At 37.3% G+C, this 137508-nt stretch overlaps 4 protein-coding genes across 9 annotated transcripts in view; 3 read left to right on the top strand and 1 right to left on the bottom strand.

The window, feature by feature from the left end:
* stpg1 (sperm-tail PG-rich repeat containing 1) overlaps positions 1-10820 on the top strand; it is a 14578-nt gene extending 3758 nt beyond the window's left edge. Inside the window, exons 4-8 of the mRNA XM_023282648.3 lie at positions 1765-1935; positions 3371-3479; positions 3560-3722; positions 4338-4528; positions 6660-10820. Of these exons, the coding sequence (XP_023138416.1) occupies positions 1765-1935; positions 3371-3479; positions 3560-3722; positions 4338-4528; positions 6660-6733 (708 nt within the window). The 3' untranslated portion in view covers positions 6734-10820. The remainder of the gene's footprint in view (positions 1-1764; positions 1936-3370; positions 3480-3559; positions 3723-4337; positions 4529-6659) is intronic.
* A 5541-nt stretch (positions 10821-16361) lies between these two features.
* Positions 16362-89259, top strand: map7d1b (MAP7 domain containing 1b). Of its 6 annotated transcripts, none has more exons than XM_023264055.3 (18): positions 16362-16739; positions 44586-44771; positions 50072-50140; positions 50288-50308; positions 56882-57045; positions 57686-57794; positions 60144-60248; positions 68075-68194; positions 69708-69835; positions 71063-71205; positions 74009-74247; positions 74627-74975; positions 76473-76653; positions 85373-85477; positions 85562-85612; positions 85694-85748; positions 87435-87680; positions 88885-89259. In XM_023264055.3, the coding sequence occupies exons 1-18, from the start codon at positions 16649-16651 to the stop codon at positions 88893-88895; spliced, it is 2373 nt and encodes a 790-aa protein (XP_023119823.2). In that variant the 5' UTR covers positions 16362-16648; the 3' UTR covers positions 88896-89259. The 6 variants fall into 6 exon arrangements, with proteins under 6 accessions (XP_023119823.2, XP_023119821.2, XP_023119822.2 ...); XM_023264053.3 differs by having other exon boundaries at positions 69684-69835; XM_023264054.3 differs by lacking the exon at positions 50288-50308 and having other exon boundaries at positions 69684-69835.
* Positions 89260-101435: 12176 nt separating this feature from the next.
* thrap3b (thyroid hormone receptor associated protein 3b) lies at positions 101436-130665 on the top strand. Its single transcript, XM_055017989.1, has 11 exons — positions 101436-101845; positions 108977-109136; positions 113491-114279; positions 117241-117858; positions 118817-118983; positions 119138-119249; positions 120413-120488; positions 121142-121323; positions 124526-124742; positions 125169-125318; positions 129762-130665. Exons 2-11 carry the CDS (start codon positions 109009-109011, stop codon positions 129978-129980), a joined length of 2658 nt encoding a protein of 885 aa, XP_054873964.1. The 5' UTR covers positions 101436-101845; positions 108977-109008; the 3' UTR covers positions 129981-130665.
* Positions 130666-133547: 2882 nt separating this feature from the next.
* The window catches only part of eva1bb (eva-1 homolog Bb (C. elegans)), a 9776-nt gene continuing 5815 nt past the window's right edge, over positions 133548-137508 (bottom strand). The window contains exon 3 of the mRNA XM_023271320.3: positions 133548-136458. Within this exon, the coding sequence (XP_023127088.1) occupies positions 136013-136458 (446 nt within the window). The 3' untranslated portion in view covers positions 133548-136012. The remainder of the gene's footprint in view (positions 136459-137508) is intronic.

The raw sequence follows: 137508 nt of genomic DNA, 5'->3' as shown, positions 1-137508 counted from the left end.
ATGAAGAAGAAGCACAGGAAGCACTGAGTGAAGTCAGGCTCTGGTGAACAGTGAAGGAAGATGAGATTGAGCTTGTTGGGCAGAAAGTTTCCTTTTAAAAATATTCCTGATGGCAGCTTGGATAAAAGCCTGGTTGTGTGCAAATTGTACAACAAAGAGTTTTCTGATCACTGCGTCACTTCAAGCCGACGGTATCACCTCAATGTAAAACATGTTGCTGTTAGCACCAGACCTAACGTTAGCTACGAGTCATGCTAACAGCTAACGGTGTAGCCATCCCATAATAGACCACTTTTCTAGACAGTGCTTGAGTTTACAGAAAGTCTTAAAATGTTGAATAAAATCGCTATAATTGCACTTAGATTTGCAGTAATCTGTGAATGTAGCAGACAGATGAAAAATGCAGATAAATAGAAATGAAACAAACATTTTTGTGGTTTAAGTTTTTACTCAGTCGAGGCTCTGCCTCCTTGGAGGAGGAATAACCTAAACAACAAAAATATCTCTTTTAATAACTTAATTATAAACTTTTTGTTTATAAAAAATTATATAAATAAAAATTAATATTCCTATAAAAAGAACCATAAAAATTAGACCATTTATCAGTCCCAGAAAAGATGAAAACAGAACGAATCTCTGGATTTTCAACTTTCTGAAGCTCCTTGAACTACTTATGCTGATTTTATGTGCCATACAGTGGAAAAAACAACTAAATTCAAGCTTTAAGTTATCAAAATCACTTTTTCTATATGTCCCATTTTCCTTTTTTAAAATAAATTTTAAATTATAAACACGTATATGTCTATTCATTGATTCAACTGTAAACCACAATTTTATTTGAATTGAAAAACTTCACTTATTGTGTCAAATATTGCTATTTGACACAACTGCAATTAATTGTGACTAATTAATTACAAAGCCTGTAATTAATTCGATTAAATATTTTAATCGCGTCCCGCCACTAATTTTTAGTCATTTGAGTAATTTTTTGTAATTTTGGACACTTGTTTTTTCATTTGGAACAAAATGGAATCATTTTGGGCAAATTTTAAACCATTTTGGAGAGTAGGTTTTGGCATCTTGTCATTTTGGACAAATTTTGAGTAATTTAGAATCAATTCTCAGTCAATTTGGACCAATTTTTTTGTCATTTTGGACAATTTTTTTAGCAATTTGGGAAGAATTTTAGTCATTTTGGACAATTTTTTAGTCATGTTGGACAAATTTTGAGTCATTATGGACTATTTTTGGTCATTTTGGACAAATCTTTAGTCATTTGGGAAATTTTTAGTGATTTTAGGCAAGTTTCGAGTCAATTTGGATCAATTTTTAGTCGTTGTGGACTATTTGTTAGTAATTTTGAACCAATTCTTAGTCATTTTGGACCAATTTCTTATTCGTGTTGGACAAATTTTGAGTCATTTTGGGCATTTTTTTTGTCATTTGGGACAAATGTGAATCGTTTTGGGCAAGTTTTAAGTAAATTTGAACCACTTTTTAGTCAAATCTGTGGATCCAGACTATAAGCTGCATCACTGCCAAAATCTAATCACTTGGTCCTTGTGTCATTTCTGACCTTCCCTGAAAATTTCATCCAAATCTGTTAGTCTGTTTTTGAGTAATGTTGCTGACAGACGGACAGACGGACAGACAAACCAACGCCAATCGTTCCATAATTCCACGGCATTCTTTGGTGGAGGAACATTAAAGAAGGTTTAACTGGTGTTTCCTTAAATCATTTTTCTCTCCTCGTTTCTCCACCAGACATCCAGAAAGTTTCAGAAAAACTTCCCCGGACCGAACGAATACAACCTGTGGAGTTCGTTGATAAAGAAGAACGACTTCAACGCCGGAGCCTCCAGAGTTTTCAGACTTCCTGTCGCCGTTCAGATCGAAGGTCCCAAAGATCAAACTCCGGCTCCGAACCAGTACCATGTAGGTAGAGGAATACAGAGGTCTGCTTCTCTGAGGACTTTTACTGGAAAAATATCAACGTTTAATCATTTTTAACTGGAAGTTCTGCAGCAGTTTTCTGGTTTGTGAAATTACAGATAAAACAGAGAAAAGCTTTTGATTTACCCGTTAACCATAAAAAAAAATTATGATTTTAAAAAATCAGGCTAAAAACTGTAAATAATGTCCACATGAAATTTTTTTTTTTTTTTTTACAAATTGCAATCAATTGTTTTACAACATATGACCATAAATTATACTATTTTACTGTATTTAAATCTGCTATTAAATATTTAATAATAAAATAATATTTACAGAACAGATGAATGCCATTATTACTGTTGAAAAATGTTAGATGATTAAAAAAAAATTCACCATTTTGAAATCAATAATATATATATTTTTCTTTAATAAATAATATGGCAAAAAGACGTTTTTGCTGTTTTGTTAAATTCCAGCTGATATCCAGAAAATTCACAGAAGCAGCATCAAAAATCTGTGTTTTTATAAATATTAATGTTTTTTTACAACATTTTGTCCATCAAATTACACAGTTTTACTGTAATTAAATCTGCTACAAAATATTATTATTTTACATGTATTTTGCATTATTTAAAAGAAAAAAATTATATATATTAAAGATTTTAAAATTGTTATTTTTTTTCTAACTGTTATTTTACAGTTACAAAGGAGTACATTTTTTAAAAAGTAAAATCACACAAAAAATTTAAATAATAATAATTGCATGTTGAACAATAATACTAATACTAATACTAATACTACTACTGCTAATAATAATAATAATAATAATAATAATAATAATAATAATAATAATAATAATAATAATAATAATAATAATAATAATAATAATAATAATAATAATACATTTTATTTAAAGCGCCTTTCAAGGAACTCAAGGACACTTTACAGAGGCATAAAAATTGACAATAATAATTAAAAACTATACAATTAACAAGAATAAAACAAAGAACAACAAAGAGGTGTGGCACAACAGGTCATAATGTTCGCATAAAAATCTGTATTTTAATAAATATTAATCTGTTCTTTCACAGCATGTGACTGTAAAACTTATATTATTTTACTGATATTTGCTGTTAGTTTAAAGAACAATGATGTTTGTCATTTCCATGTTTTTCCTATTTTTTAAATTGCAGGAAATAGTAAAATCATAATTTAAAAAAATCTAAATAACAATGTTTTAATCATAGCAAATAAATCTTAATTTGTGTGTTGATTATAAAAAACAGGCTCAGTTCTTTTACAGTATTTGACCTTAAAATGTTTTCACATAAGATAATAATGTATTTTTCTTTTATTTTTCTGGCACCTTTGCTTTGTTTGCTGGATTTTTATTTCTTATTTTTTATATTTTATTCTGGTTCTTCTGTGTGTCCAGGTGGGTTCTGTAAACACGGTCAGGTTCTCCTCGGTTGTTGGAACGTCGTCTTTCCTCTCAAAAACATCACGAGACTCGACCTTCCTGAACAGGAACGTTCCATCACCAGGTAGAGAACGTTTCTCTCTTTAAAGTTTCAGATTTACTGTCTCTATCGCTGGATAATCTCCCGTCCTGAACCTCCTGAAGGCCACTACGAGGTGAGCAGCAGTCTGATCCAGAGCGGCTCCAGAGCTCTTCTATCGCCGTTTAGATCTAAAACCCAGAGGAGTCCTGCTGCCGTGGATAAAGGAGGACCAGGACCAGGAACCTACAGCCCTCATCAGGCTCCAGTCAAGAGAACCGTCCTGCCGTGAGTTAACACTAAACATCTGATTCTTCAGGGGTTTCATCCCCATTAACCCTCCTGCTGTCTTCATTTATGGGCACCAAAAATATTGTTTCCTTGTCTGAAAAAAATCCAAATATTCTGCAAAAAAATCCCCCAAATTTCTGAAAATTTGCAAAACCTTCAGAAAGAAAATTCCAATAATTCCTTAAAAGTTTCCCTTAAAAGTTTTATTTTAAAAAATCCCCCAAATTTGGCAAGGAAATTCTTGTAAATATTTTCAAAAATTAGTAAAAATCTTCCAAAAAATCCTAAAAATATCTAAAGTGATTCCACATATATCAGTAAAACTTCTAATATTTTCTTTAAGAACATTCACATAAAAATCAACCAAAATCCAGTGAAATTTGCTGGATTTTGGTTGATTTTTATGTGAATGTTCTTAAGAAACATTTTTAACATTTCTTTATTTCCACCAAAAAATGTTCAAAGATTTCCCAAAAATGTTGAAAATGTGGACATCAGAAGTTTCACTGTGAAAATATTTATTTTTTCCCACATTTCCAAACTTTTATCCGGGTCAGTTTTGATCCGCAGGAGACATGAGGGTTAAAAGTCTAATATGAGGTGTGTTTAAAGGAGGAGACATTACCTGACGTTAGCAGCTCCTCCTCTGGTGGTTCCTAAGGACCCTCCTCTACCGGGACCAGGTCAGTACGACATCAGGGATCATAACCCAACATCCAAACGTCTGAAGCCAATGGCAGCATTTGCATCCAGAACCCAGCGAATACCTCGAACCTCTGGAGCTGAGATGATCCCAGGACCAGGTAGAGAAAATACACTGAATAATAACTCAAATATCCTCAGTTAAAACTGAGATTCTGACCTGATGGACTGATAGAAATATTTATATCCCAACTTTAGACATCTACAGTCAGGATTACGTGATATCTAACAGAATGATTATGAGTTATGAGTAATTACAGCACAGAGGAGTTAAACTGGTTCTAGTCCAGGTTCCACATCCAGTCCAGTCTGATCTTCAGTGGACCGGACCAGTAAAACCAGTAAAACCACAGCAGAATAACCTAGAAATAACCACAACTCCTAATGGTTCCTTTGTTTTACTGCAGAAATGTTCACATTTAAGGAATTATCTTTTTACTAAACATCATGAACAACCTGAAGTTTATGAAGAAAAATAAATTCAGTTTCATCAACATTCAGCCTCAGTTTATCATTTCCACATTACAACTTCCAGATCACAGAGTGTCGACAAAGAAACACAACATTTAGTCACCTGGAACTGAACCAGAGAGGATTTACTGGAGGATCACAACCACAAAAATCAGACAAAAAACAAGACAAAAAACAATAAAAACAAGACAAAATATTACAAAAATGAGACACCAAATGACAAAAACGAGAAACAAAATGACAAAAACACAAAACAAATGACACAAAACAAAACAAAAAAGAGACAAAAAATTAGACATAAAAGTTACAACAGGACAAAAAAATGGACAAACGTCAAAAATGAGAAAAAAAATGGCAAAAGCGAGAAACAAAACGACAAAAAAACACTAAACGACAAAAACAAGACACAAAACAACGAATAATGCGAAACACAAAATGACAAAAATAAGACAAAAAACAGGAACGAGACAAAAGAAACACAAAATGAGAAGTCAGATAAAAAAGACAAAAAACAACAAAAACAAGACAAAATATAACAAAAATGAGACACAAAACAACAAAAGCAAGTAACAAAATGGCAAAAAATAAGACAACAAACACAAACAAGACAAAAAGGAAACACAAAACAACAAAAGTGAGAAACAGAACAACAAAAACACGAGACAAATGACAAAAGTCTGACAAAAAAACAACAAGAACAAGACAAAATATTCCAGAAATAAGACCTAAAACAACAAAAGAACAATCTAGTATTTTACTTTCTGATCCAAACAACTTGTCATGGTCTAGAAATGATTTTAAATTTATAGTTTTACTAATTTACAATCTGCAGTTAATGTCTTCTCTGGAATTTTTACACCTTGAGGACAGGATTGGACCCTCTGGAGGACCACTTTTGGCCCTCGGGCCTCATGTTGGACACTCCTGGTCTCCAGCTTCATATCTCATAATTTAAAATTCTCAAAGTTCTGAAAAACAAATTCAAAATCCAGAGAAAAGTTAAATGTTTGTAGTTAATAATATTAAAACTTCATGTGGTAAATAACGTAGTAGATCTGAACTCTTATGAAGATCAGAAGCTTTTAAAAAATTATGGGATTTAAGCTTTTTTTATTATATAAAATTAATTATTAGGCACTTTCAGATAATTATTATAAGAAAAATATAATTAAAATGTTTGACATTCACACCAACACCAGAGTTCTTATAATTATAACTACATAACTCATAATCATGAGGCTTTAACCCTCATGTCGTCCTGCGGGTCAAATTTACCCGTTTGAAAAAGAAAAAAAAATTTCACAGTGAAACTTCTGATGTCCACATTTTCAACATTTTTGGGAAATCTTTGAACATTTTTTGGTGGAAAAAAAGAAATGTTAAAAATTTTGTCGGGGTGGATGGACGGGTGGATTGTTGCTTCTTAAATGTGAATATCTTCTGGTTTCTTTCCTCCTCTACCACAGTAAACTGAACATATTTGGACAAAATCTTTCATCCTGGACTTTCACCAGTTTCTGACATTTCATGGACCAAACAACTAATTAATGAATCCAGTTAATAATCAGCAGCTTAGTCGAGTGAATAGAAAAGTCACTCTGAGTCAAAGTTTGTTCTTCTTTGTTTTCTGTAACTGTATTTTTGTGGGTGAAATTTAATTTTCCATGTTTATTGTCCACCATACATCCTTAGAGAGTGTTGTAGTTGCTGTTATTATTAATTATTAAAGCATTAAGTCGAGTTTTGTCTGTTTTTTTCCAGGTTTCTATGATCCTCAGCTTCAGTCCAAACAGTCGTTCTTTTACAACGATTCCAGAGTCTGGTTACCGGCTTGAAGCTTCCAGCTGCCCAACATTTAATCCTCAGGAGAATAAATTTTATTTCTGTAGAACCTTTAAACACCGAGTCACGAGCTACTTTACAGAACAATAAACATACACAGTGTTAGATAGAAGAAAACATTAGTGAAGACGTTTAAAAGAGCAACAACAGCATCAGAACAAGATAAAACTTCAGGTCGATTTTTAAAAACTCCTGGAACTGAGATACTGACCGAACTGGAGATAATAAACCCTTTAAAACAGTAATAAAAGCTGAAGATTATGGCCTTGAAAATTAAAAATAGTACTTTTTTTTCCAATTTTTTTTTTGACAGTTTTGAGTCATTTTGGACAAACTGAGCAAAACTTGTCTGGTCAAACTTTAACATCTGGACCTCTTTGAACTCCAGGTTCTGGTTCCGACCAATGAGTCCACATCAACATTGAATCTAAACATCTAAAAACTGGAATCTTGTCTGGTCAAACTTTAGCATATCAGGTTCTACTGATGTTAGAGCCTCAACAGTTGGAGAAATGTGGACTAAAGACTGGATTTTAGTAGAAATATGGATCCATCCATAGATATACAGTGACAGGAACTTTATGGAGACACTCGACCAGCCTGGTTTGGAGATTTTTGAACTTTCTTTCCATTTAAAAAGAGCAAAAATTATTCATTATTGTTATTTAAAACAATTTTGAGACATTTTGGACTAATTTTGAGTAATTTTGAACAAGTTTAAGGTCACTTAGGCCCATTTTGAGTCATTTTGGGGACACAATAACTCACTTGCATGAAAATTTCTTACCATTTGTGTGCCAGAAATGATAATTTTATACAATTTTGTTTGGTTTTAGACAATTTCTGAGTCATTTTGGACAAATGTTAAACTTATTTTAAGACATTTAGAAGCATTTTGTACAATCTTTGAGTCATCTTCAACAAATTTTGAGTAATTTTAGACAGATTTCAACTCAATATATCTAAAAACTGGAACCTTGTCTGGTCAAACTTTCAGATCCTACTGATGTTAGAGCCTCAACAGTTGGAGAAATGTGGACCAAAGACTGTATTTTAGTAGAAATATGGATCCATCAATAGATATACACTGACAGGAACTTTATGGAGACACTAGACCATCTTAGTGAAAAATTTTGAACTTTTTTTCTGTTTTCAAGAGCTAATAATTGCTAATTATTTTCATCTTTCACAGTTTTGAGTAATTTTGGACAAACTATTTAATTTCAGACATGTTTAAAGTCATTTTGAGCAGTTTTAAGTCACTTTGGGTGGTTTAAAGTCATGTTTCTTTAAACCTAGAACACTAAAAGCAGTCAGGATCTGTCATCAGAGCAGATCAGCTGCTTCAGTCTGACTTCACTGCTGCAGCTTCATGTCTGAACTCGTCTGCAGCTGAACGAGACATCTGGAAAAGCTCCATAAAAACACCGAGGCAGGAAGGTAATGATCCTCCTGGTAGACCGTCCGGATTCTCCTGGAAGAACGTCCGGATCCTCCTGGTAGACCATCCGGATTCTCCTGGAAGAACGTCCGGATCCTCCTGGAAGACCGTCCGGATTCTCCTGGAAGAACGTCCGGATCCTCCTGGAAGACCGTCCGGATTCTCCTGGAAGAACGTCCGGATCCTCCTGGTAGACCGTCCGGATTCTCCTGGAAGAAGGTCCGGATTCTCCTAAAAAGAGCGTCTGAATCGTCCTGGTAGACCGTCTGGATTCTCCTGGAAGAATGTCCGGATCCTCCTGGTAGACCATCTGGATTCTCCTGGAAGAACGTCCGGATCCTCCTGGTAGACCGTCCGGATTCTCCTGGAAGACCGTCCGGATTCTCCTGGAAGAACATCCAGATTCTCCTGGTAGACTGTCTGGATTCTCCTAAAAAGAGCGTCTGAATCGTCCTGGTAGACTGTCCGGATTCTCCTGGAAGAAGGTCCGGATTCTCCTGGAAGAACGTCCAGATCCTCCTGGAAGACCGTCCGGATTCTCCTGGAAGAGCGTCTGAATCCTCCTGGTAGACTGTCCGGATTCTCCTGGAAGAACGTCCAGATCCTCCTGGAAGACCGTCCGGATTCTCCTGGAAGAGCATCTGAATCCTCCTGGTAGACTGTCTGGATTCTCCTGGAAGACCATCCGGATTCTCCTGGAAGGCCGTCCGGATTCTCCTGGAAGAACGTCCAGATCCTCCTGGAAGACCGTCCGGATTCTCCTGGAAGAGCGTCTGAATCCTCCTGGTGGACCGTCCGGATTCTCCTGGAAGACCGTCCGGATTCTCCTGGAAGAACGTCCAGATCCTCCTGGAAGACCATCCGGATTCTCCTGGAAGAGCGTCTGAATCCTCCTGGTAGACTGTCCGGATTCTCCTGGAAGAACGTCCAGATCCTCCTGGAAGACCGTCCGGATTCTCCTGGAAGAGCGTCCAGATCCTCCTGGTAGACTGTCCGGATTCTCCTGGAAGACCGTCCGGATTCTCCTGGAAGACCGTCCGGATTCTCCTGGAAGAACGTCCAGATCCTCCTGGAAGACCATCCGGATTCTCCTGGAAGACCATCTGGATCCTCCCAGCAGGAAGAAGAAAAAACTTTGTTGAGTTTCGGTTTCAGAACAAATGTGTGGAGCTCAGAGTCTGGATTTCCGTCCAGCTGCTGCAGTTGGTGTTTTTATCGACAGCAGGAGGAAGAAAAATCTGCAGCTGATGGAGTTCATCCTGAAATAAACTGTTTCCATGACAACGCTGTGGCTCCATGTTCGATTTCTGCTTCAGATTCTTGACGATGTTTACATTTTCATCCCAGGAGCTTCTTCACATCCAACTTTCATTCTATCAGTTCCAAAAAACAGATGAATTAATTCCACATTAACATCTGGAGAAACTAAACTGCTTTCATTTATAATGCATAAAACATATTCACTCTGAATTACAGCAAAGAGCAATTTCATCTCTTCAGTTTATTCATTTTTAGAGCTGGAGAGCTGAAAGTCACCGTGATTTTACATAAAACGAGCAAAACTTATTTATATTGAGTATTATTTAGACAGAACCTCAACATCAGTCAGCTACCAAACTCTTATTTTGATTTTTATTTTATATCTGAGTGAATTTTAATCCTAAAACTGTCCACAAGAAAATTAAGAAAATATTGCTGGAAATCTGGAGAATGTACATTTGGTTTCCTCCCTCACTAGTCTCTTTACTGGAACTCCTTCAGAGGAGTCATAGGAGTCTTGGTGACCTCCCCCCTCTCTAGTCTCTTTCTCCTTCAGAGGAGTCATAGGAGTCTTGGTGACCTCCCCCCTCTCTAGTCTCTTTCTCCTTCAGAGGAGTCATAGGAGTCTTGGTGACCTCCCCCCTCTCTAGTCTCTTTCTCCTTCAGAGGAGTCATAGTTGTCTTGGTGGCCTCCCTCTCTAGTCTCTTTCTCCTTCAGAGGAGTCATAGGAGTCTTGGTGGCCTCCCTCTCTAGTCCCTTTCTCCTTCAGAGGAGTCATAGTTGTCTTGGTGGCCTCCCCCCTCTCTAGTCTCTTTCTCCTTCAGAGGAGTCATAGGAGTCTTGGTGGCCTCCCTCACTAGTCTTTTTCTCCTTCGGAGGAGTCATTGTTGTGTTGGTGGCCTCCCTCTCCAGTCTCTTTCTCCTTCAGAGGAGTCATAGGAGTCTTGGTGGCCTCCCTCACTAGTCTCTCAGGTCTTGAGGACGTCTTGCTTTAGTCAGATTTATTCACGTTCCATCTTCCTTCCATTTCTTAATGATGGATTTATCTGGACACCAGGAGATCTTCAGGAACTTTAAATGTTCTTGTATCGTCCTGACTGATGCTTTTAAAGAACCTTTCCTCAGAGTTTCTTGGTTCTTCAGTCTTTATGGTTTATTTATTCTCCAATCACTGACCTCAGATCAGCTCTATTTCTCTAACCGGTGACTTCTAGAACCAACTGGCTGCTCTGAGTTCAGTCCGGTGAATCCCTTATTTTATATTTGGAATTATCTGGCGTTACTTTGCAGAAATCTGTTTTCACTTTGACTGTTTTTAGTAAATTCTGTCCAGAGATCCTGACTGAAGGCTGAAGAACAATAAAAGGATCAAACTTCATATCTAGAGTTTCTACTATTATGTGTCTGAGGGCGTAGATCAGATCTTCTCTATTAGAACATGTGATATCTGTCTGACTAACTGAGGCCTCATGTCCAGTCGGTCACATTGCTCACATTCAGAGTCTCTCCACCCTCCAGCAGTTGGCAGAGTTTTATCAGCTGTTGGTGCTGAAGCTCCGACCGACCGGCAGCTGGAGGATAAATCCTGATAATGACTCATCCTCTGAACACTCCTGGAGCTCCCTGACCAACGGAAACGTGGATGGAGACACTAAATAAGAGACTACAATAAAAAACAAACAGCAAAACCAGAGACTAGAATAAAGAACAACAGTAAAACCAGAGACTAGAATAAAAACAAACTTTAAAACCAGAGACTAGAATAAAAACCAACAGTAAAACCAGAGATTAGAATAAAAACCAACAGTAAAACCAGAGACTAGAATAAAGAACAAACAGGAAAACCAGAGACTAGAATAAAAACCAACAGTAAAACCAGAGACTAGAATAAAAACAAACAGTAAAACCAGAGCTGCTCAGAGAGGAATCCTCATATCTGCTGAATTTTATTCAGAAAAATCTTTTTTGATTTTTGCTCTAAATGTTTCTCATTAATCTACAGAATTTTTAACACTGAAGGTCTCGGCCTGAATTCAGTCATATTTTAGATCATTTCTGTAGTGTTCATTAACATGATTGTAAAAAGTATAAAACTGGCAAAAACGTGTTAAAAAATGTTGTAAAAATGTAAAATTCAAAAACAACAAAATAATAGCAACCAGTTTAATTTTACTCAGGTTGTTTTATTTTAACTTTACTTTATTTCAGTTAGTTTAGTTTAAATTAATTTTGTCAATTTTTTAAAATTTTTCTTCAATTTAATAAAACTTTCTTTAATTTATCATCATCTAATAATCATACAAAGACTGCTAAATTAAATAAAATTTTATTTCATGTTTTATTTATTTTGTATTTTATTTTGCTCAATTTAGTTTGCTTTATTTTTTTTACTTAGTTTAGTTGAATTTAACCAATTTAATTTTACTCAGTGTATTTTAATTTAATTTGTCTCAGCTTATTTTAATTTGATTTAATTTTATTTTATTCAACTTATTTTATTTTAACTTTTAATTTCGCTTAGTTCAGTTTTATTTAGTTTTGTTTATTTTAGCTTAGTTTATTTATATTGTATTTTACTTAGTTTAGTTTAGTTTCATTTTGTTTTATCAATTTTCAAATTTCTTTAATAGGATTTAATTTTATTTATCATCAGCTAATAACTATACAAAGACTCCTTAATTTAGTTTTATTTAATTTTATCTTATTTCATTTCATTTAAGATGATATATGTTTAATATATGTTAATATATGTATAATATATGTTATTTTATTTTACTCAATTTGATCTGCTTATTTGTTTAATTTTACTTTATTTAGTTTAGTTTCATTTAATTCAACCAGTTGAATTTTACGTATTTTCTTTTATTTTAAGCTAATCAAATTTTATTTTACTCCCTCTATTTTAATTTTAACTTTATTTGATTTCGCTTAGTTCAGTTTTATTTAGTTTTGTTTGCTTTTGATTAATTTCTTATAATTTTATTTGACTTAATTTAGTTTGATTTAGTTTTGTCTATTTTTCCAATTTTCTTTAATTTCATAAAAAATAATATCACCTAATAACCATACAACAACTTCTAAATGAAATGATATGAAATATTATTTAATTTTATTTTTGTATTTTATTTTACTCAATTTAATTTATTTATTCATTTAATTTTACTTCATTTTTTACTATTTTACTTTAATTTAATCAAATTTAATTTTATTTGAGCTTAAACGTGTTTAAATCATGAATGAATTAAAGCAGCTCATCAGTTTTCTGTTTCATTTCAGTCCAAATATTTGACTGTAAACAATAAGTAATCAGTAAAAGATTCAGAATTAAATTCATCTTTTATTTATTAGTAGAAGAAGCTGTGATGTTCTGGTGTCCTGATATTTACATAAAACTCAATCAGCTGACAGAAAAATGAGTTTCCAGTTGATCAGAAACGTTCAAACATCAACAGATTAGGATCAATAACTGAGCAGCGTCTCTGTCAGCTGATCGATCAGTCGATTGATCAGCGTTCCAGCTGATCACAGCTATTTTTAGCTCCATGTTTTAATGATTTTTTCACATCAGAGCAGCAATAATCTGATTAAATGTCTTCATAATGAAAGGTTTTATTTTTAGTTGATAAATTCTGACGGCTGCACAGTGGTGTAGTGGTTAGCACTTTCACCTTGCAGCTAGAAGATCCCTGGTTCACGTCCTGGCTTTCCCGGGATCTTTCTGCATGGAGTTTGCATGTTCTCCCTGTGCATGCGTGGGTTTTCTCCGGGTACTCCGGCTTCCTCCCACAGTCCAAAAATATGCTGAGGTTAATTGATCATTCTAAATTGCCCGTAGGTGTGAATGTGAGAGTGATTGTTTGTCTCTGTATGTAGCCCTGTGACAGACTGGTGACCTGTCTAGGGTGTCCCCTGCCTTCACCTGAGTCAGCTGGGATAGACTCCACCCCCCCATGACCCTAGTGAGGATCAAGCGGTGTATAGATGATGGATGGATGGATGGATGGATAAATTCTGATCCATAAAAATTTCGTCAATATTTCATCTCCTGCAAACATTTAAATTCCTTTTAGCTTCTTAGAGCAGCTCTGGTGTTAAATTGTCCTGAAAAACAGAATCAAACTTGCAGCAGAGTTTCTGGAAAACACAGATTTTCACTCAGGAAGAGAAAATGGAATGGCTTCATGTAAAATTAATCAGAATTTTTAATTCAAATGGATTAAAAAAAAGCTGCAGTTCTGCTCAGGCTACACTGTAAAAAAAAAAAATAAATAAATAAATAAATAAAATTAGATTAAATTAAATTAAATTAAACTAAAAATCTGTTAAAAATATAAATAAAAATGTGATGATTTTAGTGCATGAAAAAAATATATTTATAAATTGTGCATACTACCTAATAATCATACAAGGACTCCTAAATTAAATTTTATTTTATTTAGTTTATTTATTTAATTATACTTTGTTTATTTTTTATTTGTTAAAATAAATAAATTAAAATGAATAAATTTTATTTTCATTTTTATCTTATTTGTTTTATTTATTGATAAAATTATTTACATTTTTCAATAATTTAATATCACAACATTCAAAAACTCTTAAACTATGAAAATACCAACAAATAAATGTAAAATGATTTGATATTTTTTATCTGATTTAAATACAGTAAAATTCTTTAATTTTGTGGTTAAACATTATAAAAGAACAAATGACTGTAGTTTGAGTCTGTTTTTGAGGACATAATATATAAATTATTACTTATTTTTCTGTCTTTTTACTGGATGTTTTCTGGAATTTAACAAATCAGATAAAATCTCTAAAATTATAGCAAAAACTGACATCAAAACTGTTATAAAATATAAATTTTCACAGTTTTAATTTAAAATGCATATTTTTTAAAATCTCTGAAACTCAGACACAGCTCAGCTCTGAAGAATTTTCTGCTCTTTTGGCTCCACCTGAGTTCATTTTTCTAATTTTCCAGTAATTATTAATTATTTCCAAGATTTAGTAACAGTAAAACTGTGATTCACTCTGGTGTCATGTTTATTTAACTCAGATTTAGAGTTTATTTCTTTGAGTTTTTCTGTTTTCTGTCTCATAATAATAATAATAATAATAATAATAATAATAATAATAATAATAATAATAATAATAATAATAATAATAATAATAATAATAACAATAATAATAATAATAATAATAACTCACTTTTTATTGAATTAGATCACATTTGGTGGTTATTACTCTCGTAATTACATTCATTTTGTCCATTTAATGCTAATTTAGTCCGTTTTATTGGTGTTTAGATGTTGTTTTTGTGGTATTGTTGTCAGTAATTTCAGAATAAATCTTCCTTATTTCTACTTTAATTATCACATGTGGACACTGAAATGCTTCGTGTTGTTCCAGAGGGATAATTAAGGGGTAACTGGTGTAATTGTGGCCTCGGTGAGTCCAGTTTTGAGTCCTGATCTCAGCTCGCTGTTTCAGCTGCTGGAAATCATCTGCTGGACCAAACCATTCAGCCCAACTCTTAAAACCACACATTTTCTGTTTCTGTGGGTTAAAAACGGTGATAAAAGCTGTTTGGTGGATAAAATATGTTGTCTGACATCTTAAATATGACTTTTCGGGAGTTTTTGTTCCGCTGTTTGGCAGATAAACGAGTTTTTCTCCGGTACAATCACTTGGTTCAGTCCTTCTGTCCGGCATGCGGTTTTTCACCGCCGTCAGTGACGTCAAGTTACAAAGAGGGAGGGGCGGAAACCGCCACTTCCGGCCTCCACAATAAAATCCTGTATTCAACTATAGCAGTGTAGAACACAAAAGATTTTAATGTACTTATTTAAACGCTATTTTTAAATTAATTTTTTATACAGATCATATTTCTGTCTTTTTAAATTTAAATTGAGCACTATTTTCTCTACTCATAAAACACTTTAACATCCTCTACAGAGTATGTTTTGGATTGTTATTGTGGTTTGTTTTTATTTACTGCACATTCTGCTTATTTATCAGTATTTATGGTGGTGGGAGCTGGACTGGACCGTCTGCTGTAACAACTGAACTCACCCTCAGTGATCAATAAAGTATTTCTTTTCTATTTTCATTCTAAATTCACCTTGTTGGTTGTTTTTTTAAAATGCAGATTAACCTGAGAAAACTTCCTTAAATGTCTAAAATATTCAGTTTAGTGTCACAGAGGAAGAAATTAAAACAGAATATTCAAATTTAAAGAAGCTGCAACAAAAAAAAATAGGACTTTTTAAAATCTCGATCATTTTAGATAAAATAAGATAAACTTTATTGATCCCTCATGGGGGAACTTCACAGATTACAGCAGCTGGATACAGAACAGACAGAAAGAAACACAAAAATTAGAGAACGCACAACAAGGCTAAGCAATAAAGATATAATGATGATGATGATGATGATGATGATGATGATGATGATGATGATGATGATGATGATGATAATAATAATAATAATAATAATAATAATAATAATAATAATAATAATAATAATAATAATAATAATAATTATAGTAAATTGAATGATTAAGTTAAAATTGCAGATTAACCCAAGAAAACTTCCTCAAATGTATAAAACTATTCAGTTTACTGTTTAAATTTACATTTAAGGAAGCTGCAATAAGACAATTGACTTTTTTAATCTTAAAAAATTCCTCAATCAATTGATCTATAATCAAAATATTTGCAGATACTTGACATCTAATCGATTCATGGTTTCAGTTATATTGATTCATTTTTGTTGATTTTTTGTGTTTAAAGGCTGATTATTTCCCCCTCAGTAAACGTTTATATGCAGCATGAATCGGTTTTACTTTGAAACGTGTTTCCGGAAGTGCCTCCTCCGTGTTTCCAGCTTAACTCTGCTCCTGCTTTTCATTCCCGTCCGTCGGTTTTCCGGTGAAGACGTACAGATCTGCTGCGTCGGATCCTTTCTGTGGTTTTATCAAACTCTCTGCTCGGTTTGTTCCCGGTTCTACTCGGTTCTACTCGGTTCTACTCGGTTCTACTCGGTTTTTTACCCGCCGCTGGTTGAAAACGGAGCCACTTTGGTTTTTATCCACTTTATTTTTTAATTTTTATTTTCGGGGCTTCTGGTCTCCGGTTGGATTTACCGTAGGGCGTTCCTGAACCGGGACTCTGAGGAATGACAGCAGCTGGAACCGGATCCGCCTGAATGGAAACGATGGATTATAAGGAGCTGGAGCAACATCTGGAGGAGAAACTGGAGCAACATCTGGAGCAGAAGCTGAAGATCTCAGACCAGAGTGAGTCCAAAACAGCATCTGGGTCTGGGTCTGGGTCTGGGTCTGGTTCTGGTTCTGGGTCTGGGTCTGGGTCTGGTTCTGGGTCTGGGTCTGGTTCTGAGTCTGGTTCTGGGTCTGGTTCTAGGTCTGGGTCTGGTTCTGGTTCTAGGTCTGGTTCTGGTTCTGGTTCTAGGTCTGGTTCTAGGTCTGGTTCTGTTCTGTGGAACCCATAAATCAGGTCGAACAGTAAATCAGAATCTGCAGGTGATCAAATGAAGTCTGATCAACTGGAGAAAAAATCCAGGAAACCTGCAGCTTTCTGGAGATTTATTACGATTCTCATCACTGTTATTAGTTATTTTCTACATAAATCAAGTTAAAAATGCAGATAAACCCGAGAAAATCACCTGAAATGTCCAAAAAAATTCTGTTTATCATCATAAAAGAGGAAAAAAAGCTGCAATCAGATAAATTTGACCTTTTTCATCTTAAAAATGACTCAAATTTATTAATTTATGAACAAAACAGCTGCAAATTCATGTAAAAACCAGAAAACCTGCAGCTTTCTGGAGATTTATTACGATTCTCATCACTGTTATTGATTATTTTCTACATTAATCAAATGAAAAAATCCAAATCAGCCCGAGAAAATCACCTGAAATGTCCAAAAAAAATAAATAAATAAAAAATCTGTTTATCGTCAAAAAGCTGCAATCAGATAAATCTGACCTTTGTCATTTATGTTTTTATTTATCTTTAAAATTGACTAAAATTGATGAATTTAAAAGCAAATTAACCGCAAATTCATGTAATGGTCGACATCTGATTGATTTAAGCTGCATTTTATGAATTTTCTCCCAAAAAATGCAGATAAACCCAAAAAAAATCACCTGAAACATCCAAAAATATTCAGTTTAGTGTCACAAAGGAGGAAAAACAAACATTCAAGAAGCTAAAATCAGATAAATTTGACCTTTTTCATCTTTAAAAATCACTCAGATTCATCAAAATCCTTGTTAAGTAATTAATTAGTGCACAATAAATACGTTTTTTAAGATTTAATTGACATTCAAGGAGCTGCAATCAGAGAATTTGGGGTTATTTATCTTTAAAAATGACTAAAATTGATGAATTTATGAGCAAAATAGTTGACATCAGATTGATTTAAGCTGTGATTTATTGATCAACAAAACCTTAAAATGAGATCTTTATGTGTTTAGTTTTACTGTTTTCATTTGCTAATTACCTCCCAGCAGCCTCTAAATTTAATTTAATTCACATTAATATTCAAAAAAAATCCAGATCAACCCAAAAAAACAAAATATTTTAATCTAAATAATCAGTTTAGTGTCATAAAGGAGGAAAAAACATTCAAGAAGCTAAAATCAGATATTTTTCATCTTTAAAAATGACTAAAATTTTTGTGCAAAATATCAGCAAATTCCTGTAATAGTTGACATCTGATTGATTTAAACTGCGTTTTATTGATCCAAAATCCAAATATTACCGGATTTGTTCAACAAAACCTTGAAATTAGAGAAGTGGAAACACATTTTTATTGGTTTAATTTGCTAATTTCCTCCCAGCAGCCTCTAAATTAAATGAAATTCACATTAATATTTGCTCTCTGTCGCTCTGTGAACGTTTCCAGCTCTGATTTCTGGATCTTCTGTCGACTATAAACGTCGGTTTTTCGTCGCTATTTTTCAGTATTTGGTTTAAACCAGCAGCAGATCGTCCCTCGGCTGCTGTTTCATCTCTAAACTCGTCTCGCTTCCGTCCATCGTCCTCCTTCAGCGTTCTGGAGGTCACTTTCTGCTTCCTCCTCTGCAGCTTCTCTGCTGCATCTGTGGGCGTCGGAACTGCAGACGGAGGCTGGTCTAGGATCAGATTTACCATCTGAATGTTAAACTAACGAAACATCAGACTAACGCTGCTCCTGGATCAGATTTATTATCTGAACATTAAACTAACGCTGCTCCAGGATCAGATTTATTATCTGAACATTAAACTAACGCTGCTCCAGGATCAGATTTACCATCTGAACGTTAAACTAACGCTGCTCCTGGATCAGATTTACCTTCTAAACATCAGACTAACGCTGCTCCAGGATCAGATTTACCATCTGAACGTTAAACTAACGCTGCTCCAGGATCAGATTTACCATCTGAACGTTAAACTAACACTGCTCCTGGATCAGATTTACCTTCTAAACATCAGACTAACGCTGCTCCTGGATCAGATTTACCATCTGAACATTAAACTAACGCTGCTCCAGGATCAGATTTATTATCTGAACATTAAACTAACGCTGCTCCAGGATCAGATTTATTATCTGAACGTTAAACTAACGCTGCTCCTGGATCAGATTTACCGTCTGAACATTAAACTAACGCTGCTCCAGGATCAGATTTACCATCTGAACGTTAAACTAACACTGCTCCTGGATCAGATTTCTTTATGTTCTGGTTCCAACGTGACGTTTTCCAGACGGAAAAAAGCCTCAGATAAAGTCCACGTTGTTGCTGCTGCTCTCAGATCAGACAAGGAGGAAAACGTCTGAATCTGACCTGAGATCAGCTTCATCAGAGGAACTCAGGTTAGACTCCAGGAAATAAAAAGATCTGGAATTTCAAATATGTTGTAAATTAATACTTTTTTGGTGATTTAAATAGTTATATTAAATATTTTAAATGGGAAAAATCTATAACAGTGAAAAATGCTTAATATTTTTCAGTCCTTGAAATAAAAAATATGAAATTTTCTTTCAAATATCAAAAAAAATAAACAAACCCCCCCAAAATACTATTTTTAGCAGATTTAAATCCAGTAAAGCAGCTTCACTTTATAAAAACAATAAATCCTTAAAAATACTGATTTTAGACGTGCAGCAAATTAAAAGTTTCCTTTTTACATCAACATGCGAATCAGTAGTTTTTTTTCTCTGACTTTACGCCATTTTATTTCTAATTAGTTTCTTCTTTGTTGTATAAATCCAGATTGTTGATGTGGAAATAATTCACAGTTGTTTATTTGTTTTGACATGTAAATTCAGATTTATTTCTGTGATTTTATTGACATTTTCAGAAATTTAACAGAACCAAAGGTGAATTCATTCATCAGTGAATTACAGTTAAAACCTACAAATAAACATGATTTCAACCATTAAAGTCCTCAGAGGAAACTGAGCTTGTTTTTCTGAGTTTCTGGAGTGGAACCAGAACGTTCTGAGCTGCTCTGTTCTCCAGACAATCAGCACTTTGTGGGATTTATTCTGACCATGGTTTCCGTCTGTGGGGTGAATCCCAGACGTGGATCTTTTTAGTTTCCTGGAGAACTTCCAGCTCCACTCAGACGTCGGTTCTTCTGTGAATCCAGAACCTGGATCCGTCTGGCTCCAGGCTGGAGATAGAGTTAAATATCTGCAGTTATTTTCATTTAAACGCCTCCGTTTGGCCTCATTTCAGCTCCGTTTTTATCCTGAGGCTCCATTAAAGCAGCTGTTTACTGATCAGACGAACTGATCGATTATTGGAACTGATAATCAATGATCCAGATATTCTATAGAATCAATAGATTTTAAAATACTCTGATGCATTTCTCTAGTCTGGAGCTACTTCCTGCTCATGTCTGATTGGTTAACCATCACAAGGAACAGCCAATCCGCACTCAGAGATAAATATTTAATAAAGTTCTTTTAATTAAACAAATTTAAATCATAAATAAATTCAGACTTTTTAGTATTTTTGTGTTGGAGTTCATGTTTGTCCACATTTTGACTTCATTTTTTGTTTTAATCACAGTTTTTTCACAGTTAACATGTAAATTAATATTTTTCTGTGGTTTTACTGCATATTATCTCAGAGAAAATCTGGAAAATAACTATTATTTTTTAAAAGCACTTTTCAATCTTTAATATACAAAATTTTTATTTAAAATAACACAAAATATCTATAAAATAATTTTGTTTTTTCTCATTTAAATAGAGTAATAATAGTGTAATTTTATTGTCTAATGTATAAACAGATTTTTTAGCTTTTTTGTGTTCATGTTTGTTTACATTTTGACGTCATTTTTTTGTTTGTTTTTACTGTAAATATATAAAGAGTCCAAATATCAGTTATTGACCTCATTGATTACTAATAATAATCAATATATTTCTGAAAAATCCGTATCAGTCGAACTCTAATTCATGGTTCAGAAACATTCTTGATGTGGACGTTACTCAGGTTTGTCCTGATTTTTTACAGTTAACATCTACATCACTGTTCTGTAGTCTGGATCCACCTTCTTTATCTTATCTTATCTTATCTTCTTCTCATTAATCTTCATCTTCATGAATATTTCCATCGTAGATTCTCTCTGAAGGCATCAAACTATGAATGAACACATCTGGAATTATGGAGGAAACAAAAACGTCTGAAATAAGTCAGAACATGTTTTGTGTTCTAGATGCTTTGATTCCTGCTTTGAACCCTCTTGTTATTCTCTGGATGAGCTTCATGAGGTAGAACCTGAAATGGTTCTCCAACAGTCTTGAAGGAGTTCCAGAGATGCTGAGCACTTGTTGGTCCTTCTGCCTTCACTCTGAGGTCCATCTCATCCCAAACATCTGGACTCGTTTGGTCGTAGCGCTGGATGGTCTCAGAGACAGCATTTGGAGATACATTCAAAGTCCTGGTAGGTTCCTGGGTAGCTCCTAGATGGTTCCTGGTAGATTCATGGGTAGTTCCTAGATGGATTTTAGTAGGTTCCTAGGTAGTTCCTAGATGGTTCCTCCTGGGTTCCTGGGTAGATCCTAGATGGTTCTGATGGTCCCAACCCCATTAAGAAGGAAGAAATTCCACTACTGAACCTTGACAAGGAACACCTGTGAAGTGGATCCATTCCAGGAGACTATATAAAGTTTGGAACTCCTTCAGAGGAGTCATAGCACTCTTGGTGGCCTCCCTCTAGTCTCTAGGAACTCCTTCAGAGGAGTCATAGCAGTCTTGGTGGCCTCCCTCTAGTCTCTAGGAACTCCTTCAGCGGAGTCATAGGAGTCTTGGTGGCCTCCCTCTAGTCTCTAGGAACTCCTTCAGAGGAATCATAGGAGTCTTGGTGGCCTCCCTCTAGTCTCTAGGAACTCCTTCAACGGAGTCATAGGAGTCTTGGTGGCCTCCCTCTTGTCTCTAGGAACTCCTTCAGCGGAGTCATAGGAGTCTTGGTGGCCTCCCTCTTGTCTCTAGGAACTCCTTCAGCGGAGTCATAGGAGTCTTGGTGGCCTCCCTCTAGTCTCTAGGAACTCCTTCAGAGGAGTCATAGGAGTCTTGGTGGCCTCCCTCTAGTCTCTAGGAACTCCTTCAGAGGAGTCATAGGAGTCTTGGTGGCCTCCCTCTAGTCTCTAGGAACTCCTTCAGAGGAGTCATAGGAGTCTTGGTGGCCTCCCTCTAGTCTCTAGGAACTCCTTCAGCGGAGTCATAGGAGTCTTGGTGGCCTCCCTCTAGTCTCTAGGAACTCCTTCAGAGGAGTCATAGGAGTCTTGGTGGCCTCCCTCTTGTCTCTAGGAACTCCTTCAGAGGAGTCATAGGAGTCTTGGTGGCCTCCCTCTAGTCTCTAGGAACTCCTTCAGCGGAGTCATAGGAGTCTTGGTGGCCTCCCTCTAGTCTCTAGGAACTCCTTCAGAGGAGTCATAGGAGTCTTGGTGGCCTCCCTCTAGTCTTTAGGAACTCCTTCAGAGGAGTCATAGGAGTCTTGGTGGCCTCCCTCTAGTCTCTAGGAACTCCTTCAGAGGAGTCATAGGAGTCTTGGTGGCCTCCCTCTCTAGGAACTAGGAGTCATAGTCATAATATTCTAACCTCCAGCAGCTGAGATGTTAGAAACTGTTCATCCAACAACTGGTGTCTGTTCTTCACCAGTCAAAGCTTTATGGGAGGGTTACTGGTGTTACTGGTGTTACTGGTGTTACTGGTGTTGATGGTGTTAATGGTGTTATTACTGGTGTTATTACTGGTGCTACTGGTGTTATTACTGGTGTTACTGGTGTTACTGGTATTATTACAGGTGTTACTGGTGTTAATGGTGTTATTACGGATGTTGTTACTGGTGTTACTGGTGTTATTACTGGTGTTACTGGTGTTACTGGTGTTATTACTGATGTTAGTGGTGTTACTAGTTTTACTGGTTTTATTACTAGTGTTAATGGTGTTACTGGTGTCATTACTGGTGTTATTACTGGTGTTACTAGTTTTACTGGTGTTACTGGTGTTATTAGTGGTGCTGTTACTGGTGTTACTGGTGTTATTACTGATGTTAGTGGTGTTATTACTGGTGTTACTAGTTTTACTGGTTTTATTACTGGTGTTAATGGTGTTATTACTGGTGTTATTACTGGTGTTACTGGTGTTATTAGTGGTGCTATTACTGGTGTTACTGGTCTTACTGGTGTTATTACTGATGTTAGTGGTGTTATTACTGGTGTTACTAGTTTTACTGGTTTTATTACTGGTGTTACTGGTGTTACTGGTGTTATTAATGGTGCTATTACTGGTGTTACTGGTATTACTGGAGGTCTATTGTCTGACTCTGAGGATCAGTCTGAGGTTTTGTTTCCTGTCGGGGTCCTGCTGACCAGACGGAATAAATCTTGAGGAAAACCAGGAAGCTGCTGCATTCGTCTCGTTTCCTTTTTCTCCTCCGAATCCAGGAGAAGATGGTCTCCAGTAGATAATCCTGTTTGTTTAATCCCTCAGAGGTTCCCCTCAAGCTGCTGTCATGTTCAGTAGACGAAGCTTTAAAGGTAGAAACACCTCCAGATGCTTTTATTGTGGAGGATAAGGAAGAGGAAACACGTCTTCATTTTAGATAAACAAGAACTGATAGAAAACCACAAAATCATCCCTAATGGTCCCCAGAACCTGCTGCTGGGTGGAAAACACATGCTGTCCTTTAGAAATTACACCATTTGTTAGAGCTAGAAACTGTAAAATATTAAGAATTGTTGGATTTTCAACTTTCCTGTGAGCCTGAACTCATCATGCTCCACTTACAGTTCAGAAAAATTAACCAAATCTGAGCTTAAATCCTGATATTTCATCAAAATCACGTTATTCTACATATTTTATTTAACAAAACATGTTTGCATCAGATTCTGTAAAAAAAACTAACAAAAAAGTTTCAGATTTCCAATGGTCCTTGAACTAATCATGTTTGACTTCATTTCTGAAAATGTAGTGATTTTTTGGCTGAACTTCAGGCTGTGTAAAAAAAAAAAAAAAAAAAGCCAAAAATAAACCGTTTGTTCAAACCAGATTCTGTGAAAAACTAAAAATTCTGTGTTTTTCTGTGAAACATTGAAGCTATCAGTGACTCAGCTGGAACCAACAGTCATTTTCTTTTATGATTTATGGGATTTTTACAGTAATTTTGGATGAATTTTTAGTAATTCCGGACAGATTAATGGATTTGATTAATTCTGAGTCAGTTTGGCATTTTTATTGTTCATTATCAGTAATTTTTAGAAAGATATCTTTTGTCATTTTGTCTACTTTTTGTCAGAAAGGAGTAAAAATTGCCAAAATGAAAAGTTTTACTGTACAGGAACATAAAAATTATTGTATATGAGAAGCTGTGAAATATCAAATATTTGTCATGTTTCTTTATAAATGGCAGCAATAGTAAAATAATTTTATTTATTTATTTATTACCAATTTCACAACATTACTGTTTTATTTTATACCTTTATTTAGATTGTTGTGACTTTTTTTATTGAATTAAAACGACTTTACTGAGGTTAAATGTCGTTTGAAAACAATAAAAATGAACTTTATAAATGAAGGGAGAAACGGACAAAATGTTGATTTAAACCCTAAATGATGGATCAGAAAACAGTAAATATCATAAATCTGAGCAGTTTTCAGAGTAAAACACTAAAAGCAGTTCTGAGGTTTGACATTGGCGACATGGATTTATCCTCAGAGTTTCAGCGCTTCTCTTGAACGCCGCTCAGAGACTCTTTGATCATCAGTATTGATTTTATCCTCGGGGGTTTTTCTGTTCTTTATTCTGCAGCCGAAGCAGATTTTAAACCTCCTCAGTTCAATTCATCAATATTAACGCAGTTCTCCTCTAACGGAAACTAGTTTTACTGCAGAGGAAACTCAGAACCTCCTAAACCAGGAGAGTCAAGCTGGTTCTAGTCCAGGTTCCACATCCAGGACCAGTAAAATCACAGCAGAATAACCTAGAAATAACCACAACTCCTAATGGTTCCTTTGTTTTACTGCAGAAATGTTCACGTTTCAGGAATTATCTTTTTACTAAACATCATGAACAACCTGAAATTTATGAAGAAAAATAAATTCAGTTTCATCAACATTCAGCCTCAGTTTATCATTTCCACATTACAACTTCCAGATCACAGAGTGTCTACAAAGAAACACAACATTTAGTCATCTGGAACTGAACCAGAGAGGATTTACTGGAGGATCAGAACCACAAAAAAAGACCAAAAAAAGACAAAAAACCCCCGACAAAAATGACAAAATATTACAAACAAGACACTAAATGACAAAAGTGAGACACAAAATGAGTAAAACGACATGAAACAAAACAAAATAAGTAGACACAAACGAGACAAAAAAATTACAAAAAGCACAAAATGACAAAAAATACACAAAAAAACAAGTGAGACAAAAAGAAAACACAAAACCACAAAAACGTGAGACAAGCGACAAATGTCAGACAAAAAATACAAAAACAAAACAAAATATTACAAAAATGAGAAGCAAAATGACAAAAATGAGACAAACGATGCAAAACAAAACAAAAAAAGAAAAAATTTGACAAAAATGTTGCAAAGTGAAAAAAAATGGACACAAATGAGCCAAAAAAATACAAAAAAGGAACAAAACGACAAAAGCGATACACAAAGCGAGGAAGACACAAAATGACAAAAATAAGACAAAAAATACAAGCGAGACACAATGGAAGCACAAAACAACAAAAATGAGACAAATGACAAAAGTCAGACAAAAAAGACAAAAAACAACAAAAACAAAACAAAATATTGCAAAAATGAGACAAAAAAATGAGACAAAAAAATTACAAAGCCACAAAAAAATGGACAAACGACAAAAATGAGACAAAAATGAAACAAAAAAGACACAAAACGACAAAAATGTTACACAAAACAATGAATAAAGTTAAAGACAAAATGACAAAAATAAGACAAAAAACACAAAATGACAAAAGCGAGAAACGGAACAACAAAAACATGAGACAAACAACAAAAGTCAGACAAAAAAAAAGACCAAAATCAACAGAAACAGACAAAATATTACAAAAATGAGACACAAAATGACAAAAGAACAATGAACAATCTAGTATTTTACTTTCTGATCCAAACAACTTGTCATGGTGTAGAAATGATTTTAAATTTATAGTTTTACTAATTTACAATTTGCAGTTAATGTCTTCTCTGGAATTTTTACACTTTGAGGACCAGATTGGACCCTCTGGAGGACCGTTTTTGGCCCACGGGCCTCATGTTGGACACCTCTGGTTTAGAAGGGACTGATGAACAGAAACATCAGATCGAGTCGCTCTGCTCCTCCGTTACCCAGAATGCTTTGCTGCACGTCTGAATGTTTTTACGTGAAACTTGAACCTCGAAGGAATCAGGAACAGATGTGATGCTTTGGAGTGTGTGTTCATAACAGACACACACACACACACACACACACACACACACACACACACACACACACACACACACACACACACACACACACACACACACACACACACACACACACACACTAGAATCAGATGATTTGAAGTTTCGTGTCGTTTCTTCATCTGAACACAAATCTGCTTCAGAAAAAAATCTTCACTGTAAAAAATGAAAGTTTTTGTGAACTAGTTTTAACTGCATTTTTTAACATTTTTATTTTATTTTGCAGTTTTCCTTTTTTGATAAATTATAAATTACTGATAACTTTTAAAACCACAGAAAAAAATCTACTAATTTACTAGTTAGCAGGAAAAAACAAACAGGTCAAAACACTACCTAACGTCCACATTAAAAATCTGTGTTTTTATTTATTTTATTTTTAATAATAACTATTTTACAGTGTGTGACCATTAAATTACCATTTTTTACAGTTTTTAAATCAGCAAATTTGTTTGAAAGAAGCATTATTTATTGAGGATTGTTTTAAAAAAGTGAATAATATTTACAGGTTATTGTTTTGTGTAAATATCAAGTGAAATCACAGAAATGACGATTAAATTGTTTGTTAGCAATAAAATAAACAGAAGAAGAAAGAAAACAAGCCACCAAAACTGTAAATCTTATATATATTATTTATTAGTTTGTTTTTATAACATTTGAAAAAAAAATGCACGACCTTTACTGCATGAAATCTGATTATTTTACAAATAATTATTTAAAATAAAATGTGTGAATATTAAGGGTTGAATAATAACAAAAACTTTAATTTTACAGATTTTACTCATTTTGTTAAATTACAGATGATATTTATTAAAATGACAGAAAAATATAAATTCACATGTTTACTGTAAAACAACAAAAAACTAAGATTTTTACAGATACTATTTAATTCTTTAACAGTTTTTATTCTTAAAATGACACAATTTGAATTTAAATCATTATTTTACATATATCTGCTGTTATTTTCTCTGTACATTTTGTATTCTTCTGTTTTATTTTATGTTTTCTGTCAGTCTTGCTGCCAGATCTTCAGTTTATTTCCATATTTTTTCCCAGTTTGTATTGTTTGTTGTCTGTTGTTGTGTAACGAGCCTCCATCATGTGCTTCATCAGATGTTTTTCTGCTCGTCTGTTTTTCTTCTCGTGTTTTTCTGAGCTGCAGTTTTTCTGTTAAAGCCGTTGATCTGAAGCCTCCGAAAGTAAAGAACGTTGTCCAGCTTGTCCTGAAAATGTCCTTTAAATGTAGAAACCTGCAGAGAAACTTTCACAGCTTCTTCTTCTTCTTCTTCTTCTTCTTCTTCTTCACCTTCTTCTTCTTTTTTGTCTCGTCTGTTTTCTTGGGATTCGCTGCTGCAGGAATCACGTTGAGGCTTCATGATCTTTCTTTGTCCTCTGGCAGGTTTTTCTCCGAAATGATTAAAGATCTGATGATCAGGAAGCAGAAACACGATGTCATGTGTTCTGATTCAGACAAACATTTACAGGAAAACCGTTTCTAGCTGGAGTTTAATCCAGAAAAACAACAAACAATACAATAACTTTGTTAATCCCTGAAGGGAAATTCAACATCAAACATCCCTCTATGGTCACTTTAATGAACCATAAACCTGCTGCTGGGTTTAGAAGACATGTTGCCTTTAAAGAAATACCCATTTATCAGAGCTCGAAACTGTAAAATATTAACACTTGTTGGATTTTCAACTTTCCTGTGAACCTGAACTAATCATGCTCCACTTCCAGTTCAGGAAAATGAACCAAATCTGAGTTTAAAATCCTGATATTTCATCAAAATCACTTTATTCTACATGTTTTATTTAACATCAAGTGTTTGCATCAGATTCTGCAAAAAAAAACCCATAACAAACAAAAACAAAAAAAGTTTCAGATTTCCGATGGTCCTTGAAATAATCATGTTTGACTTTCATTTCTGAAAATTCCGTGATTTTTGGCTGAACTTCAGGCTGTGTTCAAATGTACCAAAAATAAACTGTTTGTTCAAACCAGATTCTGTAAAATACTAAAAATTCTGTGTTTTTCTGTGAAACCGTTCAGATATCAGGGACTCAGCTGGAACCAAAAGTCATTTTACTAAAAATCTGGGAGTTTTGGGCTGAACTGCAGGAAGTGTTTCCACAGAGCAGAGGAATTAAAACTGTAAATATTAAAATATCTGTAGTCTGAGGAGGAACCGGTTCTTTTTCCAGGGTTGATGACATCTGTAGGCGCTTAAATATATTACACATGTTGATTCTAAGCCTTTTAGATAACATTTTTAAGACAAATAAGCAATGGAAAAAAATATTTCTCTTTCTTTAATGATTTATGTGATTTTTTGCAGTAATTTTGGACAAATTTTTAGTAATTCTGGAGAAATCTGAGTCATTTTCAATTAATTCTGTGTCAGTTTGACATTTTTTTTGTTAATTTTCAGTAATTTTAGAAAGATTTTGACAAATTCTAAATCAATCTTTGTCTACTTTTTATTATAAAGGAGTAAAAATGGCCACAATGAAAAGTTTTACTGTTCAGGGATATGAACATTGTCATATTTGAGAAGCTGTGAAATATCAGATGTTTGTAATTTTTCTTCATAAATGGCAGTAATAGTGAAATAATTTTGATTATTTATGAAATCTGTGTTTAGACACCGATATCACAACATTACTGTTATATTTTATACCTTTATTTAGATTGTTATGACTTTTTTATTAAATTAAAACAACATTACTGAGATTAAATGTCATCTGAAAACAATAATAATGTATTTTGTTTGGATAAATGAAGGGGAAAATGGGCAAAATACTGATTTAAATCAGAAAATGATGCAAAAAAATCATCATTTATCAGCGCTAGAAACTGGACTCTTACATCTGAGAGTAAAACTCTCGATTCATGATGCAAAAAGTGCATTAAAATTAAAAATAGTACCTCAAAACAGGAAGATTAGCAAATGATTATAATACACAGGTACATTTAAATACACCTACAGCCACATTTTCATCATTTGTGAATGAATGTCGACATTTTTAGTCTTTTAACTTTAAGATAATGCTTCGGTTTTTTACCATTTTTCTGTGGCAGCAGCTCAATATTAGAACTAGAGCAGCAGAAAACAGTAAAAACAACATTTATTAGACCTCGAGGTGCCGGTTTGACCAAGCAGAGGCTCAAAATTCTAAATTTATTCAGTTTATTATCATAGATTATTAAAAACTCTGGCAAATATTCACATTTCAGGCTCTGAAACGTGTGATTTTTGCTACTAAACTTGTCCTAAAACTGCTGCTGGTTCAGTAAATCCAGCTCTAGTCTGAACCAGAGACGGTTGACAAATAAAACCTGTCGACCTGCAGCAGCTGATATTAAAGCCGTCTCCCTGCTGGACGAGCTGCCAGACGGAGTTATGTCCTACTTTAGGGTCCAGAGCAGCAGCTGTGGTCTAAATACTGTCCAGACAGAACAAGGTTCCACCACAGAAACAACCAGAGCTGTTAGTGTTCACGAAAAACACCAGGAAAAAACAAAAAAACCCTCAGTGATTCAGTGATTCAATGATTCACTGATTCACCGATTCAGTGATTCAATCATTCAATCATTCAGTGATTCACTGATTCAATCATTCAGTAATTCAGTGATTCAATGATTCAATGATTCATGGACTCAATGATTCAATGATTCAGTGCGGAGCTGGAAGTAGATCTACAGAACGGATGATTTTAGTAACGCAGCTGCTGTAGAAAGGTTTTATGTTTTATTCAGTGTCTGATGATGTTTTCAGAGAAATAAACAGAAATAGATGGAAATAAACAGAAACAAACAAAGATCAGCTGCTTTATTTCTGTTTTAAGTGACTGATTGTTTCCATTAATTAGCTTTAATTTCATTAAATCTGTGAAATCGAGACTTAAATCCAGTGAAAAATCATATTTATGATCAAATGTTGTACAAGAACAAATGAGCATTTACAAAAATACAGGTTTTTGATGTGGATTTTATTTACAGTTTTTGGCCTTTTAATTTTTTTATTTTGACAGATAACATGTAAATTAATTAAAACTTGTTTTTTACTTTTCTGTATTTCAAAAAATAAAACAAAAAAGAACCGAGAAAAATCAGTAAAATGTAAATTGTTCAAAAATAATAAAATATAATAGTGTATTTATAGTATTTTGCAGAGTTTATTTGTAGTATTTTACAGAGTATATTTATAGTATTTTACAGAGTGTATTTATAGTATTTCACAGAGTTTATTTGTAGTATTTTACAGAGTTTATTTATAGTATTTTACAGTTTATTTATAGTATTTTACAGAGTTTATTTATAGTATTTACAGAGTTTATTTCTTGTATTTCTAGTCTCTTAAAGCTTCCGTTCTGCCTGCTCTGATTAAAGGCTCCTGAACGGTTCCCTCCCTGTAGATTCTATTTGTGGACATCTGGTTTTATTTTACGGCTTCATTCTCTGAACAGAAACCGTCTTTATTTACATCACTGCAGCCGTTGCCATGGCGAGGAGGTGATGTAAGGATGAGGTCACTGAGGAGGAAGTGAAACAGCTTCACATGTGGTCTAAGAAAAGCTCTGAATGAGATCCTCGTCTGTTTCCTCTCTAACCTCTGACCTGCTTTAGAGACGAGAAGCAGCGACTGAGCAATAATTGATGAGTCATGTTTGATTAATGCGGAGCGCTGAGTCGCTGTGACTCGCTGTGAGTCGCTGTGACTCGCTGTGACTCGCTGTGACTCGCTGTGACTCGGTAACCTACTTCTGCTGGATGAAAACATCCTCTTCTGTCAGCTGAAACATCCAAGTTCAGGCTTTTATCATCTGTTTTATGTCATCTCTGAAGGAAAACCTCCTTCAGACACAAACAGCTGCAGGTTTCCAGTTTAACTCTCTGAGCTGCAGATTCTGGAGGTTTTTACTGCGTTTCCTCATTTTTCATTAAAATCTGAAGTCCTGCAGCTCTAAACAACACCAAGGAGGACAGAAAACTCAGAATGACTCCGTTAGAATGAAGGACATCAGATTAAAAAACAGCAAAAGTTGAATTTCTGTGATTATTTAATCATGATATTTTATTCTAAACGTCTCATTTAAAGATGAGCCAAAAATAAATAATTTGCTCGATTTAACTGTTTGTTTGAACAGTTCAAACCAGTTCAAACCAGTTCAGACTTTTTTTCTGTTTTCAACTATTTCTAACTGTTTTTAACTGGTTCTAAGTTGGTTTTAACCAGTTCTAAACAACTGTTTTTAACTGGTTCTAAACTGGTTTTAACTGGTTTTAACCGGTTCTAAACTGGTTTTAACTGGTTCTAAGTTGGTTTTAACCAGTTCTAAACAACTGGTTTTAACTGGTGCTAAACTGTTTTTAACTGGTTTTAAGTTGGTATTAAGCAGTTCTAAGCTGGTTTTAACTGGTTCTAAACTGTTTTAACTGGTTCTAAGTTGGTTTTAACCAGTTCTAAACAACTGGTTTTAACTGGTTCTAAACTGTTTAAGTGGTCACAATTTTTACAGTTTTTGACCAGATGTTTTCTGTTTTTCAAACAGTAATTTTAAGAAATAATTTGAAAAGTTATTTTTGCAGATTTTTCTGTTTTGTTACATTACAGAAATTTTCTGGTAAACTGTGAAATCAGCTAGAAAATATGAATATTATACGGATTTCTGTTGATATTTTCCAGGTTTTACAGTTTTCGAACAAGACAATATTCCACTATTTTTAAAAGTTTTTTTTTCTGGCAACTGCTGCCAGATTTAGTGTTTTTATTATTATTATTATTATTATTATTATTATTATTATTATTATTATTATTATTATTATTATTATTATAATTATTATTATTATTATTATTATTGTTAGTAGTAGTACAGTTTCTTGCTGCTGTACACATTTTATTTATTTGAAAGTTAAGTTGAAAGTTTGATGATTCTTTCTGTTTTTAAAGTTTCTGACTGATTTTTATTTTAAAGAAAACATTTTTAATCGTCTGGCTGGTTTTAGGGTTCAGGGAGTTTAACCAGTGGATCATTTATTAAAATAATTGCTGGTTAATTTAATATCTGATAACTCATTGATTTGTCGTTGCAGCATTTTTATGTTGTTAACGAGGCAGTATTCTGCTGTTTTCCTGCCAGATTTTCTGTGTTTTTAGTATTTTATTTGATCATTTCGTTTTATTGAGGCCTGTTGTGGACTTGCTGACCTTTATCTCTGCTGCCGGTTGTTGTTTTGAAGCCAGCAGTGAAGGAATCTGAAGCTCTGCAGCTCGTTCTGAATCAGGAATGTTTCCTGTTCCTCCTGACAGCGTTTCCGCTTCTTCTATAAAAAGATAAAGAGCTGGAGGTTTGCTTTGTTTTGGGTGAGATGCTGTAAATTCCTGGTCAGCCGGTGTTAAAAGTACAGATATTATCCTGTCCAACATGAGGCCCGTGGGCCAAAAGCGGTCCTCCAGAGGGTCCAATCTGGTCCTCAAAGTGTAAAAATTCCAGAGAAGACATTAACTGCAGATTGTAAATTAGTAAAACTATAAATTTAAAATCATTTCTAGACCATGACAAGTTGTTTGGATCATGAAGTAAAATACTAGATTGTTTGTTGTTCTTTTGTCGTTTTGTGTCTTATTTTTGTAATATTTTGTCTTGTTTTTGTTGTTTTTTGTCGTTGTTTGTCTGACTTTTCAAATTTTTTTGTCGTTTTGTTTCTCATTTTTGTCATTTTGTGTTTTGCTTTATTTGTTGTTTTTGTGTCTCGTTTTTATTTTATATTTTTTGTCTCGCTTGTGTTGTCTGCTTTTTTGTTGTTTTGTTCCTCACCTTTGTCTAATTTTTTGTCTCTTTTTTGTTTTGTTTTGTCGTTTGTCTTTTTGTCATTTTGTTTCTCACTTTTGTTGTTTTGTTTCTCATTTTTGTCGCTGTGTAGCTTTTTGTCAGATTTTTTCTCTTTTTGTTTTCTTTTGTGTGGTTTGTCTCATTTTTGTAATATTTTGTCTTGTTTTTATTGATTTTTTTTGTCTTTTTTGTCTGACTTTTGTTTTTGTTTCTCGTTTTTATCATTTTGTGTTTCCTTTTTGTCTTGCTTGTGTTTCTTGTCTTATTTTTGTCATGTTGTATTTTGCTTTTTTGTTGTTTGTCCATTTTGTGTCACTTTGTACCTTTTTTGTGTAATTTTTTGTCTCCTTTTTGTTTTGTTTCATGTCGTGTGTCTGATTTTTTTGTCGTTTTGTGTCTCATTTTTGTAATATATTGTATTGTTTTTCTTCTTTTTTGTCTGACTGTTGTGGTTGTGATCCTCCAGTAAATCCTCTCTGGTTCAGTTCCAGGTGACTAAATGTTGTGTTACTTTGTCGACACTCTGTGATCTGGAAGTTGTAATGTGGAAATGATAAACTGAGGCTGAATGTTGGTGAAGCTGAATTTATTTTTCTTCATAAATTTCAGGTTGTTCATGATGTTTAGTAAAAAGATAATTCCTGAAATGTGAACATTTCTGCAGTAAAACAAAGGAACCATTAGGAGTTGTGGTTATTTCTAGGTTCCTCTGCTGTGGTTTTACTGGTTTTACTGGTGGTGGCTGTGGAACCTGGACTAGGATGAATGTAACTGTCCTGGTTTAACGTCATCCCTCTGAGGAGGATCTATCAGCTCCTCCTTCACACACATTCGCTGCTTAAATAGTTTAGATTCCTGAGCTGGATCTGACCCACATCCTGGTCTGTTCTCCTCTAAACATGAAGCTCAACAACAGTCTGACCTGATTCACAACACCAGGGTCGGTTTTCAAAAGAATTCATTAGATGAACAGTCTGAACAACAAGCAGCACTTTATGGCCGTTTTTATTTCATTTTTCCTCACTGTGGCTCATTTTTCTCTAAAGTCCTGCAGCTCTGAAACAGAATGAAGAAGGAGAGAAAACTCCGAAATGTCTTCATAGAAAATGGAAATAATTCAAAACTAAAGTTGAATTTCTCACATTATTTATTGTATAAATGTTGAAAAACGCTGAAATCAACACATTTTTCAAAATGTCCACAGACTAAAAAACAAACGGTGATTCCACATAATAGAGAAATTTTACAACATTTTAATTTTTGTCTCATGATCGTTAATCACAGCTGAGTCATTAGAAGCTTCACAGTTTATCAAAGAATGTAGAAGTTTTAGTTTTTTACAGAATCTTTTTTGAGAAAATGATTTATTTTTGGCAGATTTTAAATGAAACGCATAGAATGATTTGATTTGATGAAATTTTGTGATTTTAAGCTCAGATTTGGTTCAAAATGAATCAAAGAGAACAGATGAGTAGTTCAAGGACTGCAGGAAAGAAGAAAATCTGGTGATTCTTTCTGTTTTTTTTATAGTCTCTAACTCTGTTTAACCCTCCTGTTGTCTTCATTTACGAGCACAAAAAAATATTGTTTCCTTGTCTGAAAAAAATCCAAAAATCCAGCCAAAAAATTCCCCAAATTTCTGAAAATTTGCAAAACCTTCAGGAAGAAAATTCCAATAATTCCTCAAAAGTTTCCCTTAAAAGTTTTATTTAAAAAAATCCTCCAAATTTGGCAAGAAAATTCTTGTAAATATTTTCAAAAAATGAGTAAAAATCTTCCAAAAAATCCTAAAAATATCTAAAGTGATTCCATAAATATCAGTAAAACTTCTGATATTTTCTTTAAGAACATTCACATAAAAATCAACCAAAATCCAGTGAATTTCACTGGATTTTGGTTGATTTTTATGTGAATCTTCTTAAGAAACATGTTCAACATTTCTTTTTTCCCACCAAAAAATGTTCAAAGATTTCCCAAAAATGTTGAAAATGTGGACATCAGAAGTTTCACTGAGAAAATGTTTTTTTTTCCCACATTTTCAAACTTTAAAACGTGTCAATTTGACCCGCAGGACAACAGGAGGGTTAAACTTATTTTACAGATTTTCCCTGTTTTGTTGAATTTATAGGTAATATGTAATAAAAAAACACAGAAAAAAATTATTTACATGTTAACCATTAAAAAACTGACTTGAAAATAGTTTTTCATTATTTTCCAATCAGTAAAATTACTCAACTCAACTTTATTTATAAAGCGCTTTAAACAGCAGACGCTGAAACAAAGTGCTGTACAATAAACAATGAATTAAAACATTAAAACCATAAATAAAACATAAATAAAACATACACATATTAAGACAGCAGCACAATTAAACAGAAGCAGAGTCTCATGCTGTGTTAAAATTAAATTACATCTAATCCGTTTTTTAAATCAACAAAAAATACTATTATTTTACCGATAATTGCTTTATTAAATCATGCCTCAGAAAATCCCAGGAAATATTAATTAAAATTAATAATATCCACATAAAAACATGCATTTTTACAGTTATTCCTTCTTTTCAGTGCATTTTGCTGCATTTAAATCAGCTAAACATGTCATCATTTTACAGATATCGTCATGGTTTTCACAGTTTTTTTAACATATTTTTCTGTTTTTTAAACAGCTTTTAACAGTAATTTTAAGATTTAAGATAAAACAGAAATCCTCTCTGACCTCGGTACCAAATTAGAATAAAAAATCTGCTGTAAAATAAACATTAAAATGTGCAAAAATGCACGTTTCTGAATGCATTTTATTCATTTTTAGCAGCTTTTCCCCACCATATTCAGTGTTTTCAGTCAGTCCTTCTCCACACAGCTGTTCAGGAGGCTTAGAAACAGGGATTCTGGGTAATGTAGTGCTTTAGAATTACACATTGTTCTCCGAGCATCATTTGGTTTTCAGCTCTAGTTTTTTTTTTTACAGGTTTATTCTCTTATGGTTAAAGCAGTTCAGATTTTTAAATTTTTCTCATAAACAAACTTTGTGAGGGCTGCAGCGTCCTGAAACGCCTCGACAGAACCGCAAACCTTTTAAGGCCGACATTCTCAGCGTGGTTCTTCTATTTATAACGGAGTGACAGAAACCCGAGGAGGCTCCAGGAATCTGTGTTTCTGTGTTAGATCCAGACCAACATGTGCTTCTGGAGCTGCTGTCAGTCTGTGGACCTTTCTTTGTTGTTGTCTCATTTATTCTTTCTTCACTGTAATAAAATGTCTACGGAACCAGAATCAGAGACGTTTTCTGTCAGACAGAAGACATAAAAAATGGAAACATGAAAATCCTGGAATCAACGGCATTTTTCCAGGTGTCCACCAGTGTTAGCAATACCAGAGAAATCATTTTGGCTCTACATACTGTGAATGTTTTCATTTCCATTCTGTCTGCTTTGTACAAACACTGCCTGCAGTTCACTAAATAACATTACAGAATTTTTGCCATGTAACTGTTGGTTGAGTCAATAATGGCTTCACGGTCGAGTGTTTTTCATTTTTTACGGAATCTGTTTTGAGCAAAGGATTTATTTTTGGCAAATTTTTAAATTCAGACACGTAGAATGAAGTGATTTTGAGGTAAGGTCATGATTTTAAGCTTAGATTTAATAAATTTTCACGACAAAACCGAAAGTCACTCATGATTAGTTCTGGTGTTGTTGGAAAGCTGAATATCAGAGGATTTTTCCTGCTTTTAACGTTTTTTTGCTTGAATAAATAATGCAATTTTTGTGATTTTTCAAAATAAGACTCCTTTAAACCTCGCCGATGGATTTTCAGTGAACTTCTGTTTATTTCAGTGAACTTCTGTTTATTTCAGTGAACTTCTATTTATTTCAGTGAACTTCTATTTATTTCAGTGAACTTCTATTTATTTCAGTGAACTTCTATTTATTTCAATGAACTTCTATTTGTTTCAGTGAACTTCTATTTATTTCAGTGAACTTATATTTATTTCAATGAACTTATATTTATTTCAGTGAACTTCTATTTATTTCAGTGAACTTCTGTTTATTTCAGTGAACTTCTATTTGTTTCAGTGAACTTCTGTTTATTTCAGTGAACTTCTATTTATTTCAATGAACTTATATTTATTTCAATGAACTTCTATTTATTTCAATGAACTTATATTTATTTCAATGAACTTATATTTATTTCAGTGAACTTCTATTTATTTCAGTGAACTTCTATTTATTTCAATGAACTTATATTTATTTCAGTGAACTTCTATTTATTTCAGTGAACTTCTATTTGTTTCAGTGAACTTCTATTTATTTCAGTGAACTTCTGTTTATTTCAATGAACTTCTATTTATTTCAATGAACTTATATTTATTTCAGTGAACTTCTATTTATTTCAGTGAACTTCTATTTATTTCAATGAACTTCTATTTGTTTCAGTGAACTTCTATTTATTTCAGTGAACTTATATTTATTTCAATGAACTTCTATTTATTTCAGTGAACTTCTATTTGTTTCAGTGAACTTCTGTTTATTTCAGTGAACTTCTATTTATTTCAGTGAACTTCTATTTATTTCAGTGAACTTCTATTTATTTCAATGAACTTCTATTTATTTCAGTGAACTTCTATTTATTTCAATGAACTTCTGTTTATTTCAGTGAACTTCTATTTATTTCAATGAACTTCTGTTTATTTCAGTGAACTTCTATTCAGCTGTTTATTAGTGATTTTTTTATCCTCTTTTTGTTCCTGATCTGAGCTCTATTGAAGCTTTTCTCCACCAGACATGTTAAATTCTCTGATTTCTGTGTTTTTTTCTGCCTCTCTGAGTCTTTTCCAGCCATAAAAGGCTCATTAAATCCCAGAAAGGCAGCAGTAATCTGTGAGGAGGAGCTGGAATCTGAAATCCTCTTTTTGAAAATCCTTTCTTCAGCATCAGGTTCCATCTCAACATGATTCTTCATCTTCTCTCTCGTCCGACACGCCGCCGGTTTTAGCATGTCATTATTCCAGTTTTCAGCCGGAGATCAGTTCATCTGTGATCCGGGAGCTTCTGTGAGCGTTTGGTCGGGTCTGAGCCTCGTTATTATCCATCTGCAGCATTTATTAGTTTATTTATCTCCAGTCCTTTATGTCTTCTACAAACTAAAACTGTCTTTTAAAATCCAACACTTTACTGCTGCAATGTTGTGGTCAACTATTACACAAGAGCAAATTAATATTTTTTAAAATACTGATACTTTTAAAATTTTATTTTTAATTAATACATTTTCAATATACATAATTTTAAATAACAGCAATATATCTGTGAAATTCTGATTTGCATACAATAAAAAATGTATATTTACAAGAAAAAATAATATTTCCAAAAACACTGATGCTTTTTTAAAAAATCTGTTTTTAATATTCATATTTTTTCTTTTAGATAACATTAAATATCTGAAATTCTGATTTAAATACAGTAAAAAATATGTATTTTTACATTCAAATGTTGCACAAGAACAAATTAATATTTCTAAAAATACTGATGCCTTTTAAATATTATTTTTAATTAATCAATTTTTAATCCAAATAATTTTTAATATTTTAAATAACAACAAATATCTTTGACATTCTGATTTAAACGCAGTAAAATAATGTATATTTTTATGGTCAAATATTACACAAGAATAATATTTACAAAAATACTGATGCTTTTAAAAAAAATTAAATTAATCAATTTTTAATATTTTTTATTTTAGATAACATTAAATATCTGTGAAATTCTGATGTAAATACAATAAAAATATTTTTATATTCAAATATTGCACAAGAACAAATTAATATTTCTAAAAATGCTGATGCTTTTTTATATTTAATATTTTATTTCTGAGGTTTTACTAGTTATCATAAAATCTGTAAAATAACAGTTAAAACAGTGATTTTTAACTTTTAAATCACAGAAAATATGTGTGAAATCCAGATTTAAATACAATGAAAAACTATATTTAAGATCAAATGTTATACCAGAACAAATTAGCATTTCCAAAAATACAGATTTTTATGTGGATTTTATTTCCAGCTTTTTTTCATTTTTCCAGGTAAATTAATTCAGATTTTTTTCTTGAGATTTTTCAATCTATAGTTCAACAACAACAACAAAAAGAGGAAAAATCTGTGAAATGACAATAAATTGTTCAAAAAATGAGTTTAAAAATGTGTAAAAGCATTTTAAACACACAAAACGTTCCAGTTCAAACAGCCTGAAACATTTTAAGACTTTAAACTACAGAGACAATAGTTCTTTATTTTGTTATCAGGATTTTAAACCTTCCCACAGTTGGAGATTTTCTCAGGAAAATAAACCAAATCTAAGCTTAAATCGTGATCTTTAATCATAATTTTAAACATGCATTTGGTTTATTTTTTCGGTGGAACGACGATGAGTAGTTCAAAGACTGTCAGAAAGTTGGAAATCTAAATATTCTTTCTGTTTTTACACTTTCTGACTCTGATAAATGCTTCAACTTTGGATTTTTTTAGAATTAACAAACCTGCCGGTGAGTTTTGGAGTTCAAAAGGTAAAAACTTAAATAAAATTGCCTGTTTTCACCAAATTATCGTCCAAAAATTGTAAAAACAAAAAGACTTTACTTCAGCTCTTCAGCAATGACTTACTTCACCAAATCTCATTTGAAAATCAGACAAAAATAAACCAATTATTCTAATCAAATTCTGTAAAAAACTAAAAATTCTGAGCTCCTCGGTTCAGCCGTGAAGATATGAGCGACTCAGCTCCGACCAGCGCTCACGTCACTAAAATTCAGAGATTTTTCAGCTGAACTGCAGGCAGAGCAGAAAACAGAAACGTATAAAAGCTGTTTAAATAAATAATTTATGGTCAAATATCTGCATTCATTAGTGACAGCTAGTGCTGGGCGATATGACGATACATATCGTGAGAACGATAGAAAAGTGTCTATCGTTCCATTTCTCTTCTATCGTTTCTTTCGTTTCTACCCTAATTTTATCAACTATTACAGCAAATATATCATTAAATAGCCTGCGACGATTGTATTAGTGTTTTCTTGTCACTATGCATACTCTAAGTTTATATAAGTGGAAATAAAGAAGAATAAAAAAGATTTTTCGCAAAGAAACTCCGTCTTGTGGCTTTTACGACATGACGCTGCTTTACGTTCTTTGATTCTCACGCGGGTTTGCGACATGCTTTACGTTACTTAACTCATGAGTGCTGAACGATGGACGCGCAACAGGTAGAGCTGGCTCGAATAGCAGTTTCTGGGCTCCGGATGTTCGGTCCCTATTAATGACGAACATTCGGTCCCCTCCTTAACGTCCCCGGGGGGGGGTGGGGGTGGAGGTAGGAGGGGGCGGATATTCCGATCTCAAAATTAATATCCGCATACCACCATGGGGATCGAATATTCGGATATTCGGGTCCAGCCCTAGCAACAGGTTGAAGTTTCATGGAGAAAAGTAAGCAATGAAATTTTTGTCAAACTTTTCAGAGAACAACTGAAAACATACTTTATTGTGGTATATCGTCATATATATAGTTATCGTGATATAAAATAATCCATATCGTGATATATGATTTTTTCCATATCGCCCAGCACTAGTGACAGCTGTGAGAAAAACGCTGCTCATGTTGATTCCAGCTCATTTTCTGACTAAACATGGTGGAAACTTCTGTAGGTTTTAGTTTGAAATGTAGATTTTCAGGGTTTTTACGGTTTCAGGTCCAGTTTTGTGCTCTCAGGGTCGATGACGTTGTCGGTGGAACTCGTGGATCTGTTGGATCAGAGAATCAAAGCTGCCTTTCAGGGATTTTAACCCACTGAGATAGAAACTGAATCTGTTTCAGTGACGGCTTTGTGCTGCGTTCAGGTCACATGACACCGGAGATAAATCAGAAACACAGATTTGTGTTTGTTCCACAGCTAAAGATGAAACTAAAAGTCAGAAATGCAGCAAAAACGAACCAAACACAAACAGAAGAGTGGAAAGTTTGACCTGAGGAGCCTTTATTCTCATTTTATCATTACTCCTTTCCTGCTTATCTTGAGGTAAAATCTCACTTTTATTACTGCAAACCTGCTTCTTAGGTCTTGTTTTGAACTGAGAATTATTGTATTTAATAATTCTCTGATCCATTCAGCTCCTCTTTGTTCATTTTGGTGCCGTTTTACGTCCATTCAGGACAAACTTCCTCAGGTGTTTGAGCCTGAAGTCAGTCCGTCTGTTGAGTTCAATCTGCTGTCATCTGGTCTCTGAGGCTCCGACTTGTTGAAACTTGTTGAAACTGTGCAGGATTGTGGAAAAGTATGTTGTGGTTGGAATCCTGGAACTTTTTACATTGGACATCCTATTTATAAAGTCTTTGTCTGCTGAACTACATCATGCAGAAGTCTGGATACTGAAGAGAAATGAGCTTCTGTATCCGTCTGTTTATTCACTGTAAAGCAGGAGAGTCCAACTGATCCTAGTCCAGGTTCCACATCCAGTCCAGTCTGATCTCCAGTAGACCGGACCAGTAAAACCAGTAAAACCACAGCAGAATAGCCTAGAAATAAACACAGCTCAGTTTATCATTTCCACATTACAACTTCCAGATCACAGAGTGTCTACAAAGGAACACAACATTTAGTCACTTGGAACTGAACCAGAGAGGATTTACTGGAGGATCACAACCACAAAAGAAGACAAAAAAAGACAAAAAACAACAAAACACACGACATAATATTACAAAAATGAGACACACAACACGAGACAAAACAAAAAATACAACAAAAAGACAAAAACTAGATAAAAAATTACAAATTGAGATGAAAAAAAAACACAATATGACACGAAACAAAACAAAAAAGAGACAAGTTACAAAGCGACGATAAAATGGACAATCAATAAAAAAGAGGCAAAAAACATGGAATAAAGCAAAACACAAAACGACAGAAATAAGCCAAAAACCACAAGCGAGACAAAAAGGAAACACGAAACGACAAAAACATGAGACAAAAGTCAGACAAAAAAGACCAAAAACAACAAAAATACAACAAAATATTTGAAAAATGGCACACAACATGACAACAAAATGAGCCAAAGGAGACAAAAAAATGACAAAAATGAGGAACAAAACAACAGAAAGTAGACATTTGACCTGGTTTAGATCCTTCCTTTGTTTTTTCTGCTTCCACTGTTTGTGGGTTTTTGTTTTTATTGTATTCCTGCATTGGAGTTTTTTCATCCGTTCAGCTCCTGGATGTGTTTCTCTTCTTGACAGGTGTTTTTTTAGGTGGAAATCCCCCAAAATTCCCCAGAGCTTCAGAAGTTAAGATCTGAGACACACGAGCATCTAGAAGTCAGACTAATCCAGCTTTGACTGCATTGATTTCAACGTTTCTGAACTGAACTACATGGAGATGAAGCACTGAGCAGACTCTACGTTTACATTTCCTACTATTTATAGAGACACAAACACAGAAAAGATGAAAATGATCAAAGTTTCAGGACTCAAACCAGTAAAACGCTCGTCGGTTTCTCTGAAATCTTCAAACTTTTCAAACAAGTCAGGTTCTTTAGAACCAGCTGGGATGTTAAAAACTCATTTGTTTTTCACTAAAGCAGAGAAAATAAGAAAGAGAGAAAGATAATAAAAGAAAACAGAAGCGATAAAAACAACAATAAAAATGAGATCAAACCTGTTTCTGCAGTAAAACATGTTTTCATGCGGGATTTAAAGCGTCTCTGTGGGTTTATTTAACCCTTGTGTCGCCCTGCAGGTCAAATTGACCCGTTTTAAAGTTTGAAAATGTGGAGAAAAAATTAATTCACAGTGAAACTTCTCATGTCCACATTTTCAACATTTTTTGGAAATTTTTTAGCATTTTTTGATGGAGAAAACTGCATAAAAAATTTTCAGAAATTTGGGGATTTTTTTTGCTGAATTTTTGGATTTTTTCAGACAGGGAAACAATATTTTTTGGTGCCTGTAAATGAGGACAGCAGGAGGGTTAATTAAGACAGTTTAACGTTAATTATCCCCGTGGAGGAAACTATTCAAACATTTCTTCATTTATAGAAGCACAGATTCACAACAACCTGCACTGGTTTCATTTTCTGCTGCAGGAATCTCCGTTGGTTTCTGGTTTTAAAGCTGTTAAAAGTCTCGCCTGCTGCTCTTTAACGGGTTTAAAACTGAGATGTTAATCATCTCTAATGAGGCTGGAGGGTTGATGAAGGTGTTCCAGCAGAACAACGGCTTTTAGATGAAGTGTCACCTCAGAGACTAAATGTGAGACGACAAGAAGAAGCAGCAGAAGACGAACGTTTAATGACCTTTTAGAGTTTCTGAGAAATGCTGTGATTTTGGTCATTTTTTTGAAAGTTAAACATTTTTCATTAGTTTCATACTTGACTCCTTATAATCGGTAGAAGCACTGCCTGCAGTTCAGTCGAAAACTTCCTGAATTTTGGTCCCATGACTGTTAGTCGCAGCTGAGTCAATAATAGACGTCATGATTAAAGCAAGAAACACAGAATGTTTTTGTTTTTTACAGAATCAAGTTAAACCAAACAGGTTATTTTTGATAAATTTCTAAACAAGATACATAGACGTGGTTTCAGTAAAATGAAATTTTAGACAAATTTTTAACTGAATTTGAACAAAATTTTTGTCATGGACAAATTTTGAGCATTTTGGACACATTATGAGTCACTGCAGACAAAATTTTGTCTAATTTTAGACACTTTTTTGTAATTTTGGACACATTTTCATAGATTTTCAGCTCGTTCTGAGTCGTTCTGGACAAATTAAGTCATTTTGGACCAGTTTGAGTGCATGAAGACTGTTGTGTTCACTCATGCAGCCAATCTTTTTTTAAATTTTAGACAAAATTTAACTGAATTTGAGCTAACCTGTGGTCATTATAGAGCGATTACAAACTCACTTTACATAAATTTCAATTGATTGTGATAAATCTTCAAGTCATTTTGGACCAGTTTGAGTGCATGAAGACTGTTGTGTTCACTCTTGCAGCCAGTTTTTTTTTTCATTTGAACATCATTGAACATCATTGTGGACTGTTGGTTGCAGCTGAGTCAATAAAGGCTTCATGATCAAACCAAGAAACCAGATTTTTTAGTTTTTTACAGAATTTGGTTGCAGAAAAAGGCATATTTTTGGTGAATTTTTGAGTGACACATGCAGAATAAAGTGATGTTAAAGAAACATCACAGCATTAATGTCAGATTATTGCCTAAAAACAGGTGTTTGATTCTGCTATGTTGGTATTAAAGTCTTCTTCCTTTGTTTTCCTGCAGCTCTGCCTCTGCAGTCGGACCCTCAGAAGTCTTTGGGGAAGGACCTCCTGACTCCGGATGATTCTGCCGTCTCAGATCTTTCTCCTAAAACGGAATCTAAAACCCAGACGCCCACCAAGACAGATGCCTCCTCCAGGACCGACGTCCAGCCTCCCACCCCCGGCAGCAGCCCTCAGCCCAAGAAAGGTAACCGAGACGCCATTCAGATGTGCAGTGTGGTCATTTTTTACCGTTTCTGAGGCGTTTTTATGACGTAAGAGTAGAAATATGAGCAGAGATGAAGTCAGAGGGAGGTGGAGGTTCCTTCCAGTAAACTTTATGGTTCGTGGTTGAAGCATAAATCATCACAATTCAGATGATGTCAATGATTTTAAGACTCCAGTATCACAGCAGGAACAGTCCTCTGCCTTTACTAAGGATTTTAAACTTTCCAACAATCCAACTTTGTCGCTGGAAAGTCAATCAGATCTGTGCTTAATGTTGTGATATTTCTTTAAAGTCACTTTATTCTGCATGTCACTCAAGCATTCACCATAAATAACCCCTTCACTGTAACCCAATTCTATAAAAAACAGAAAATTCTGTGTTTCTTGGTTTAATCATGAAGCCTTTATTGACCCAGCTGTGACCAACAGTCCACAATGACAAAAATTTGTTCAAAATGAGTTAAAAATTTGTCGAAAATTTCATTTTATTGAAACCACATCTTTGTGTTTCATTTAGAAATTTACCAAAAACCCCCCGTTTGGTTTAACTTGATTCTGTGAAAAACAAAAAATTCTGTGTTTCATTTCACAAATATTAAACCATGAGTGACTCAGATGCAGTCGACGGTAACAGGAAAACAATTCATGGAGTTTTTGGTTGAACTGCAGGGGTTCTCTCTCCTTCTTCATGTTGTTGTGGTTCCTCAGAGCTGCAGGACTTTAAAATGAACCAGAGTGAGTTAAAATGAGTCAGAAAGGGAGAATCTCTCCTCTGTTCTTCCTGCCGCTTTGAAACATTCTTTCTTGTTAGTTTTCTGCTGGTATCGTGACTTCCTGTCCTGCAGATCTGAGCACGTTGGCGACACAAAGAGGAACTCCAGTGATTTCATCAGACGTCTGCAGGGCTTCTGGGAGTTCTGCTCAACTCATGAGGAAAAGTGTTTAAAGCCTTCAGTGTCTCCAGAGGGAGTCGACGGTGTGAGATTACCAGACGTCTGTTAGCATGTTAGCATGTCTGGTGCAGGCTACGTTAGCCGCTGCTAGCTCAACACACCTGAGTCTGGAGGCCTCAAGAGCCCAGATGATGTTTTTTGGTTTTTATCTTTACTTTTGTGGGTTTTAGCTGCTTTTTGTGCAACTAAAAGGTCTGAAAACTTACAAAACTCTGCTCCCTACCTGCCTGAAATGCTTCATTTGAAGTACAGGATTTTCTTCTGTTACGTGTTGATGTCATCGTGTCAACATTTTCATATCGCTGTCAAACAAACAACATTATTCACCATAAGAGCTCCTGTTGTTTTGACTGTGTTTCTACTTTGGAGATACTCTACATATTCAGCATTTCCCTGCTTTCCTCGACCCAGCTGACCAATCAGAGCAGACTAAGGCTTGTCAGCAGGCGGGGCTTAAAGAAACAGATTTAAACAGAAGAGGAGCTATGAGCTACATATGAGGATAATAATGTGTTTTTAGAACATTAAAGCCTCAAATAAACTGTTGGAGTCCCCAGAACAGAATTATAAAATGGTAAATGTACTTCATAGGGGCTCTTTAACTGTCTGCAGTCCCGTTGCATTATGGGTAATGTAGGACAAGACGTCCACTGAGACTCTGACAGGATAATAGTAATGCAATGAAACATCAGAACGATGAGGAGGAAATAGGAGCAGCACATGGAGAAGGACTAATGGAGGACTGATGGAGGTTTAGGAAGTGGAGGAGGACTGATGGAGGTTTAGAAGGTTTAGGAGGTTTAGAAGGTGGAGGAGGACCGATGGAGATGGAGGATGTCTAGGAGGTGGAGGATGTCTAGGACGTGGAGGAGGTTTAGGAGGTGGAAGATGTTTAGGAGGTGGAGGATGTTTAGGAGGTGGAGGAGGTTTAGGAGGTGGAGGAGGTTTAGGAGGTGGAAGATGTTTAGGAGGTGGAGGATGTCTAGGAGGTGGAAGATGTTTAGGAGGTGGAGGATGTTTAGGAGGTGGAGGATGTCTAGGAAGTGGAGGATGTCTAGGAGGTGGAAGATGTTTAGGAGGTGGAGGATGTTTAGGAGGTGGAGGATGTCTAGGAGGTGGAGGATGTCTAGGAGGTGGAAGATGTTTAGGAGGTGGAGGAGGTGGAGGAGGTTTAGGAGGTGGAAGATGTTTAGGAGGTGGAGGATGTCTAGGAGGTGGAAGATGTTTAGGAGGTGGAGGATGTCTAGGAGGTGGAAGATGTTTAGGAGGTGGAGGAGGTGGAGGAGGTTTAGGAGGTGGAAGATGTTTAGGAGGTGGAGGATGTCTAGGAGGTGGAAGATGTTTAGGAGGTGGAGGATGTCTAGGAGGTGGAAGATGTTTAGGAGGTGGAGGAGGTGGAGGAGGTTTAGGAGGTGGAAGATGTTTAGGAGGTGGAGGATGTCTAGGAGGTGGAAGATGTTTAGGAGGTGGAGGAGGTGGAGGAGGTTTAGGAGGTGGAAGATGTTTAGGAGGTGGAGGATGTCTAGGAGGTGGAAGATGTTTAGGAGGTGGAGGATGTCTAGGAGGTGGAAGATGTTTAGGAGGTGCATCATGACGTCTTGGAGCTCCAGGAGCTGCAGAAACATGAGATTTATTTCTCTGCATCCGGCCGTGTAGAAGCTCTGCAAGGTAGGGAGGGAGGGAGGAAATTCATGTCGCCATGGAGACGGGGCAGCAGACTGCTCTGTGATTGGCTGAGACCGTGCAGCATCCATATTCCATATCTGAAGAGGAGAACCTCGGGGGTCCTGGTTTACACCAGCAGCTTATTCTCAGCTGAACATTACTGAAGGAAAAGACCAGTTTAGGTCTGACCCTGAAGATGAATCAGAGAACCAATTAAAATCATTATTTATGTTCATTATTCTTGATAAATTAATAAATAAACATGAATAGAGTTCATTAAAAATACATGAAGAATCAGTAAATCCTCCATCTGACCTCCTCAGAACATCTGGTTCTTCATGTCCAGTAACTTTATCAATGATCAGAGTTCTACCTTCATACTGGGAATATTTCCACAGTTCCAGGTCCTTGAAGTCCATAGAGGTGGATCCAGATTTATCACTGTTTAACCCTCCTGCTGTCGTCATTTACAGGCACCAAAAAATATTGTTTCCTAGTCTGGAAATAATTCAAAAATTCAGCAAAAAAATTCCCCAAATTTCTGAAAATTTGCAATAATTCCTTAAAGGTTTCCCTTAAAAGTTTTTTTTTTAAAATCCCCCAAATTTGGCAAGAAAATTCTTGCAAATATTTTCAAAAAGTGAGTAAAAATCTTCCAAAAAATCCTAAAAATATAGTAAAACTTCTAATATTTTCTTTAAGAACATTCACATAAAAATCAACCAAAATCCGGTGAAATTTGCTGGATTTTGGTTGATTTTTATGTGAATGTTCTTAAGAAACATTTTTAACATTTCTTTTTTTCCACCAAAAAATGTTCAAAAATTTCCCAAAAATTCTGAAAATGTGGACGTCAGAAGTTTCACAGTGAAAACATTTTTTTCCCCACATTTTCAAACTTTAAAACGGGTGGATTTGACCTGCAGGACGACATGAGGGTAAATGGACTTTTTCCATCATTTCTGAGCCTCAGAACTTCATCAGTCCAGCAGATAGAACCATGACATTTAGGAGGAGAAACATCTGAGTTCTGATGGAAACTGACACCAGATCAGTTTTACATCCATCCAGGTGTCTCAGTCTGAACACTGGATCTGGTTTCTGATCTGAACCATTTTTTTTTTAGATAATTTTATTCAACCGTTGACTCAGAAATTAGGTAATTTTCAAGCAATTTAGGGCAGTTTTCATTTCAATTTCAACAAATTTCCTGTAATTTTGGATCATTCTTGAGTCATTTTGCACAAATGTTGTCATTTTCTATCATATCCAAAGCACTGTGAACTAATTTAGTGTCATTCTGCAAATCTTCAATCAATTTGGATCATTTTGAGTAATTTTGGGTGAATTCTGACTCGTTTTGGACAATTTTCTTGTCATTTTCAACAAATTTTATGTGAACTTGGATCTTTTCTCATCATTTTGACTAATTTTTGTGTATTTGGGATCATTTTTGAGTCATTTAGGACAAATTTTATGTCATTCTGGACTAATTTTCTGTAATTATGGATCATCTTTGAGTCATTTTGGACAAACTTTGAGTTATTTTGGATTTTTAATGTCCTTCTGTCTTTGGCTGCAGATGAGTTACTAAAGGCTTCTGAGTTGCACCGAGGAGCTCAGAATTTTTAGTTTTTACAGGACATGGTTGAGCAAAGGCTTTAAATTTAGTACATTTTTTAAATGAGGCATGTAGAATATGGTGAGTTTGATAAAATATCATGATTTCAAGCTTAAATTTGGTCATTTTTCCTAACGGAGGTGCACATTACACATGATGATTAGTTCAAGGACTGTCAGAGTTGAAGCTTATCTCTGTTAGTCATAGTTTTCAAGCTTGTTCTGGAGATTTTTAGTCACTTTTTCTTCAACATTTAATTAAGTTTTAACCACTGAGAGCTCATTTCATGCCACAAACATCGACTGAAGAAGTTTAAATTGCAATATTACGACCAAATAAGTTGATCTGAAGAGTATACGTAGTACACGAAACAGTAGGAGGGACTTTGTGAGGACAGCTGCACTGAAAGTAAAAACTAGTATGACAAAAAGATGAGAGAAATGACAACAATCTGACAAAAAAACAAAAATGAGACACAAAATGACAAAAATCAGACAAACGACATGAAACCAAAATCCAGCGAATTTCGCTGGATTTTGGTTGATTTTTTTCTGAATGTTCTTAAAGAAAATATTAGAAGTTTTACTGATATATATGGAATCACTTTAGATATTTTTAGGATTTTTTGGAAGATTTTTACTCATTTTTTGAAAATATTTACAAGAATTTTGCCAAATTTGGGGGATTTTTTTAAACTAAAACGTTTAAGGGAAGCTTTTAAGGAATTACTGGAATTCTCTGGAGTTTTGCAAATTTTCAGAAATTTGGGGAATTTTTTGCTGAATTTTTGGATAGTCATAGTTGTAGTTTTCAAACTTGTTCCGGAGATTTTTAGTCATTTTTTCTTCAACATAAATAACAACTAGTTCAACAACAAACAAACTAATTCCTTCACCTGGATCACTGACAATCTGCACAGACGTATTCAAAGTTCTGCAACTAGATGTTTTAAAATAGCAGAGTTTACAACCTTGTACAGCAAGATACACTATGAATGAAACTGTGAATTCAAAGATTAAAGCAAGAATCTTTTCTCGACAGATTCGATGAGCTCAGAACAACGACAGAAACTGGCCAAGGAGCGGCGGGAGGAGAGAGCCAGATACATCGGTAGGAAACCAGGAAACTCTGCTGCTGATGCATGAACATGACTTTGGTGTTTGTTCCTCCTCAAAGCGTCTCACTCCAACCAGTTTCCTCTCTGTATCTCTGGCGCTTATTGACGTCTCTTATTGTTTCTCCTTGCATGGCTCTCAGAACAGCAAACTCAGCTGCAAGGTAAGAAGCTTCACTAACACCCTAAAAAGCAGCAGCAGCCATCTGGAATAATCAGCCTCCATCTTCCTCCATCCATCCATTGTGTTGCTCCTTTGGTTTTCTGTCGTCATTCAGTGGGGGGTCATTCCAGAACTGGAGGATGTTTAGTGTTAGAAAAATCAACCTTCTCTTCTCCATTTCCTGCTCCACATTGATCAATAATAGGTATTGATGGGCTCAGCTTCTTCTTCCATGTTTTCTGTGCTGTTTGCTAACTCTACTCTAATCCATGCTAATGTGATCTTTTTCTCAGCAGTAGAAGCTAGATATTTAGCTGCTGTTACTGCTGACCAAGAGGACAAACTGACTGATGGAAAACAGTCCAAAGAATTAGTCTGATCCTGATAATATGAGCTGGAGGGAGACATTCAATCAAGGCTGACAATGAAAATGAGACACAAAATGACAAAAACGAGACACAAAACAACAAAAACGAGACACAAAATGATAAAAACGAGACGCAAAATGATAAAAACGAGACACAAAACGACAGAAACATCATCACCAGGTTCTGCTAACATGTTGTGGGAAACGTTCCATGAATAATAATTATTATTTAAAATATTATGTTGATTAAAAAATGTTCCCACAATTACAGAGACATGAATGAAAAAATAAAACCAGTAAAAGTAGATTTAAATGAGATTCTAACTGTTTTATCAGAGATCCAGTTTGGTCATCAGGGGGGAGGACAAGAGAAAAATGGCATTTTAGGGGAACTCCAGACTTATTTGGGATTTAAAATATTTTAAACATTCTTTTCTCCTAGTTTTTATAGATTTGGTCTCAGGACAAGAACATTTACACACTATTGATGTTTTAGGGTTTAATTCGTGGATTATGGGATGTAAAACGTCCTCCAGGTCTGAGATGATCCTGGAAGCTTTTGAACTCTGCATGTTAAATGTTTCAGATTATGACGTGTTCGGGTTTATTTTGACTTTAGGTTCCTCTCCTATAATCATGGTTTCACTTCATGGCTGCAGAATGAACTTCATGTTTTTGGAAATATTGTGTTAAAACGTGATTTCCGTGCAGCCGAAGTGTCCGAGTTTGTTGGCGTTTCCCTGCAGGAGCCGACGGCGTGAAGAATGAGCGGTCATTAGCATGAAGAGAGAGCAGACAGATTAGATTTAATTAGGACTTTGATTAGCACTGATAATGTGGTCATGCTGCAGCAGTTGAAGGGGAACTCTGCTTCCCTTTCATCGCTTGATTCTCCCTTTACTCTGAGAGAAGTCTGCAGCCTCCTGTAATTACATGGTGCAGGGTGTTTCTTTGTTGCAGATGACAGCGTATATGTCCACACAACACTAATTATGCCTGAATTTCTCTACAAAAACAGCAAACAGCTCGACGTGTTTTTTCATTTCTGCTGAACATAATTGGATTTTTTCAGGAACAGGATTTATGGAGGAGCTCAAACGGCTTTCTTATTGTCGCCGGAGCTCAGAATCGTGTTCGTCTTTGGCTCATTAGCAAACATGAGCCGCTGAATACTGAACTAAATACAGAATAGAACTCTGCTGCTGCATCCTCACAGAATAATCCACGGAGGAGAGTCTCTAAAGCAGCAGAGGCCATGTTCACACATCTCATCTCATTTCTTTGCTTGGATCCAATGTACACTAGCAGGCTTTAGTTTGGACACACCTTCTCATTTCATGTTTTTTATTTATTTCATGACTATTTCCATTCTAGATTCTCAGCGAAGGCATCAAACTATGAATGAACACATCTGGAATTATGGAGGAAACAAAAACGTGTGAAATAAGTCAAAACATGTTTTATATTTTAGATTCTTTGCTTTGATTCCTGCTTTGAACACTCTTGTTATTCTCTGGATGAGCTTCACACTGGAAAAATGCTCCTCTCAAAACAAGAAAAAAACTTATTTCAAGGAACTTTTACCTTGGAATAAGTGAAAAAAATCTGCCAATAGAACAAGTGAAAAATGACTTGGTAAGATTTCTAGAAATAAGATGTGATATTTAGAATATTGAGATCTAAAAATTAGCTGGGAAAACTTATTTTAAGCTATATTTTACCAGGATTGTCAAGCTTAGGTTTATGGTTTTATGGTTTTCATGGTTTTATGTTTTTTATGGGTTCTGTGGTTTTACAGTAATCCAATTTGTATTGCTTTGTTTTATTATGCTGTTGGAAAGCACTTTGGTCTTCTTTAATGTTGTTGTAAAGTGCTCTACAAATAAATTTTGATTGTTTGATTGTTTGATTGATTGATTGATTGATTGATTGATTGATTGATTGATTGATTGATTGATTGATTGATTGATTGATTAGGTGTCTTAGAATAAGCCAGACATGCTAAAAAAATTAGCAGTTTTTCACTCAAAAATAGATTTTTGCTTTCATGTAACCTCCTAATTTGAGATATATTAACCCTCCTGTTGTCTTCATTTACAGGCAGCAAAAAATATTGTTTCCTGGTCTTAAAAAAATCCAAAAATCTGCAAAAAATTCCTCAAATTTCTGAAAATTCCAATAATTCCTTAAAAGTTTCCCTTAAAAGTTTTTTTTAAAAATCCCCCAAATTTGGCAAGAAAATTCTTGTAAATGTTTTCAAAAAATTATTAAAAATCTTCAAAAAAAATCCTAAAAATATCTAAAGTGATTCCATAAATATCAGTAAAACTTCCAGTAGTTTAAGAAACATTTTTAACATTTCTTTTTTTTCCCCGAAAATGTTGAAAATGTGGACATCAGAAGTTTCACTGTGAAAATATATTTTTCTCCACATTTTCAAACTTTAAAACGGGTTAATTTGACCTGCAGGACGACACGAGGATTAAACTTATTTTGAGTTTTCTTGTAAAATTCAACTCAAAACAAGATAATTTCCAGATTGTTTGACTTAACAAGACATTTAAGATGCATTGTCTTAAAACAAGTCCCTCCATCTGCTGAAATGTCTCTTGTTCAGTGAATTTATCTTAAATCAAGTGGGATGAGACATTTAGACTAAAAATAAGACAAATAAACTTGGTAGGATTTAGAGTTTTTGCAGTATATGAGCTGCAGAACCTGAAATGGTTCTCCAACAGTCTTGAAGGAGTTCCAGAGATGCTGAGAACTTGTTGGTCCTTCTGCCTTCACTTTGAGGTCCATCTCATCCCAAACCATCTGGATTGGGTTTAGGTCAGGTGACTGTGGAGGCCAGATCATCTCCATCATCTCCTTCTTGGTCAGATAGTCCTTCCACAGTCTGGAGGTGTGTTTGGGTTCATTGTCCTGCTGGAGAATAAATGATGGTCCAACTAAACCAAACCGGATGGGATGTCATGTCGCTGCAGGATGCTGTGGTAGCCATGCTGGTTCAGGGTTCCTTCAGTTTGGAATAAATCCCCGACAGTGACCATCATACCTCCTCCTCCATGTTTCATGGTGGGAACCATGCATGTAGAGACCATCGCTTCACCTTTTCTGGTCTCACAAAGACACGGCAGGTGGAACCAAAGATCTCAGATTTGGACTCATCACACCAAAGCCCAGATCTCCACTGGTCTAATGTCCATTCCTGGTGTTTCTGGGTCCAAACTAATCTCTGCTGCTGGTTGCTTTTCGTTAGTAGTGGTTTCTGAGCAGCTATTGGACCATAAAGGCCTGATTGGTCAGTCTCCTCTGAACAGCTGATGCAGAGATGTGTCTGCTACTAGAACTCTGGGTGGAATTTATCTGGGCTCTAATCTGAGCTGCTGTTAACTGGACATTTCTGAGGCTGGAGACTCGGATGAACTTCTCAGCAGCAGAGGACAACTCTTCCTTTCCTGGGGAGGTCCTCATGGAGACAGTTTGGTCGTAGCGCTGGCTGGTTTTAGAGACTGAACCTGGAGACACATTCGAGTTCTTGATAGGTTCCTGGGTAGTTCCTAGATGGTTCCTTGAGGATTCGTTCAAAGTTTTTACAGTTTTCCAGACTGACTGACCTTCAGTTCTTAAAGTAATAATGGACTGTTGTTTCTCTCAGCTGATTGGTTCTTGCCATAATATGGATTCTAACAGTTGTCAGATAGAGCTGTCAACTGTGGACCAACCTGACTTCTGATGGTCCCAACCCCATTAAGAAGGAAGAAATTCCACTAATGAACCTTGACAAGGAACACCTGTGAAGTGGAACCATTTCAGGTTCTACCTCATGAAGCTCATCCAGAGAATAACAAGTGTTCAAAGAATCTAAAATATAAAACATGTTCTGACTTATTTCACACTGTCTTGTTTCCTCCATAATTCCAGATGTGTTCATTCATAGTTTGATGCCTTCAGTGAGAATCTATGATGGAAATATTCATGAAATAAAGAAAAGCCATTCAATGAGACGGTGTGTCCAAACTAGACTGCTAGTGTATAACCCAACATATCTTCACTTATATTGACCTATTCATTGTCTAAACTCTCCATTATGTTTAATAAATGTTATAGACGCTGATTCAGATGGTCAGAACATGTCAGTCTATGAGGAAAAAACAACACAGCTGCCGTCCAACATGAAGCCACTTTAACTTGATTTACTGCAGTTTAATTGTGACCCAGAGAAATGAGGCAGAAAAACTGTTGTCTGTTGGAGGCTGCAGTAAAACACAGCAGGAAACTTCTGTTTATTTACTGATATCAGAATTAATGAACGCTGTGTCTTCCATCTGCTTCTCTCTGAGAGATCTGGGTGATTATACGCTGCTACATTTGAGGAATAGGCTTTAAAATAACCTGCAAAAGGGATGGTTTCTTTCTCAAAAGTCACTCATAGATAAGTATATTCCACATAAAATGGCTTTTATCTATGTGTCTTGATAAATCGTATATTTTTAGATGTGCATGTGGGTCCAGATGAAAATAATTTGACAACAGCTGGACGGATTGCCATGAAATTTGGTGCAGATGTTCTCGGTCCCCAGAGGATGATCCCGTGACTGTAGTGATTCCCTGACAGCAGAACAAAGTCTTCACTTTCCTGCTGAACTTTATGGTTCCCACAGGATGAATTCATGGTGGATTGCCGTGAAAATCTGATTTCTGTCAGGAAAAACTGCAGTCACTCTAATGTTCCCATAATTTTTCATCTACAACCGTCATCAGGGCGAAATTTTGATTCAAAGTGTTTATTTTAGTTGCATAAAATCACAGTAAAGCTGAGTTTGGTCTGAATATCTTTAGTTTTTAAATGTTGAACACTAAAATACAGCAAAACAGTAGCAAGCTAACTGATTTAGTGATGCTAGTTACTGTCCAACAACAATCATGAAAAGCTTAAGCTAGCATGCTAACGTGCTGATGTTTAAAGGGAATAGCACACACAATCATAGCTTAGCATGGTATTATGCTAGCATTTTCATTAACCTAAAAAACACAGTGCAGCTCAGTTTGGTGTTAATGTCATTCGCTTTTTATGCTAAATGCTGAAATGTGAAGCAACAGTAGCCCGCTAACTGACTTAGTGATGCTAGTTACTGTCCATCAACAGCTATGAGAAGCTAGTTAACATTAGCTAGCATGCTAACGTGCTGGTGTATAGGATGTATAATGTACACCATCATAGCTTAGCATGGTATCATGCTAGAATGTTTTTAGCCCAAAAGCACAGTATAGCTGAGTTTAGTGGGAATATCATTAATTTTTTATGCTAAATGCTAAAATGTAGTCCAACAGCAGCCAGCTAACCGACTTAGTACTTATGTACTGTCCAACAACAGTTATGAGAAGTTAGCTAATGATAGCTAATGTTAGCTGTTAGCCTTTAAAACGCAGTACAGGCAGTTACTGTTGAACAACAACTGTATGAGCAGCATAACAAGATACGACTCTGTGGTATTTTAGATCTTTTTAAGATGGAAATGCTAAAACCAGGCGAAAGGGATGTAGCATTTCATAGGTGGAAAGTTATCTTACAGTATTTTGCTGTCACAAATGTGCTGAATTTGACTAAACTTTTATACTTTTAGCAAAACCATTGCAGCAGGTTTTGTGTTGAAGTTTGTTATTTTAAATTTTGACACCAAGATTTTGAGTTTTACTGCAAATGTACACAACTGTTCAAAAGTTTGGGGTCACTTTTAACAAAATGCAAAACTAAAACATGAACTTTTGAAAAGAAATGTGTTAAAAATTACAGGTTTTTGATCATTTTGGACAAATTTTGTATCAGTGTGTAAAGTTTTTTTATATCAATTTTTGACAAGTTTTAATTCATTTCAGGCAATTTTTTACTAATTTTGGGTGTGTTTTAAGTCATTTTTGACAAATATTGAGCCATTTTGAACAACTTTTACTAATTTAAAACAGATTTCAAGTCAAAATAAGAAACAACTGGAACATGTCTGGTCAAACTTGTAAAGTTATCCTCCTTTACTTTCTGTCATTCAGACACCAAAAAGCAGCCTTTAGGTGGGCAGAGAGCAGCAGAGGTGTAAATGCAAACTGCAGTAAAACATGCCAACAGCAGCTAACACATTAGATTAAAAGAAAAGCTTCCAGACGGATCATTTTTCAGCGCTCCGTGTTTTCTGTGGCGCCCTGCAGCAGCGAAGAAGGCCCAGTGGCTGGAGAAGGAGGAAAAAGCCCGACGGCTGAGAGAGAACCAGCTGGAGGAACGAAGGAGGAAGCTGGAGGAGCAGAGGCTGAAGGCCGAGAAACGCCGAGTGCTGCTGGAGGAGAAACAGAGGCAGAAACTGGAGAAGAACAAGGTGGGAAACATGCATGGAGGTCAACGTTAACATTTATCTATTTCACTTCATCTCAGAATCATCCAAAACACTGAATATCTACATCCTTTTAGGCCTTTTAAGCTTATTTTCAATGATTATCACTCAGCTGTTACTTCTAGTCTGAGGTCAAAGATCCGTAAACGGAATAAGAAAGTCACAGAAATAAGTGAGCAGCATTAAGATAAGATAAAATAAATTAAGTTGAGATAAGATAAGTTGAGATAAGATAAACTGAGATAAGTTGAGATAAGATAAGATCAACTTTGTGAACTGTGTGAATTTACATGTTCCAGCAGCTGGATACAGATGAGACAGAAAGAAGTAATTCCAAAAGTACAATAGGGCTACAAATAAAGACATGATAAAGACATTGTACAAAGGATGCTGAATTTACATGTGGATATGACCAGATATGACATGGAGGATAATGTACCAGCATTTATGTTACTGAGAGCAAAGACCTGATGTTGTTGGACATGAGGAGCTGTAAGGGAACACAGTTTTACTTTTTATTTTTAGAATATACAGGAGCAAACTGTGTTTTTTTAGTCGTGTTTTAGCACCTTTAGAGCTAAAAGATCATGAAAACCAGTCAAATGTTGGAGCGTGTTTCCTGCAGGAGAGATACGAGGCAGCTATCAAGAGGTCGACCAAGAAGACGTGGGCTGAGATCCGGCAGCAGAGATGGTCGTGGGCCGGAGGACTGAACCAGACTTCCCGCAGAGAAAGTGAGTTTCAGACGAACCAGAGAAACACTCACAGATAGACGGCAGACGTGACTCACTGCTTCTACTGATGCAATCTGAGGAAAGAGCTGGTGGAGGATTCTGTCAGGAGGCGGATAGATGACCGACACCCTAACTATCATGCTGTAATTCCTCAGGGTTTAGAGGGAAAATGGTTCTGAGTGTCAGAAACGCTGATTTAACTCATGAACTGAGCTGTGACCAACATGTTTCTGTAGATTAGAAGTATGAGGAGGTTTTCAGAGAGCCGTGAGCTAATTTTTCCTTTAATTCAACGCTTGTTTCTGTTGTATTTTACTGGACAAAGATGTAAAATAATCAAAGCTGCATAACTTTAGGGAGACGTTTCAACATTATCAAGTTACCAGGGGAAAGTTTAGATTGTTTAGATTATTTCTAATCATTTTATGGATGGTTCTGCTAAAGAAAAATTAAATTTTGGTTCAGTTATTTAGTTTAAAGGACAAACTTTTCTTGAAAACCTGCTCAAGCAAATATTTATTCATCTTTTATTTATTCAGGTAAACATAATTCCTCATATCTGTTGGCAAGTTGCGCATGTTTGTATACAATTTTAATGTCATTGTTTAATTAGAGGTGAGATTTACAGTGTTTTAATTCTTTAAATGAATCTTACTAAGAAATGAGCACAAAATTTATTTATTGTGCACATTTTAGGACAAATGTGGAACAAAGTGCTTTAATAAATCAGAATTAGCATTTTAGGTCTAATAAATTAAGACATCAATATTGAACCAGGTTAATAGTATTTTATAAGATTATTATTATTATGGACGCATTCCAGTGCTATAACTAGTCGACCTTCAGCTCATTTTAATAGCTTTATTTACTGTTTGGCTGTTTAATCGGTCTAATTAGTTTGTTAAACCTTTTTCTGCAATATGTGAGTAATGATAACTGTTAAATAAGTAAAAATTACAGTATTTTATGCAGTTATTTTGGTTCAGTTATTCAATCTTAAGGACAAACATTTCTTGAAAAACTGCTCAGTTTAAGGCCAAGTAAATATTTATTCATCTTTTATTTATTAAGATAAACATAATTCCTCATATTTGTTGGCAAGTGGCGCATTTGAATGAGTTAAATGAATTTAGGGTCCATTAGCTCAGTGTTTTAATGTAATTATTGAATTTAGGGAGAGATTTATCGTGTTGTACTTCCTGGAATGAAAAATTTAATTTGCCAAGGAGACATATTTGTTGTTTTGGTTCAGTTTTTAAGTTTAAAGGACAAACTGTAATTGAAAAACTGTTCCGTTTTGGCTGAAGTAAATATAGATTCATCCATTATTTATTGAGGGAAACTTAAATCCTAATGTTTGTTGGCAAGTTGCACATGTTTGTATACAAATTTAATGTAATTATTTAATTGGAAGAGAGATTTATAGTGTTTTAATTCTAGTTATGGAACTCTTACATGATTCTTTAGAAGAATTGTACTAAGGAATGAGCTCAGTAATTTATTTATTGTGCACATTTTAAGACGAATCTGGACCAAAGTGCTTTAACAAACAACAATAAGCATTTTTAAGTTGATTAAATGAAAGTGTTAACAGGAAGCCCAGTAAAAAGTGTTTTATCCTGTCGGATTATTATTTCTGATGCATTAACATGGTTGAGGTGTTGATGACCTGCACAGTTATTTATCATGTTACCTCTTGTAATTTCTGTGTTTTTTGGGGAAAAAGTTGGTTTTGGGTTCCAAAGTTGCTGATTTAATCTCATTCAGGGAGCTGTGACCATTATGTTTCATTACATTAGAATAATTTTAGCTAATTTCTAGTTTTAATTCTCCTCTTGTCAAAGGAAGCAGTGAAATAATTAAAGCTAAATGACTTTTGGGACATGTGTTATCATTATCAACATTATAATTATCATTATCACCTTCTATTTATTAAGGGAAACTGTGTTTTTTGGGGGGAAAGTTGGTTTTTAATGCCAAAGTTGAGCTGTGACCATCATGTTTCTTCAGATTAGAGGTATGACGGGTGTTTTCCAGAGAGCTGTGAGCTCATCTCCTGTTTCAAACTTGTCCAGCATGTGACAAGCTGCTGTTTCGACTTTGCTGTTTCGCCTTCGACACTGAGGTCAAGAGTTTCTCCAAAGTGTGAACGGTGTGTGAAAGCGTGATATTTGAGAACTTAGCTATCTCTCTGAATGTTTGCCTCTAACTCCTCCACACCCGTCCCATACTTTCCTCCCCTTTTCCCCCCAAAGTGTGACTGAATGCTGGTGGGTCTGGCCTCAAGGACGGTGAGTTCCGGCTCTGCTCGGCCCTCAGCTGTTGTGTGTTGCGTTCTCTCCGGTGCAGGCAGATGCTCGGCCTCCACGGTCAACTTGCCGAGACAGGTGGACCCTGTCATTAACAACAGGCTGTCCAAGTCCTCGGCCACGCTCTGGAACTCCCCCAACAGAAGTAAGGACGAGCCGACGTCAAGGTCCTCAGGCTTCCCTTCCTCCCTCCCTCCCTCCTCATCACCGACCCGGTTCTGTTTGGTTTTTCTGCCTGCCTGTTGCTTGGTGACTGGTCATTTACTCCCTCCTCTTCTCACGCTCTCGGTCTCGTGTGCATCGTGGTTTTTTTTCTTCTTTTAATTTCAGTTGGTTTGTCATTGATTTGAGTCTCCTCTGCATTTTTGATCCCTCTCACCTCGACATCACTGAGCCATACTCTGGTTATACTTTTGGTGTTTCGTAGGTTCATGAGTTCGCATCTTGTCACGACACCTTCTCTTTGGTTTCCCCTGTTGGTGGCTTGCTGTGGTGTTGGTGGTGGATATTTCTGTATCGTGTGACTGTTATAAGAGTATCATGTACAGTAAATACATGTACACTGAATAATAATTTGATTTCACAGTATATTGTTGTAAGAAAATACTGTGTATGGCCTGTTTCCATAGAGATTTACCCTGTTTTGCTTAGATATTTATATTTTCTCAGTCACATAAGTTTTGATTTTATACACTCTAATGATATGCACTACTGTTCAAAAGTTTGGGGTCACCCAGACATTCCATGTTTTCCAGTAAAACTCCCACTTTTATCCATGTGCTAACATAACTGCACAAGGGTTTTCTAATCATCAATGAGCCTTTCAACACCATTAGCTAACACAATGTAGCATTAGAACACAGGAGTGATGGTTGCTGGAAATGTTCCTCTGTACCTCTATGGAGATATTCCATTAAAAATCAGCTGTTTCCAGCTAGAATAGTCATTTACCACATTAACAATGTCTACACTGGATTTATCATTCATTTAATGCTATCTTCATAACAAAATGCTTTTCTTTCACAAATAAGGACATTTCTAAGTGACCCCAAACTTTTAAACGATAGTGTATATATGACTAGACTCTTAATTATTAGACATTTACAAGAAAGGTTTCTATATTTAAGAAAAAATATTGTGAAAAACACTCTGAGACTCAACCTAGACACAGCTAATTGCTAACGTAAGCATGCTAACATGCTCATAATGACAAAGCTAAAAGCTGATGTTTATCAGGTGTTGTAATGTTGCATGTTAGCATGCTAATGTGTTTTACTGGTATTTAAAACCCAGTACGTATGAGTTTGGTGGCAATGTCAATAATTCAAAATGTTGAATGCTAATATTTAGCTCAACAGTAACCAGCTTACTGACGTACTAAGTTATAATCACAACAGTTACTGTCCAACAACAATAATGTCAAATTAGCTGACATTAGCTGTTGTAAGCTAGCATGCACCATGCTAGCAGGTATCATGTACACCATCCTAGATTAGCAAGGTAGCATACTAGCAGTGTTTATCATCCTTCAAATCATAGCACTTGTGAGAGTTTCGTGGAAATATTTTTTAATGTTAAATGCTAAAATGGAGCACAACAGTAGCCAGCTAATAAACAACAACTATGTTGGCTAATGCTAGCAAATTTTAGCTGGCATTAGCTTGCATGCTAACATGCTGATGTTAGCAGGTATAATTTTTGCTATCTTAGTTAATCTTTTTAGCATGTTAGACATTTTCTATCGTATTAAAACACAGCAGATCTAAGTTTGGTCCAAATGTGTTTAGTTTTTTAATGTCAGATGCTAAAGTATAGTAAAACAATAGCTAACTAACTTAGCGATAGCAGTTACTGTCCAACAGCCATTATGTAAAGCTGGCTAACGTTAGCTGATGTTAGCTAACACAGGCTACTGCCCCCATAAGTACTTGAACATCAGCCGAGACTTTAGGCGTTTTAAAAATGGAAATGCTAAAACCAAGACAAAGGTAACAACATTTAACAGATGTGAAGTTATCTTACAATATTTTAGCATTACAAATGTGTTGAATTTGATCTCTAACAGTAAGTAATTATTTTATTAGGCTAACAAATGAACTGTTAATGCTATGCTAAGTTAAGCTAGCTATTAAAGTAATATTTAATTCCTCTGATGCTTTTATTTTCAGCTGTGTAAAGCTACACATTTCAGTAGGGTGAGGTTTTATTCTCTACATAATGAACATGTAAATAAGAAAAATACTAGATTTTAAATACTAAAATGACTTGATGCCTGCTAGAAATTTACTTTAGGTTTGAAGATAATGTAGAATTTATCCGTTAGAGTTAGAATCTTACTGTAGAAATGGAAATATAACTATTACAATGGAAAATAGTTCATTTATTTGTGGACAGAGCTCCTGTTCTGATAGATTCACACAGATCAATATGGTGTTTTAACATTAAACATTCATTCAGAAACATTTATTTCAAAATATGAACAAATTTGTGATGTGTGATGATAAAATGTGAAACTGATTTCTATAATAAATGTATTTTTTTCATTTTGTAAGAAGAGACAGAGCAGATATCTTTGTGCCAGGGCAGCAGCGATACACTTCAGCCCTAGAATTAAATAGATTTATCAGACTCATTCTATCTGAGTCCTGAAGCAGCTCCGTCCTCATCTCAGATCCGTCTCGCCTCACGACGTCTCATTGATCGGATCAGCCTCAGTGCAATCAGCAGCTCGGCTCCGTCGTTGCCACAGACTCACATTTTGTGCTCGATCATCACTAAAGCTGTGACGCTGCATGAAAGGACGGTGGGGTCTTTGCAGAGTCGATACCAGAGCTCTGCTGGCTCAGGGAGGGGTTCTGGTGACGTCTGCAGAAGCATCAGTCTGGTTCAGGTGAACGTCCATCACCAGGCAGCAGCTCCTCTTCCTGCCGCATTGGAGGAGGAGGAGGAGGAGGAGGAGGAGGAGGGAAACCACTGTTGCCTGGCAACAGGAGGTAGTCGGGTTATCAGTTAGTCATAAAACATGTTGTGAAACTGTCCGACCTGCAGCTGCTCTGGTGTGATTGAACTGTCCTCATGGTTCTGTGTGGTTTGTGTCACGCGTACGTCGCTTTGTGTCGACGGAACTAAAGCTGCCGTAGAACCAAAAACAAGCTGAAAACAGGCCGGAGTCGTCGTCCATAAACATGACCGAGTCTCACTAAAAAACAAAAATACGTCTCTGTGCAGCACGTTGTCGGTGGAAGTTTCTGTCACGGGAAATCCACACAAACTGGAACAGATGTCAAGATTCATCAGATCTGTCAGATTCTGTGTTTTCAGTGTTTTCTGCCGTACTAACTGGACGAAGCAGGAAAATATTTGAACCTGCAGGACTTTAGGAGGACTTTCTAGCGTTATTAAGGTAGAAAGTGATGACAAATTCTGCAGTTAACAGAATTTTCTAATAATTTCTGGAATGATAAATGAAATGCGACAGGAACATAACAGTTATTTTGGTTCAGTAATTCAGTCTGAAGGACAATGTTTCCTTGATAAACTGCTCAGTTAAAGCCAAAATAAATATTTATTCATCTTTTATTTACTGACAGTAACTTAATTCTTCATATTTGTTTGGAAGTTGCACATGTTTGTACAGAAAAATGGAACAAAAACGAGTTCAGGTCACATTAGCTTTGCGATTTAATGGAATCATTTCATTGGAGGAGAGATTTATAGTGTTTTACTCAAAAATGGTGACTTTATACATGTTTTTTTTGACGAATTTTACAAAATAAGTTTAGAATTCATTTTTGAAGTGCATTTTTAAACAAATGTTAAAAAAATAAATAACATTGTAATATAATAATTATATATTATTATTATATTATAATAATTATATGTATTTGTTAATTATATGTTATTTATTAACAATATTTATTTACTATTTAATTTTTTTTATATAATTCTAATTTTATATATGTGTGTGTGTGTGTGTGTGTGTGTGTGTGTGTGTGTGTGTGTGTGTGTGTGTGTGTGTGTGTGTGTGTGTGTGTATATAAATTAATTAAATAAATAAAACAAATGCTTTCATGAGCAAGAATTGGGATTTTGAGTTCTATTAATCATATATATTATTATTATTAAATGCATTTATGTGTAAGAACCACTATAGCTGGTAGAAAGATGCTTTAAATACATGAGTTGAAAATGATCCAGAATCACAGAAGATTTTCCAGAAATGATCTAAAACGATGAAACTTTGCTCAGAATGACATGAAAATAGTCTAAAATGACTGGAAAATGATCAAAAATCACTCAGAATTTCTGTCAGATGATTAAAAATGATCCAGAATGACTGAAAACTTGCAGAATGATGCTAAATTTGTCCAAGATGCTGTAAAAAATCACTGAAAATGACTGAAAATGATCCAAAATTTGTCCAGAATTACACAAAAATTGTCAGAAATTACAAAAATCTTCCCAAAATGACTCAAAAATTACTTAAATCTGCTCAGAATTAACTGAAAATCATTTTTAAAATGACCGAAAACGTGCAGAATGACATGAGGGAGTTAGAAGCAGAGTGGTCTAAGCACTATAGCTGGTTGAAATTTAGCTGATTTGAATATTTGTTTAGCTTTATTTGGATGCTTAATCTACAAAAATGTTTTGTAAAATAGTTTTCTGCAAAATATGGGTTACCTGTCAAATAAAGTGGAGTAAAAAAAACTATTTTCGGATAGGAATGGAGAGTAAACATGCAGAAAATAGAAATAAGTAAATTTGATATAGTAATATTATTAGTTAGTTGGTGTCTGTAGGAGTAAAGTTTAACCCTCCTGTTGTCCTCATATGGGCATCAAAAAATATAGTTTCCTTGTCTGAAAAAAATCCAAAAATTCTGCAAAAAAATTCCCCAAATTTCTGAAAATTTGTAAAACCTTCAGAAAGAAAATTCTAATAATTCCTTAAATGTTTCCCTTAAAAGTTTTATTTTAAAAAAAATCTCCCAAATTTGGCAAAAACATTCTTGTAAATATTTTCAAAAAATGAGTAAAAATCTTCCAACAAATCCTAAAAATATCTAAAATGATTCCATATATATCAGTAAAATTTCTAATATTTTCTTTGAGAACATTCACATAAAAATCAACCAAAATCCAGCGAAATTCGCTGGATTTTGGTTGATTTTTTTGTGAATGTTCTGAAGAAACATTTTTAACTTTTCTTTTTTTCCACCAAAAAATGTTCAAAGATTTCCCAAAAATGTTGGAAATGTGGACACCAGAAGTTTCACTGTAAAAATGTATTTTTTTATCCACATAAACTTCAAACTTTAAAACGGGTCGATTTTGACCCGCAGGACGACATGAGGGTTAAATAATATGGAAGAAAGACTCAAATAATGTTTATTTGTCCTCTTACTGCCGTTCAGGACTTCTTAGTTTTCAGTGTTTTAAATTCAACCCAACAGATATTTTTCTAACAGATTTGTCCTTGAATCCAAAACGTGTTCCTCATGAGAACGTGTCTTCCTGCTGTATGTGCTGTTTTTCCACCCGTCATCACAACGCATCGGACTCTATGCCGACTCATCACATAACGTCAGTAACCGTGGAGACGCCTGCAGGGTTCAGGTCAGAGCGTCAGACGGCACTAATGCTGAACTCATCTCTGGTTTAACTGGTCCACAGACGGCCTCTGTGGCTCCAACATGCTGTGGTTTAGTGGTGATGCTCCTCTAATCTGATGTCTGGAGACAACATAAAGTTCAGACCTTCATCCTGGATGTTTTCAGTCTGAGTGTCAGAGTGGAGTTCAGCGTTTAGAACCGCCTCAGAGGAGCTGAAGAACCACAAGTTTATTCAGATTCTACTTTCTGGCAGCAAATTCCATGAAAAAAACTCATTTCAGTTGTCAGTTGTTTGTATTTATTGCTCAGAAACTTTTTTACCATCAGAGTCTGCAGAAGTTCCCTCTAAACCAGGGGTGTCCAACATGAGGCTGCGAGCCAAAAGCGGTCCTCCAGAGGGTCCGATCCGGTCCTCAAAGTGTAAAAATTCCAGAGAAGACATTAACTGCAGATTGTAAATTAGTAAAACTATAAATTTAAAATCATTTCTAGACCATGACAAGTTGTTTGGATCAGAAAGTAAAATACTAGATTGTTCATTGTTCTTTCATCATTCTGTGTCTCATTTTTGTAATATTTTGTCTTGTTTTGTTTTTTTTTTGTCTGACTTTTGTTGTCTCATATTTTTGTCGTTTTGTGTTTCATTTTTGTCCTTTTTGTGTTTTTTTTGTCTTATTTTTGCCATTTTGTGTTGCACTTTATTCATTGTTTTGTGTATCGTTTTTGTTGTTTTGTTTCTCACTTTTGTCATTTTTTGTCTCATTTGTGTCGTTTGTCCATTTTTGTGTCGCTTTGTAACTTTTTTGTCTATTTTTTTCAAATTTTTATTTCATGTCGTTTGTCTCATTTTTGTCGTTTTTCATGCTTTTGTCATTTTTGTCTCTTGTCGTTTGTGTATCATTTTTGTCTCGCTTGTGTTTTTTGTCTTATTTTTTACATTTTGTGTTTTGCTTTATTCTTTGTTTTGTGTGTTGTTTTTGTCGTTTTGTTTCTCACTTATGTCATATTTTGTCTTGTTTGCATATTTTTTGTCGCTTTCTAACTTTTTTGTCAAATTTTTTGCCTCTTTTTGTTTCGTGTGTTTTGACTCATTTTTTGTCATTTTGTTTTTTATTTTTGTCTTTTTTGTCTGGCTTGTCATTTTGTGTCTCATTTTTGTCATTTTGTGTTTCCTTTATGTCCTTTTTGTGTTTGTTTTTTGTCTTATTTTATCATTTTGTGTTTCCATTTTTTCGTTGTTTTGTGTATCATTTTTGATGTTTTGTTTCTCGCTTGTAATTTTTTGTCTCATTTGTCGTTGGTCCATTTTTTTGTCGCTTTGTAACTTTTTTGTCTCATTTTTTGTCTCATTTTTGTTTTGTTTCATGTCAAATGTCTCTTTTTTGTCTCATTTTTATAATATTTTGTCTTCTTTTTGTTTTTTGTCTTTTTTGTCTGATTTTTGTCTTTTTGTGTCTCGTTTTTCTCTTTTTGTGTCTCGTTTTTCTCATTTTGTGTCTCGTTTTTCTCATTTTGTGTGTCGGTTTTGTAGTTTTTTTGTCTTTTTGTCTGACTTGTCGTTTTGTTTCGCGTTTTTTCGTTGGTCTATTTTTTGTCGCTTTGTTACTTTTTGCCTAGGTTTGTCGCTTTTCTGTTTTATTTCATGTCATTCGTCTCGTTTTTGTCATTGCGTTCCATGCTATTGTTTTTTTTGTCTGCCTTTTGTCATTTTGTTTCTCGTTTTTCTCATTTTGTGTTTCCTTTTTGTCTCGCCTGTGTCTTTGTCTTATTTTGGTCATTTTGTGTTTTGCTTTATTCATTGTTTTGTGTATTGTTTTTGTCGTTTTGTTTCTTACTATGTCATATTTTGTGTTGTTTGTGTTGTTTGCGTATTTTTTGTCGCTTTCTAGTTTTTTGTCTATTTTTTGTCTCTTGTTTTGTTTTGTGTCTTTTGTCTTATTTTTTGTCATTTTATTCTTGCTTTTGCTGTTTTGTGTCTCATTTGTGTGATTTTGTGTCTCATTTTTGTAATATTTTGTCTTGTTTTTGTTGTTCATTGTCTTTTTTAAAGTAAAATACTTTATCATTCCGTTCCAGGGAAATGCTACCTCTTAAATTCTTGGCAATAAACACGAAGGTGTTTATTTCCAGGAATTTAATTTGTATTTATTTCCAGGAGTTTAACAGGTAGCATTTCCTCATCTTCATCGTCTGCTGTGTATCAATTCTTGTGTTTTTACGAGGTTTCCAAACGTTAAGCTTCACTCTGCATCAGACGGGGGTGGATTCATGCTGACTGTGTGTGTTACGGTGTGTGAGGTTGTTCAGGGTGTTTCCTGTAACTTTAACCTGACTGTGACGGCGCCCTCTTGTGTCAGCCCGCAGTCTGCGCCTCAGCCCCTGGGAGAGTCGCATCGTGGAGCGGCTCATGACGCCGACGTTGTCCTTCCTGGCCCGGAGTCGCAGCGCCGCCACCCTCCTCAACAACAGCGACTCTCGTGAGTGTGATGCACGAAGACACCTTCCTTCTCCAACACCTTCGTCTACAACGTCTGTCACTCGCTCTTTAAAGGCATTTCATGACAGTCTGTTTGGTCTGAAACATACAGCATGAAATAACCGAGGTCAGCGGTCGAACGGTGTGGTTTTTCAGCATGTGACAGTCAATATTTGGAACCAAAATGAAAATATTGGTGTCAAAATTTGGAATTACTTTGAAAACTAAAAAAAACAAAACTTCATTGAAATGCCTTTGTTGATTTATGTTTTCCACATGAAAACATGTCAACATCCATCCCTCAGTGTTGATTGGCTGTTACTCGTGATGTGTAGTCTGTCCAGGAGGGTTCATATAACGACTCAAAGTACTGAAACTAATGGAATAAACCTTTCATCAAACCTTGACAAGGTAAACAAAGGCAAAGAAGCAAACAATAAACTAATCCAAACAGAGCCCAAAAACCAAAGGAACCTGAAGAATGTCAGGAAAACAGGAAGGTAAACAGCAGGTGAATGGAAGGTCAGAAATTTAGCAAGAGGCACAAAAATAATATAATATAAAATAAAACAGAAAAAAAAGAGACACAAAGCAAATAAAGTTGTCACAAATCCACTTAATGTAGCATTAATGTCTGTTCTGGGATGTTAATGATCAGTTAGTTGTTATTAACAATTCAACCAATTACAAATGTATGAACCGATAAGGCGGACGATCAGCTGTAGTTCCTGGTTGTTCCACCAGGTGGAGCCTCTTCCTGTTTAATCCTGTAGAGACCAGAGGAGGCGTCACTCAGACGCCAGTTAAAGCAGAGAGCATTGTGGGAGTTTAGCAGCAACGGGCACCATGACAAAGACTTCTGTAGTGATTAATGGCCTCCAACCAGAGCTCAAATGTGTAAGATAGACTGGGATCAACTAGAACAGCATTTCTATATCTAAGTCTCTATATTAAAGCCTCTTCCTGTTTAATAGCATAGTGGTAGTTTAGCTAGTAAAGAGGCATCATGACAAAGACGTTTTGTGGAGGTTAATGACCTCAGACCAGAAGATAAACTGGGAGGAACTAGAACAGCATTTCTATATCTATATGGTACATATTTCCAAAGTGATTCTTGTTGTTTCATAGCTTAATGTCCACCTACCAGAGATCTGCTGCTGAAACTGTGTAAGACAGCATCACTGCGGTCCAACAGCTGATAATCTAGAGTTCTTTTTTTCTGTTGTTTATTGATCAGTAAAGCTGCCAGTTATCGGCTATGAGATCTGTTCATAATTCCTAGTTGTTTATACATAAAGATATCATGTTGTCTAGTTCACTGCTGCCATTAAGAACTGAGCTACGATAACAACAGTAGATATTTTAATAAGTAGCAGAGTGAAATCAGCAGATCTCCTCCACCTGGCCGTGAGGTTTCAGCTGCATGCTCAGAGTGTTTGAAGGCCTCACCTGGGCCCTGCTGCCGTTCTCTGCATGTTTGTGTTGCTCAGACTCTCACCACTGCTCCCGTTCAGCCTCCGCCAGCCCTCTGAACGCCTGCTCGCATCACCACCCGCATCAGAACGCCGCCGAGCGATGGAGGGTTTCCTCGGCCAGCACGCCAGACATCACCCAGCGGCAGCGCCGACGAAACTCCACACCGGTAGGTCCACCTGGACGGGATGTCAGAGGGATGTCATCGTAGGAGCTTCAGGAAAAATCAACGGAAGAGAAGTCTGGTACATTTTTACTGAAGCTCCTACGATCACCATGACCTAGAAGACTGACAATCTTCATATACAGGATGAGTCTCTGAGCCACTGCAGTGTCTGGACTTTTTCAATGTCGGAAACTCCAGATCCTTCGTTCTTTAAGTTCAGGTCACCACTTGTTTTTATCTGATGGAGGCAGGTAGTCTTCTACAGTGTGTCTGATTTCACTGATTCTGCCTCGGCATCAATAAAAACACGAGGTTTTAAATAAAAAATTAAATAAATGAACTGCTCACCAACATCAAATTCTTTATTGTATTTTTAAAACAATCAATCTAAATCCCATCCAGGGATTACATGAGGGGGTTGTTAGGGGGTTGTGGTCTAACCCACAAAAAACCCGAGTTTTATACAATTCCTGTCATATTTTATGGTCTAGATTTTAGTGTCAGAGTGGTCTGACCCACAACCCAAATAAAAGGAAAGTTGTCAGAAATGACCAAAATCCAGAATGACTGAACATTTGCACAATGACACAGAATTTGTCCAAGATGCTGTAAAAATCATCCAAAATGACTCAAAATGTGTCTAAAATGACTTGAAAATGATCCAAAGTTGTAGAGCATTTGTTCAGAATTACGCAGAAGTTGCCAGAAATAACAAAAATCTTCCAAAATGACTCAAATATTTAACAAAAGTATTTAAATCTGTTCAGAATAAACAGAAAATTACTTAAAAATGACTGAAAACTTGTAGAATGACATGAGGGGGTTTTGGAAAAATGTTCTAAGAAACGTATTAATATTATTAAAACTTGTAGGTGATATTAGCCGATGTTGTGGGAACGTTCCCTGCTAGCTGGGTAAAGATCCATTATTTTTCTGTCAGGAGTAATTGGAGAACAAAGACAAAAACAAAGTAAAACTAAACTCAGAATGAAGGATGATGTTGCTCTGTGGTCAATAAATGCAAACTTAAATCCAAAGAATTACTCAGTTTACCTCTTTAATGACGTGAAGGAAGGAACCTGTTGTCAGAGGTGGTTCTGGAGGCGTTTGTGCAACGTTCTGACATTTTACAGAAACTCTTTTGTCCTTGGTGTTTGGTATTGAGCCCATGTGACGGATGTATCCTCGGGTAGTAACTGCTTATCTGTGTTGCCTCTGTTTCTGTTTAAGGTGGATAAAAAGAAGAAAGAGAAGAAGGACAAGGAGAGGGAGAACGAGAAAGAGAAGAACGCTCTCACAAAGGAGAAAGTGCAGAAGAAAAGACAGACCGCTTCACCGACGGCCACCATCCAGAGATCCCGGCCAGAAACCAGGTATCACCTTTACACCTGGACTCAGCCTGAAATCTGAACTGAAAGCTGTTCATCTGTTCTGAGTTAACCCTCCTGTTGTCCTCTTTTACAGGCACCAAAACATATTGTTTCCTTGTCTGAAAAAAATCCAAAAATTCTGAAAAAAAATTCCCCAAATTTCTGAAAATTTGCAAAACCTTCAGGAAGAAAATTCCAATAATTCCTTAAAAGTTTTATTTTAAAAAATCCCCCAAATTTCGCAAGAAAATTCTTGGAAATGTTTTCAAAAAATGAGTAAAAATCTTCCAAAAAATCCTAAAAATATCTAAAGTGATTCCATATATATCAATAAACTGCTAATATTTTCTTTAAGAACATTCACATAAAAAATCAACCAAAATCCAGTGAAATTCACTGGATTTTGGTTGATTTTTATGTGAATGTTGTTAAGAAACATTATTTTAAACATTTCTTTTTTTCCACCAAAAAATGTTCAAAGATTTCCAAAAATGTTGAAAATGTGGACATCAGAAGTTTCACTGTGAAAATAGATGTTTTTCCCACATTTTCAGACTTGAAAACGGGTTAATTTGACCCTCAGGACGACACCAGGGTTGATGTGGGAACAGGTTGGTGTCTGACAGACGGTCTGAAGGGTTTAGAACCGAAGCCCTTAAAGAGTCCGTCAGATAGAACGAGGTTCCTCTGACTGATGGAGAGCAGAAACAGACGTCTGCCTCCTCGGATCACGTTTCAGCCCCTCAGCCAGAGAACCCATGTGGAGTTTATATCTTCCACCTGACCTAGTTCTGGGCTTCATGTGGTTCACTGGGAGCTTCAGCAGGTTTCTAACAATCAGTCAGGAAATAAACCGGAGACGTTAGAATGAGTCTGTTAAATCTACAACCCTTTACAGATAATAATGAATCAGTCTCTACTAACTATAGAGATAATGTGTTCTCCTTTTGGTGGTTCTGTTCCAATGTTAAGGTACTATTATTAAACCCTATACAGTCACTGAAGGTATCCCACAATGCACCAGGAGCAGCAGTAAACAGCTGATGGTCTCTAACCAGCATAGCGTCAAAGGACAACTGGCATTAAGGACTGGTGGCATTTCCACTCATTTATGATGCTATTTTATTGTATTAAGACATATTTTATAGTGTTGAGACGTATTTTATAATATTAAGACTCGTTTAATAGATCGAAAAGATGTATTTTCTAGTATTAACATGTATTTAATAGGGCAAAAAGACATTTTATACCAATAAGACGTATTTTATTGTACTGAAACGTATTTAATATAATTAAGACATATTTAATAAGGCAAAAAGATGTATTTGAGTGTTAAGACTTATTTTATACTATTAAGACATATTTCATACCATGAAGATTTATTTTATAGTGTTAAGATGTATTTTATAGATCAAAAAGATCTATTTTATGGTGTTAAGATGTATTTTATAGTACTGAAACGTATTTAATAGTATTGAGACATACTTAATAAGGCAAAAAGCCGGATTTTATAGTGTGAAGCCATATTTTAGAGTGTAAAAAGATGAATTTCATGGCTTTAAAATGTATTTTATTGTGTTGCGACATATTTTTGTGTTAAGACCTGTTTTAAATGAATTTGAAGTGTTAAGACGTATTTTATACCATTAGGACGTATTTTATGGTATTAAGACTTTCTAGTCTTTTTCTGACTACTACAAAGACACATCATCAGTAGGAGAAACTGTCCCATGATGGTTCAACAACCTGAAAGTCTCTGATGTTCACGTCCAATAAGAGCTTCTGAAATGGCTCTAAAGTTCCCCTCCTTCCTGTTCCTCATGTTCTACCTCCTTCCTCATGTTCTACCTCCTTCCTGTTCCTCATGTTCTACCTCCTTCCTGTTCCTCATGTTCTACCTCCTTCCTCATGTTCTACCTCCTTCCTCATGTTCTACCTCCTTCCTGTTCCTCATGTTCTACCTCCTTCCTGTTCCTCATGTTCTACCTCCTTCCTCATGTTCTACCTCCTTCCTGTTCCTCATGTTCTACCTCCTTCCTGTTCCTCATGTTCTACCTCCTTCCTGTTCCTCATGTTCTACCTCCTTCCTCATGTTCTACCTCCTTCCTCATGTTCTACCTCCTTCCTCATGTTCTACCTCCTTCCTCATGTTCTACCTCCTTCCTCATGTTCTACCTCTTTCCTCATGTTCTACCTCCTTCCTCATGTTCTACCTCCTTCCTCATGTTCTACCTCCTTCCTGTTCCTCATGTTCTACCTCCTTCCTCATGTTCTACCTCCTTCCTCATGTTCTACCTCCTTCCTCATGTTCTACCTCCTTCCTCATGTTCTACCTCCTTCCTCATGTTCTACCTCTTTCCTCATGTTCTACCTCCTTCCTCATGTTCTACCTCCTTCCTGTTCCTCATGTTCTACCTCCTTCCTCATGTTCTACCTCCTTCCTCATGTTCTACCTCCTTCCTCATGTTCTACCTCCTTCCTGTTCCTCATGTTCTACCTCCTTCCTCATGTTCTACCTCCTTCCTCATGTTCTACCTCCTTCCTCATGTTCTACCTCCTTCCTCATGTTCTACCTCTTTCCTCATGTTCTACCTCCTTCCTCATGTTCTACCTCCTTCCTGTTCCTCATGTTCTACCTCCTTCCTCATGTTCTACCTCCTTCCTCATGTTCTACCTCTTTCCTCATGTTCTACCTCCTTCCTCATGTTCTACCTCCTTCCTCATGTTCTACCTCCTTCCTCATGTTCTACCTCCTTCCTCATGTTCTACCTCCTTCCTCATGTTCTACCTCCGTCCTGTTCCTCAGCACCCCGAAGCCTAAAAACAGACCTCCGTCTCCGGCCGCCCCTAAAAGTCGTCCCCTGTCTCCGCTGGTTCCTGTTCCCTCCAAGACGCCGGCCGCCGGTAAGAAGACTCCGCCTCCTTCTGGCACCAAGACGCGACCCAAACGGGCCCAGACGCCAGCCAGGGTGCAGCCCCAGACGGTCGCCGCCGTCGCAGTGGAAACGGGCCACGAACCCCAGCAGCCAGACGAGGAGAAAAAGAGTGAGTGTGGTTACCATGGCAACGGTATCCAGGGCTCCAAGGTGACCTGAAGGATTTGGCCGACATTCAGGAGTAGAGTAAACTCAGAGTGAATGCGTGATGAGCTGCAATCTACCAAACTGAGGGGTTTTATTAGTCTTTACCTGCATCATCAGGTATCTGCTCACCTGTTCGACTAGACGAACATTTAAATAATTATTTAAATAAGTTGTTGCAGCTGAAAAATATTCATCACTGCAGTAATTATCCAATGGAAGGCTCTTTCCTATTTGCTTAGTTAAATCCAGGTGGAGACTGTGTATGTTCTTGCTAAACCAGATGTTTTGTTCCTCGCTGTTGTTCTCATAGAATCCTAAACATCTCCTCTTCTCTCCCTCAGACTCCAATAATGTTCCTGCCATCGTGGTTTCCTCAGCACCGATTTCACCTCCGTCTCTTAGCCCGCCGGTCGTATCAGCAGCTTCTCCTGCAGCTCCTCCTGCTGCTCCGACTGTAGATCCGACTGTAACTTCTCCTGCAGCAGCTCCTCCTGCAGCAGCTCCTCCTGCAGCAGCTCCTCCTGCAGCAGCTCCTCCTCCTCCTGCTGCTGCAGCTCCGACCAGCAGGCCGTCAGCCGGAACCAACGACCCGGAGGAAGCAGCTCGGGTCCTGGCAGAAAAACGCCGACAAGCCCGAGAGCAGCGAGAGCGAGAAGAACAGGAGAGACTGGAGCAGGAGCAGAGAAACAGGTCAGATTTAGAGTTATAATAATAATCTGCTGAATGTCTGAGAACACGGTCAACAAGGTATGAAGTTAGAAAGAGAAAGAAACAACCACTTCCTTCCTGACCTCCTCAGAACATCTACTTCTTTATCTCCAGTAACTTTATCAATGATCAGAGTTCTACCTTCATACTGGGAATATTTCCAGAGTTCCAGGTCCTTGAAGTCCATAGAGGTGGGTCCAGATTTATCACTTTTTAATGGACTTTTTCCATCATTTGTGAGCCTCAGAACTTCATCAGTCCAGCAGATAGAACCATGACATTTAGGAGGAACACAGCTCTGAATCATTTTGATTTGGGCTTTTTTTGTGATAATTTAGCATCTTTATGTGGTGATTTGTGCATGTTTTAGTGGAGATTTTGTGTCTTTTTGTGGTATATTCACCTATTTTTGTGGTAGTTTAGGGTCATTTTGCACCTTTTTATGCTGATTTTGTGTCTTTTTATTTAATTTTGCATTTTTTTGTGCTGATTTTGTGTTTCTTTGTGATACTATTGTCCCTTTTTTGGTGGTTCGGTCTCTTTTTGTGGTGATTTTCCAGCTTTTTTAAAGTTATTTTAGTTGCAGTTTTTCCCAGAACTCAGATGTGTTTCTCCTCCTAAATGTCATGGTTCTATCTGCTGTACTGATGAAGTTCTGAAGCTCAGAAATGATGGAAAAAGTCCATTAAAAAGTGGTAAATCTGGACCCACCTCTATGGACTTCAAGGACCTGGAACTGTGGAAATATTCCCAGTATGAAGGTAGAACTCTGATCATTGATAAAGTTACTGGACATGAAGAACCAGATGTTCTGAGGAGGTCAGGAAGGACGACTTAAATGTGACTTTGAATAAACAGAGACAGAACTCCTGATTCATTCCTGCTGAACTGCTGAACACATTTTTTACTAATAATTTCCTGGAATGAGCTTCTCTTCATGTATAAAACGTGAAACTCCACTAAAACATTGCTCCATTTAAACCAAAATGAATAAATAAACTAATAAAATGAGTGAATTATTTACTGTAAAGCATTACTGATGATTATTTCCTGCCTGGAGACAGATTTCGTACGTTCAGTTGACCTGCTGCTGCACTCGGACTTGGAGGAATAAATGATTTGCAGGTGATGATGCATCTGAACCCAGTTTCTGCTTCAGCAACGAGAGATAAACTTCTATTATTAGTCTGTTTCCATGGAAACGCTGTAGAACATGTTCATATATACTCTACTGTACAGGCTTCAGAACTTCATCCACAGAAACACGTTTTATTGGTTTTCTTCCAGTGAACGCTGTGATTAAACCTGAATCAACTTTTATTCTAATCTGCTGATGAAGGTTTAGTTTGAAAATCTGATTTATTCCAGCGAAGCGTCGCTCTGTGGAAGGAGAAGTTCCCCTGGAGTCAGTCTGATTCAGCTTCCTGTCGTTGTTCAGGTGTAATATTCAGACGGTTTAACACAGAAACCTCCTTCCAGGGTCCTGAGGGAGGAGGCGATGGCTCGGGAGGCCGAGGAGAGGAAACGCCGCGAGGAGGAAGCTCGGTTCATGGCCGAGCAGCAAAGACTCCGAGACGAAGCCCAGAGAGCTGAGGACGAGAAGGAGGTCGAGGAGAGAGCGAAGGCCGAGCAGGAGGAGGCTGACAGGCTGCAGAGACAGGTGAGATACACCTGTAGACTAAAATATAACAACCAGAGACAGGTGAGATACACCTGTAGACTAAAATATAACAACCAGAGACAGGTGAGATACACCTGTAGACTAAAATATAACAACCAGAGACAGGTGAGATACACCTGTAGACTAAAATATAACAACCAGAGACAGGTGAGATACACCTGTAGACTAAAATATAACAACCAGACACAGGTGAGATACACCTGTAGACTAAAATATAACAACCAGAGACAGGTGAGATACACCTGTAGACTAAAATATAACAACCAGACACAGGTGAGATACACCTGTAGACTAAAATATAACAACCAGAGACAGGTGAGATACACCTGTAGACTAAAATATAACAACCAGACACAGGTGAGATACACCTGTAGACTAAAATATAACAACCAGAGACAGGTGAGATACACCTGTAGACTAAAATATAACAACCAGAGACAGGTGAGATACACCTGTAGACTAAAATATAACAACCAGAGAAAGGTGAGATACACCTGTAGACTAAAATATAACAACCAGCGACAGGTGAGATACACCTGTAGACTAAAATATAACAACCAGACACAGGTGAGATACACCTGTAGACTAAAATATAACAACCAGAGACAGGTGAGATACACCTGTAGACTAAAATATAACAACCAGAGAAAGGTGAGATACACCTGTAGACTAAAATATAACAACCAGCGACAGGTGAGATACACCTGTAGACTAAAATATAACAACCAGACACAGGTGAGATACACCTGTAGACTAAAATATAACAACCAGAGACAGGTGAGATACACCTGTAGACTAAAATATAACAACCAGAGAAAGGTGAGATACACCTGTAGACTAAAATATAACAACCAGCGACAGGTGAGATACACCTGTAGACTAAAATATAACAACCAGACACAGGTGAGATACACCTGTAGACTAAAATATAACAACCAGAGACAGGTGAGATACACCTGTAGACTAAAATATAACAACCAGCGACAGGTGAGATACACCTGTAGTTAAATATAACAACCAGAGACAGGTGAGATACACCTGTAGACTAAAATATAACAACCAGAGACAGGTGAGATACACCTGTAGACTAAAATATAACAACCAGCGACAGGTGAGATACACCTGTAGACTAAAATATAACAACCAGCGACAGGTGAGATACACCTGTAGACTAAAATATAACAACCAGCGACAGGTGAGATACACCTGTAGACTAAAATATAACAACCAGACACAGGTGAGATACACCTGTAGACTAAAATATAACAACCAGAGACAGGTGAGATACACCTGTAGACTAAAATATAACAACCAGAGACAGGTGAGATACACCTGTAGTTAAATATAACAACCAGAGACAGGTGAGATACACCTGTAGACTAAAATATAACAACCAGAGACAGGTGAGATACACCTGTAGTTAAATATAACAACCAGAGACAGGTGAGATACACCTGTAGACTAAAATATAACAACCAGAGACAGGTGAGATACACCTGTAGACTAAAATATAACAACCAGACACAGGTGAGATACACCTGTAGACTAAAATATAACAACCAGAGACAGGTGAGATACACCTGTAGACTAAAATATAACAACCAGACACAGGTGAGATACACCTGTAGACTAAAATATAACAACCAGAGACAGGTGAGATACACCTGTAGACTAAAATATAACAACCAGACACAGGTGAGATACACCTGTAGACTAAAATATAACAACCAGACACAGGTGAGATGACATTTTAGGAGGAAAAACACATCTGAGTTCTGCTAATAACTGAAACCAAAATAACTAAAAAAGCTGGAAAATCACCACAAAAACGGCCAAAATTACCACAAAACGACACAAAATCACCCCAAAAAGAGCCAAAACTACCCTGAAAGGTTCAAATATGCCAGGAAAAACACCCAAAATCACCACAAAAAATACCTAAATTATCACAAAACAGGTGAAATTGCAACAAAAACTCAAATTTGGCACAAAAGACATGCAAAATAACCACAAAAACAGATAAAATTGCCACAAACAGACACAGATTCACCCTAAAAAGAGCCAAAACTACCCTGAAAGGTTCAAATATGCCAGGAAAAACATACAAAATCACCACAAAAAGCACCAAAATTCCCACAAAACAGCTGAAATCGCAACAAAAACTCAGATTCACCACAAAAATGTGCAAAATTACTTCAAAAAGAGCCAAAATCACTCTGAAATGATCAAATATGTCAGCAAAAACAGGAGAATCACCACAAAAATGGCCAAATTTACCACGAAAAGGACCAAAACTACCATAAAACAGCTTAAATTGCAACAAAAACTCAAATTCGCCACAAAAAACATGTAAAGCACCCCAGAAAGAACCAAAACTATCCTGAATGGTTAAAAAAATGCCAGGAAAAACACCCAAAATCACCACAAAAAGGACCCAAACTACCACAAAACAGGTGAAATTGCGACAAAAACTCAATTTCGGCTGAATTTCGACGGAACCCAGACATGCATATGAACACTCCAAGATGAAATGAAGCAGAAACATCAGTAATCTGCTGGAATCAAACCCTCAACCCTCGACTGAACTCCTCCTGCTGTAGTTTTACATTAACCACCAGCAGCTCTAAGTCCGTTACCATCTGGGCAGATTAACGGAACCTGAGCAGGAACGTCAGGCCCAGTCTGACCAGATTAAAGCTCCACCAGGCCTCCAGCTGCTGACCTCCATACTGGGATGAGTCTTTGTGTTTGGGCTGACTCTGGATCAGCTGATCTGCCCTCAGATGGACTCCAGCGGTCCGTCTGGTTCCAGTTCTGCTGCTCTGGAAACGTTTTTCCACCTGAGAAATATTGTGAAAATCAGGAACATCCTGTCTCAGAGTGATGCAGAAAAACTAGTCCATGCATTTGTTACTTCTAGGCTTGACTACTGTAATTCCTTATTATCAGGTTGTCCCAATAGCTCTCTGAAACATCTACAGCTGATCCAAAATGCTGCAGCCAGAGTACTGACGGGAGTTAGCAAGAGAGATCATATTTCTCCTCTACTGGTTTCTCTTCATTGGCTTCCTGTTAAATCTAGAATAGAATTCAAAATCCTTCTTCTGACATATAAAGCTCTTAACAACCAATCTCCATCATATCTTAAAGACCTGATAGTACCATATTACCCTAGCAGAACTCTTCACTCTCAGACTGCAGGCTTACTTGGAGAAGTGACCTGTAACTTCTCTCTAAAAGTAGAATGGGAGGCAGAGCCTTCAGTTATCAGCTCCTCTCCTGTGGAACCAGCTCCCAGTTTGGGTTCTGGAGGCGGACACCCTCTCTAATTTTAAGACCAGGCTTAAAACCTTCCTTTTTGACAAATCTTATAGTTAGGACTGACTGGGGGACCCTGAGGGGGTCAGCTGGAGTCTTCCTCTTGGACGTCCCTTAGTTCTGCCCCTAGTTCTGCTGCTACAGGCCTAGGCTGCTGGAGGACCTCTCTGGATGCACTGAGCCCTTCTCTATCTACCATTATATTTAATATACAGTATATATACCATTATTGCATTACACTCACTCTGTTTCTCCCTGTGTCCTTTCTCTGAGTGTCCCTGATCCCAGAGCTGGATGCTTCAGATCTGTGGTGGTTCTCCCACCAACTGTAACCCTCTACCTCTACCTCTCTACCTCTACCTCTCTATCTCTACCTTCTACCTCTTCTGTCCCTCTCAACCCTCCTTCCAGCAGCAGATGGTTCCCCCACATTAGAGCTGGGTTCTGCTTGAGGTTTTTTTCCCTGTTAAAAGGGTGTTTTCCTGCCACTGTCTCCTTAGGGCTGCTCTGGGGTTCAGGCATATGGGTTCTGTAAAGCATCTTGAGACAATTTGACTGTAATTGGTGCTATATAAATAAAATTGAATTGAATTGAATTGAATTGAATTGAATTGAAGCTGCAGGTTTGAAACATCTGCCTGGTTGGTGTGGAGTCTGGAAGCTCAGCCAGGCTTAATGGAGGCTGGAGGCAGTGAGCTGCTGCTGCCCCCTGCTGGTCAGAGGTTTTCACCTACAGCAGGACAGTCAAACTGATCCTAGTTCAGGTTCCACATCCAGTCCAGTCTGATCTCCAGTAAAACCAGTAAAACCACAGCAGAATAACCTAGAAATAACCACAACTCCTAATGGTTCCTTTGTTTTAGTGCAGAAATGTTCACAATTCAGGAATTATCTTTTTACTAAACATCATGAACAACCTGAAATTTATGAAGAAAAATAAATTCAGTTTCATCAACATTCAGCCTCAGTTTATCATTTCCACATTACAACTTCCAGATCACAGAGTGTCGACAAAGTAACACAACATTTAGTCATCTGGAACTGAACCATGGAGGATTTACTGGAGGATCACAACCACAAAAATCAGACAAAAAAAGACAAAAAAACAAAAAAAACAAGACATAAAACACCAAAAAATGAGACAAATGACACTAAACAAAACAAAAAAGAGACAAAAATGAGGCAAAAAAGTTTGAAAGCGACAAAAAAATGGACAAAACAAAAATTATGCTCTAAACAATGAATAAAGCATAACATAAAATGACAAAAATAAGACCAAAAACACAAGCGAGACAAAAAGGAAACACAAAACGACAAAAACATGAGACAAATGACAAGTCAGAGAACACAAGACAAAATATTACAAAAATGAGACACAAAACAACGAATAAGGAAAACACAAAATTATTTAAATAATTACTTAAATAATTTTTTTTTTCCAAGATGGCGCCGTGCCAGCGGCAGCTAGTTACAGCAGCTCCAGTTAACTTTAGGTCTGTTTAGTTATTTTTGTAGTTTTCTTCTCTTTTTAAGTTTTTCTTTTCAGCAAGTAGGGTGACGCTTTTGTACGGGACAGACATGGATGTGCAAATAGCGTTTTCCCTACTTTGTTTACTACTGTTTTCGGAACTTTTTAAATCCGCATCTGGTGACCCGTTCAGCCATGGCTCCATTGTTTACAGTCGGGAACAGCTGTTGGCGCTGAGCCAGGCCAGGCCGCCGTCGTGGGAGAGACCAGACATCCCAGCTGAGCTCCTCAGAAGGAGGAGAGGATGCCGGGCAGGACTGAAGCGTCGGGAGAAGAGGAGACGCTACAAGCCGTCCGTTCCATCTGTGATTATGGGGAATGTGAGGTCTCTCCCGAATAAGATGGAAGAACTGACGGCGCTGACCAGGCTGCAGTGGGAGTATAGGGAGAGCAGCCTCATGATGTTCACGGAGTCATGGCTGAACGAACTCACTCCGGACTCACTTTTAACTCTGGACGGATTCCATCTGGTCAGAGCGGACCGGAACGCGAGGGAGAGTGGTAAGAGAAAGGGTGGGGGCCTCGCGATGTATGTGAATGAGAGATGGTGTAATGCTGGACACATTAGCGTTAAAGAGCAGCTCTGCACTAAGGATGTAGAATTACTGGCGGTCAGTCTGCGTCCGTTCTATCTGCCCCGGGAGTATTCACATGTAATAGCCATTACTGTGTACATCCCTCCCTCGGCTGATGCGGCTGCAGCCTGTGAACTCATCCACAGTGTAGTGTCCCAGCTGCAAACATCTCACCCTCAGTCTCTTACCATCATCTCAGGAGACTTTAATCATGCATCGCTCTCTGCCACTCTCCCCACGTTCACCCAGTACGTGACCTGCCATACCAGAGACAGTAAAACCCTGGACCTGCTGTATGCAAACATCAAGGATGCATACAGCTCCTCACCCCTCCCCCCGCTGGGCCACTCAGATCACAACCTGGTGAGACTGCAGCCCATTTACATACCTATGGTGAAGAAACAACCCCCCACCACCAGGTATGTGAAGAAGTGGTCTGACGAGGCCACTGAGGCGCTGCAGGACTGCTTTGAGACCACAGACTGGGATGTGCTGTGTGGTCCACACGGGGAGGACATTGATGCACTGACAGACACTGTTACGGACTATATCAACTTCTGTGCAGAGAACATCGTACCGACCAGGAAAGTACGGTGTTTCTCTAACAGCAAACCCTGGGTGTCCCTGGAACTGAAGGCCCTGCTGAAGGAGAAGAGGAGGGTCTTTGGATCTGGGGACAAAGAGGAGCTGAGGAGGGTGCAGAAGGAGATAAAGAAGAAGATCAAGGCGGACAAGGCCAGCTACAGGACCAAGATGGAATCTCACCTGCAGGACAATAACACAAGGGAGGTCTGGAGAGACCTGAGATCCATCTCTGGTTACAGCAGAGGCCATGAGAGGGGAGCTGCAGCAGGAGGCCAGGAGTGGATCAATGAGATGAATCTGTTCTTTAACAGATTCGACTCTGCTCCCACTCCTCCCCCCTCTCATCAAAGCACCGACCAGCCAGCTCCTTCTTCACACCTCAGCTCTCTACCACCAACACCACCAACAGCACCCCTCCTCCCATCCCCGTCTTCTACCACCTCCGGACTCCGCATACAGCCCCATCACCCCTCCTCGTCTCACCCCCCACCACCACCATCACCCCTCCCCCTGCCACCCTCCCCCTGCCTCTCCATAACAGCTGATCAGGTGAGAAGTGAACTTAAAAAGATCAAGACCAGGAAAGCTGCAGGTCCTGATGGAATCAGCTCCAGACTCCTTAGAGACTGTGCAGACCAGCTCTGTCAGGTGCTGCTGCACATCTTTAACCTGAGCCTGAGTCTGGAGAGGGTTCCTCTGTTATGGAAGACTTCCTGCCTGGTTCCTGTCTCTAAGACCAGGAACCCCAGGGAGCCTAACCACTTCAGACCTGTGGCCCTCACTTCTCACCTGATGAAGACCATGGAGAGGATCGTCCTCAGGAACCTCCGTCCCCAGGTGAGCCAGTATCTGGATCCACTGCAGTTCGCCTACCAACCAAACATTGGAGTGGATGATGCAGTGGTCTACCTGCTGCACAGATCACTGACTCACCTGGAGAAACCCAGCAGCACTGTGAGGGTCATGTTCTTTGACTTCTCCAGTGCTTTCAACACCATCCAGCCTTCTCTGCTTAGGGTGAAGCTTGAAGGAGCGGGAGTAGACTGTCACCTGGCTGCTTGGACCATCGACTACCTCACCAACAGACCACAGGACTGTGTGTCTGATGTGGTAGTCAGCAGCATGGAGGTCCACAGAGGACAGTCTGTCCTCCTTTCTCTTCACCCTGTACACATCGGACTTCCACTACAACTCTGGGAGCTGTCACCTCCAGAAGTTCTCTGATGATACAGCCATTGTCGGGTATCTGAGGGGGATGAGAGGAAGTACAGGACGGTCATCTCTGACTTTGTGGACTGGTGTGAGCGAAACCATCTGCAGCTCAACGCCAGTAAGACGAAGGAGATGATCGTGGACTTCCGCAGGAGGAGGACACCCCAGACTGCACCGGTGAACATCCAGGGTTTGGACATTGACATGGTGGACACATACAAATACCTGGGTGTTCACCTCAACAACAAACTGGACTGGACACACAATACAGAGGTTCTGTACAAGAAGGACCAAAGTCGTCTCCACCTGCTGAGGAGACTGAGGTCCTTTGGAGTGTGCAGGACTCTGCTCAGGACATTCTATGACTCTGTGGTAGCGTCTGCTATCTTCTATGCAGTGGTCTGCTGGGGAGCAGGGAGCACTGAAAGGGACAGAAAGAGACTAAACAGAAGGTCAGGAGGAGGTTCTGTCCTGGACTGTTCCCTGGACTCCATAGAGGAGGTGGGTGAGAGGAGGATGTTGTCAAAGCTCACATCCATCATGGACAATCCCTCTCACCCACTGCATGACACTGTGGGGTCTTTAAGCAGCTCCTTCAGCAGCAGACTGAGACATCCACCCTGCAAGAAGGAACGCTATCACAGGTCCTTCATTCCATCTGCTGTAAGACTTTACAACATCAGCATCACTGGCTGATGTTAACATAAACTGGACTATATCATTACCACCCCAAACCATAACATTTGCACTGACATTATTGCACTGCTGCATCTTTACACTTTTAAACTTTTTTTAAGCCACTTTATACTGCATTGTCTTACAGTGTGTCAATACTGTACTATTTCATCCTCATCTCTCACCCCTGTATATATTGTAAATATTATTACTACTGTTCTATTATTATTTTATTCATATCACTACGTCTATTGCTACATAAGCTGCTGTAACAATGTAAATTTCCCCTGGCATGGGGAGAAATAGAGGACTTCTCTTATCAAAAGAAGACAAAAAACAACAAAACAAGACAAAATCTTACAAAAATGAGACACAAAATGACAAAAAATGAGACAAACGACATGAAACTAAACAAAAAAGGAGACAAAAAATTTTACAAGTTACACAGCGACAAAAAAATGGACGAAATGACAGAAACAAGACAAAAAATGACAAAAACGAGAAACAAAATGACAAAAACATGAGACAAACGACAAAAGTTAGCTTAAAAAAGACAAAAAACAACAAGAACAAGACAAAATATTACAAAAATGACACGTGAAACTTCCGGAATGGACCCTCTGGAGGGCCGGTTTTGGCCCACGGGCCGCAGGTTGGACACCCTTGGTTTACTCTATATTCACATGGGAAGATGTAGGCAGGGTTAAATTTAAAAATAAAAATAATAATAGAGAGACTTTAAAACTAGATCTTTTAATTATTTTCTTCCTCTTTGTTAACTTTATATCCGTGTTCCCTGTTTCAGAGGGAGGAGGCTGAAGCTAAAGCCAGAGAGGAGGCCGAACGTCAGCGCATCGACAGGGAGAAACACTTCCAGAAAGAAGAGCAGGAGAGACTGGAGAGGAAGAAGGTGAGATCAAAGAGGAACAACCACATTTTTAGAGTTCAGAAGAACATTGTCAGCTAACGTTGATGTCCTGTCTGATGGTGGCAGCGCCTGGAGGAGATCATGAAGAGGACTCGTAAGAGCGATGCAGGAGAGAAGGTCAGTGAGATTCAGTTCAAACAGACCACAAACCAAAGATCTTCTGGAATAACACCATTCTGTTTGTTCTTCTGATCACAGAAGGACATCAAAGCTTCTCCTCAGGTCAACGGGAAAGACTCTGAGCTCAGTAAAGGTACCGTCACAGATGGAGAGTCGACTTTAAGACTCTAACCCTCGTGTCGTCCTGCAGATCAAAACTGACCCGGTTTAACGTTTGAAAATGTGGATAAAAAATATATTTTCACAGTGACACTTCTGATGTCCACATTTTCAACATTTTTAGGAAATCTTTGAACATTTTTTGGTGGAAAAAAGAAATGTTAAAACAGTTTCTTAAGAACATTCACATAAAATTCAACCAAAATCCAGTGAATTTTCGCTGGATTTTGGTTGATTTTTATGTGAATTTTCTTAGAGAAAATATTAGAAGTTTTACTGATATATATGGAATCACTTTAGATGTTTTTAGGATTTTTTTTGGAAGATTTTTACAAATTTTTTGAAAATATTTACAAGAGTTTTCTTGCCAAATTTGGGGGATTTTTTTTAAGATAAAACTTTTAAGGGAAACTTTTAAGGAATTATGGAAATTTTCTTCCTGGAGGTTTTGCAAATTTTCAGAAATATGGGGAATTTTTTTCAGATTTTTTGGATTTTTTTCAAACAAGGAAACAATATTTTTTGGTGCCCATAAATGAGGACAACAGGAGGGTTAAGAGTCTCCAATGACTCCTAGAACTTTGCATCATTGAAACACAAAACAATCTTTCATAGATTCATTGAAGGCTTTCTGGAAATGTGATTAAATCTGCTGGATCAAAAATATACAAATAGTAAATTGAATGAACAGTTTTGGTTCCTTAAACGGTTTATTAACTCTTCTTAGTGGTTTGATGTCTGACCTACAGCTGCTGACTCCTCTGATCCAGTTTAAATAGAACCATTAGATCAGATCCACTCATTCGACTCAAACTCTGCAGAGGGAAAGTCTGAGGAGCTCAGCAAAGATCTGAAGAAGAAAATCAATGACTTGAACTCAAAAGTTGCCTCATTTGATGCAAAAATTGCCCAAAATTGTCAAAACTGACTCAATAATGACCTAAAGTCACTGAGCATCTATCCTAAAAAGGTCAGACTGGTTCTGAACATTAATTGGACTGGTTCAGGTTTGATTTTGGTCCTGGTTTTTGAACTTTTAAGAACTGGTTTAGGACTGTCTTGGGCAGGTCTTTTTTAACCCCAAGAACACCAAACCTACCATCAGGCATGGTGGAGGCAGTATCATGCTCTGTGGAACTGGAGCTCCACACACAGTAAATGGAATAATGAAGAAGGAGGATCACCTCCACGTTCTTCAGGAAAACCTAAAACCATCAGCAGAAGGTTGATCTTGGACACAGTTGGATGTTTCAACAAGACAATGATCCAAACACACATCAGACGTGGTAAAGAAATGGTTCCATCAGGCTGGAATGAAGGTTCTACACTGGTCTCCCCAAGGTCCTGACTTAGATCCATCAAGAACCTGAAGAACCAAATCAGAAAGACCACAAATGTAGTTGAATGGGACCAGAATTGGGGCCGTTCAACTAAATTTGTGGTCTTTCTGCCTCAGGCTTGAGTCAGTTTAATTGATATTGTAATGATACTGCCACCTCCATGCCTGACAGTAGGTATAGTGTCCAGGTAAACCAGAAGATTGAAACCAGAAGAACCAGACTGAGGTGGAAACGGACAAATGTGACTGCATTAATCCAGTCTTTTTCTGGTTCTGTATCTCATCTGTCTGATCTTCATGAATCTTCTGATCTTCTCTCAGCTCCTGGAAACCCTCAGCTTCCTGCTGCAGGAGTTTCTGGCCTCGTCGTCAACGGCGTCCAGCCCAACTCGCACCAGAACGGCGTCTTGGCCAATGGAGAGTCTGGAGACTTCGAGGAGATCATCCAGCTGAACAGCAGCAGCAGCTCTGGTCAGCAGCAGATGGTCGGCGAACCCATCCTGGCCTTCGAGGGAGGAGAACCTTTCCTGAGGAAGACGGGCCCTATGAAGCCTCAGCATGTCGCAGGTAGACCAGGTGGAGTTAAATCCATCTGCTAGTCAGCTTCATCTGGAGGATTCAGACCTGGAAATGTTATATTACTAGAGCATTATGGGAGTTTAACTCGTAAAGGCACCATGACAAAGACTGATGTGGAGGTTAATGACCTCCAACCAGAGATACTATAGCTAATTTAGAGCAACATTAGCTAATATAGAGCAACTTTAGCTAATATAGAGCAACTTTAATATAGAGCAACTTTAGCTAATATAGAGCAACGTTAATACATTTAGAGCAACTTTAGCTAATATAGAGCAACTTTAATACATTTAGAGCAACTTTAGCTAGTATAGAGCAACTTTTTCTAATGTAGAGCAACTTTAGCTAATATAGAGCAACTTTGTTTAATGTAGAGCAACTTTAGCTAATATAGAGCAACTTTAACTCATTTTAGAGCAACTTTATCTAATATAGAGCAACTTTAACTATTATAGAGCAACTTTAACTCCTTTTAGAGCAACTTTAACTCATTTTAGAGCAACTTTAACTAATATAGAGCAACTTTAACTAATATAGAGCAACTTTAATATAGAGCAACTTTAGCTAATATAGAGCAACTTTATCTAATGTAGAGCAACTTTAGCTAATATAGAGCAACTTTAACTCATTTTAGAGCAACTTTAACTCATTTTAGAGCAACTTTAACTATTATAGAGCAACTTTGACTAATATAGAGCAACTTTAACTCATGTCTACTACCACAGTTATGTTAGCACATGAATAAAAGTGTGAGTTTTCGTGGAAAACATGGAATTATCTGGGTGAACGGTAGTGTACATTACAAACATAATAACACATAAAGGTTTAATATGCATGAAAATAATGAGGGTAAATGTGCCGGGGGCTGAGACAGAGTCTGGACATGTTCTCTGTGAAACATAATGATAACCTCATGTCCTCTGTAGGGAGGATCTAGGGGTGAAATATGATATTCTGATGTAATGATCTGACCAGTAGATTTAGAGAAGTGTAATGGTGTCAGAGCTGTCTGTCCAATAATACGCCTGATAGATGTGGAAAAACGACCAACTCTCACAGCATAAAGTCGATGTTCAGCTCAGTACTTCTGGGTTTTCTGGGGTGTTAATCACTGCTAAGAACTGCTCCTGGGTTTATCGACAATAAATCCTGCTGCCTCTGAACGCTGACATCTGGTTTTGTTTCCTTCCAGAGGTCCTGTGAGTCGCCTTCTGTCTCCGCTATGAGATTCCTCCTCCTCTAAACTTCGTGCCAAACAGCCAGAGTGGAGCTGAACTCTGAAACTCCTCTGAAACATAAGAAATATTAAAACATAAAGTATTCTGTGTCTCACCGTGTTTTGGTGCACCTTAAAGTTCTAGAGAAACAGGAAGTATCTGACATGGTGTTGTTCTTCTGATGTTGTTCTCGTTACTTCATTTGGATAATGTGTGTTTTTGTGTGTTTTTGCTGTTTTTGTCTTGAATTATTGCGTTATTTAACATCTTCAGGCTGCAGACGGTGGATGTAAATGTATAAGAGCCTCCTGCTGCAGGAGATCTGTGAAATAAAGCTTTATGAAAGGGAACGGCTCCACTGGTTCTCTGATGCAGTACAACAAGTGCTTCTACTGACCTACAGGTGCTTCTACTGACCTACAGGTGCTTCTACAGACCTACAGGTGCTTCTACTGACCTACAGGTGCTTCTACTGACCTACAGGTTCTTCTACTGACCTACAGGTGCTTCTACTGACCTGCAGGTTCTTCTACTGACCTACAGGTGCTTCTACTGACCTACGGGTGCTTCTACTGACCTACAGGTGCTTCTAAAGACCTACAGGTCCTTCTTAAGACCTACAGGTGCTTCTACTGACCTACAGGTGCTTCTACTGACCTACAGGTGCTTCTACTGACCTGCAGGTCCTTCTACTGACCTGCAGGTGCTTCTACTGACCTACAGGTGCTTCTACTGACCTACAGGTTCTTCTACTGACCTGCAGGTCCTTCTACTGACCTGCAGGTCCTTCTACTGACCTGCAGGTCCTTCTACTGACCTACAGGTGCTTCTACTGACCTACAGGTGCTTCTACTGACCTACAGGTGCTTCTACTGACCTACAGGTGCTTCTAAAGACCTACAGGTGCTTCTACTGACCTGCAGGTCCTTCTACTGACCTGCAGGTCCTTCTACTGACCTACAGGTGCTTCTACTGACCTACAGGTGCTTCTACTGACCTACAGGTGCTTCTACTGACCTACAGGTGCTTCTAAAGACCTACAGGTGCTTCTACTGACCTGCAGGTCCTTCTACTGACCTGCAGGTCCTTCTACTGACCTACAGGTGCTTCTAAAGACCTACAGGTGCTTCTACTGACCTGCAGGTTCTTCTACTGACCTGCAGGTGCTTCTACTGACCTGCAGGTGCTTCTACTGACCTACAGGTGCTTCTACTGACCTACAGGTGCTTCTACTGACCTACAGGTTCTTCTACTGACCTGCAGGTTCTTCTACTGACCTGCAGGTGCTTCTACTGACCTGCAGGTGCTTCTACTGACCTACAGGTGCTTCTACTGACCTACAGGTGCTTCTACTGACCTGCAGGTTCTTCTACTGACCTGCAGGTTCTTCTACTGACCTGCAGGTTCTTCTACTGACCTGCAGGTGCTTCTACTGACCTGCAGGTGCTTCTACTGACCTGCAGGTGCTTCTACTGACCTGCAGGTGCTTCTACTGACCTGCAGGTTCTTCTACTGACCTGCAGGTGCTTCTACTGACCTACAGGTGCTTCTACTGACCTACAGGTGCTTCTACTGACCTGCAGGTTCTTCTACTGACCTGCAGGTGCTTCTACTGACCTGCAGGTGCTTCTACTGACCTACAGGTGCTTCTACTGACCTACAGGTGCTTCTACTGACCTACAGGTGCTTCTACTGACCTGCAGGTGCTTCTATTGACCTACAGGTGCTTCTACTGACCTACAGGTGCTTCTACTGACCTGCAGGTGCTTCTACTGACCTGCAGGTTCTTCTACTGACCTGCAGGTGCTTCTACTGACCTGCAGGTGCTTCTACTGACCTACAGGTGCTTCTACTGACCTACAGGTGCTTCTACTGACCTGCAGGTTCTTCTACTGACCTGCAGGTTCTTCTACTGACCTGCAGGTTCTTCTACTGACCTGCAGGTGCTTCTACTGACCTGCAGGTGCTTCTACTGACCTGCAGGTGCTTCTACTGACCTGCAGGTGCTTCTACTGACCTGCAGGTTCTTCTACTGACCTGCAGGTGCTTCTACTGACCTACAGGTGCTTCTACTGACCTGCAGGTGCTTCTACTGACCTGCAGGTGCTTCTACTGACCTGCAGGTGCTTCTACTGACCTGCAGGTGCTTCTACTGGCCTACAGGTGCTTCTACTGACCTACAGGTGCTTCTAAAGACCTACAGGTGCTTCTACTGACCTACAGGTGCTTCTAAAGACCTACAGGTGCTTCTACTGACCTACAGGTGCTTCTAAAGACCTACAGGTGCTTCTAAAGACCTACAGGTGCTTCTACTGACCTACAGGTGCTTCTAAAGACCTACAGGTGCAGTACAACAGAGTACTTCTACCGACCTGTACTTCACTTTTTTGCTTCTCCACCTGACAGCTTTAAAAAGTCGAGTTTTACAAAGAAAACACGAAAAGCTGATTAAAATCTAAAGTTTAGTCACATATTTGAATATTTTGATCATTTAAATCCTAAATATTTTACATTTGCAGCTTCTCAGATTTGAAGAGCTTCATTGTTTTTATTTATTTTTAAAGGTTTTGTAGTTTGGACTGAATTATTTGGATGAAAAAATGCTGTATAGCAGTCTTTTTTTTTCTTTTAAACAAACCAAATGGACTAACTAGGTCTCAGTTCTCACCTTATAACACAAAGAGCTGATAGAATATCATGTTTTTGTATATATTAAAACATTTTAATCATTATTTTTCATTTAAAAATGCCAAATATTTTACAAATAAAACTTTTTGTTTGAAGATCTTCATTATTTTAGTTTATTTTTAATAGTTTTATAGTTACAACACTTGAAGAGCTGATAAAATATCATTTTTTCATATATATTAAAACATTTTAATCATCATTTTTCATTTAAAAATGCCAAATATTTTACACGTGTGACAGACAGTCCTATACTTAAATACTTGAATGTGGACATTAATTGAAGTTTGAACCAAATGTTCTCCAGTAATTAAGCTTTTGAAGTGAATTTCAGAACGTGAATGAAACTATTTTTGACGTAAAAAGTTGAGTATTTTTATTTGTTTTGTTTTTTTAATTCTTTATTTTACCAGGTAAGATCAGTTGAGAAGAATTTCTCATTTACAGTGATGACCTGGAAGAGGCCCAGCAGGAAAAAAGACAACAAATAAACACCACGTACAAAAAATGACACAGGTTTTATTTTTCTGTCCTGATTCAGACTCAGTAAAATGTTCTAGTTTCCTCCAGAAGGTGGCAGCAGCGACTCAAACTGAAGAACTTCACAGAAACGTAGAAAACTTCTTATTTTTGTTCATCAGAACTGAACTTCTAGCCTTAACCTTTGTGTCGTCCTGTGGCTCAAACTGACCTGTTTTAAAGTTTGAAAATGTGGATAAAAAATATATTTTCACAGTGAAACTTCTGATGTCCATGTTTTCAACATTTTTGGGAAATCTTTGAACATTTTTTGGTGAAAAAACAGAAAATTTAAAAATGTTTCTTAAGAACATTCACATAAAAATCAAACAAAATCCAGCAAATTTCCCTCAATTTTGGTTGATTTTTATGTGAATGTTCTTAAAGAAAATATTCAAAGTTTTACTGATATATATGGAATCACTTTAGATATTTTTAGGATTTTTTGGAAGATTTTTACTCATTTTTTGAAAATATTTACAAGAATTTTCTTGCCAAATTTGTTTTGTTTTTTTTCTTTTAAAATAAAACTTTTAAGGGAAATTTTTAAGGAATTATTGGAATTTTCTTCCTGAAGGTTTTGCAAATTTTCAGAAATTTGGGGAGTTTTTTTGCAGAATTTTGGGATTTTTTTCAGACAAGGAAACAATATTTTTTGGTGCCGGTAAATGAAGACAACACTCCTGTTGTTAGTGTGAGGAAGGAGCTCAGAAACAGAAGATTCCTTGTCAACTGTTTTTCCAGCGGGTTGCACAGTGGCTTGGTGGTCAGCACTGTCGCCTCACCTCTAGAAGATCCCCGATTCGTGTCCTGGATCTTTCTGCATGGAGTCTCCATGTTCTCCTGCTGGGTTCTCCAGGTTCTCCAGCTTCCTCCCACAGTGCAGAGACATGCTGAGGTTAATAACTGGTGATTCTAAATTATCTGTAGGTGTGAATGTGAGTGTGATTGTTTGTCTCTATGTGTAGCCCTGAGATAGACTGTTACCTGTCCAGGTGAACCTGTGACAGACTGTTACCTGTCCAGGTGAACCTTCAGTCAGCTGGGATAGACTCCGCCCCCTATGACCCTGATGGGGATTATGAGGTGTAGATGATGGATGGATGTTTTTCCAGCAGAAACCCGGAGACGTTGAAGCTCCAACTGATGTTTCTGTGGAACTTTTCGTCTTATTTTCCTTTTATTTCCTTCCTCCAACCGTCGACGTGTTCAGTTGGAAACTGTTTTCTGCTCAGCTTCAGCTTTCTGTTGTTTCTGTTGCTCTGAGCAGAAAACCAACAAACCGCAGAATCTGAACCAGACTCACATCAAAGATTCTCTTTTCTGCAGCAACCAGACGTGAAACTCCTCATAGAGGTCTTAGCTCTGAGCAGGAGGTCTGATCAGGTTCAGGTGAGTTCAGGTGAGTTCAGGTCAGAGAGTCGACGTTAAAGAAAACAGTTTGAATGAACAGAATCCAGGAGACCAAGAACCAGATTTCATGGCCTAGTTCGTCCACAACATACGAGGAATTAGGGTTTGACTGTTACTGTCAGAATAATAAAATAAGTATAGAAAGAAGAAGAGGGAAAAAAAATATATAAAATAAAAAATTTAAATTAAAAAAAAAGGAATTTGGTTTCAGCGGTTGGTGTCATTCTAGGAAAGAGAAAAATAAAAGCTATAGAAAGAAGAAGAGAAAAAGTTAGATTAAATTAAATTAAACAATTTTATTTTTAAAAAATAGATTTTTTTAATGAAATATAAAATTAAATGAAATGAAATTAAAATCAGATAACCCTAAAATCTTGTTTAAAAATACATTAAATAGATTAAAACGATAAAATATAAAGAAATAGTATTGCATAATAAATAACCATAAAATAGGTCAAATAAAAAGATTAACAAAATAAGAGCAATTATTATAAATTATTTAATCGATACAACAAAAAATACTATAATAAAATTTGATTGAACAATAGAATACTAATAAAAACACAAAAATAAAACAGTTACAATAAAATGTCTTATAAATTATTAATTCTAAAAATGAAATTTAAAAAATGAAATTATAATATAAAATAACCAAAAAATATTCAAAGCATTATTTAAAGAAAAAAAAACAGAAAAAATGAAATGAAATTTAAAAAGGAATTAGATTTTGGCCGTTGGTGTCACTCTAGGAATAAGGAAGAGAAAAATAAAATAACTATAGAAAGAAGAAGAGAAAAAATGAAAAATGAATTAAATTTAAAATAAAAATAAAATAAGATAAAAAATAAAATTTGTACAATTTGAAATAATTAAAATAACAATGTTAATAAATAACTAAAAATACATATACAGATATTTACACATCTAGTAAGAATATATGAAGACAGCAGTGCAACAGGACAGTTATTAGAGTCAGAATATAGAGAAAGAAGCAGAATATTGCTGTTAGTGTATAAATAATAAACATATCTGCTGGTTTATTGTAGCGGTGTGGAGGAATCAGCTGTTTAGTCCTTTAGATTCTGAACAGAATCCAGAGGCGACTTTCTGCTGCTGCTTTTATTATTAGAAGCTTCAGTCAGAGAACAAAGCAGAGGAACAGCTGATGCTCATTTCTATTATTAGTTCATTAAACCACATTTAATCTGGATTTTATCTGCAGCAGGAGATTTAATAAACGACGAGTCAAACGTTAAACCAAACATTAAACCAAACTTTTTTTTTGTATTTTGTCTGATTGCTGTCATCTTATTCCTTTTTTTGCATCTTGTTTGTGTTGTTTTTTGGTGTTTTGTCTTAGATTTATTGTTTTATTAGTTCTTTTGTCTTGTTTGTGTTGTTTTTTGGTGTTTTGTCTTCTATTTTTTATTTCATTAGTTTTTTTAATTTCATTAGCTTTTTTTTATCTTGTTTGTGTTGTTTCACATCTTTTTGGAACAAATTTATCTCATTTCTCTTGTGTATCATTTTTGTCAGGTTCTCATTAAAAGCTTCAGATTTTACAGTTTGTTGTTGTATTTTGAGAAAGCAGGAGAGTTTTACAGTAATTTCTTCCTCTGTACCTCAGTTTCTCTGAGTAGATCTTAAATCCTTCATGTGACAGATTTTCTACAGAAACTGTTCTCTGTATATGAATTATTTGTCCTTTGATAATTAGTTTATTGTGTGTATAAAAATTAAAAAGCCTCTGAATCCTGTAATAAATATAAACATCATTTAATCCTGTCTCTCTGTGTTTTTCCTCTTCCTGTTCCTGGACAGTTTTGGATTTTTGCATAAATTCTCTTCCTGATCTGCAGCTTTGAATAGAAGTTTCTTATCTCCGTCCAACATGTGGAGCGTCACATAGAAACCATCGATAACACAGTATTATACTGTCTAGGATAGAAACCATCATATCATAATACCGTCTATGGTTTCTGTCATAGATTATATAATACATAATAATACAGTCTCTGATAGAAACCTGACATAAAGCAGCAACAGAACAGAAATCCTCCAGTCAATCTGTGTGTTCCTGATGGATAAAATCAATTTAAAAAAAGAAATTTTCTTTCAAAATTGAAATAGAGTAAAAAAAAACTATTTATTATATTTTTGTGATTTTACAGAATTTTAATAATTTAGTTCAACAAAACGGCTAAATAAATCTCGAAAATAATAATTTTTTAAAAATGATTTACCATTTTTCAGTCCTTAAAATAAATAAAGTTTTCTTTACTAATTAAAGAAATGCCATAATACAATTTTTTTGCAGATTTAAATACAAGAAAAAAAGTTTTAAAATATTTTTATGATTTCAAAGAATTTTACTAATTTAAGAAAACAGTTTAAAAAAATATAAATGAATTGTTTTAAAATGAGTTATCATTTTCAAACACTTAATATAAATAAAATGCCTTTACTATTTAAAAAGAAACTACAATATTTTTTTGCAGATTTAAATATAGTAAAACATGTTCTATATTTTTGTAATTTTACTAAATTTTGATAAGTTAATTTAATAGAACAGTAAAATGAAATCTCCAAATTAATAGTTTTAAAATGATTGACCATTTTTAAAATCCTAAATATAAATTGTTTTCTTCATTCATTCACTTTTATGATTTAATTTAACAAAACAGATCCCAAAAAATCTTATAATAATAGTAATAATAATTTAAACATGAGATACCATTTTTTAGTCTTTAAAATACAAATAAAATTTCTTACAAATATTTTTAAAATAATTAAACTTTAATTTTTGCAGAATCAAATATAGTTAAAATAATGTTTTATATCTTCTCTGATTTTACAAAATTTTTACAATTAATTTAACAAAACAGTTTTAAAAATCTGTAAAATCATAGATTTTAAAATTATTTACCATTTTTCTATCTTAAATATAATTACAATTTCCTTACTAATTTTAAAAAACCTATAATTATTTTTTTGCAGATTTAAATGAAGTAAAAAAAATTTTTATCTTTTTTGTGATTTTATAAAATTTTAATAATCATTTTAATTCATTTATCAAAACAGTTTTTTGAATCTAAAATAATGATTCACCATTTTTTTCAATTTTTAATGTAAATAAATGCTTTTACTAATTTAAGAAATATCATAATACAATTTTTGCAGATTTAAATGCAATAAATAAAATATGTTTTTTTAATTTTTTGTAATTTTACAGAATTTTAATCATTTAATTTAACAGAACAGTTTTTTAAAAATCTAAACTAATAGCTTCAGAATGATTTACCACGGGGCTGCACAGTGGTGTAGTGGTTAGCACTTTCACCTTGCAGCTAGAAGATCCCTGGTTCACGTCCCGGCTTTCCCGGGATCTTTCTGCATGGAGTTTGCATGTTCTCCCTGTGCATGCGTGGGTTTTCTCCGGGTTCTCCGGCTTCCTCCCACAGTCCAAAAATATGCTGAGGTTAATTGATTATTCTAAATTGCCCGTAGGTGTGAATGTGAGAGTGATTGTTTGTCTCTGTATGTAGCCCTGTGACAGACTGGTGACCTGTCTAGGGTGTCCCCTGCCTTCACCTGAGTCAGCTGGGATAGACTCCAGCCCCCCATGACCCTAGTGAGGATTAAGAGGTGTATAGATAATGGATGGATGGATGATTTACCACTTTTTAATCTTTAATATTAAAAAACTTCCATAAATCCTCCAGTCAGTTTGTTCTGTTCCTGATGAATAAATGAATAAATAAATAAATAAATACATGGATAAATGAATAAATAAATGGAAAAAATTAATAAATCAATATATGGAAAAATGAATAAATCAATGAATAAATAAATGAATAAACAGATAAATGATCTCCAGGTTCTTGTCTAAACGCTACAGAACGTCTGATAAACTCTGGATTCTTCCTCTCCAGCCTGCAGACATTTAAAATGTGGAACCAAACTGAGACAATCGTAGATCATCTCAGTGGACAACGTTAAAGGAAACGCTTCCAGAACTATTTATAATTCAGACGTGATTTCAGATGTTTGGTTCTGAACTCTGTGAGGTTTAATCTGCAGAAGAAGAAGAAGAAGAAGCTTCGGTCTCTGCTGCAGGTCAGTCTCTATTCTCATTCTACTTTTATCTGCTTTACCTGCTTTAAAATACTAAATATATATTCTACATCCTGCTGTGTTTTATTTAACCATCATCTGATTGTTTTAACTTTAATAGTTTAAATGCTGATTTTAACTGCATTTTCAAAAGTAATTCAGGTGAACTTTATTTAATAAATATTTAAGAAAAACTTATTTCCTCATTTAGATGAATCTTTAAAGCTGCTGACATCATTTTAACCCTCGTGTCGTCCTGTGGGTCAAATTAACCCATTTTAAAATTTGAAAATGTGGGAAAAAATAAAAAATTCACAGTGAAACTTCTGATGTCCACATTTTCAACATTTTTTGGGAAATTTTCGAAAATTTTTTGGTGGAAAAAAAGAAATGTTCAAAAAATATTTCTTTAAGAACATTCACAAAAAAATCAACCAAGATCCATCAAATTTCGCTGGATTTTGGTTGATGTTTTTCTGAATGTTCTTAAAGAAAATATCAGAAGTTCTACTGATATGGAATCACTAGATATTTTTAGGATTTCTTGGAAGATTTTTACTCATTTTTTGAAAATATTTACAAGAATTTTCTTTCCAAATTTGGGATTTTTTTTAAAAAAATAAAACTTTTAAGCAAAATTTTTCAGGAATTATTGGAATTTTCTTCCTGAAGGTTTTGCAAATTTTTAGAAATTTGGGGAATTTTTTTGCACAATTTTTGCATTTTTTTCAGTCAAGGAAACAATATTTTTTGGTTCCTGTAAATGAGGACAACAGGAGGGTTAAAGGGATGTGAGGACAACATTTAGTTAATATTTTGTATGATTTAAAGTCAAACTTCTGCATTAACAAAGTTAATTTAAAATTAATTAATATTTAATTTTTGAAAAAAATCTTTTCCAGATTAAAATCTTGTGTCTACAGTTACGGTAGTTGAGTAATAAAAGTGAAATAAAAAATATTTTAAATAGTTGAAACAGCTTTTTAGAAAATTTTTTGTAAATCAAATTAAAACACTGTTTTTAATTATGGTAGATAAGTTCATAGCACGAAAAAATATTTAAAATAACATGAAAATACTAGTTTGGAACAACTAGATGTGAATCTCTTTTTAAAAAATCAACCTAAAACCTCATAATTTAATTTGTTAAATATTGTTTGTTCGTAAATAAAACACAAAAAAGCCAAGAGTCTAATTGGAGCAACTTAGATTTTACTCATATATCAAGTTTTGTTCATAATTATGGTGATTAAGTTCATTATGATTAATGGATCGTTCCAGACCTGGAGGATGTTTTACATCCAATAATTCACATATTAAACCCTAAAACATCAATAGTGTGTAAATGCTCTTGTCCTGAGACTAAATCTATAAAAACTAGGAGAAAAGAATGTTTAAAATATTTTAAATCCCAAATAAGTCTGGAGTTCCCCTAAAATGCCATTTTTCCCTTGTCCTCCCCCCTGATGACCAAACTGGATCTCTGATAAAACAGTTAGAATCTCATTTAAATCTACTTTTACTGGTTTTATTTTTTCATTCATGTCTCTGTAATTGTGGGAACATTTTTTAATAAACATAATATTTGAAATAATAATTATTATTCATGGAACGTTTCCCACATGTTAGCAGAACCTGGTGATGAAGTTTTGTCTTGTGTCTTTTTTTAATGTCATTTTGTGTCTTTTTTTGGTTGCTTTTTCGTTTTTGTCGTTTTCTGTCTCGTTTTTGTCATTTTCTGTCTCATTTTTGCTATTTTGTGTCTTGTTTCTGTCATTTTGTGTCTCATTTTTGTCATTTTCTGTCTTGGTTTTGTCATTTTCGGTCTTGTTTTTGTCGTTTTGTGTCTCATTTTTGTCATTCTGTGTCTCGTTTTTGTAGTTTTATGTCTTGTTTATGTCGTTTCCATCATCCAACAGTGTTCCTACAGAATGTGTAGAGCAAAGCTATGTCCTCTCTTCTATTTTCCATCTTTTCATCCCATTGTCAGCCTTGATTGAATGTCTCCCTCCAGCTCATATTATCAGGATCAGACTAATTCTTTGGACTGTTTTCCATCAGTCAGTTTGTCCTCTTGGTCAGCAGTAACAGCAGCTAAATATCTAGCTTCTACTGCTGAGAAAAAGATCACATTAGCAGGGATTAGAGTAGAGTTAGCAAACAGCACAGAGAACATGGAAGAAGAAGCTGAGCCCATCAATACCTATTATTGATCAATGTGGAGCAGAAAACTGGAGATTTTATGGAGCTCAACTTGAACTGAAGGTCAAACAGAAGTTGTGTCTGCAGCAGATTTAAAGCTTTGTAAAGTCCGAACAGCTCGTAGTGAAAAGATAAAGTGTTCCAGAGATCAGCTGAGACACTTCAAGCCTCCATCGGCTCTATTTTAGTTTGAGGATCTCAGAACATCCAGCAGCATCTGTTCACCTGACCTTTAAATGAGGTGTGAAGATGAATAAAGAGGCTCCAGCTCATTCAAGAGACTCAAAACAAGCTATAAAATAATTTTTTAAGATGTTTCCTGCTGATTCTCATGAACATATAACTGTACTGAGTGTATTTCTGTTGGACCAGCAGCTCTGAGAGGCTCTGATGGAGGCTTCATGTGGCTCAGACTGATAAAAATAGTCCTTAAACTGACACTAAAGGACCGCTGAGCTTTAGCCTGAACATTGTTCACTGGACGACATCAAACCTGCAGTGTAATGGGTTTATTTCAGGGGTTTAATGCAGTTTATTAAGAGAAACTGACCAGCTTTTCTCTGTAAAACAAAAGATGTTGATAGGCGGCTGCTAGCTGCATGTTAGTGAACTACAATTAACTTTATTTACAGATTTTCTTTATCAGAAAATCAAGAAATACAAACATAAAGATCATTTTACACCAGCCGTGGTCGCAACATGAAAATTCTCACTTTTAAATTGCAAACATAATTAAATATTGTGCTTCTTTTGAACTTGTTTTGCATCCATTTGTGTTCATCTTGCATTTTCTTTTCTGGTTTGTGTCTCGTGTTTAATTTTGCTTTTTGCAACTTTTTTTTTCACTTGATTTGAATTTCTCTGTAGTTGTTTTGTGTCTCTGTTGAGTCATTTTCTCTCTTTTTGTTGTCTTTTCTGGTCATTTTATGTCTCCTTGCAGCTAGTTCTTGTCATTATGGATATTTAATGAAGGTTTTGAATTTCTGTGTAGTTGTTTTGTGTCTCTTGGCAGTTTTTCAGTCTCATTTTGTGTCTCTTTTTGTAGTCTTTTGTGTCTTTTCGATGTGAATTTCTGATAGTAGTTGTTTTTGAGTTTGTCGTTTGTGTGTCTTTTATGATAAATTCCAAACACCTGCCTTCTCTGGTCTGTAATTTTTTTCTCTTTTTGTGAACTTTTGTGTCTTTCTGGTCGTTCGATGTGCCTTTGCTCTGTATCTCTATGTGTTGTACTTCATTTTGTGTCTCTTTGGGGTTCTTTTGCACTTCTTTATGTCGTTTTGAGTTTCTGTTGTTGTTTCTTTCTCTATGTAGTGAGTTTACATGTCTTTGCTGACATTCTGCAGGTCATTTTACATGATTTTCTGTATTTCTGCAGGTGTTTCAAAACATTTAGCATCTCTTTGTGGTCATTTCATTAACTATCCTATGAGATATTTTAACCCCTGACACCTCTGATCCGTGAACGTGAGTTAAAATCCAGGATTTTACCCTAAGAAGGGCACAAACTGGATGTATTTGAGTCTTTCTTCGAGGTGTCTCCTCAGCTTGGCATCAGCGCTTCGTCACTCGAATTCTCGCGTGATTTGCATTTTACGTGAGCGCCAGTTAGCGTGAACTCGACCGTTAGCTGCTGTTAAATCTCGATTCCTTAAATAGCGCATATTTAGCGCAATTTACAAACACGTAGAGTCGTTCTCGTGTGTAAATTTAACGGGAAATGACACCACAGACCGGCCACATTTCTTCTCGTAACGGTACCGAGCGTCTGGGTTGTTCACTAACTTGGTCTCGGAGCTGCTGCTAACAGGCTAGGTGGCTAACAGGCTAGCGGCTAGGTGGCTAGCAGCTAGGTGGCTAACAGGCTAGCAGGCAGCCGTTGACGGAGTCTGAGCAGAACCAGGAAGGAGGCGGCAGACGAGCGGGCAGCTTCGGGCCTCGAAGGTTCCTCCGGTCCTGAAAACATTTGCTCGCCGAACCGAACCTCGTCCACTCTGCTGAATAAAGGTAACCGGGTTTTACTTGTTCTCTGCGCCGGTCGGTGGTTAAGTTAGCGGCCAGCTAGCGGTGAAAGATGAGCCCCTGGTATCGATATCTGCAGTTGGTTATTGGAATCAGTATTGGCTGCAACAGAAAGCAAAAGTCTTGTTTTTTTTATATTATTTTACACGTTTATATATCTGTGTGTTTGAGGTCCGGTGACACCGGTTCTCCTTACCTTTTACTATGTTTTTTGCACAATCATAGCCTTATATGTTGATGATTAACCGAATGAGCGAATTAACAACCTGAAGAACTCTGAATTCTGTCTGCTTTGGGGAAAAGCACGGCCATGTGTCTCTGAATTAGATAAACTTTATTCAGTAGTAGCATTATAAAGGCAGAGATACAACAAATGCATATTTTCAGTGTTTTCTTGATTAATTGATTAATTGTTTGGTGAAAAATGTGTTACTTGAAGCCTACAGTGAAGTCTTTACTGTCTAGTTTTGTCCACAAGCCAAACAAATTTAACCAGAAAATATGAGCATGTAAGTAGCAGGACTTTTTAACTTAAGAAAATACTCCTAGGCTTATCAAAGTAGTTGGAAAATAATTGCAGCTTCATTCAGAAAAAAAATGTTTAAATGCTTTTACTGAAGTTTACCATAGAAGCCACTTCTTACTGTAATATTATCCTTTACGTCAGGATAGTCAAACTCATCTTAGTCCAGTCTGATCTCCAGTGGACCGGACCAGTAAAACCACAGCATAGTAACCTATAACCTATAAATAACCACAACTCCTAATGGTTCCTTTGTTTTAGTGCAGAAATGCTCACATTTCAGGAATTATCTTTTAACTAAACATCATGAACAACCTGAAATTTATGAAGAAAATAAATTTAAGTTTCATCAACATTCAGCCTCAGTTTATCATTTCCTCATTACAACTTCCAGATCTCAGAGTGTTGACAAAGGAACACAACATTTAGTCACCTGGAACTGAACCAGAGAGGATTTACTGGAGGATCAAAATGACAAAAGTCAGACAATAAAAGAGAAAAAACAAGATGAAATATTACAGAAAGGAAACACAGACAAAAAATGAGACAAATGACATGAAACAAAGCAAGAAAAGAGACAAAAAATTAGACAAAAAAGTTACAAAGTGACACAAAAGGATCAAAAACAAGACAAAAAACTACAAAAAACACAAGTGAGACAACAAAAAACAAAACGACAAAAACATGAGACAAGCAACAAAACAACCCAAAAAACAACGAAAACAAGACAAAATATTACAAAAATGAGACATAAAACGACTAAAACGAGAAACAAAATGACAAAAAAATGAGACAAACAAAACAAAAAAGAGACAAAACATTTGACAAAAAAATTAGAAAATGACAAAAAGATGGACAAACAGCAAATGCAAGACAAAAAAAATGACAAAAGCGAGAAACAAGGCGACATAGAAAAACACAAAACGACAAAAACGATTCTCACAACAATGAATAAAACAAAACACAAAATGACAAAAATAAGACAAAAAATACAAGTGAGACAAAAGGGAAACAGGAAACGACAACAGTACGACAAAAAGACAGAAAACAACAAAAACAACACAATATATTGCAAAAACTCAAACTCATTATTAACCCTCCTGTTGTCTTCATTTATGGGCACCAAAAAATATTGTTTCCTTGACTGAAAAAAATTCAGCAAAAAAATTCCTCAAATTTCTGAAAATTTGCAAAACCTTCAGGAAGAATAGTCCAATAATTCCTTAAAAGTTTTATTTTAAAAAAATCTCCCAAATTTGGCAAGAAAATTCTTGTAAATATTTTCAAAAAAATAGTAAAAATCTTTCAAAAAAATCCTCAAAATATCTAAAGTGATTCCATATACATCAGTAAAACTTCTAATATTTTCTTTAAGAACATTCACATAAAAATCAACCAAAATCCAGCGAAATTTGCTGGATTTTTTTTTTCTCCACATTTTCGAACTTTAAAACGGGTCAGTTTGACCCGCAGGACGACACAAGGGTTAAAATAGTCTGCAGTTAATTTATTGGTTGATAACTAATCGATTGATCGTTGCAGCTCTACACATGTAGCCAGCTGTGTTTTATGACTCAGATCGATGTGGAGATTCTTCAGGGAATTAGACCATCATAAAAACAGTGGGGTTCAGTTTGTTTTGTGTTTCTCTCTGGTTCTCAGGTTTCAGTCTTTGTCTGCATGATTGTTTAACCTGAAGCCCTCCAACCAGCCCCACCAGTCCACAAAGTAAAACTCAACCAGTCTTGCTCTAACTCCATCAGAGAACACTGTATGTGACGTATAACTAGTCGAGGATTTCACATAGAAATCGCAATTTAGGATGTATGTTCTGCAGGGTGTCCTGTAGTCAGTGGTTTGACAAATTCATGTCGGCTTCCTTCTGTTAGTCACGTTATTGATGGTATCTCATGTGCTAAAATCTACTCAAGAAGTTATATCATGACACTTAGATATTTACCTGAAATCTTCCAGCCCTTATTGAGGCTACAGAAACCGTTGCGTTGCATCGTACTCATCGCCTCCGAGCTGCTGTTTTTTGTTTTTGTTCGTTCATTAATCCAGAGTTAAACATTTATCATTTACTGTAATAAACAGCCACAATCTTTACCTTCTGTAGCTAAAAATATTTGGGAAATTCACTTGAAAAATGACTAAAACTACAGATCTATTATCAGTGTTCTTGCTGATTAATGCTCTTTTGGAAAGCTAACTATTAATACTAAAATATTAATAATTAGTCGCCCATTTGTCCATGTAAACCTCAACCAGTTCTGCTTTAACTCCCTCACAGAACACATTATGTGATGTATGAGTCGAGGATTTCAAATAGAAATCACAATTTAAGACGCCACAAGTAGCTGCAGTTACTGATAAACGTTCAGCAGTGCGTCCTTTCGTTAGTGGTTTTACAAATTCATGTCATCTTCTTCCATTAGTCATGTTATTGATGGTATCTAATGCGCTAAAATCTACTCAAGACATTATAATATGAATCAAATCGAATCTCCCACACTTACATATTTACCTAAAAGCCAGCAAATGTCCTCACGTTTTTAGCTACAGAAGGTAAAGATTGCTATTATTTATTACAGCAAATGATAAATGTTTAAACTCTGGACTGATGAATGAACAAAACGATGCAGCAAAACTTTGAGCCTCAACAAGGGCTGAAAGATTTCAAATAGAAATCACAATTTAAGACGCCACAAATAGCTGCAGTTACTGAAACGTTCAGCAGTGTGTCCTGTCGTCAGTGGTTTTGCAAATTCATGTCATCTTCTTCCATTAGTTACGTTGTTGATGGTATCTAATGCGCTAAGATCTACTCAAGACATTATATCATGAGTCAAATGGAATATCCCACCCTTAGATATTTACTTGATATCTTCCAGCTCGTATTGAGGCTATAGAAACCGTTTATGAAACCTGTGAAAGCTTAGCGTGTGCAGGTCGTACAGTCAGTCAGACATGCAGTAAGGAAACAGGAAGAATCTGGAATTATTCGTGCTCGTTTTCACTTCCTTTTTTTGTCTCAATGTCAAAAGGACGTTGCCGCTTCAGTAGCTCGCAGCAGATAACGTGGTGGACGTCAGCTCGCTGTGATTATCATTCAGGGCATACAGAAAGTCTGCAAGGCCTTTTCCAGAGCAGAACAGAGTCAGAGCTGCTGCTGCTGTGAATACCAATGCTAGTTCTTCACCACAGAGCTTCCTACAGGAGGCGTTTGTAGGTTACCGTCTTTAATATGCTCGGCTCAGTGTGAAAAACTCCCCCACTAAAACCTGATTTACATTTTAAATTATAACCTCTTTGAATACAGATCCATGCTGACACCCAGTCCTTACCTTTAGAATGAATGAGTGTTTTTATTTCCCACATGTAAGGGGGAAAAAGCCACAAAACATACTGAAAATATTCAAAACACAACAACAAAACAAAGCAAAAAATAATAACCCAACATATTAGTCACTCAGTACCCCACTCCTTTAGTTATTTATGGACATATTTACAAACAAAATAAGGAGTATTATGTAGTATTAAGGGTTGCTGTTTTCATCAGCGTCGTTGAAACGTATCCATATCCTTTTTAAAAACAAAATATTAAAAATTAAAAAGGATCACTGAGCGTAACTATCTCATTCCCAAACCATTTAAAGTCTGTTTTATGTGCAGAGAAATTAAAGCTGGTCTCATTCACGTCTCTAGAATACAGATCTGATTTATCAGAAAAAGATGCATATTACAATAGAAAACAAACAATATTTATAGTATTTATTTTAATAAATAAAATCTTATTTATTTAAAATCTTATTTATTTTAAAATAATTATATAAATTAAATTATTTATCAAATAAATAGTTACATTTATATAATACATTTTAAATTATATAAATTTAATTATTTGATTATTTATTAAATAAATAGTTTAATTTGTGTAATTAATTAAACTTAATGCTATCAATAGTTTATTCACGTTAGCGACACTGACTTGGCACCGGGCCCAATTAACTGAAGCTACCGATATGTTACGTAACGTTAGCTGGTCATCAATATTTAGAGAACGTCTGTTTAACTTGTAAAATATATTATGAGTTATTTTAAGCTAATAACTTTTCTCTGGTAAGTCGCTGCTCTATTTTCCAAGACGTCACTCCTCTGACTCTCTGACCTGCTGCCTGGGTGCTGGATGTGACGTCACTTTGAAGGAGTAATTAACGTTGTATTAACCCAACATATCAAAGAGTAGATACTGAACAACATAGTTATCTGTAGTTTACCTTGGTACTCACGCGTACCCGACACAGTGACAGTTCACATCCTGGTTCTCACCTTTTTGATCTGTTGCCCTCTGGAAGGCGTTACAGTTGCATTAAAGCGAGGACAAACAGACTTAAAAACAGCTTCTTTCCGAGAGCCATCACCACCCTGAACTGTCACGTCTCATGTCTCACACCCAGCCAACAATATAGTGTGAAATGTGCAATATACACCACTGCCTCATTCACCCTGGTATTTATATTCACTCTGTTATTTATACTGTATATTTGTATGTAGAGACTGTTTGCACTATCTTCAAGATTTGCACCGAAAAGGAGAAGCTCTCATAGGGGCTTTCGACCAAAGAGCACCAGGTACTAGGTTGGTTCAAAGTTGAGAGCCAGTGCTTTTTTCATCATATCTATGTTTATCTTTTTAGATGTTTTTAGATGTCACCCCGCCCCCTGCCCGTGACATGTACGGCTCTCAACTCTGGCCAAGTCTGGCCCAGCAACGAGTTGGTGCCCGAAAAAGCCCCAGTTTTTGGAGCCCGGAGCCGCAGCTCCGGTGGTGGAAAGACAAAAAACCGGCGTCAAGTCGGGCACCGGCTCCGACTCCGAACGGGCTCCACCCCGGTCAAAAGCCCCTATCAGATCTCGTTATACACTGTATAATGACAATAAAGCATATTCTATTCTATTTCTATTCAGTGCAGGACTCTGCTGTGAAGGTGGAGACATGCAGCGGAGGTGTATTTGTGACAATAAAAAAAGAAAAGAAATTTGAAGGAGTGGCGGCTCGGATTTAGGAATGGCGGCCCACCACTCCTAAATGAATGTAGATGAAACACTGAGGGACGTTAAAGGTTCCTGTCTGACCCTTAAACCTGGAGGGCCTCCTATAAATAACTGCATAACATGATTTTACGGCATCACTTCCTTGGCAGTCATCCCCAGCTGCCTTCAGAAACCCTCAGAGCTGATTCTGTGTCTGACTCAGCCTCCTCTGATCATATTTGCAGTAGAGATGTAGAGCCATGAGTCAGATCGTTCTGTAGTAAGGTCATGTCTCTGGAGAGCAGCTCTGTTCAGGTTGGTGTAGATCCAGGTTTCTGAACACGCATTTACTCTCTGTCCACCTGTCTGCCGCCGTCTGAAGCCTGTTGGCCGCCCTTGGTTATCGCTGATTTATTTCACTGACGGTTGAAGGTCAGGTTGGTGCGGTGGTTGTTGACGGACGGCGAGGCGACACAGCGTCCTGCCTTTAACCTGTCAGCAGGAGAAGCTGCTGAGGCCTGATTAATGTGGGGATCTGTGTGATGTTTGCTCAATGTTCTGACCTTTTACTATCACAGGACTGAACCCAGGCTGAGATTAATGTGTTAGCGGGTATGTTGAGCCTTCAGCTAGAATCTAAAACGCCATGAAGGTGACTCTCTTTAACCTGTAGGTCTCCATGGTAACCGAGACTGCACAGCTCACCTGCTCTGGAGGAGGTTCTGCTCAGAGTTCAGGATTTAAATCAGCTTTTTCCAATGATTGTCTCTGAGGTTTTGTCTGCAAACCTGTTCAGCTGTTCATCAGTGACCTAACTGAACGTTACAGTTTCTCTGTATTAATTGAAGTTGCTCTATATTAGTTAAAGTTGCTCAAAAATGAGTTAAAGTTGCTCTATACTAGTTAAAGTTGCTCTGTAGTAATTAAAGTTGCTCTCTAAAGTTGCTTTTCTTTCAAAAATAAGGACATTTCTAAGTGACCCCACACTTTTGAATGCTAGTATAGATGAGCTGAGTTGCAGAAAACACATAAATATGTTTTAATGTTTGGTTCTGATTATCTGTCCAGCCTGTTTTACACTGTTGGTACTGCAGTTAATAGAACACAGATTAGAAAATTGATCAATCTGTTGGTATTTATTACAGAAAATAGTCAATAAATAACATTATTTTTAATTTAATTGAAGTGATTTCCTTCATCATGGGACAGCTTAGGGCCTAAATGTTGATGTTTAAATGAGGTTTAAAGTTTCAGAGCTCTAATGTCCAGCTCTAAGTTAGAAATAAGAGATTCACTGAGTGGGACAATAAATATATTAACAGTTTCCTCTCTGGCATCATTTGAAACATCCATGTTGCTTTGTCATGTTGAGTCACATGACAGGTAGACATGCCCTTTTATGGAGCAGAACCTGAAGAATAAAACCTGCTCAATATATAAAGTTTATATCCTCCGTCTAATATCTGGTGCAGCCCTCCAGTTAACATGGAGGTTGTTTGAATGTTTCATTCCCTTAGAGTTCATTCTGTCTCTGAACTCTCCTCTTCTATTTTTAAGGATCATCTATACTGGCTTTACTGAACACAGACATGTCAAAGGCTCCAGATTCTCCAGCTCGGTCCCGATCCAGGTCCAGGTCTAGGTCCAGATCCAGATCCTACTCCAGGTCTCACTCCAAAAGCCGATCCCGCTCAAGATCCAGGAAACGACGCTACAGGTAGAAACTGGGCTGAATATGTAAACTGAATTGATGGATATTTAGATTTACTGATCTGTGTTGTTCAGATATTCACTCCAGCTGTTTGGTACTCGAAATGTTAAATAATTCAGCTGTCATGTGAATATTAATGATAATAATAATGATAATGATGATAATGATAATAGCTTTATTCATACCCTTAAGAACAGCGTTCACAAAGAGCTTTGACAGTTAGAACATACAGCTCAGATAACCAAGGGGTTGGGGTTCAGCTTATAGGGGGGGCTCCAAGCCAAACAGGTTGGGAACCACTGAATTAGAGGAACTAGGGAGTTTGAAAATTACAGAATAAGATTGAGGGTTAAAATTAAAAATCAAAAAAATTACAGACGGCATCATGTCCTTGTGTTCTGATCTGCTTCTAGCTGCTCACATCACTGCAAATAGACGCTGTAAAAATCATCCAAAATGACTTGAAAATGATCCAAAATTGCAGAAAATTTGTCCAGAATTACACAAAAGTTGTTAGAAATGACAAGAATTGACCAAAATTACTTAAATCTGTTCAGAATGAACAGGAAATTATTAAAAATGACTGAAAACTAAATAAGGGCTGCACAGTGGCGTAGTGGTTAGCACTTTCGCCTTGCAGCTAGAAGATCCCTGGTTCACGTCCTGGCTTTCCCGGGATCTTTCTGCATGGAGTTTGCATGTTCTCCCTGTGCATGCGTGGGTTTTCTCCGGGTACTCCGGCTTCCTCCCACAGTCCAAAAATATGCTGAGGTTAATTGATCATTCTAAGTTGCCCGTAGGTGTGAATGTGAGAGTGATTGTTTGTCTCTGTATGTAGCCCTGTGACAGACTGGTGACCTGTCTAGGGTGTCCCCTGCCTTCACCTGAGTCAGCTGGGATAGACTCCAGCCCCCCCATGACCCTAGTGAGGATTAAGCGGTGTATAGATAATGGATGGATAATGGATGAAAACTAAATGGACACATTCTATGGTGCTGTGATTTCTGGTCATCAGTAACTAATAAACAAATGCTGCATTTCTGACATATGGGGGAATGAGCAGCCTTGGAGGAGGACTGAGCTCTCTGAGGGCTTTTCTAGTTTCCTGCTGTGTTCAAATAGTTTCAGTTCAGATCGTTGTAGATTTAGTGATTGACAGTTGAAGGTGTTTTCCCTGTTAGCTGAGTGTATTTATGCACAGTTCAACCAGGAAACGTCTCGTATTTCCGTCTCTGTTGGCTTCATAACGTCATGACATCCTGCAAAAATAAACCGTCACGTTTATACTGAAGCTTTCATCTTGAGTTAGTAATTACAGATAATGTGTGGAGTTAGTATCCGCTGCAGGTTTAGTTTTTAACTCATCTGAGTGTTTTCTGTTCTCAGCTTTGTGTTGTCAGGGCAGTTTGTGTTTGAAGCTCAAAGGTTAACGTCTTTCTGACTGCCTGAAGAGAGTTTTTATCTCCTGGAGAGCTTCTCTAAGCTGCATGTCAATGATTTGTGTAAGAAGGAAGCAGCCGTCCCCCTCGCTGCCTCCTCCCTCTGGATTAGAGCAGATTGTGTCCTGGTTCCACCTTTTACCGACACATCGGTTCAGACATCCGGCTGCTGGAGCTAATCTGATCTCATGAAAACACCCAGTAGGTAAGCAGAGGAGCAGCATCTAAAGGCTTTCCTGTGGCGTATCTGGAAGACTGGATGTTTTATGGTCCGTAAAGAAGGTTTTATTGTTCCTTTATTTGAATGTTTAAGGTTAAATCACCTGAGCTGAAGTTTAGTTTGTTTTTGAGGCAGCAGGTCACTCAGAGTTGACTGTTCTGCCGGGAAAACACGTAGATGTTTAATCAGTTTTATCTGTTGTGTTTGTTTTTTTACCGTAATTCACAGTCAGGATGAGCCAAACTATGCTCAGTGTAGATACTCTACAGCAGGGGTGTCCAACATGCGGCCCGTGGGCCAAAAGCGGTCCTCCAGCGGGTCCAATCCGGCCCTCAAAGTGTAAAAATTCCAGAGAAGACATTAACTGCAGACTGTAAATTAGTACAACTATAAATTTAAAATCATTTCTAGACCATGACAAGTTGTTTGGATCAGAAAGTAAAATACTAGATTGTTCATTGTTCTTTTGTCGTTTTGTGTCTCATTTTTGTAATATTTTGTCTTCTTTTTGTTGCTTTTTGTCTTTATTGTCTCACATTTTTGTCATTTTAGAGGTTTTTTTGTCATTTTTTGTTGCTTTGTAACTTTTTTGTCTAATTTTTTTGTCTTTTTTGTTTTGTTTCATGTCGTTTGTCTCAATTTTGTCGTTTTGTGTCTCATTTTTGCAATATTTTGTCTTGTTTTTGTAGTTTTTGTCTCATATTTTTGTCATTTTGTTTCTCATTTTTGTTGTTTTGTTTTCCTTTTTTTCTCCCTTGTGTTTTTTGTCTGATTTTTGTCATTTTGTGTTTAACTTTATTCATTGTTTAGAGCATCATTTTTGTCATTTTGTGTCATTTTTTGATTTGTTTCTGTTGTTTGTCCGTTGTTTTGCTGCTTTGTAACTTTTTGTCAAATTTTTTGTCTTTTTTGTTTTGTTTCGTGTTGTTTTGTGGCTCATTTTTGTCATTTTGTGTCTCATTTTTATAATATTTTGTATTGTTTTTTGTCTTTTTTCATCTCACTTTTGTTATTTGTCTCATGTTTTTGTTGTTTTGTGTTTCCTTTTTGTCTTTGTGTTTTTTGTCTTATTTTTATATTGTGTTTTGCTTTATTTGTTGTTTTGAGCATCATTTTTGTTGTTTTGTATGTTTTTTTGTCTCATTTGCATTGTCTTTTTTTGTGGCTTTGTTTCTCGCCTTTGTCATTTTTGGCCCAAATGTGGTTTGTGGACCACTGGGGGCCGTGGTGGAGCTTTTTTTAGAAAGAAAAAACCAAAGTGAGGAATGTTTAGTGTGATTATTATGGTCTCGGAGGTCAGAATATGTTGGAAGCTCCATCTGCTGGTCAGACAGCTGAAATAGCGCTGCAGTCTTTTTATAACAGTCTCTCCTTCATTTCCATTATAATACTACGAAAAATTAAATTATTCATTAACAGTTTTGGCTGTAACGTGTGAGGAAAATAATAAGAAAACTACCTTGTTAGGAAGTTAATTTTCTTAATTCTTGCAGTCATCACTCCAAAACATTTAATGTTTTACATTTAAACTGGTAGTTCTGCTGATTTTCTGACACTTTTGCTCAAAATCAAAGAATACAAGTTAACTATTAAAGTTGTTCTGTCAGTTATTCTTCAATTTGGAATTGGAAACATCTAACCAAAACAATGACGTGTAAAATCCAGGTCCAGGCACTCAGGGTGGGTTTGAACAGTAACAGGCTTTTATTTTAGTAAACTAAAGACATGAAAAACATAAAAACATGTCGGCTTGTGTCGTCTTGACACCCTGAAACAGACAAAAGCAGTTTAATGTTTTGTTTCTCAGGCTGGTCGTACCAAAAACATTCCGAACTGTGACCTCAAACCTGAGATAGAACTGTGATTAATGTCCTGGTCTCCTGACTCAGAGTATTTCCAACCAGAGAACTAACTCTGTAGTTGGTCTTATGCTGAAACTGAAAATGGTTTGCTGTAATTTTTTGAACATTCGCGTCACATCCTCTAATTCAGGGGTGTCCAACATGTGGCGAGTGGGCCAAAACTGGACCTCCAGAGGGTCCAATCCGGCCCTCAGGATGACTTTGCAAAGTGTAAAAATTATAAAGGTGGAAATGAACCCTTACTGTGAAAATATTCAAGGACATTAAACATTGTGGAATATAATGTCAGTCAGCAGTTTGAGTAAGACACAGTTTGGTTTGTTGATGCACCAACACAACTTAGTTTTTTATGTATACATTTTAAACATTTTCAAGGCAGGTGGATAAATTGACCACTTTAGTTTATGTGGTGTCAGGATTACTACAGAAATGTGGAAATAAATGTAAATTCAAAATCAATTCTAGGTCTTGACAAGTTGTAAAATCCTCTCTGGGTCAATTCCAGGTGACTAAATGTTGTGTTCCTTTGTCGACACTCTGTGATCTGGAAGTTGTAATGTGGAAATGATAAACTGAGGTTGAATGTTGATGAAACTGAATTCATTTTTCTTCATCAATTTCAGGTTGTTCATGATGTTTAGTAAAAAGATAATGCCTTAAATGTGAACATTTTTACACTAAAACAAAGGAACCGTTAGGAGTTGTGCTTATTTCTAGGCTATTACGCTGTGGTTTTACTGGTCCAGTCCACTGGAGATCAGACTGGACTAGATGTAGAACCTGAACTAGAATGAATTTGACACCCCTGATCTAATTCTTCTTCTCTTCTCCCTCTCCAGCTCCAGGTCTCGGTCCCGGTCTCGCTCACACTCTCCGTCCTACAGAAACTACCCATCTCGGGACTATCAGAACAACAGAGGCGGCTTCAGAGGCTACAACCGGGGCTACCGGAGGCCGTACCACTACCGGGGCCGCAACCGAGGGTACTACCAGCGAGGCCACTACCAGAACCGAGGCGGTGGCTACGGCTACAAGGCTAACTGGCAGGGTGGAGGTGGAGGAGGTGGAGGAGGCTGGCACGACCGCCATCACGACCAGGACCACCACTCTCACAGCCCCAGAAGGGGGCGCTCTCGCTCCCGCACGCCCAAGAAGCGCTCGGGCAGCCGGAGCCGATCCCGCTACTCCGACCGCTCGTCTTCGGGAAGATCTCGGCCCTCCAGACGTTCCAGCTATACGTCCCGGTCCAGATCCCCGTCCCCCCGGCACCGCAGCAGCAAGGCCAAGCCCGGCTCCAGGGACAAGGAGAAGGTAGCAGAGAGTCTGGCAGAGAAACCGGGTCAGGCGGCCGATGGCAGCGCCATCGAGAAGGCATCTGGAGGGAAGTGGATCGACTATGACACCAGCCCCAAACGGAGCAGCCCCGACGCCAAGAAGGACGAAGCTGCCGACCTTAAAGTCTCGGCGGGCGGCGGTTCGCTGTGGAAAACCGTCGGCAGCGTGTCGCCTCCTCCAGCCAAGAGTCCAACCAAGTCTGGACAGACGGCTTCCTTCAGCGGCTTCGGGTTCTTCTCCAAGGAGGACGCCAAATCTGGAGATAAGACGGTGATCTCTGCTGCCTTCAAAAAGTATGTCCACCGATTCTCTCTGCACATTGGACAGTAACTGCATTTCCTTTTTCATTTTCCTAACAAACTAGAAACGTTGTCTGTCTTTCAAACATGTTTAGCTGTTTTCAAAGATCCTTGGCAGAATACAGGTTTAAAAGGAATGAAACATAAGACTCCTGATTTTAATGCGTTGAAATGTAGCCGGCTGTAGACAAAGTTGTATGAATCCACTTACTTATGATGGTGCTGCTCCATGAGTAGAATGACTGAAATGTGAGTTCTGGTCTGTTCTGTTTGCATCAGGGATGGGCTTTAATCTGTTTCCGACCAGTGATCACCAAAACAAATTATAACCAGCAGCCAATAAGACATAGGTAACTGTAGAACTCATACAATATGGAAGTAATTCTCTCTAAGGCTTAATAAGAATATATTTTGCGCATTTCTAGATTCATATTTCTGTTTTTGCTTACAAAAATGCTTCAGGATGCCTAAATAGAAATATTACTAACTAGAAAAGCCCTCAGAGCTCAGTCCTCCTCCAAGGCTGCTCATTCCCCCATATGTCAGAAATCCAGCATTTATTTATTAGTTATTGATGATCAGAAATCACAGCAACATAGAATGTGTCCATTTAGTTTTCAGTCATTTTTAATAATTTTCTGTTCAGTCTGAACAGATTTAAGTATTTTTGACAACTTTTGTGTAATTCTGGACAAGTTTTCTGCAATTTTAGATCATTTTCAAGTCGTCATGGATGATTTTTACAGCATCTTGGACAAATTTAGTGTCATTCTGCAAATGTTCAGTCGTTCTGGATCGTTTTCAGTCATTTGAGATAAATTCTGTCTGATTTTGGATCATTTTCCAGTCATTTTAGACTATTTTCATGTCATTCTGAGCAAATTCTCATCATTTTAGATCATTTGTGGAAAATCTTCTCTAATTCTGAATCATTTTCGAAGCATTTTGGATAACAAGAAGAGCACTCAGAGAGCGCAGTCCTCCTCCAAGGCTGCTCAGTCGTTGTATCATTTCTGACAGATGAAATCTTGAAAAAATTTGTGGCAGAAATCATGACAACATAGAATGTGTCCAGAAATGCAGCATATTTTTTAGAAATGCAGAATTATTAGTTATTGATGATCAGAAATCACAGCAACATAGAATGTGTCCATTTATTATAAATGAACCCACAAGCTAAATGACCTTGCTCTGAGTACAGGCGTGTGTTCTGCATGTGTACGTTATGTACAGATACCGAATCCCGTGACCTAAATATGTAGCAGGCAGCAGGAAGTGATGGGACTCAGAAACACCCCCACAATTTAATTAGTTGTTCCTTGGATCATTTCTGATGGATAAGTCCTGATAAGTCCTCAGTGGTGGATTTGTAGTAGGATTTGTAGTAGGATTGTCAGCAGGCAGCTGAAGATCACATGAATGTGATCCTGCTACAAATCCACCGCTGAGGACCAAAAATTTGTGGGAAATCATACGACTGAGCAGCTTTGGAGCAGTACTGCTCTGTCTGAGTGCTCTTCTTGTTCATTAATGATTCCTCTCCTCACTGTTTTCTCGATTGATCAATCGACTGGTCTGTAAAAACAATAGAAAATTAAAATTAAAATCATTAAACGGAAAAGCAGCGAATCTGGAAGCTTGAAATGTTGAATTTTATCATTTCGTCTTGACTTTTTAATTAGTTTAGTGTGTAATAAAGTTTGAAGATCAAAATGTCAAAGACAACAACAAAGACCTTTTTTTAAAAAAAGCTTTGTTATACATGCATTATGCATATTATAATGCATACACTTGACAGAGTACCTATAATACATATAGCTACAACAGGTCAAGTTATTTAGGGGTTGTTCCATGATCCAAAATTCACCAAATCGGAAAAAACTTCCCACCTGAACTCCTCAGACTCAGCAGATTTTTTTTTGTGTGGTACCTTTGTTTTATTATACGTGTATTATTATACTTTATTATTATAAAATTATTTTGACGCAGCATGACACACGTCTAGAAGATGATCCTGTTTAGAACAAATCACTATTTATAAAAATGCAGATTTTAATTGTCGACATTATTTGTAGATTTGATCTTTTTAAGCTGTTAGTTATATACTATCTTAACATGTAAATTAATATTTTTTGCCGTGATTTTACCAGATACTATCTGTAATTTAACAACTCTATTAAATAGCACTAAATAATGGGGAAAAATTGCAGTCAAATCTGTTGAAAACTTAAATTTTTTATGGTGCGACTGTCGCTGCAGCTGATGCTTGTTTCCTTGACCGTCAGTATGTAAATGATTAAACCATTTACTGCTTTTTATCTTTATTTCAACCCTTAATATGCAAAATTTCTCTTTCAATTAATGGCAAATATTGGCATAAAATTTGTGAAAAAAAAGTAATTTGATGATAAAACCATAAGTCAGATTTCTGATGTGGATGATCCTGTTATCAAATGTAGGTTGAAGAATTTCAAAACAGCACAGTGTGTGTTTTTACAGTTTCTGGATGCACAAATGTGACTAATAATAAGTTAACTATGAAAAATGTGTTTAGTAAATTAATACATGAAAGAGGTTGACGGTAGAAGCAAAGTTTAGGATTAAAGTTTAGCAAGAAAATGGTCGACAGAAGAAAATAATGCAGTAAATAATGTTCAGTAAAAAACAACTAAACTCCTCTGTCAGGTTTCAGGTTGAGTTGAAGCTCCTTTAATCACAGAGAATCTACACAGACATCTGACAAATGCGATTTTTATGGAGTTTTTTTTTTTAGACGTACCCATCCCTGGTGTGTATTTTTCACTTACAGCTTGTGACAGTATGTCGTACTCGTATGGTCATGTTTTTCCCTCTTGCATTGTTCATCTCAGTCCTAAATATTATCATTAAATTAAGCGTTTTACTAGTTATTTTACTAGTGTGGCTGCTAAAACTGACTTTGGTTCTCTGTTTCAGGTTCTTGGCTGAGAATAAAAGCAAAAAACAAGCGTCTGAAAAGGAAAATGGTCGTGAAAAGGAGCAGATCTCTGCAGAAAGAGAAGCAGAGAAAAGCAGCAAGTCTGGAGATCTGTTCAGCATCTCCTCGGCCTCCTTCACCGACTCCAAGGACGACAAGACTCTGCCCTTCTTTGACGCTGGAGAAGAGGAGTTCCTGAAATCCCACGGGCTGAAGGAGCGGGACATGGAGGAGGAAGGAGAGACCAAACCCGCCCTCACAGCTCGGGACATTTTCGGTAAATGGGGGGACGAGCCCAGTTACCCGACGTCCTACCCATCTGTTAAAGAGAAGAGCCGGAGGGAGGCCGAGGAGGCGGAGCCCATCGATCACCTGGAGGAGGAGATGTACCGAAGCCGCAAACACAGCTCCAAGAAGGAGGAGAAGTCCAAGAAGAAGGAGAAGAAAGAGAAGGAGAAGCCCAGGAGGAGTCTGACCCCTCCGTCCACCTCCAGAGAGAAAGACCGGCCGCTGTTTCCTGGAGCTTTTCCTCCTCGAGAGCAGTCGCCTGTGCGACACCTGTCTGCTTCCAGGGAGGAGTTTGAGCTCAAAATCGGTTCTTTAGATGAAATGCCCAGGTAAGGTGGTCACAGGCAATCATATTCAGATAATGTACAGCACAATATTACAGCATATGTTCAGATCACAACATAAAATAATAGGGCCACAGCAACAAAAATACCTGCAAGATACAGGATTTAATGAACACACTCTTTGTCCTGCAGGTTACATCCCTATTATTTTGGTTTCAATTAACAGAAAACATTCATCATTCTGTACAAACATCTTGGTATCAACATCCTTGTAAGTGTAATATTGTCTGTCTTTTCTTCCATTAAGCCAAAATTGTTTATACAGACTGTTCACATTCCACAGCTTCAGTAAAACAAGTCTTATAAACAAGATTCATGTAGGACAAAGGCACTTTCAGGTCATGTAAATGCCATATTAGAAACACTTTAAACATTTATTGTTATCAAAACTATATAAAAAATAAGATGTATCCTCAATTGGTAACAACTTTATTGGCTTAAACATTTACTAAATTCCCAATTAAAACCACAACAGGAGCAGGAGGCCAAATAAAAGAGTGAAGGACATAAAAAAGAAATTATTGTTAAATTCTTTCAAAATTTGTTCAAGATGAACATTGTTGACAATTTTGGGTCATTTTGGAGAAGTTTTTGTCATTTTGGGCAACAAGTAATTTAGGAGACATTTCTGATCATTTTGGGGGACTTTTGGGGTTATTTTGGACGTCTTTTGACTTTTGCACAATTTCTGATGGAAAAGGTCCTTCAAAAAAATGATACATTTCAACTTAATTTTATGCACTCCACTGTACATTGTAACTCTAAAACTACTCATGAAGTTTTTGTACTTCAGAAATCAGCTGATTCTGAGGTTTTCAGGTAGGAGCATCTGGAATCTGGTGGTTTGAATACACTTTTAGTCCTCAAACGTGAACATATAATCTAGTATTTGGACTGATATGGTTTAACATGTTTGCATTAATCATGTTCCTTCTGTTCTCAGCTCCTCTCTGTCTAAAGATCGCAGCTTGCCCAGAGATCTGCTGAATCCCTCTAAGAAAGATCCAGAGTTTCGCTCCATTTTCCAGAACATTCAGTCAGCGCAGCTCCGTCGAAGCCCATCGGAGCTGTTCGCTCAGCACATAGTCTCAATCGTTCACTACATCAAAGGTACAGTGTGATCGGAGCTGCTCTGTTTCTGAGGAGGACACGACAACAGGAGTCAGGACACGCTGAAGAACTCCACCCATTCGTTACTCATTTATCAGTTGGTCTCCACCGTTGGTTGTTTGTGGAATAACACCTTTTTATTGTTTGTTTGCAGCCCAACACTTCCCCTCCTCAGACATGACTTTAAGTGAGCGGTTTGCCATGTACCAAAGAAAAGCTGCAGAGGTAGAAATGATGAAGGCAAGGAAGAGCCCAGAAATCCACAGGTATCCTACAGCACACATCACCTGAACGTTAAAGCGATAACATCAGGCATAACATCATGACCACCTGCCTAATGGTGTGTGGGTCCCCTTTATGCTGCTAAAACTCCTGTGACCCAGTGGGGCGTGGACTCAGAACTATTGGGGATGTCCTGTGGCACCATCCCAGTGCCATCATCCCAGCACCACAAGACATCCCAGTGCCATAGGACCTTTGGGGAATGTCCTGTGCCACCATCCTGCTGCCACAGGACATCCCCAGTAGTCCCTTCGATCAGGCTGATCCTGGACCATCCCACAGATGCTCAGTAAGATCTGGATCTGGGGAGTGTGGATCCCAGGTGAACACCTTGGTTTTATCGTGTTCCCCGGGTCACTCCTGAGCAGTTTTTATGGAATATGGGGGTACATTGTGCTACTGAGGGTGGAAACTGACATCAAGGCCTGCTGGTGATGCTGGTGGTGCTGGTGGTGCTGGTGGTGCTGGTGGGGGTGGGGGTGGGGGTGGGGGTGGGGGTGGGGGTGGGGCGGGGGGGGTTGACCTGCAGTGTTTAGGTGGGTGGTACACATTAAACATCCACATGAACATCTCACAAATTTGGCCTTTCATTACAATAGAAGCTGCTAAATCTGACCTCCACTGCGTGATCCTTTCTCCCATCGGATACTGCTTCACAAAACAGTCGGTTATTCTCAAAACAAGTCCTTTAACTAGAAGCACTTTATGACAGGCGCTGCCTAGAAAGCACTTTACTAAAATAACAGCACTTTAGGGTGGACTTAACTCACACAGAATTAATTTATTATCATCGTTTTTGTTTTCCTATATTGTTTTTATTCATCTGTAATTCTGTATGTTTTTAGTTTATGTTTGGGACAACGGGGGTAAATTACCCTCGTGTTAAATCCAGCTTATTTACTGCAACCTCATGTAAACTTAGTGAGAATGTTTGTTCATTAATATGCACTGTCCTGTCCACATAAATAAAGAAAGGAATGTCAGGACTGAAGGTTTCCCAGCAGAACGTTGGATTATAACAAGATGATCGATGTTCTTTAGTGGTCATGATGTTGTGGCTGATGGGTGTACATTCAATAAATAAGTTGATTTCTGCAGCCTGTTTCCTCCTAAAGTCACTGACCTGAGGGTTTTTCCTTCCTCTCAGGAGAATCGATGTTTCCCCCAGTGCCTTTAAGAGGCACTCTCACCTGTTTGAGGATATGGAGGAGACGAGCTACAAGGTGACGAGCCCTTTTGAAATTTGACGTATTTGGAAGCAAATCTGAGACAATCCAGAGCAGCAGTGTTCAGCTTTGTGCTTTTCTTTCAAAGGATGCATATTTCTAAATCAAAAGAGCCCAATTGTGTTTTGTAAGTGCCAACAAGCCCCCAGCCTATGAGATATGGTTATTGATTGGGTATGTACGAACCCGAGCAAAGGCTTAAAGGAAGTGAATTAAGATCCCGAGTCCGAGCCTCTCAAGGGACGTTATCAGTGCCTTTACCTTGTAAGTATTTTTCCTGAAAAGAAAAAAATCAAGCCACAAAACTGTGAAAGTCAATTTATTTCATGAGCTACATGCATGCTGCTGGTTTCCACAAGTACTTCTACACAGTAAAGGTTTCAGATTTAAGTACTTTACCTGCTACACATAGTTATTTACTGCATCTGTGACAATAGTTACTGATTATACAGTAATGTAATATTTATTATTCACCACTAGAGGGAACACAGTCATTTATATGCTGTGGATGTTCATATATTTTCAGACTTTAATAATTTCTAGTATTTCTGTTTCTATGGGAGCATGTGTGCTTGATTGCTTCGTTCAGAAATTGCCCAACAATCTTACAAACGGCTCATTTAGTGAATAATAAAACCTTTTCTCTGCAGGATCCAAGTAAAAAGTTCAGAGGCGACGTGATGGACCTTCGCCTGGATATAGAAAGACGTAAGAGGTTTGCTGGGAAGGATCGAGACTACAAGCGAGAAGGAGGAAGGAGCCCTGGAGGCTCCCGAGGACCGAGCAGAGAGAGGTCCTCTGAGAAATCTGGGAAACACCATAAGAAGTCCAAGTAAGTGGAGGCAGATAAAGTTTTTATTCATCCATCCAGTGCCGTTCAGCGTAGCGATCATTTCTCCATCTGATCCGATCTTTTCTTTCTAAATTGAGACTGTTGATCGTTCCATGATGTCGGTCCGTCCATCGTCTTCGTTCTGTCTCTTCACGTTAGTTTTTCCAGTTGTGACGATATTTTCCAGGGTCTCTTCCCTCATGATGTGTCCAAAAACTGTTGCTTGTCATTTCCTAATTCTGTTTATAATTTGTGTTTAGTAATTTTAAAACGTCTTCATTGCTTATTCTGTCCGTGTCAGACATACGTAGCTGTAAAACCACATCTCTGCTGCAGTGATTCTGTTTGACATTTTATTATTTATGTTCCAAGATTCACATCAGAGCTGGTAGAGAGTCCTTATATGGATGCTAATGCTATTTTTATTTATATTCCAGGTGAAAATAATATCAAGTTTTCATGGAGACATCTTTACAACCTCTATAAACGAGGAGTTTTTCATCAACTCTACAGATATTCATGTATAACTTTTCCTCTGTTTACAGTTTTAGAGCCACGCTGCGTTTATTCCACCATGTTTTATTTCCTGTAAACACGTCCTGCAGTTCATCCAAAAATCACAGACTTATTCTCACATGACTGATGAGGTGCATCAAGTCCTGTTTACTATAAATCTGAAATTTAAAACATTATTTTAGTCCTGTTTTAGGGGACTAATGAAAGTTTACATTTTTATATTCTAAAATTTATTGTACTATTTTTTTTTAGGTATTTAGATTACCTCAGATTTTTTAGGTATTTAGATACCTAAAAAAAATGCATGTTATATAAAAACTTGTGTATGTTTATGAGAAAAAAGAAAGGAAAGGAAACCCCCCCTAAAGGTGAGATGTGCCTCACAACGCTACAAATCAGAAAGACGTGTTTGGTTTTTACACGTTCCTTCAATGACAGATGTTAGAACCCGGACATAGTTTTATTTTATTTACTACAGAGGCGTTAATTTAAATCCTGAACAGATGAGATGTTAGTTTCTTTCTACGAAACACAGCAATAGCAAACCATCAGATGCTGAAATCAAACCAGAGAAGGTTCTGGTTTAATCCTGTGAAATTAAATTTATTATTATTATTATTATTATTATTATTATTATTATTATTATTATTATTATTATTATTATTATTATTATTATATTAATTATTATTAAAATTAATTATTATTATCTTAAGTAAACAATAAAAAAGTTTTCTGAAAATTTATAAAAATAGAGTTATCTGTTTTTGCAAAAAAAACTCTTCATATATATTATTTTATATATATATATATATATAATAAGCTGATGTATTTTTGCAACAGTGGGTTTTACAGGGTTAAGAAAACATGTTGAACTGAGTGAACTGAGACGTGTTGGTTTTTAAAAAGTTTACTTTTCAGATTGAGACGGATTGCTCCGTTATGTTTTTAGTTTTTACAGAATGTGATCACTGCAAAGCATTTATTTTTTTTTACAAAAAGAATAAAGTGAAAGTTAAAAATCCAGCAGTCTTTCTGTTTCTATATTTGCTGGTGTATTTATGTATTTATTAATTGTAAAAGCTGCTGCAGGCTGGTTTGTTTTGTGTGTTTTCAGGTGCAGCCAGGATTTCCTCTTATGGCACAGATCAGGAGGAGATAATCTGGGTTCAGTGTTAGAGGAGGGCAGAGAGGCAAAGTGTGAAGAAAGAGGCAGCAGCACGTCTTCTTTATTTTAAAAAGAGCAAACAGTGAATAAGAATGAGCTCTCAGTGAAAACAGCCACTGCTAAGTATAAACATGTTGCAGCATCAACAACCAGATCTGATGTATAGATAATGAACTTACTCCATCTAAACACTTTCAAACCGTCCAGCCCTGAAAAGTTGCTGATAAATTTATTTTTCTTAAGCGTGCAGAAGTCTGTTTGAAACTTCTGGAAACAGCTGATTTACCAGAAGTTTAGGAGAAAGTTTTAAACCAGATGCCAAGATACACAAAAACTACCGTTCATCAGTCTGGGGTCACTTAGAAATGTCCGAATAAAAGTGGGAGTTTTCATGGAAAACTTTTGAATGGTGGTCTATAAATATATGTCCAAGTACTTTTTTTGCCTTTGATTTGAGTAATTTTATAGCTACTACAGCAGGTCCTCGACCTACGGTGTTTCTTTTTTACGTCACCATCTCCCATAAATTTAATAGGAAAGTCTTGTTCCATCATTCCGATGTACAGCGTTTGTGACGTTAAAGCAAATTTCATGCGGGAACTAGTTGGTGATCGAAGCGGACGAATGCGTCATCCCGCAGCGCTATACAAGAAAGATGGCTTTGTTTACGTCTGCCTCGCCACATACGTCACAGTATGTGAGGTCCGACTCGCACCAAAAATCAAGTTACGTCGCACCGTAGGAACAGAGTTCTGATGCAAGTCGAGGACTCCGTGTATCCATAGTTCATCCCTGTGGAATTAGTATTTCTATTGTTATTACTCCGCCAAGGAACGCGGTGGAGTTGTGGCGATCGGCATTGGTTTGTCTGTCTGTCAGCAACATCACTCAAAAACAGACCAACGGATTTGGATGAAATTTTCAGGGAAGGTCAGAAATGACACAAGGACCAAGTGATTAGATTCTGGCAGTGATGCAGCTTATAGTCTGGATCCATGGATTAGTTAACGATTCCTGTATAATTGCCAGATAGCGGCACGGTATCACTGTAACCATGACAACCAGTGAACACTACATCAGCTGCCTGCTGATGATCACATGATTGTGATCCTACTACAAATCCACCGCTGAGGATTTATCAGGACTTATCCATCAGAAATGATCCAAGGAACAACTGATTAAATTGTGGGGGTGTTTGAGTCCCATCAATTCCTGCTGCCTGCTACATATTTAGGTCACGTGATCCGGTATCCGTACATAACGTACACATGCAGAACACACGCCTGTGCTCAGAGCAAGGTCATTTAGTTTGTGGGTTCATCTATAATAAATGGACACATTCTATGTTGCTGTGATTTCTGATCATCAATAACAAATAAATGCTGCATTTCTGACATATGGAGGAATGAGCTGCCTTGGAGGAGGACTGAGCTCTGAGGGCTTTTCTAGTTCTGTTATTACGTCATCTTATTTTCATTTTTCCCGACTGTTCTGATAGAATTTTCTTTCTTTTCCTGACAGGAAGGGAAAGAAGAAGCGCGATCGTTCCCCATCCTCCTCCTCCTCTTCCTCCTCCGCCTCCCCCTATCCTCCCCCCTTCAGGGGTAAGGAGTACCTGGGGGAGGGCATGGAGCACTCGGAGGAGGGCTACAGTCACCCTCGCTACCCTCCCCGGGACTACAGCGGCCCCAGAGAGTACGAGGGCCACAACGCTGAGCGAGGAAGAGGACGAGGATTTGTAAGTTCCTGCTTCACCTTCATCTCAGAACACAGAACATCCTCTGTCCTAACAGCATCAGTCTGCTCTGTTCCTTCTTCCTAAAGCTGCTGCTGATGATGATGATGATGATGATGATTCTATCATACTTATTCCAGGCTCTACCTGGTTTTTATTAAGGTAAAGTAAGTCAGTGGAAACTCACCTCCTCACCAGACCAACGGCTGATTCGGTTTGGCCTCTCTGTGTTCTCCTGGTCTGGACCAGGTCTGATCTGGTCTGGGTCCAGGTCTGGTCTTGTCTGGGACCAGATCTGGTCTGGGTCCAGGTCTGATCTGGTCTGGGTCCAGGTCTGATCTGGACCAGGTTTCTAGACTTCTCTTCCGTCTTGTTGTTGGAGATGTTTGTTGTGTGGAGGCTTGACTGCAGCTGCTGTTGTGGTTTCAGTTCCCCAGAGTCCGAGGTCGAGGATGGAGCCGAGGAAACTATCCAGGGAACAGCAGCAACGGAAACCCTGCTAATATGAACCCTCCAGTGCGCCCCCCAGAGGAGGAGTGGGACCCTGAGTACACCCCCAAGAGCAGGAAGTACTACCTGGTCAGTATCTGCTGCTGGAAAGCTGGACATTAATAATGAGCTCATTCCATATAGAGTCAAACAAATCTGAAAAAGCTTCCACCCTGACCTCCTCAGAATAAATAAAAAGACACAAAATCACCACAAAAACAGCCAAAATTACACTGAAACGTTCAAATGTGACAGCAAAAACATGGAAAATCACCACAAAAACGGGCAAGTTTACCACAAAAAGGACCAAAACTACCATAAAACAGGTGACATTTTGATTAAAAAAAAAACTCACATTCGGCACAAAAAAATCAACCAAGTAGGACTGAAGTTCCTTCCTGACCTCCTCAGAACATCTGGTTCTTCATCTTCAGTTACTTTATCTATGATCAGAGTTATACCTTCATACTGGGAATATTTCCAGAGTTCCAGGTCCTTGAAGTCCATAGAGGTGGGTCCAGATTTATCACTTTTTAATGGACTGAATGGAGAAATATCCAAGTTCTGGGAACCTGAAACTGAAATAATGACAAAAGCTGGAAAACTACCACGTAAATGGCAGAAATAACCACAAAAAGACCAAAATCACCCCAAAAAGAGCCAAAACCACCCTGAAAGTTTCAAGTATGCCAGAAAAAAGACCCAAAATCACCATGAAACAGGTGGAATTGCGACAAAAACTCAAATTTGGTGCAAAAACTAGCAAAATCGCCACAAAAAGAGCCAAAATTACAACAAAGAAGCACAAAATCACCGTTAAGACACCAAATCGTCGCCAAAATAAAATAAATGACCCAAAACTGAAACAGGAAGGGTTGAGGTCAGTTTAAATCCATCCAGGAGTCTCAGTCTGAACACTGGATCTGGTCTCTGTTCATTTTCTCTGTAACCAACAATGATCATCAGTATTATGGGATGTATCCTAGTGTAAACAGATTAGAGTCCTAGAAACAATCATTGGTTCCTTGGATGTGTTTCTGATAATTCACCAGAGAAAACTTTAAAAGGTCATTGTGGGTAAAATGTAATGTTGGTAGGTGGTTGGTCAGAACTATTAGAGACGATGGACGGATCATTTTACACACATTTGGATTGTACAGCAACCCACACAACAACAATGGAGGACTTCATTGGAGTGGTGTTCATGGCTTTGCTAGTGTGTGTCACCATCACTGAACAGCAAAACCTTCTGTTAGGGGTTACCCATCGGTGTCGCCGTTCCAATGCCCGGCGATCATGTTTGAGAAGAAAGGTAATTATCAAAGACGTTTGGATACTTAACAGTAAACGTGCTAGCGTTAGCTTAGCTACTTAGCTTCGACTACGCTTGCATTGATTACTTAGCGGTTAAACACGCGCAATAAGTTGATTATCATATCTATGTTTATCTTTTTAGATGTTTTTAGATGTCACCCCGCCCCCTGCCCGTGACATGCTCGGCTCTCAACTCTGGCCACCTCTGGCCCAGCAACGAGTTGGTGCCCGAAAAAGCCCCAGTTTTTGGAGCCCGGAGCCGCAGCTCCGGTGGTGGAAAGACAAAAAACTGGCGCCAAGTCGGGCACTGGCTCCGACTCTGAACGGACTCAACCCCGGTCGAAATCCCCTAGAAGAGAACCAGTCTAGCTCCTGCTGCATTGTAAAAGGCCTTGCGATTGGTCGAAATTGGTTAGCTGCCAACGATTGAACCAATCAAATTGCTTGATGCATTCTTTTGTTACAATTCATGGCGGCATGTTTGTGTTGGAATTTTGAGCTATTGGGATCGTTTTCAGTGGAATCATGAGGTTTTTATCGAAAGATCAAGAGTCATCGGTGCTAGAAATAGACAAAAGTGTCAAAAACAAGTTCCGATGGAATTGGCTTGAGAGAAAAGTCATTAGAGGGGGCTGCACAGTGGCGTAGTGGTTAGCACTTTCGCCTTGCAGCAAGAAGATCCCTGGTTCACGTCCCGGCTTTCCCGGGATCTTTCTGCATGGAGTTTGCATGTTCTCCCTGTGCATATGTGGGTTTTCTCCGGGTACTCCGGCTTCCTCCCACAGTCCAAAAATATGCTGAGGTTAATTGATCATTCTAAATTGCCCGTAGGTGTGAATGTGAGAGTGATTGTTTGTCTCTGTATGTAGCCCTGTGACAGACTGGTGACCTGTCTAGGGTGTCCCCTGCCTTCACCTGAGTCAGCTGGGATAGACTCCAGCCCCCCCATGACCCTAGTGAGGAATGAGAGGTGTATAGATAATGGATGGATGGAAAAGTCATTAGAGTCATTTAACAAAACACTGGGTATTTGACTCATGACTCAGGGCAAAATGAATCCCTGATAGTGTTTAAAGAGTGTTCTGGAAATGTAAAGAAAACTGACACAGCTGACTCCATAGAGCAGGGGTCACTAACTGGTGGACCGCGGTCCGGATCCGGACCCAGACGCTGTCTTATATGGACCAGACTTGTAATGAGTAAATTGTAACGGGATTTTAAATTTGACCAGTCGCTTCTGTTTAACCGGCAAAGCTTTCCCAGTGTTTACGGCATTAGTTAGCAGCTCAGGAAACACACAGACCAATTACGTACGAGTTCAGCCATCCCACGTGACGCTACTCAGCCAATGAAGTCTCTGCATTGCAGCTGCTAAACATCACAGCTCTGCATTCAGAAAACAGTTGAGAGGTGAGAGACAGACAAAAAGGAAATGAATAAAGCGACACCCAGAGGGAAATAGTCCTGCACATGCTGATCATGTTTGGCTCAACATACAGCTGGAGGCACCTTCTCAACTATGAACATAATCAAAACTGAATATGGTTCCAGACTGACCAATGAGCTCCAAATGTGTTTGAGAACGACCCTGACACCATTCAGACCACAATTCAAAATACACAATTCAAAAAATACTGGCAGGGCAAACTGCAGCTCAGTTCTCCCATTAAGCAGCAGGGATATAAGGGGAGTAACAAGACAGGAAAAAAATGTAAAAGTGTGCAATTGTTTACATTTTTTGAGATGTAGGTATTGTTAAAGATGTATATAAGCTGGTTTGGGTTGTTCACTCATTATTTTTTCAAGTTCTGCACTTAATTTTAAGATGTACAGTTATATCAAAAGTCATTTGTTAGTAAATGTCAAAATGTTTTTGAACCGTACTGAATTTATTTGATTTGATGGTCAGCTATTGATTACATGCACAGGCTAATAAAACTTCTAGGTTACATCATCATATTTCGCACTAATTGAAGGCAGACTTTATGATGTTTCGGACCTTTGCTTTAATACATTTTCTCTGACTGGACCTCTTTGAATTTTAGTTGAATACCCCTGCCATAGAGGAAACTGTGACATTAGAAGTGACTTTGTGACCAGTGTAGAACTCCAGTGTAAATAGTGTTAAAAGACCTATAGAACTGTAAAAATTGTAGGACTAAATGCAGTGAGACATTGAAGAAAAAGTAAGTTAACTATTCATTAAATTAACTTATTCATTACAATCTAGTCTTCTGTAATTCTATGCATGTTTTTCATTCTAAATCACCTCTATTTTACTGAAAACCTCTCAGCTCAAGGGGGGGCTGCGTCCCCCTGGACCCCCCCTGGAGATTGTATACCAAACATTTTCAGCTGAAATCAAAATTTGCTGTTGCCATGCCTGCCTCTTTCAGTCACACGCTATTAGATTTCCTCATTCATTCATTCAGTCATCAGGCGAGTTTTGGCGAAGTCTAATTCTGCCGTTTGTCAAAATGACGTCCTTTTATTAACGATCCAGTAGATGAAGGAGCAGAATTACTGCACAGAGAATTAAATATTCGTCAGGAGATTGTTATCAGACCGCGCATAGATGTTCTCGCATTTCTCGACACGTATCTTTTAGAGTGGTACCGTTTCATGTCACAGTCCATAATCTACATCCAACCTAATCCATCCTTACATTTACAACATTACCAACCACAGTCATGCTCTTCTCCCCTGCAGGACTGCACCTAAATGAAATAACTTAATAGGCTACTATTCAGTTTTCCTGTAATATTATTGTGATTTAAACTTACACATTGACCCAGGCAGCAATGTTCTCCCACACCGTCTTCCTCTCTTTTGCAGCTGCAGGTGTTGCACTTCTTTCTAAAAATGTGTTCAAACTCGCTATATAAGCGCATTAAGATTTCCAATTCAAACGCTGTAGTCCTCCGCTTCCCCGTTGCCATGGTGACTCGTCGAATCGGCGCTCCATTGATACTGGCTTTTCAGAGTTGTGGTGCACGCGCTTAACTCCGGGTGAAACTACTCCGAGTTGATTTAACCAACTCAGATCAGCCGTTGTGAAACCGAAAACTCAGAGTTTTCTATCTCAGAGTAGATCAACTCAGAGTTCAGGGTTAAACTCAGAGTTTGTTGAAGCTGCTTCGTGAAACGGACCCCTGGTGTTCCTGCATTCGACCAGCATGTTTAAAGTTGTTTTCTTCTTCCCGGTGAACGCCTCTTCAGCACGATGACCGCGACGGAGAGAAGACCTGGGTGGATAGTCGAGGTCGAGGCCGAGGATCGTTCCCGACTCGCCGTGGACGTTTCGTTTACCGGAAAGGAGGCAGCAGCCCCAAGTGGACCCACGACATGTTCCAGGGAGGAGAGGAGGGAGAGCTGGGAGACGACGGCATGGAGGTGGAGCACAAAGAGCTGAAGAACGCTGGAGACAGCAAGCAGTAAGGCTTCATTCTGCTCCTCCTCGTCTGTAACGGTTCTAATGTTCACTTTGGTGTCTGTGTGGGAGGAGTTAGAGAGGCGAGTTCATTTTCTGTCACTAAATACGAGAAGCGTTTGTGCCTTAGAAGAAAATAAGAAGAATATTTCTGTGATGTTTCTGTGATGTGTGGAAGAACCTTTAGTTCACCTGTTGGTCTGGAGATTTACTGCATGTTCTCTCTCCACGGGACCAGTCAGCAGCAACACGTTCCCTTTCAGTTCCCTGGACGTTCTCCTTCATCTCTCCTGTCAGGAGATGAAGACGTTGTGAAGTTTTATTTCTGTTTTCAGTTAAAAATCAACCAAACGTGTCATTGATTCTCATAATTTGGCTCCAAATCTCCTGGATGTTCTTCAGACTCGAAGCTTTTCTGCCTCATATCAGCTATCTGTTTAGATTTTTAACCCGTACATGTATAGACATCAGATCTAAATTATTGTGATCCTGCAGTTTTAATGTTCTGAACAGAGAAACATTGTGAGAACGTTCTGGTGTATATTTCTGGTTGGCTCTGAGCTGCTTCGTCCCACTTTAACTGTACATACTGCATGGACTTTTCTGTTTCATCTCAACACTTTTTTACTGTTCTCAAGAGCTTTCAAGTACCTGTCTTTTAATTTTCAATAAATTTTTCTTTGATTCAGGGCATTTCTGTGGTTTGAAACATCTGTTCATTTCTACTGACTTCTGCTGCACAATAGAAAAACATAAAGAAAACAAGAACTGGAGCAGTTTGGATGAAGGGATTTAAATGGAAAATTGTAGATTTTATTTTTTTAGTTCTTTCTAAAGCCAGAAACTAGTATTTAAAACCTGTTTTTACCGTTTCTATGGTCGGTGTTGCCTTTAAATTGTGTTTTTTTTTTTTTTTTTTTTTAATTGAACCGAGCGTCCAAAACTCAAAAGATCCTTGTCATAAAGATCAAAGAAAAGCATCAAATCTCATTTTTGGGGCTTGAGTCAGAACATTTTGGGCATTTTTTCTGGACAAACAAAGATTATTCCCTTTATACGTGCACATGTTTGTTGCCTTCATTTCCTGCTTTTGTTTCTCTTATGACAAATCTGTAAACTTTCGTTTCTCATTTATGAGATTTTAGCACCACAAGTACCAATAAATTAAGTTGTTTCAGTTGTAAAGCATCTCAATATCAACTAAAAACAAAATCACATTTTATACCTGCTGAAAACTTAAAACTTCATGTCTCCTGGAATAAAACAAGCAAAAAGTTAAAAAAAAAAAAAATCTGTCAAATAAACCTAAAATACCTTTAAAAGGTTGAAGCTCTACTTAGAACCTTCTTGAGATGCAACAGTGTGAAATTCTTCCGAATTCTTTAAATTTTTCAGCCAGTCTTCAGATTTTGATCAGGAGTGTGAACGTCTGAAACTCGTCATTAGTTAAACATCCTGCTTCGGATAAAATCGTGTTTTAAAGGATGTTTTTGAGACTGAACAGAATGATTCTGAATCATCAGCTCCTGTTTTCTCTGAAACAATCTCTGATTCATCCTCTGAAAACTCAATGAACACGAACTCTCCGGCTGCAACACAATCGAGCTTTTCACCGCCGCAGGAGGAAAATCCAGCAGCACAAAATAGAAGTTCTCCTGGGATCCACTGAGGAAGCTGTGCAGAGGTAAAAGCTACAGTAGAGGAGGTGAAAGCCTCTTTCATAGCCGAGATCAACGTCTTTACTGTTGGAGGAAACAAGGTGGGAGATCCTGGAGGGTTTCTGAGGTGAACAAACATCAGTCTTCACGAATCTGCTGATTGGAACTCGAATTCTTAACCCTCATGTCGTCCTGCAGGTCAAATTGACCCGTTATAAAGTTTGAAAATGTGGAAAAAAAAATATTTTCACAGTGAAACTTCTGATGTCCACATTTTCAACATTTTTGGGAAATCTTTGAACATTTTCTAGTGGAAAAAATGTTAAAAATGTTTCTTAGGAACATTCACAAAAAAAATCAACCAAAATCCAGCGAATTTCGCTGGATTTTGGTTGATTTTTATGTAAATGTTCTTAAGAAACATGAGAAAACATGACAAAAAAAGACAAAAAAACGACATGACAAAAACAAGACAAAATGACAAAACATGAGAGAAATGACAAAAGTCAGACAAAAACAAAAATTAGACACAAAATGACAAAAATCAGACAAACGACACGAAACAAAATGGACACATTTTTGAACATTTTTTGGTGGAAAAAAAGGTTTAAGAACATTCACATAAAAATCAACCAAAATCCAGTGAATTTCGCTGGATTTTGGTTGATTTATATGTGAATGTAAATCAGAAGTTTTACTGATATATATATCATCATTTTAAATATTTTTAGGATTTTTGGGAAGATTTTTATTCATATTTCCAAGAATTTTCTTGCCAAATTTGGGGGATTTTTTTTAAAATAAAACTTTAAAGGGAAACTTTTAAGGAATTGTTGGAATTTTCTTCCTGAAGGTTTTGCAAATTTTCAGAAATTTGGGGAATTTTTGGATTTTTTTTAAGACAATATTTTTGGTGCCTGTAAATGAGGACAACAGGAGGGTTAAAGGTGTTCAGTGAATAACCGAGAAACTTTGAGGAATGATAACAACTTTACCAAAATGAAATTTGTCCAAAATGACCCATTTATTATCTGATTTACCTGAAAATGGTTCAAAATGCCTCAAAACCTTTTTCAGAATGACTCAACTAAACCAAAATGATATAAACTCGTCTAACATTACTCAGAATATTTGTAAAATGACTCAATTCGTACGTTAATCAAATCTTGCACATTTCTTTTAAAAAAACTGTCCGATAATATTCAAAACCCCTCCTTAAGACTTAAAGATAAAAACGCACTCAAAAAAGATCCAAAATCACTTGAAAGTTGCCAAAAATGACTCAAGATTGATCCAATCAATTCTCTGTAACAAACTGTGATCATCAGTATTATGGGATGTGTCCTAGTGTGAACAGTTAAGAGTCCCAGAAACAATCATTGGTTCCCTGGATGTGTTTCTGTTTCAGTTTGTCCAAAATGACTTAAAAATGTTCAGATTGTGCAACTTTCCTCAGACTTCTCCAGATGGTCTTAAAACCTTCACAAAATGGCACAAAATTCTCAAATAACATCTATGACACCCAGGTTTCTGTCAGACTTTGTCGGTTTGAGTTAAGTTGGTTCCAGCTGGATGTTGGTTTCTTCTCATCTAGAGGGACTTCCTGGGATGACGAGGAGCTCAGTCTGGGAGAGGTGGAGGTGGCGTGTTTTCATCCAGATATCTGCAAGACATGAGATCCATGTGGTCGTCTGGGGAACGACAGGAAGAGCTGGGTGTCTTCAGCATAGAGGCGGTGATTCTGAGTTAAATGGAGTTTTTTGTTTGTAAAAACTTTACCTGCTGAAGCACTCAACCCTCCAGAAGTTCTTAGTAGAACCTTTTATTTATCAGAAACTGTAAAAACCAAAAGGATCTTAAGACTCTCAGCTTTCATCATGTTCGACCTGCGGTTGTGTCGGGACAAATAACCAAATCTAAGCTTAAAAGTGTGACTTTATTCCACGTTTCATAAAAACTAAATCACAAAATGGTTTAACTTTTAATTCTTCACATTGAAAAAGAACACAGACAAAGCCAAACATCCTGTAATACAACAAAAAATGTTGACCAAAAGTGTCCAAGACTAAATAAATAAATGACAATAATGACACAAGTAAATAAAAAATGCCAACAAAACAAATAATATAACCCTGATTTTTTTCTATCTTATTCCAGTAATTAAATTTCTGGAGTTCTGTTCTTTGTTTCTTTACAACGGTATTTTTAAAACCATTTTCTGCCTTGATGCTTCTGTTTAAACACAAAAACTTTATTGGTCTATATATAAATTTGAGTTTGCATTCATATATTTTGTAGAATCAGAGCTTTTAAATTAGTCGGGTTAATCTCTATAATTAATAACGCTGCAGGGTCGCCTTGATGTTGATCATTCTCAGGTACAGCTGTATTTATGTCATTTGTTTGTGGGGTTTTAATCCACAGGTAAATTCACACAACCTGTTCAGATTATTTATAACACCAATCTTATCTATGTGCTGTAAATGAGGAAGCACAACATATGAACATTTCTTCATTCTAAAGATGTATTTGAGTATTTAAAGGTGTACTGGCTGTATTATCATGTTTTTTGTCTGTAGTGATTATTTCATAATCCATCCATCCATCCATCCACCCATCATCCATCCATCCATCCATCCATCCATCCATCCATCCATCCATCCATCCATCATCCAACCATCCATCCATCCATCATCCAACCATCCATCATCCATCCATCCATCATCCATCCATCATCCAACCATCCGTCATCCATCCATCCATCATCCATCCATCCATCATCCAACCATCCATCCATCCATCATCCAACCATCCATCATCCATCCATCCATCCATCATCCAACCATCCGTCATCCATCCATCCATCATCCAACCATCCATCATCCATCCATCCATCATCATCCATCCATCCACCCATCATCCATCCATCATCCATCCATCCATCATCCATCCATCCATCCATCTTCTTCCTCTTATCCGGGGTCATGGAGGCAGCAGATGAAGCAGGTCATTTCAGACATTCCTTCTCTCAGCAACACATACCAGCTCTTCCTGGTGGATCCCGAGGTGTTCCCAGGCCAGATGAGATATATAATCCCTCCAGTGAGTTCTGGGTCTACCCCGGGGTCTCCTCCCAGGTGGAAAACCTCCAAGGCATCATATGTCCAAACTACCTCAGCTGGTTCCTTTAGAGGTGAAGGATCAGCAGCTCTACTCCGAGCTCCCTTCAGATGTCTGAGCTTCTCCTCTATCTCTAAGGCTACATGTCCACTAGATCTGTTTTTCTCACATCCAAATGTGCTGCATCTGAAAATCACCTGCTTGGTGGGCAGTCGCTAGCGGGCCACTAGGAGGTCACATGACAACCCTTCAGACCTTCAGTCCGTCAGATGAGTCGGACCAACATGGAAGCTTGACCGCAAACTTTCTCTTTTATTTTGAAAACACTTCAGTGAAAAGTATTTCTGAAAGCATTTCAGAGGAGAAATAAGCTGCTGAATATGTCCTGGTTTTAGTTCAATAACCGCTGGTTTGGATGTTTGGTGAGAGTTTCGTGATGCGTCGGATTTCCGCACGCCGCATCAAATTTAGATAAAGTAGAAATTGAGTCAACTTTATAAAAATAAGCTTCAGGGAGACGCACCAGATTACAGCTGGAAACGCACCGCAACCAGACCAGCATGCAATGCAGTGCATTTCACAAAGACAATGAATCGGATGCAGGAAATTTCCGGATCTAGTGGACATGTACCTAAAGGCTGAGCCCAGACACTCTACAGAGGAAGCTCATTTCAGATGCTTGGATCCACGATCTCATTCTTTGAGTCACTACCCAGAGCTCATGACCATAGGTGAGGGTTGGAACGTAGATGGATGGTAAATTGAGTCAAATCTTCACCACGACGGTTCAGTACAACGCCTTCATTACTGCTGACGCTGCACCAATCCTCCTGTCCATCTCTAGCTCCATGTTCCCATCACTCCTGAACAAGATCCTGACATACTTGAACTCCTTCACTTGGGGAAGCAACTCCTCCCCAACCCAGAGGGACCAATCCACCAGTTTCCATCAGAGAGCCATGGCCTCAGACTTGGAGGTTCTGATCATAGTTTATTTAGGAAGAGTACAAAAAGTTTTTGTACTTGATGGAGCATAGAGCAGACTATTTGGTCTTTTCTCTTAACATAAAAAACTTCCATATGATATAAAGGTTTAAATGAGATACACAGTTTTATTATTTCGACAGGAGGTTTACTGCAGTTTTTCCATCACCACAGTGTTCTGTCCTTCAGTTTTAATCTTGGTGTCTTTGTGCCTCAGCACGTTAAAGGTGCAGCATGTTTCTATCGCCCTCTACAATCCGTTCAGGTGCGAGCATCTGTTAGTGGTAATGAACACGTCCGATGGTTCCGGTTCCGGTCACCAGGATGTCCGGCTGCCCGTTCCTCCAGATCTCCCGGACGATTCGCTCCCTCTCCTCCAGACGTCTGGCCTTCTCCAGCTCCTCGGCCGACGCGAACACGTTGACGCTCCTCAGAGTGCCGCTGGATTGGCTGCTGCCCAGAGGAACCGTGGAGGCTTTATGGACCTCCACCTCCACCCCGTCCTCCTCAGCAACACTCTCCTCCTCATCTTCCTCTTCCTCCTCTTCCTCCTCCTCCTCCTCCTCCTCGCTGGACTCCTTCAGCTGCCTCCTCTCCGGGGAAGGTGGAGGTCTAATATGGCGGCGAGTCCTGCAGGCGATTCCGGCCACCAGGAGGCACAACGCCATGAAGAGGCCGAAGCAGACGCCCATCATGAAGTAGAGGGCGAAGCTCTCCGGGTTGGCTGCACACAAAGTACAAAAAAAATTAGTGAAGTACAAATTTGAAGTCTGTATTTCCATTTCATGGCACTTCAAAGTTCTACTGCACCACATTTCAGCAACGTAGCTTCCAAGTCTTTATGCTAACCTAAGTTTTTAGTCTTTATGCTAATTTAAGTTTCATGTATTTATGCTAACCTAAGTGCTGAGTATTTATGCTAAGCTAAGCTAGCAACAAGTGCTTCTCCATAACTATTTGAACTAATGACTACTTACATAAAAGAAAAGATCTTGGTCAGCATCAGCTAACTTTCATTTAATAGATTTTAGTGTTTATTGAATTGAACTAACCTTTGAATGGAGCTATGCTAGCTGTTTCCCTCTGTTTCCAGTCTCCATGCTAAGCTAAGCTAACCGGCTGCTTGTGTTTACATATATATTTTCATGAACATACATGATGAGTCTTCACCTCTAGCTCTGTTGAATGTTTCCAGAGATGAGAAACTACACGGTATTTATAGAAACCATCAGAGAACAATTATTTAACAGTGGAAAAAATGCTTCTCTCAAAACAAGAAAAAACTTATTTCAAGGAACTTGTACCTTGAAATAAGTGAAAAATCTGCCAGTAGAACGAGTGAAAAATGGTTTGGTAAGATTTCTTGAAATAAGATATGATATTTAGAATATTAAGGTCTTAACATTCGCTGAGAAAACTTATTTTAAGCTCTATTTTACCAGGATTGTCAAGCTTAGGTGTCCTAAAATAAGCCAGACATGCTAAAAAATAATAGTTTTTCACTCAAAAATAGAGTTTTGCTTTCATGTAACCTCCTAATTTAAGATGTATTACACTTCTTTAGAGTTTTCTTGTAAAATATAACTCAAAACAAGATCATTTCAAGATTGTTTGACTTAACTAGATATTTAAAATGCCTTAACCCTCCTGTTGTCTTCATTTACAGGCACCAAAAAAAAATTTCCTTATCTGAAAAAAAATCCAAAAATTCAGCAGAAAAATTTCCCAAATTTCTGAAAATTTGCAAAACCTTCAGGAAAAAAATCCAATAATT

This window comes from Amphiprion ocellaris, chromosome 15, assembly GCF_022539595.1.
Source record: "Amphiprion ocellaris isolate individual 3 ecotype Okinawa chromosome 15, ASM2253959v1, whole genome shotgun sequence".
NCBI lineage: Eukaryota > Metazoa > Chordata > Actinopteri > Pomacentridae > Amphiprion > Amphiprion ocellaris.
The sequence above is the reverse complement of the archived record's forward strand: the minus strand, read 5'-3'. Positions and strand labels throughout refer to the sequence as shown.

Bases quoted from the DNA above. Each gene is read 5' to 3' on its own strand.
- map7d1b (XM_023264053.3), top strand. From the start codon at position 16,649: ATGGAAACGATGGATTATAAGGAGCTGGAGCAACATCTGGAGGAGAAA. The intron at 69,836-71,062 runs GTAGGTCCACCT...TTTCTGTTTAAG, and splicing joins GCCGACGAAACTCCACACCG to GTGGATAAAAAGAAGAAAGA. The intron at 76,654-85,372 runs GTGAGATACACC...TCCCTGTTTCAG, and splicing joins CTGACAGGCTGCAGAGACAG to AGGGAGGAGGCTGAAGCTAA.
- thrap3b (XM_055017989.1), top strand. From the start codon at position 109,009: ATGTCAAAGGCTCCAGATTCTCCAGCTCGGTCCCGATCCAGGTCCAGG. The intron at 117,859-118,816 runs GTAAGGTGGTCA...TTCTGTTCTCAG, and splicing joins TCTTTAGATGAAATGCCCAG to CTCCTCTCTGTCTAAAGATC. The intron at 125,319-129,761 runs GTCAGTATCTGC...ACGCCTCTTCAG, and splicing joins AGAGCAGGAAGTACTACCTG to CACGATGACCGCGACGGAGA.